Here is a 142,422-nt window from a genome sequence, read left to right as displayed (position 1 = left end):
CTAGAGTAGCTGCTACAGAGTCAATGAATTGTTCACTCACGTATTTCAAGCTGTTATCGTCTCCTTCAGTCGTTCGCTCTGAAATTTGCCAGTTTTGACTGCATTCTGTCAAGTATAGGGAAATCTTTAGAGCTCTCTAGCCTTAGGTTAGTCTGTTGTGCTATTTTAGCATTAGTATTTGTTGATTCACCTACTGGACAGGACCCACAGTCCGACCAGAGGAGCGCTCGGGTGACTTAATCTTCTAAGTGGTTGATCCGTTCCTCCAACAGCTGTCTCAGCTCCTCCATCATAAAAAAATCACTCAAAAATACAAAAGAACTATGCTGAGGTCCTCTTTTAAAAATTTCATAAAATTGTAAAAATAGGATTAAAACAAATATAAAACAAAAATGAAACAAAGGTAAAAGATTTAAAGAAGATTAAAATAAAATTTGAAAGTAAGAAAAGAAAGAAAGGCAGGCAAAAGGCAGATAGCAGGAGAGTTGCGTTATGCGACTAACAAGCATAAAAACAGAAAACAGCTTTTTGTGCAACGGCTGTAAAAGTACTGGGTGGATAAATATTTCTGTGAGACAGAAATTAGAAAGTCTGACAGGGGAATTGAACTGGGGTCAGAATATTAATAATGTGCATAAAGGTCAGGGATGTTCCCCACAAAACCACAGGGCTTGAAAATCCTCAGTTCAGCTCTGTATAGATTCCTAATGCAACTTTAACCACAGCCATTACATAATGTGGGCAACAGAAGCCTTATTAACGGAACTAAAGTGTACTCTTATACAAAGATTACTGTAGCTAACCACTACACTATGTAAATTGAAATCATTGTTGGTGCAGTTCGTCCATCGCGAAATATACAAAAATAATTATCATTTAGAATTTTTGTGATGCAGCTAGTGAAGCTTGTAGCCAGCAAAGGTTTAGTCTGAACAAATCCTAACGCCTGATTGTTTATGCCTGTGATAAAAAAAAATATACATATATTTGTGGCAAAAGCTATCAGCAATAGATAGTATAATGTTTCATTGTGTTAATCTGTTGTTACTTTTATTGGAGTGATGGAGGTCAGATTGTATTTTAGGAGCCATATGTGCAAGAATGCAGGTAAACAAGTATTTGCAAACTATTCCTTGCTACTGTAAATTTTCACTGAGTATGGATATCTGTATATTTAAACTGAGTATGGGTGTCTGTATATTAACACTGAGTGTGGGTGTCTGCATATTAACACTGAGTATGGGTGTCTGTATATTAACACTGAGTGTGGGTGTCTGTATATTAACACTGAGTATGGGTGTCTGTATATTAACACTGAGTATGGGTGTCTGTATAGGGGGCTCCAGTGGTAAGGGTCCACGTGAGGAACAGTATTTCACATTAAACATTGTGTATGCTGTTTTCAGATCCAAGAGGAACTCGTCAGACGAGGGCTTCCAGGAAACTTCACACTACGACTGAGAGCCACTGAGGAGATCAGAGAGGCTGTCCTCTCCTAACACAAAGGTTAAATAATAAAAAATAGAAGAAAACCAACCAACATTCCAACATCATAATTCAGAATCCATAGTCAGCAACTCTGCAGATTTCCTGGTCATGTGATGAAAGAAGTGCCCAATAATGTAGTGAATCATTATGCTAAATTCAGGATATCCTCTTTAACACTACATTTACTTTCTATATCAATGAAATGGTGTCTTAACTGTAACCCCATCTATCCATCACTCTGACATCAGTCAGACATTAATAAGCTGTAGATTAGGTTTATTATTCCTTAGCTACACTGTATTTATGTTGTCATTTAACTATGGATATGTTAATTTGTCATTTATCGGTTTACAGCTGTCTTCAACCTTGGGTCTGCGAATCTACCACATGGGTTCCTGGAGAATATCTCCCATAATGATTTATTTAAATTAGTTTTATTATTTTTAACATTATCATTATAATTTGTATGCCTATGAGAAAAAGAAAATGTGTTTGTGATTATTTGTGTAGAGGTTTGTGCTCAAATGACTTCCTGAATGGTGTGTGTGGTGGGATTGTGTTTCCGTAATGTAGAATATGATATCTCATCTTCTTCCGCTTCATCCGGGGCCGGGTCGCGGGGGCAGCAGTCTAAGCAGAGATGCCCAGACTTCCCTCTCCCCAGACACTTCCTCCATTTATCTGTACATTTTAACTATCTTAATCCCCTAACTCAAACCTAAAAGTTATTATAAATATAACATTTGCCCTAAACATAACATTTAGGACATAAAATGCCTTTCTCAAAATGGGGACAATAATTTTCTGATTTAACCACTGTTGTTTAGTGTCCATTATGTAGTAAAGTTAGAAACACACACAAGTATGGGGCCAACAGTGTAATACTGCAGATGATCAGCAGGTGGTGACAGTAACCTACTATGTGTTATGGGAACTTGGTGAGTCCAACCCTACCATGTTTCATGCATTAATTTAAATGTCCCTGTATAGGCAATGTAACACCTTTATATCTTTGACATAGCATAGCATAGCACTTTTTATGTATTTAAACAATGTGGGGATATTAGTAAACAATGTGGGGATATTAGTAAACAATGTGGGGATATTAGTAAATAATGGAGATAATGTACATACTCAGGCCGTTGCCAGGAATCTTGGGACCTGTGACTAAATATATCCCCCGGCCCCACATTTGTGTCATCATCAATGTGCTAAAAGTTGCATACTATTGTCTTATTGTCTTAAACTGTCTTAACAGTTTTCTCTAACTGTTATTAAATACCAATGCCAAACTGTTTCATCCAGAACTATATTGAACAAAAATACAAACAACATTTGCAATGATGTTACTAAGTTACAGTTTATTTATAGAAATCAATCAAATGAACGTGCTGAACACCAATATAAACATAACACAACATGTGCAGTTTAGGCCCCTTCTTTACAACTTGTATCTGTATACCCAGTCTTAGGAAATGTACAGATTAGGGTTTATGGATTTATTTCAGAACGTGAATGTCCTTATTTGAATGGTAACTCAGTTGTAGCTCAGTGGAAATGTCTGTCGGTTTCCAATAAAAGTGCAACTTTCATAATACATCATTAACTCTACAGATTATTATTTTATGCAATTTTAAAAATCAATGTTTCAGATAAGTACATGTTTGGACATAATGTGGACATCATTTCCACATGAATAATGAGCCACAATACGTTTTATACTTTAGTAAAGGATATACGTTTGTTATGCTGCACAAAACAGATAAACAAATAGACTGAATGTTATTTTGAAGTGTACCTCCCTGAATTCGATGACACATGAACATGTCTGCCATCTCCAAAGTGCCCATTTTAAATTACTTCACACTAAGGCCTAGTCCACACATACACAGGTATTGTTTATAAAAAAAAAATTCTACTTCGTTCTAAATAAAAATCCTGTCACCATGAAAACACAAAAACATGCTGTCAAACACTGTTAAGAACATGCCAAACCAACAGGCGATGATATTACATTAGATTAGATTCAACTTTATTATCACTTTATTACTTATTATCACAAGTGCAGTACAATGAAATACAGTTTGCATCTCACCAGAGGTGCAAATAGAAGAGGGCAGAACATTTACAAGTATTAAGAATAAGTACAGTGGGGTGAACAAGTATTTAATATAAGGCCGATTTAGCAGGTTTTCCTACTTACAAAGCATGTAGAAGTCTGTCATTTTTATCATAGGTACACTTCAACTGTGAGAGACGGAATCTAAAACAAAAATCCAGAAAATCACATTGTATGATTTTTTTAATAATTAATTTGCATTTTATTGCATTTAAGAACCGGAGTGATGTGCTCTGTTCTCTTGGTCCTGGTTAACATTCTAGCAGCAGCATTCTGAATGAGCTGCAGCTGTTTTACAGTCTTTTTGGGGAGTCCAGTAAAGAGGCCATTACAGTACTCGACCCTACTAGAGATAAAAGCATGGATGAGGTTCTCTTGGTCTTTTTGGGACACCAAGCCCTTGATTCTGGTTATATTTTTAAGATGATAGAATGCTGTTTTTGATGGAAAAACAGGAACATATGAACACACAGACACATATGAAAGAAAGCACTGCACTGAATACCACTGATATCACACCTGTCATCAGGCTGTTGATAATGACATGTACAGTATGTGAACAAACTGGAATTGAAACAGTATTGTTCTTATTAGGGTGAAAACTGACAGTGCCTAAGATACAAAAGGAGCTCAGAGACAGAGACCCACACAAACAGGTTAGAGACAGAGAGACACACACACAAAGGTCCAAGACAGAGAGAGACACACACAGGTTAGAGACAAAGACACACAGGTTAGAGAGAAAGACACACAGGTTAGAGACAAAGACACACAGGTCGAAGCGATTCAGACAAAGTGAAAACTAAATGTGAGTGGGAGAGGACTGATAAACACTGGTGGAAATTTCAGTAGAAGGTAAGAGTCAGTAATCTTTTAAAATATTTTGAAATTCAAGACAATTAAATTAAGAACTTATTCTTATTAACAATGATGTCAAAATATCTGCTAAATTAATAAATTTCCTTTCCTATTTAATTTGATGATTTATAATTACTATTGGAGTTCAAAAAGTCTCATTAAAAATGAGAATGCAGATGCTCTTGATGGTGGAATTGCTTCTACATGTGGCATAAAAACTCATCCTCACTTTCTTTTCCTATATATTGTCTTACATACCAGCAGTTGGTCACCAACACCACACAAAAGTATATACTGTATTTCCTATTTCAAAACATTCTCAAGCATAATAAATATTCAATACATAACTGTATGCTAATACAATTAGTAACATACAATAAAGTTAATAATTGCTAATAGAATAAATAAATATTGTAACAGGTCATAAAACACTGCAATTAAAACACAAGCTGAATGAATGAAATGTAAAATTAAATAAGGTTCAATAAGATTGATTGAATGTATTTAAGCATTGTATTAATGTATTGTATGTATTCATCAATAACCATATTCATTTAGATATTTTTGGATATTAAAGTCTAGCATTTTGTTAATCTAACAGTGTACCCATTTTACTCTCCATATTGATCAGGCATGGATAAAACAGTGCTCCTGATCATTCTGTTATCGGGTCAGTGAAAGAAATACATGATTATATACATTATCTGCTTTAATTAATACTTTGGTACAATGTAAATTGTAAATGAATGTGTTCTTTGATAAATATTAACCACATATTAACCACATGTTTATTTCAGGGCTGACCACCCTCACTTCATGTCTCACTCAGTATCATTATGTGAACATGCAGATGACCTGGTCTGAAGCTCAGAGTTACTGCAGAGAGACCTACACTGACCTGGCCACCATATCTGACACAAAGGAATATTACAGTCTGTTAAATCTGCTGTACCATACAGATGGTTATTCTGGTGAGGTCTGGATAGGGCTGACGTTCACCAACTGGAGGTGGTCTCTAGAAAATAATGAGACAGAGGGGATCAGTAATGGGTGGCCTGCAGGATATCCCTGGCTCCAATATGGATACTACACATACAGTAATGTGCTGAAGACCTGTGTGATATTGTCACCATACAATGGATTGTGGTATGGGTATGACTGTTACTCATCCAACTACTTTGTTTGCTACGATGGTGAGTACAGTATGCATGTTGACATACAGGTATTTTGTCTTCCCTTCTCTTATTTTTATTTGCTTCTTCTTTGTTGTTTTTATTTATTTTACAATAGAAAATAAATTGATTGATTACCCTTGGTCATGCTCATATTCAACATGACCCTGCATACAATCACCTGGACATATGGATGGATGAAAATGCATCTAGAAAATTCCTTTAAAAAAACATCTAGAAAATTGAGGATGATATAATCAATTTCTGTATTATTAATTATAATTTCTGTATTATTAATTATTTCTGTATTCTATTATTTATCGCCATAATCAAAACCATTGCACACCATGGTCTTCTGTACACATCGGTGCATTTTCAGCAATTCTGTACAAAAATAATAATAATTTTTACAGAAAGATAAAGTTTCAGATTATAAAAAGGTATATATTATTTCATAATATGGGACTTTTATTCCCTTGTTCTTTGTTAGTATGGATCAAAAGATGAATACCAAAAAAATAAAAATACAACAGAAGGTTTAGGAAGAATTGGATGTTAATATCAGTGAACTGTGGAAGTGGAAATAACTGATTTAAAGCTGAATTGACTTAATGAGTAACAGCTATTCTGATGTACAATAAAACTTTTTCCAGGGACACAAAACGCCACTCAGACCTTTGTGCTGGTTAAAGAATGGATGACATGGAATCAAGCTCAGAGTTACTGCAGACTTCACTACACAGACCTGGCCATTGTGAGGAACCCGACAGAGAACCAAGCCATACAGAACCTTACACGGATTGTGTACTACTACTCAATCAATGTGGGGAACCAGACCGGAAACCAGTCCCTAGTGAACCAAACCCAGACTTACTACTACTACAACTACTACACAGTGTGGATCGGTCTGTACAGAGATGGATCATGGTCAGATGGGAGCAACTCCAGCTTCTACTTCTATTCAACAGCCTATGAAGCTCCAGATATTATTGGATTGAATGAGTCCTGTGTCACTGTTCAAACATCTCGATACTTTTATCAGAGCGTAGTGATGAACTGCAACAAAACTGTACCTTTTGTCTGCTATAGCGGTGAGTTAATGGTCTGATTCAAATATGTCTCTGTATGAAGCAATATAATGAACATTTATACACACAGTTGAATGGTTTAATTAATTTATTACATTCATAAAAGCAACCCATCTGTGATTGGTCAGTAGGTTGTTGATGATGTTGTGTCAGGTATCTTAACAAGCTGCTGCTTTATTTCCTGTTTTCAGATCAGTGCATCTCCTCCCCAAACATCTCTCATCAGTATCACCTGGTTAACATGCAGATGACCTGGACTGAAGCTCAGAGTTACTGCAGAGAGTCCTACACTGACCTGGCCACTGTTTCTGACCCAGAGGAATACAACAGTCTGGTCTGTCAGATTAACTCTACACTTGGTAATTCTAGCCAGGTTTGGATAGGACTCAAGTTCAACTGGAGGTGGTCTCTGGAAGATACTGAGACAGAGGGGATCACCAATGGATGGCCGGGAGGATTTCCCTGGGTCCAGAATGGATATATTTTTAGTAACCGGCAGGTCTGTGTCCTGATGTACACATATTATGGACAATGGCAAGAATCTTACTGTGACACTTACAACTACTTTGTTTGCTATGATGGTGAGTATAGTATGCATACTGACATGAAAACATCTGGAAACACCACAGCTGGGTTAGGATCTCTTACATGGTTTTAATTTGTTCAAAATTCAATATGAAGAACAATTCTATAAAATACATTTTTTTATTTTGTTTATTATTTAATTATTAATATATTCAAGAAGATATGAATAGTCTTCTGAATTATTAGAATGAAAACTCTAAATATTATAGATGTGGTGCAGTGATGAACCTGTTTCATACATCTAAACAACCTACTCATCCTTTTTCACAAATATTTCAAGGCCTTTACATTTGAAATCCTGGTTCAATAGGATGAACAGTTGACAAGTAAACACAATATGATTTTACGTTATGTTTAATTTGGCCTATATATTTTATGCATTGTTCTGCCATTTTGGAACTAATTGTTAAGCTTTGATCAAACTAGTTAGATGTCTGTCATAATCCCACAGATGCTATTCTGGGAGTTTCATTTTTCAATTTAAAACTACTTTTTAAAATGTATCCTGAAACCTGGTTAACTTTTTCCAGGGAGACAAAACGCCACTCAGACCTTTGTGCTGGTTAAAGAATGGATGACATGGTATCAAGCTCAGAGTTACTGCAGAGATCACTACACAGACCTGGCCATTGTAAGGAACCAGACAGAGAACCAGGCCATACAGAACCTTACACGGATTGTGTACTACTCCTACTCAATCAATGTGGGGAACCAGACCGGAAACCAGTCCCTAGTGAACCAAACCCAGACTTACTACTACTACAACTACTACACAGTGTGGATCGGTCTGTACAGAGACGGATCATGGTCAGATGGGAGCAACTCCAGCTTCTTCAATGCAAACAGCTATGGAGTTCCTTTTTACCTATTTACACAGGACTCATTAAATATTACTGGAATCAATGGGTCCTGTGTCGCTGTTCAATATGACTTGAACTATCAGTACAACACAAATAACTGCATCGATACTTTACCTTTTGTCTGCTATGGAGGTGAGTTGATGTTGTGTCTGTTTCAAACACAGATCATTTCTCTCCAGCACAAAGGATATTACATGAAACATTGACTATACGGTTTTAGTACAAACTGTCAGCTTTAATCTGTGGGCATTTTAAACAACATTCTGCAGATTTATTTCTGTCATATAGCCAGCGAGGTAATTATTGTTTTTTGTGTCCAACAGCAAAAAAAAACACAACAATAGTGCAAACAACAGAACCTGCTACTACCCAGCCCCAAACAACAGAACCTACTACAACCCAGCCCCTAACAACAGAACCTGTTACAACCCAGCCCCTAACAACAGAACCTGCTACAACCCAGCCCATAACAACAGAACCTGCTACTACCCAGCCCCAAACAACAGAACCTGCTACAACCTCTGCAAATAGAGGATCTAGTTAGTATGATGTTGTAAACAATTCCTGTTAATGTTTGGGGTGTTTAGACACATGTTTATATGAGTTCTTATATATTAATTGTGTATTAACAGGATATGTTATTGTTCTGAGGATGAGGCTCTCCTCTCTGATCACACTAACGGACGATTTCATCAGGAACGTGGTCTTACAGAAGGTAAGTGTAGTTTGACTGGTCCCAGTTTACCACAGGTTTCTCCTCAGCTCTGATCATCACTCCTAACACTTTGTATTCTGTTTCCAGCTTTATGAGGAACTGATCAGACTAGGCCTTCCAGAAAACTTTGCATTACGACTGTGGGCCACACAAGACATCAATCCCTGAGGGAGGAGAAAGAGAAGAACACTGCTGACCAACCAAACTTAATTCAAAAATATGTCAGTCTTATTCACCCACACACTGTTTTCTCTGGCAAATACTGCATTTACAAGAGCCATCAACTGTTAGAACAAGAAACCGGGCAAGCCTAGTTCAGCCCACAATAGAAAGTTTTGATCGTGGCTGCCCTCTTGAGAAACAAACCCAGGTTGCCCATGAGAATGGCTGTGTCTTTAATCACTACGCCACAGAGCCGGGTGTCCAATATGCTATACTGCCGGGAGTCAGTATAGCATATTCACATTATATAATATTGTAATGCATTAACATCAAGTTTTAATATTTCGTTAGACACTATTAGCCATTGTGTTAAACTGAGTAATGTTTCTAATTAAGTTTACATCCACCACAAATAGTATCTATGAACTGCATGACTTTTGCCACTGACCGTTTTAACAGCTTATTAGCCAGTAATGTGTCACTAGACGCCATTACGCATTGTGTTAAACTTTATAACTTTCACTTGGCCATGGTGGAGAGTTTGGAATCTGATTGATTGATTGTTTCTGTGGACAGGTGTCTTTTATACAGATAGCAACCTGAGATTAGGAGCACTCCCTTTAAGAGTGTGCATCTAATCTCATCTCGTTACCTGTATAAAAGACACCTGGGAGCCAGAAATCTTTCTGATTGAGAGGGGATCAAATACTTATTTCACTCATTAAAAAGAGAATCAAAATATAAAATGTGTTTTTATGCATTTTTTTGTTGTTATTCCGTCTCTCACTGTTCAAATAAACCTACCATTAAAATTACAGACTGATCATTTCTTTGTCAGCGGGCACATGTACAAAATCAGCAGGGGATCAAATAAATTTTTCCCTCAATGTATGGCTCTCGAACCGTATGACAACAGCTCAATAGACTCACAGTGTCACTGTATAGAACACATAAATACCTGGAACAACAAAAATTGTCCACAATTAAACCCAGATGAAACAGAGATTATTGTGTTTGGCAACAAAAATAAAAGAACAATTATTAGTAAAGAGCTTGATTCTCAGGCCCTTAAAACCAGGGATCAAGTGCATAATCTTGGTGTACTGATAGACTCAGACCTCACATTTAACAGTCATATCAAAGCAGTCCACAAATCAGCATTCTATCTTTTTGAAAATAAAATCAGAATTAAGGGCTTGGTGTCCCAAAAAGACCAAGAGAAGCTCATCCATGTTTTAATATCTAGTAAGGTTGACTACAGCAATGGCCTATTAACTGGACTCCCCAAAAAGACTGTTATGCAGCACACAACTGGAATAAACTACCAGAAGATCTTAGATGTGCCCCAAACATCTACATTTTTAAATCCAGGTTAAAAACACTTCTGTTTTCACGTGCCTATGACTGAACACTTAAACTTATCCAAATATTTAGGCTTACAGCTTTCATAGCTTCCACATGGAATCTACTATGGAATCTACCAGTTATGTATTTATTTTGTTTTAATTCTACATTAATTTAGTTATTCTATGTTTTACAATTATAATGTTTTATTGTTTGTGTTCTAGTATTTGTTTTTATTCAATTGCATTTTTATCTTTTTCTTTGTAAAGCACATTGAATTGCTTCTATGTATGAATTGTGCTTTAGAAATAAACGTGCTTGCTTGCTTGCTGCAGTGTATCAAGAGGTACAACGTTATATGCAGTATCTCACAAAAGTGAGTACACCCCTCACATTTTTGCAAATATTTGGATCTGAACAAAATCATTGTTGCTCTACATAAAGATGGCCTAGGCTATAAGAAGATTGCCAAGACCCTGAAACTGAGCTGCAGCACGGTGGCCAAGACCATACAGCGGTTTAACAGGACAGGTTTTACTCAGAACCTTGGTGGTGGGAGTGTCATGGTCTAGGGCTGCATGAGTGCTGCCGGCACTGGGGAGCTACAGTTCATTGAGGGAACCATGAATGCCAACATGTACTGTGACATACTGAAGCAGAGCAGGATCCTGTCCCTTTGAAAACTGGGTCGCAGGGCAGTATTCCAACATGATAACGACACCAAACACACCTCCAAGACGACCACTGCCTTGCTAAAGAAGCTGAGGGTAAAGGTGATGCACTGGCCAAGCATGTCTCCAGACCTAAACCCTATTGAGCATCTGTGGGGCATCCTCAAATGGAAGGTAGAGGAGCGCAATGTCTCTAACATCCACCAGCTCCGTGATGTCGTCATGGAGGAGTGGAAGAGGACTCCAGTGGCAACCTGTGAAGCTCTGGTGAACTCCATGCCCAAGAGGGTTAAGGCAGTGCTGGAAAATAATGGTGGCCACAAAAAATATTGACACTTAGGCCCAATTAGGACATTATTTTTGTTGCCAACGGTTTAGACATTAATGGCTGTGTATTGTGTTATTTTGAGGGGACAGCAAATGTACACTGTTATACAAGCTGTACACTCACTACTTTACATTGTAGCAAAGTGTCATTTCTTCAGTGTTGTCACATGAAAAGATATAATCAAATATTTACAAAAATGTGAGGGGTGTACTCACTTTTGTGAGATACTGTAAGTCTGTTCACTTAGCAGTTGGAACCTGTTTGTGAGAACAGGGTTTTCAGAGACACTGTAGAACCAGCCCTAACTTGGTATGCTATAGCATCTCAAGATAAAGACTAAAGGTTCTTAGATACAATCAGTTTAACTTTGAAATCATAGGGTTACTGGTTTGTGAAAAACTAAGTACACCCACTGGAAATGCAGCTTTTTTGTTACCTTTTCTACTGGCTTTGTCTCTACCAGCTTTGCACATTTGGAGACAGCAGTTGTTACCCATTCTTCCTAGCAAAAACACTCAAGCTCCATCAAGTTTGATGGGGTTCTTTGGTGAACCACAATTGTCAACTCTTTTCACATATTCTCAATTGGTTTTAGTGTCAGGTCCTGGCTCTGGGCCTCTAGGCACCTCTATGCTGCTGTTTTTCTTCTCCCCAATTAGAGGCAGCTGCACTACGTTGCCTGTAATTGGAGACCCTATTTAAGTTGCCCTTTTTGTCTTTTGCTTTGTGATTCAATGTTTGCTTTGTGAGCTTCAGTATGTGGTGTACCTCCCTTTTTTGTTGTTTTGAATAAAGTTGCTTAAATAAAAGGAATGACTTCCCACTCCAGCTCTGCGCCTCATGTTGGCCCTAAACTTTGACATTAAGTTCCAGGCTTTGACATTTTTGTTTTGAACCACCCCAGTTTGGCTGTATGTTTGGGGTCATTGTACTACTGAAAGATGAATATGGGTGAAATGGATGTTTGGTAATACATCATGCCAAGGTAAAAATACAGAGGCTCTCAGAAGAAAAATTATCTATGTTCACCAGCAGGTCACTAGAAAATCATGGATGGGGGGGCTAAGCCTCGTTTTGAGGGATCTGGGCATACTCCCCAAAACATATTGTCATCATGTATTTTTAGAGAAACAAGATCTTTTCATCATGTATTTTTAGAGTGTAAAATCTATCAAAATAAAGTAATTTTGGTCAAGTTTGGCTACAAATGTACTTGTCTCATAGTTTGTGTTTGACACTGATAATATATGACTTAAATTCCATCTAAATAAAGAAATTAAAGTCTACTCTGTCTTCATCCATCCAACACCAAGAAAAGTCACAAGAAGTACTGTACTATGTAACCAAAATAACTTTGTCAACCATAGTTTATAGTAAATGAACATCTACCTACAGTATATTCTGTTTCTAAGTGAGATTTCTCTGAATCATTTCAAAAACAGATTTAGTCATTAGCCCATTAATCTCTGAATAAAGTCATTTAAAAAATGATAATAATTAACAAAAGAAACATTTAACAACTAGATCTCCCTTCCTACAAACAGACTTCAAACCCAAACAAACATGAATTTGTGAAACAAGCACAGTTTTGCAACTGTGTTCCTGATGATTATAGTGACATACAAATGTCAGCTAGCATGTCATTAATGAGAAATTCATATTTTCAGTAGTTGGTTAATGTTGTCCAAAAAAATACGACCCCCTTTTATCGGCCACCATCCCCAATTATTGGCAACCTTACAATTTTGTAGAATACATTATATATATATTTTTATTTGTATTACAAATGACACCTTAATCCCTCTTTGATGAAATGGGTCTAAAAATGTATTCAGATTTAGCCTGTTGAAGATGCATTCACCTCATAAATCATGAAACACTGCTCTCCCCTGAATGAAAGTACATAAGCCACTTTTAATTATAAAAAATATCGTTATTGGTATCGATATCGGCGATTCTGGCCCTGTATTACTTGGTATTGGATTGATCCCAATTTTTGCGGTATCACAGTAGCTAGCTTATCAGTCTGAGAGGGATTAAAGCACTTTCCAATACATTCAAAGGGCATTTTTTACTGTCCGATTGATCATTTAGAACTAGTAGAAATTCCAGGCCACAGGTAATCTACATAGGACATATCGTCCCCTGAGACCACATTGCCTATGTAGATTACACATCAAATTCAGCCCAAGACCTGACAAAAAGATGCTCTTAAAAGTCTCCAAGAACCCCAGGGTAACATCAAGGCTTCTTTTGCCACAATGAATGTAAAGTGAATGTCATGACTCAACTGTCAGAAAGAGAGAGCAGAAACTAACCTTCCGGGATGGTCAGGAGGGAAGAAGCAATTGCTCATGTGGAAGTCGGAAAATCTTTGCTTTAGTTTGTTTGGACAATGCCTGGCCGTTAGTAAAATGAAACAATGAGGAAATTATAAAGAAACAGCTGGTAAACTGCAAGGTAGTAGGAGGTAGGATCTTTGCTTTAGTTTGCAGGGACAATAGCTGTCTGTTACACTGCCATTACGCAGAATTTCAAGTTGAAACTAAGTGGAATGAAGAAAGCTAATACTTTTAAATTGCATAGTAAGAGGTGGAAAGCCAATTGCATTGCAACTGCACAACATAATATGGAGTTAACAGGTAAGTAAAGAGGCTAGTTACAGTGACACAACGTAATATGGAGTTAACAGGTAAGTAAAGAGGATAGTTACAGTGACACAACGTAATATGGAGTTAACAGGTAAGTAAAGAGGATAGTTACAGTGACACAACGTAATATGGAGTTAACAGGTAAGTAAAGAGGATAGTTACAGTGTCACAAAGTAATATGGAGTTAACAGGTAAGTAAAGAGGATAGTTAAAGAGGCATAACCATAATATTCCGACCATTGCTAGCGGGAACAATATGAATGTTTGAGGAAAGAACAATGAATCTCCAAGGAACCTGTAGTTACACTCGAAATACAACATTGGAAAATGGAGATTAATGCTGAATCTCACAGTAATAAAAAAATGGCTTTGTAGCAGAACTACACGTTGTTGAAATGTAAATACACTGGAATTTAACATGTATATATTACATATATATATATATATATATATATATATATATATATATTCTCCCCCCACAACATTGCTAGCAGTTACCTACTAATTCCCGCACAGTCTAATGTTGTTACCCAATTGTTTTCAATTTGTTTCTATGTTGTTTTCAGCTAATTATCCAGTTTTTCCATTTTATTTACTTCCTGCTAAATAAAGTGCTACTGAGGCTTTTTCTAGTGGTTTCTGCTAGGCCCACATAAACGGGGGCCAGGGGCCTTGCTCAGCTGACACTCCATTACAATGTGCCTGGATACAGAGAAGGGAAACATTGACCGTGGAAGACATTAGGCAAACAGAATAACAGGAACTCTGGAGAACTAATCAAAGCAGCATTACTTAACAAAATGCTGGGCAGGAATACAGTATGCCAAAAAAGAACAGGTCTGATTGGATCTCAGATGCAGAATCAGAGTCTAGACTGTCTGATATGCAGGATGCAGGTGCTTTATGCTGCCTTCATGGCTGCAACTGGAATGGCAAATATTCCTTCTAGGATGTAGCCAGCCTGCAGTTCCCCAGAAACAAACCATTCAGATAAGATCTATAACTCTACATCGCAGAGATGTTTGAATAGGGTTAAGCCGGCCGCCTCCCTTCTGTTCAAAGCAAAAGACAGATTCCATGTTGTTAATCTGACCATGATCAATGTTAATACATGTGAAGGATTTTTCTAATGCCGTTCTATATTTGAAGGCTGTATACTTCGTAACATATGCATTGCTTAAGGTCTGTGCTACACATGAGTGAAAGAGAACATTAACCTTCATAGTGGAACGTAGCTGTGCATTGAATCTCTCTGTGAACCCAGTTTCTTTATGAACATTGAGGTTAAAGTGTGAGTCCGGTGAAGACTCATTCTATACTTTCTTGTGTCCTAGAAATGTCAGTTCTGAGAATAATTGTGTGTCTTCCTAAAGCAACAGAACCAGTTTAAACGGGTCTACATTGACCATCTTTGATGTTTGTCACATTTCCCTTTGCTTCTGTACAGTGAAGGAAAGCTTCCCATTCAGTACATGGTGACAGAGGTAGTATTAACTACACACATACAGTCAAACCTATCTTCCACAAAGCTATGAAATACACTTATTTTGATGGAACTCTTGTGTCCAGACATTCTTTTTCAATAAGATTAGGATAGTTTTCTACGTTATCAGCTTACAATGTGCTATTTGTATTCAACATATTTAAAAATATGTTTTTAGCATTGAGCTCCCAGCTCTACTCCACAACAGTAATGGAGAATGTGAATGCTTACAGTGTACAGATGTAAGAAGAACAGAAGTGTTTTCCTTCTCAGCACCATGCATCCAATCGTAGCCATCAGCAGCCGACCCAAGAAAACACTGGAGACAGTGACACTACAATCACTCAAAGGAATGTCTGCCAAATAGCTTTAGCCTTTATCTACCTTACACCAAATTATATCCTATTAATTTATTATTGCCATTATAATTTGTTCTTTTTCTGTGTAATCTTAACCTTATTTCTTTGTCTTTTTTTTATTCAATAAGTGGGTGTGGATTCCCTCGACCAGATGGCAAGACTCGACTCTTTAAAAGGAGGGACTCGTCGCTGGTCTGTTGCGGTGTTCTACAACCTTTTAACCTTGTTGGCTGCTACCAACGCACACGTACTGTACAAGCAATGTCTCGACAAGACAATCACCAGATGAGATTTAATAATGGATCTGGCAAGTAAGATTCGTGAAAACTACATGAACGCCAAGACAGCCCATCAGCAAGCCGCCAAGGAAGAAGCAAACTAGCAGAAAATGTCTCTTATTTTACCTTGGAAATTGAAAACTAAAATCTAAATGATTTATTTTTGAATAATTTAAGTGTTGGGTAATTTTCATTTTGTACTTTGTAGGACCTAATAAACGCATGAAAATACTATAGCCTGTGTTCTTAGAAATAATCATTCTATGTATTCTTTTTTTTTTTACCTTCAATACAAACACATTCTTGTATTTTTCTAATTAATTAACAATTTTAAACAAAATCTGTAACCCATCATTTTTTTGACTATTCAATATAGTTTGAAAACAACCCAGTAGATGAACTGATCCTCTGGCTGGATGGTGATGCTGTGGAGGAGAATGTCCATGCTAATAGGGACGATTTGTATGCTAATGACGCCAAACGACATTCCACTCTGGAGGATACTGGCGGTCTGAAGGCCTGGCGGTTCTAGTGATAAATAAAATAAAGCTTCCTTAACTTAGACAGATTGGTGGCCCTATTCCTAGCTACACTACCTAACCAATCTAAATCCTGACTAATACAAGGGAGTGTTACAACTGACCCTAAGCTGGGGGCACATTGGGAACACATTGGGGACACATTGAGGACACATTGGGGACACACTGAGGACACATTAAGGACACATTGGGGACACATTGAGGACACATTGGGGACACATAGGGGACACATTGAGGACACATTGGGGACACATTGGGGACACATTGGGGACACATTGAGACCTGAGTCTTATTTAGGTGAGCCCTGGGAACGCAACAAAACAAATGGCAATATATATATATACGTAATATATCCGCAAGCGGAAATGGCGGGGTCCTTTCCTTCTAGGAATATAATTAATTCATTCCCCATGGACTTCCATACATTCCCCATAGACCCCCATTAATTCCCCATTGACTCCCAATTATTCCCAATCATTGACCTCCATTCATTCCCCACTGATATCCATTCATTCCACATTGACTTCCATGCATTCCCCATAGACCCCCATTCTAAACTGACAGCAAATGGGCAGTGGTATTGAATATTACAGATATGTATGTCAATAATATACATTATATACATATCCAATTACACTAGCAGCAATTTAGGAGTTGGATTGGGAGACTGCACTAAATGGCTAGAAGTATTGAATATTCTAGATATAAATGAGTGGGTTGGAATGCCATATGGCCCTGGTGACTTCCGAGGGTTCACTTTTTTAAGAGCTCTCCTCATGTCAGCTGTGGTTAGAGTGCAGTCGTCCTGGTTCTCAGCAAGCCTCACTAAAGGAATTGTGTTGGTCACCTCAAACCGTGCATAGAAGGTGTTGAGCTCGTCACAGAGCAAGGCAATGGGACGAGCATCATTGCTATTCCTCCCATTGTAGTTTGTGATGTGTCACAACCCACATGCATCTGGGTGAAAGATGTGATAGTTAGACTCCAACTTATACCTGTCCCTCTTTTTCCATCTCTAATTCCATCTCCTACCGTAGGTCATATCTGGACCCCTCAGAGCCTCCAGGTCCCCAGAACTATAGGCAGAGGACTGTGCTCAGAGCTTCGCATTGATATTACCACTAACTCCATTCATTTATTTTAATTGGGGAAAGTTCTGACACTGACCCTCGAGACAATATCATCAATGCATTTGGAGATATATGCTGAGACAGAGTCTGTGTATTCATCAATGTTCCCATTGGCTGCATCACAGAACCTCTGCCAGTCTGTTGTTTCAGAGCAGTAGAATGGTAATGGATCCCTCATTCCAGCATTAAACTGCCTGAAAAAACAGTTTATCCTGTTTTAGGCATTGTCTAAAATTGATATACAGTGGGGAGAACAAGTATTTAATACACTGCCGATTTTGCAGGTTTTCTCACTTACAAAGCATGTAGAGGTCTGTAATTTTTATCATAGGTACTTTCATAGGTACTTTTCAAGAGTGAGTGAAGGAAACTAAATCACATTGTATGATTTTTAAGTATTTTATTTGCATTTTATTGCATAACAAAAGTATTTGATACATCAGAAAAGCAGAACTTAATATTTGGTACAGAAACCTTTGTTTGCAATTACAGAAATCATAAATTTCTTGACCAGGTTTGCACACATTGCAGCTGGGATTTTGACCCACTCCTCCATACAGATCTCCAGATCCTTCAGGTTTCGTTGCTGTTGCTGGGCAATATGGACTTTCAGCTCCCTCCAAAGATATTCTATTGGGTTCAGGTCTGGAGACTGGCTAGGCCACTCTAGGACCTTGAGATGCTTCTTACGGAGCCATTCCTTAGTTGCCCTGGCTGTGTTGAAGTGTACCTATGATAACAATTACAGACGTCTACATGCTTTGTAAGTAGGGAAACCTGCAATATTGGCAGTCCCCACTGTATGTCAGCCTTCCCAAAAGCAGGGCAGGGGAGGGGTTTGTAGCCATTTCATATTTGTGAATAACAATGGTCTAGAGTCTGATCACCACAGGTTGGAAAGTAAATGTTTCCTCATATGTGTCACAGCCAGTGAGCTTCTCAGTCCTCTAGACTCTAGACTGTTAAACCTGGTGGTGGCTCACTGAGGGTTGAGGGTGTGTGAGCTCTAAAGGCCCAGGGAATCTTGGGAAAATTAATGGCAAAATGAATGCAGCATGTTATCAGAAAAGACTGGCAGACAATTTGAATTCTTCTGCATGAAAGCTGCGAATGGGACACTCTTGGACTTTCCAGCACGACAATGACCCTAAGCACAAGGCCAAGTTGACCCTCCAGTGGTTACAGCAGAAAAATATGAAGGTTCTGGAGTGGCCATCACAGTTTCCTGACCTTAATACCATCGAGCCACTCTGGGGAGATCTCAAATGAGTGGTTTGTGCAAGACGGACAAAGAATTTGCTAAACCTGGAGGCATTTTGCCAAGTCGAATAGGCAGATATACCACCTGCAAGAATTCAGGGCCTCATAGACAACTATTACAGAAGAGTGCACACTTTCACTGATGATAAAGGGTGCATTATCATCTTTTATCATCAATAAGACAAACCCATTCTTCCTCTCTTCGTCTGAGGTGTTTAACAACTTCCTGGTTGTACAGTCTAGAGATCCTGGGCTACTGCGCCCTCTGCTGTATAGAATAATATCTACAAGCATATACACGAACGTTCAGTCGTCAGGGAAGGTCGTCTATGACAGTGGACTGAACAGGTGTACTGACGCGTCGTGCAAACGGGTATAGGAACGTGTATACACGGTAGCATATATGGTGGTATACACGTTAGGTCATTTATATAGCTTATTAAAGTCACTTTTCACCTGCCATAGTGCAGTACTAGTCTTGTGTTTGGTCAATATATGAATGTACTTTAACAATATCTCTAAAAACATCAAACCCAAAATCTATCATTAGAAATGTTGTGTTTCAGCTTGAGCACAGCAATATGTAACTGGTTCAAACCGAATCAGAGCGTATGAATCATGGGTGCTATACAATGACAAAACAGGGTTTGTATAAATTGTGTAGTTTTGAAGTGTTCCACTTTGCAAAAGATCTGAGGTGTTCAGCTACATGTGGTTGAGTGAATTGTGAGTGGTGTTCTAACATACTGAGCCCTGTTTTCATAATCGTGCTTAAACACAGGGTTTGAATTACAGGGGGGATTGGAGGGGGGTTTGAACACGCCCAATTAAGACTTGGGCCCCCCCAAAAGAGACAAAAACAAGGTCGGGGTAGGTGGTGTGGTTACATTTATAAATCTTTCTTATCTTAATCGTACATATTATGATATATTTACCATATTCATGCCTGGAAGAATCTTGTAATAGGATTTCAGACACTCCTAAAGTGGACCATACCATTTCTTAACCTTGTTGTTAGAATGCCTCATCTGCCTGCCTCACTCCCATAAATGCAGTGCCTTTTTTAATGGAAGCCTCCCTACTACAACAGGTAAACCGGTAACATACATATTCATTCAGTATAAGGTTGGCGATACACAGACATTTAGTGGAGCTATAGCCCCGGTTCTTTATTGAATAGCCCCGGATCTCCAATTGACCCCCAAAAAGCCCCTGATCTAGTCCTCTATAATTCGGATTGTGCATTATGACAATGTAGACTTGTAGGCCGTTATCATGTACATAAAAATGTTCCTCATGCACATTCAAAACCCTGTACTTTCTGTCCTGGAGTGGGGGGGGGACGCCTCTGTCTGTAAGTCATGTAAATTGCGAGGTGGGGCCTCCATGGATCGAACCTGTTTGTCCAGCACATCCCACAGATGCTCAATTGGATTGAGATCTGGGGAATATGGAGACCAAGACTACACCTTGAATTCGTTGTTGTGTTCCTCAAACCATTCTTGAAACATTTGCTTTGTGGCAGGGCGCATTATACTGCTGAAAGAGGCCAATATTGTTGCCATAAAATATATGGTCTGCAACAATCCTCAGGTAGGTGGTACGTGTCAAAGTGACATCTACTTGAATTGAAGGACCCAAGGTTGGGCAAGAACATTTCCCAAAGCATTACACTGCCTCCGCCAGCTTTAATTCTTCCCATAGTGCATCCTGGTGCCATGTGTTCTCCAGGTAAGCAACACACACGGACCCAGCCTTCCATGTGATGTAGAAGAACACGTAATTCATCAGACCAGGCGACCTTCTTCCCTTTCTCCATGGTCCAGTTCTGATGCTCATTTGGCCATTGTAGGCGCGTTCGGCAGTGGACAGGGGTCAGCATGGGCACCTTGACTGGTCTGCTGCTACGCAGCCCCATACGCAACAAACTGCGATGCACTGTGTGTTCTGACACCTTTCTATCAATACCAGCATTAAGGTTTTCAGCAATTTGAGCTACAGTAGCTCATCTGTTGGATTGGACCACACAGGCCAGCCTTTGCTTCCCATGTGCATCAATGAGTCTTGGCCACCCATGACCCTGTCGCTGGTTCACCACTTTTCCTTCCTTGGACCACTTTTAAATGGTACTGACCACTGCAGACTGTGGTCACCCCACAAGGGCTGCAGTATTGGAGAAGCTCTTACCCAGTCATCTAGCCATCACATTTTGGCCCTTGTCAAAGTCACTCAAATCTTACGCTTGCCCATTTTTCCTGCTTCTGACACAACTTTGAGGAAAGAATGTTCCCTTGCTGCATAATATACAGGTGCTGGTCATAAAATGTGAATATTATCAAAAAGTTTATTTATTTCAGTAATTCCATTCAGAATGTGAAACTTGTATAATGTATACATTCATTCCACACAGTCAGATATATTTAAAGTGTTTATTTCTTTTAATTTTGATGATTATAACAACTAATGAAAATCCCAAATTCAGTATCTCAGAAAATTAGAATATTACTTAAGACCAATACAAAAAAAGCATTTTTAGAAATGTTGGCCAACTGAAAAGTATGAACATGAAAAGTATGAGCATGTACAGCACTCAATACTTATTTGGAGCTCCTTTTGCCTGAATTACTGCAGCAATGCATGGAGTCGATCAGTCTGTGGCACTCCTCAGGTGTTATGAGAGCCCAGGTTGCTCTGATAGTGGCCTTCAGCTCTTCTGCATTGTTGGGTCTGGCATATCGCATCTTCCTCTTCACAATACCCCATAGATTTTCTATAGGGTTAAGGTCAGGCGAGTTTGCTGGCCAATTAAGAACAGGGATACCATGGTCCTTAAACCAGGTTCTGGTAGCTTTGGCACTGTGTGCAGGTGTCAAGTCCTACTGGAAAATGAAATCTGCATCTCCATAAAGTTAGTCAGCAGCAGGAAGCATGAAGTGCTGTAAAACCTCCTGGTGGACGGCTGTGTTGAACTTGGACCTCAGAAAACACAGTGGACCAACACCAGCAGATGACATGGCACCCCAAACCATCACTGACTGTGGAAACTTTACACTGGACTTCAAGCAACGTGGATTCTGTGCCTCTCCTCTCTTCCTCCAGTCTCTGGGACCTTGATTTCCAAAGGAAATGCAAAATTTACTTTAAAGGCTTCCAGGTTGGCATCCGCGGATCTGCGGACAGTGCTCATTTGCATGAATATTTATGAAAATAGAATCGCCATAATCATATTATTCCAATGGTATATTATGTGTAGCCACTTTCTTGAAGCGTTCCGTGTATAATTTGGGTTGTCTGTGTATAGTTTGAGTTGCTATGGGAACCACAAGAGAACTTTTCACCAGGCAACGACATTGACCATCTTAGAAAGGCTAATGTGTAGACAAGAATAGGAATTACAAGGGTATACATCACTATATATGATGTTTTGAACCATAATACATCATTTGTATTATGAATATGATATAAAAATAAAAAAAATTCAAATTAGTAGTTCTTGAGTTTTTGGGTAGAAGTTGGTAATTCTTCTGAGTTTATAAATTATATAAGTCCAAACCTAACTAGCAATCTAGTGCTAGCGTCATTACACCACAAAAGAAGTGATATAAAATCCTTCTTTTTTATTTTATTGTGTTTTTTTTTTATTTATATTACTGCTAGCAGCGATTCTTTAGAACATTTTGGATTTTTCATTTAATAGGACAACTCTGCTGCATTATTCCAATAAATACTGAATGTATTTTATCCCTTGATTTGTACGGGTTCTCTATTATTTAAACACTATATGTAACAGTTAAAATGCATCCTGCTAGAAATCAGAAGTAGTCGTGTGTGTCATTAAATACACTGTGATAAGATTTAAGTGACCATTTTCTTGTTTGGAAAGGATTGGGGAACTGAAGATCTTCCCTGGTTCAATGTCACCAAAGAAATCTGCACAGATGTTGTTAACCATCTAAAGGGCCAATGTCTCAAAGATGTATGTACAGGAAGTAGGCCTGTGTGATGATGATCCTCCTGAGAGATGTATATGAAAGTGTTCCTCACACATCTCTCAACACCAGAGATGTCGGAGGGAGTCTTATCGATCAATAATTGGATGCAACACCTTTTCTAAACACAGGCAACATATGTTTATGTAATTGATTAATTAGGTGGCGTTTCTACACATTAAGAATATTTGTTATTGTTAATAATAGTGTTGTTTGTAATACATTTGACAGTTATTTGCATGCGTGTGATTGGGAATACTTACTGTAGAACAATGTGTTGTTGTTTTGTTTTCTTTGCTTTACATAAAATTTTTTCAAGCCTAAGATCGCATACCAAGTCCAAATGTTATCCAAGGCCTACCACTCGCAAATAATGACAAAATAAAGGCCACAATGTAAGTCCACTTTGACATACTTTATTTTGTTACCGGTGTGTTACAAGTGAATTCTTCGTTTAATTAAACCAATAGTATAATCAGAAGTGCAACTTTCATTCAACATTTTATTTCAGTCATATTAAATGGCCTATTACTCATTCAACATTCATATATAACCTAAAAAATCAGTCAATTACAGCCAATCATGTCCAGAACTGTAACTCCAATAAAAATATTTCAAGGCACTTCAATGATAATACTCAAGTGCAACTAGATGTAATTTAAAGAAATGTGTTTCTCTTGCCACAAGTTTGCCAATGCTGGCCAAACTGAACCAACGCAAGTGTAGTTTACTAAAATGTTGTTAGGCAGCATTCATAAACTAGAGCCAGGCAAACACTAGAGTTGAGGATTCATTACATGAATGCCTAATCTCCAATGATAAAATAAATAACTGTGAAGCGCTGAGGACAAGCCAAACTCAAATAAAGTTACTGGAAAAACAATAAATGCAAGGAAGTAGCCTACTGCAATCCTGACAGCTCCTGGTAAAGTATGGTGAAGTCAAGCATTAACTATGAATGGCTCTGAGGCGTTAACGCAATATATTGCAATATTTTTTTACCGGCATTAGTCTCAGTATTTTAAATTCGTTAACGCTTTAACTTTGACAGCCCTAATAAAAAGTTCAATGATAAATTACATTACAGTTGGTCACATCTTGCTTCAAATCTTTTTTTTTTACCTTCCCTTTTCCACTTCTCCTTTTCTCTTTTTTCTCTCTCTCTTAACATGTTATCAGTCACACGTTGTCAGTCTGTCTATCCAAAGTGAATGAAGCCAGGTCAAGTGACTGTCAGAGGGCTACTTGTTTGGGGTCGGCCATAGGGTCGTGCCAGGCCCAGTTGGCAGTGCTGAAACAGATAATGTGAGGTATGGACAGCAATTCATGATGAGTGGTTGTGTTGTTCAAGTGTAAATGGTATTCTATCAAGGTTAACACACAGTTAGTTTACCAAGAGAATAATTACAATTATAATTACAATTAAAACCAGATAACTGTTGTATTGTGCTTGTATATCAAACAGCTAAGTAGTCAAGGAGAATCTGCTGTACATATGTGTTTAATATTTACATGTTTATTGAATTAATTGGAATAGAAAATATTGAAACAGAATCAACTGGAATTTCAGAACGACAACACAAATCGATTTGTCTCACACCTTCAGTCATTTTCGTCAACGCTGACAGGTACCCCAAAGCCTGAGGCCAGTAACATCATAAAGATTATGGGAGGTTATGGTATGTGAACAAACTGCATTTTTGTTATTAAGGAGGTAACTGACTGTCCTTTAGGAACAGAGAGACACAGGCAGAGAGGGAGTGATGGGGAGGCTCAGAAAAGTGAACAATATCATATAAGAGTGACACAACTGAAGAGATACTGGTTAAGATATCGGTGAAAAGGTAAGACACATTTTTTATATGATTTAACAAGTGTTTTGGTTTGAACTATGAAATTCAATGAACAAACTCAGATTTACGACATGGTCTTGGTAAAATGACTTGAGAGGGGAAGGGCGCTGACATGTTAAAAGCAGGAGACAGTCAGTATACACAAAAGACACAATAACAACAGTGCAGTGCATCACATAACGTAGTTAGGCAGTGCATCACATAACGTAGTTGGGCAGTGCATCAAATGATGTAGTTAGGCAGTGCATCACATCACGTAGTTAGGCAGTGCATCACATGATGTAGTTAGGCAGTGCATCACATGATGTAGTTAGGCAGTGCATCACATAATGTAGTTAGGCAGTGCATCACATAACGTAGTTGGGCAGTGCATCACATGATGTAGTTGGGCAGTGCATCACATAACGTAGTTGGGCAGTGCATCACATGATGTAGTTAGGCAGTGCATCACATGATGTAGTTAGGCAGTGCATCACATAATGTAGTTAGGCAGTGCATCACATAACGTAGTTAGGCTGTGCATCACATCACGTAGTTAGGCAGTGCATCACATCACACAGTTAGGCTGTGCATCACATCACGTAGTTAGGCAGTGCATCACATGATGTAGTTAGGCAGTGCATCACATGATGTAGTTAGGCAGTGCATCACATGATGTAGTTAGGCAGTGCATCACATGACGTAGTTAGGCAGTGCATCACATCACGTAGTTAGGCAGTGCATCACATCACGTAGTTAGACAGTGCATCACATAACGTAGTTAGGCAGTGCATCACATCACACAGTTAGGCAGCTCATCACATCACATAGTTAGTGGAGCAAGTTGTCACTGCTCATCTCACATCCCACCTTTAACCTCTATAAACCTTTCCAATCCGGCCTCGGCTCCAAACACAGCACAGAAACTGCACTACTGAAAATCGACCAATGACATTTTGACTCTGCTGACTCTGGCTTCCCCACACACCTTTGACACCATCAACCGCTCCACCCTCCACATACCTTTGACACCATCAACCGCTCCACCTTCCACACACCTTTGATACCATCAACCACTCCACCTTCCACACACCTTTGACACCATCAACCACTCCACCCTCCACACACCTTTGATACCATGAACCGCTCCACCTTCCACACACCTTTGACACCATCAACCGCTCCACCTTCCACACACCGTTGATACCATCAACCGCTCCACCTTCCAAACACCTTTGACACCATCAACCGCTCCACCTTCCACACACCTTTGATACCATCAACCGCTCCACCTTCCAAACACCTTTGACACCATCAACCGCTCCACCTTCCACACACCTTTGATACCATCAACCGCTCCACCTTCCACACACCTTTGATACCATCAACCGCTCCACCTTCCACACACCTTTGATACCATCAGTACTCCCATGGCATAACTGGCACTGCCCTCTCCTGGCTCAACTCTTATCATTTTGACAGACATCAATACATTTCCATAAACAACTGCAAATCCTCCACCATTTCCATTTACCCACAGGGTCCCCCAGGGCTCAGTGCTCAGTCCCCTCCTCTTCATCCTCTTCATCCTCTACCTGATTCCTCTTGGACCGATCCGCCGCCGTCATGGCCTACAGTTTCACAGCTACCCTAATGACACTCAAAACTATCACCTCTAAACATTCATACAAGCCCCCATAAATTCCAGACTAAACACTCATCCATGCCTTCATAACATCCAGACAAAACCCTCATCCATGCCCCCATAACCTTCAGACTAAACACTCATCCATGCCTTCATAACATCCAGACAAAACCCTCATCCATGCCCCCATAACCTTCAGACTAAACACTCATCCATGCCTTCATAACATCCAGACAAAACCCTCATCCATGCCCCCATAACCTTCAGACTAAACATTCATCCATGCCTTCATAACTTCCAGACATGATTACTGCAACAGCATCCTCTATGGTTCAACCAACAATATAATTAAATGAACGTCAATATGGCCAGAAATACGTTGCCTGCACCGAGATCACATCACCTCTGTTCTCCACAACCTCCATTTGCTCCCAGTTAAATATAGGATTCATTTTAAAATCCTACTCACCACCTACAAAGACATGTGAGTCTCGTCACAGTCAAAACTAATTATGCATTACGATTTGTTCAGGATAGACAAAGACTTCACTTGCTACTACCTTCAGTAGCTGTGTTATAGTAAGCCTAAAATTAAATTGTTTGCTGTTATACTGCAACTATTTCAGGTGGATTTTCGAATTACGCATTAAGATTTGTTCAGGATAGACAAAACTTTCTCTGGCTACACAATTCTGTCGTCTTTTCACTTGATGAAAAAGTCAGTTATCATCACATATATTGATAGTTATTGTATCAATGACATTCATAATTTAACTGGGACAGACTATGCCCACATGTTCATGGAAAGTGATTCTCAAAAATAACTCTAAAACGGCAGAGGACCCGGTGGGAACGGAACCACCACCCCCGGGATGAAATACTCATAGAAGAACACCCTGACCTACCCTAGAACAAGTGGTATGGAAGGAAATATTTGTCGCCTTTAGGAATTACAGAGGTGACACGAAATATGGCAGGTGCTGCCCTCCATATTCCATGTCCCTGTCAATCAAACAGTGTTTTCTTTCAGATAATGTCTTGAGATGTTTCCTGTCACTTTTTCACCAACACTTTCAACAGGTTCACCTCATTTCAGAGTAGATTGTTATAAAAAAATATATATATACATATATTACTCTCAATAACTGGGACAGACTTTGCACACATGTTCATGGAAGGTGATTCTCAGAAATAACTCTAAAAAGGGGAAGGACCCAGGGGGAACTGAACCACCACCCCCAGGATGAAATGCTCATAGAAGAACCCCCTGACCTAATCTAGAACGAGTGGCACTAATGGAAATATTTGTCGCCTTTATGGATTACATAGGTGACACGAAATATGGCAGGTGCTGCCCTCCATATTCCTTGTCCCTGTCAATCAAACAGTGTTTTTTTTCAGATAATGTCTTGAGTTGTTTCCTGTCACTTTTTCACCAACACTTTCAACAGGTTCACCTCATTTCAGAGTAGATTGTAATAAAAAAAAATTTAAAAACTATTTCTGTCAATAACTGGGACAGACTATGCCCACATGTTCATGGAAAGTGATTCTCAAAAATAACTCTAAAGAGGTAGAGGACCCGTGGGAACTGAACCACCACCCCTGGAATAGAATGCTCATAGAAGAACCCCCTGACCTAACCTAGAACGAGTGGCATAAACGGAATTATTTGTCGCCTTTATGGATTACATAGGTGACATGAAATATGGCAGGTGCTGCCCTCCATATTCCTTGTCCCTGTCAATCAAACAGTGTATTTTTTCAGATAATGTCTTGAGATGTTTCCTGTCACTTTTTCACCAACACTTTCGACAGGTTCACCTCATTTCAGAGTAGATTGTAATAAAAAAAAATAACAATTTCTGTCATTAAAGAAAAGTGTTGTGCCATGAAACGAAATCGTTTTGGCAGTGTAAAGTTCACCTTCAGTCCCGCTAGCAATTGCTCAATTCTTATGACTATTCCAAGTACTAAGTTAGTAGATACCAGAATGCCTATTGCTGGCTAATTAGCTGTTAAAACGGCCAGTGTTAAAAGCCATACAGTTCATAGGTGCTAATTATGGTGGAGGTAAGCTTAATAAGAAACATTAATCAGTTTAACGCAATACATAATGGTGTCTAGCGAAATATTCAAATTTGGTGTGATGTTAATGCATGACAAAATGATCTAATATCAAGAAGCTATATCCCGCCCCTTTGTAGGAGTATTGTTCCGTGGTGTAGTGGTTAGACTACAAAAACCACTCATGTGGGCGACCCAGGTTAAAATCCAGCGAGGCCATCAACATTCATCATTTCTAATCGTGGGCCGGCTGACCTAGGCTTGCCTGGTTCCTTTTCTGGTTTTATTAAACATGGGTTATCATTAATCTATAGATAAGTTGTATACCTGGAGATAGTGATGGCCGTACAAGACTTCATTAATGTTCTATCAGCAGGATATTATGCTAGCACCGCAAACTCAGATTTTATTTTCAGAATAAAAGCCATCATTCAAATATATAAAGAAATATAGTTAACAATCTAGTTTGTACATTTTATGTTTAATGGCCATTACAATATTTTTCTTGTCTTTTGATTTTTACAGACTAGATATTGCCTTATAAATTTCAATGATGGCTTTTATTGTGTTAAAGAAAATCTGAGTATTGCCAGCATAATATCCTGCTGCTACAATAACACAAACCTAGCCTCGTTCCGCCATAACTACCTAGAGATGTTTTCTTATTTAACCGTTAACATTGGTACTTTTCTAATTTTGCAATAAATTGATTGCTTTTCAGGTATGCATGAGTAATTTAGCTATATATGTTATTTACAGGTAGATGGGTTCATAGTTATACATGAGCTATGTGTGTGTTATTTATAGGTAGATGGGTTGATATTCAGTTATACATGGGCTATGTGTGTTATTTATAGGTAGATGGGTTGATATTCAGTTAAACATGAGCTATGTGTGTTGTTTATAGGTAGATGGGTTGATATTCAGTTATACATGGGCTATGTGTGTTATTTATAGGTAGATGGGTTGATATTCAGTTATACATGGGTTATGTGTGTTATTTATAGGTAGATGGGTTGATATTCAGTTATACATGAGCTATGTGTGTTGTTTATAGGTAGATGGGTTGATATTCAGTTATACATGGGCTATGTGTGTTATTTATAGGTAGATGGGTTGATATTCAGTTATACATGGGTTATGTGTGTGTTATTTATAAGTATATGGGTTGATATTCAGTTATACATGGGCTATGTGTGTTATTTATAGGTATATGGGTTGATATTTAGTTATACATGGGCTATGTGTGTGTTATTTATAGGTATATGGGTTGATATTCAGTTATACATGGGTTATGTGTGTGTTATTTATAGGTATATGGGTTGATATTTAGTTATACATGGGTTATGTGTGTGTTATTTATAGGTATATGGGTTGATATTTAGTTATACATGGGTTATGTGTGTGTTATTTATAGGTATATGGGTTGATATTCAGTTATACATGGGTTATGTGTGTGTTATTAATAGGTAGTTGGGTTGATATTCAGTCATATATGGGACATGTTGCATCATTGTGTTGTTGTCCATTTAGAAGTTGCCATTTGACAATCAATTGGTTGTGATTATAAAGTTATATGGTCAATGTCATCATTTAGCAGACATTACAATCAGTCACATGAATTACATCGCCCTTCAGCAGACTAGCTCAGGAGTGTTTGTAGGTCGGACGGCAGGCCATAACAGAAGGTCCCAGGTCCATCCAGTAGTGTCTACCTGGAAACATTACCTAGGAATTGTGCATCGCAAACAAAACAACGAAAAAACTAAGAAAAAAACATAATGGATGCATGTTGATTTATTTTAAATTTGAATGCATGGATTTGCCAATTCACTGAATCCATAACGGTTTTATTTTTACAAGGATCAGTTAACCTCAAACTGGAAATAACTACAGTTCCAGTACTCATTAAGACTGTACAGAGATGGTTTTTGCCAGTTTTATTAGACCATGCCTAACAAGTAATTTCAGATTATTTACACAAGTCATCTATATTTTACATATTATTGCCCTTGAGATTTACAGGAGAAAATTTACGTATTCAAGATTTTATTCATATGGCCTGGGTTCCCAAAATACAAATTAACCTAATCCTGAACCAATTAAGAATATTACTTTAATATCTTTTCAGTCCAGGACTGGGTTAAATTAACATCCATGGAAGATACTGACAAGGTCACCATGAAACCCTTCAGGTTTTATTAATGGCCATCTCTCACACCCAAATGGTCATGTTCTATAGAAATGTAAAAAAAAAAAAAAAAACAAGTAACAGAAAATGAGAAAACACAGATCAACAACAGGACGGTCTCCTTATCTCAGTGCAAGCAGACATCGTTGGTCCCAATAAGACCTCCATTCTCCTGAAGCGTTGTTCACCATTTCCCACATAAGATAAGTAAAGGCATGAACTACAGAGTGTTTATATAGGATGTTTTACAACTGTTTTTTCTTTTTCCAAAGTGCCTGAACAAGGGGCCACTTCAGGAGGAAGAACTGATGATTGAGACTTGGTCAGGGATGGCAGGTAGTAGAGTAGATGAGGATCAGGAGGTGCCGTCCCTTCAACCTCTCAAAAAAGGCCTCACAGATAAAGGTCAGGGTTCAAAGTAGGCATACATCCCAAACGTCACCCAAATCCTTATCCAGTGCCTTCCTTCTCAATGGGGTTCCAAAGTAGGGGGATGATTTTAAGGGTCAAAGTGGAGAAGGCAGTCATGGGTCTGTGAAGAACAGAGTGACTCCAAAGTCCTCCTTGTAGAGATCCCAGGTCTTGGCCTTGTGGGGGTTGTCCAATTCTTCTCTAGACAGGAATAGTCTGGGAGGAGAAAACAGACAGACATACAGATTAACCTCTGAATGTAAGTTGGGAAAAAATGCAAAGACCTCCTAAGTCATTTGCTAACTGGGGCTCAGAACTGACTGACATACATACTTGTTGTTTTCTATGAAGGAGGTGTTGAACCAGAAGTAGAAGGGACAGTCTTCATAACCTTTAGGTAGACCCTGGCATCAGAGAGATTGAAAATGTTTTTAGCACCAGTGTTACATGCCTTTTAAAAACATTTCCTCTGTGTTCCATTTCATGTGCAATGTCAAAGGACACAAGCTAGTTAGTTGTTACATCCCAAATCTTCCCCCTAAACGTGCATACAAGTGTTACATTATAGACGCCTCCCCCCTGAACATGTGTACCAGTGTTACATTATGCCCAGCACTCACAGCAGAGGACTCAAACATGACCTTGACGTCGCCATTGACAACAGGCCCCTCCTGAAGGCTGATCACCACTGCATTGGTACCCGCATCAGGAAACACCTGGGACAGATTAACCAATTAACACCTGGGACAGATTAACCAATTAACACCTGGGACAGATTAACCAATTAACACACCAGGAAACACTTGGGACAGATCAACCAACCAAATTAAACATCAAGCAATTACTAAGTCATATAATGTTGAGAATCAACCCCTTCACAACCAGCCAGGTGAACACTCTCCAGGAGGTAGGCATATCATTATCCAAGTCTACCACAAAGAGAAGACTCCACGAGAGCAAATACAGGGGGTTCACCACAATGTGCAAACCATTCATAAGCCTCAAGAATAGAAAGGCCAGATAAGACGTTGCCAAAAAACATCCAAAGAAGCCAGCCCAGTTCTGGGACAGCATTCTTTGGACAGATTAAACTAAGATCAACCTGTACCAGAATGATGGGAAGAAAAAAAAGTATAGAGAAGGCTTGGAAAGGATCATCCAAAGCATACCACAATCTGTAAAACACAGTGGAGGCAGTGTGATGGCATGGGCATGCATGGCTTCCAATGGCACTGGGTCACTAGTGTTTACTGATGATGTAAAAGAATACAGAAGCAGCTGGATGAATTCTGAAGTGTATAGGGATGTATTGTCTGGTCAGATTCAGCCAAATTCAATGAAGTTGATTGGACGGTGCTTCACTTCACAGATGGACAATGACCCAAAACATACTGCGATGCAACCCAGGAGTTTAAGGCAAAGAAGTGGAATATCACCTGATCTGAACCCAATCCAGCATGCATTTCAATTGCTGAAGACAATTTAAGGCAGAAAGACCCAAAAACAAAACTGAAAACAGCTGCAGTAAAGGCCTGGGAAAGCATCCCAAAGGAGGAAACGCAGCATTTTGTTACGTTCATGCGTTCCAGACTTCAACCAAACATTGTCGGCAAAGGATTCTCAACATAGTCTAAAAAATAAACATTTCATTTGATTGTGTTAATATGTCCAATGAAATAAGGGGACTGTGAATGAAAATGGTTGCAATTACAAATGTTTCATACAATATTTTTGTTCAACCCACTGAATTAAAGCTGAAAGTCTGCACTTCAACTGCATCTCAGTTGTTTAATTTGAAATCCATTGTGGTGGCGTACGGAGTCAAAATTTTGAATATTGTGTCAGTGTCCAAATATTTCCAGACTCTGGAATGTTCTGTACAGGTCCCCAGCAGGAATCAAACCCACAACCCTGGCATTGCATACCCAGTGAGCTATGGATGACTCCTTACCGTGCAGTTCTGTTGTTTGGCACAGACACACTGGAAAACCAGGTCCTTCCTCACAATGATCTTCACCTTCAAGTCACTGCCATTTCCTTTACCCACACCTTAAACAAACACGCACACACAAGTTTGTACAGCAACCCCCATGGAGACCAGAAAATACAAATTGCACGCTCCTTTGTCCTAATCTTAACCCTAAACCTAACCCTAACCTCAATAAAGTAACATTTATGCCTAAACTTTACCTAGATGTAATGCCTAACCTTAACCAACAACACCTGGACCTTAAAGAGACCCCAATTAACTATAAAATAAATTGTAAGTTTGACCCTGAGCCAGAAATTGGCAAAATGTCCCAATGAGTCATATTTTTTCTGGTTTTACTATACTCATTGGGACATCTGGTCACCATGAGTTTAATTAGACCACACACACACACACACACACACACACACACACACACACACACACACACACACACACACACACACACACACACACACACACACACACACACACACACACACACACACACACACACACACACACACACACACACACACACACACACACACACACACACACACACACACACACACACGTGGCCTCTCACTTACTGGCCCAACACCGTAGACCATTAGGTTACCCTGACGTTACCCAGGTTACCCTGACGTTACCCAGGTTACCCTGACGTTACCCAGGTTACCCTGACCCCCCAAAAACGTGACGTGCTACAAAACTGATTTTACTGTAGAGAATGAATATTCAATCAAAACCTGCTATGGAGTGGATGCGGATGCTCTTGATCTTCAGGCTCCGTTCTGGAGGAAGTTGTCTATTGAACTTAGTCTTCATCACTTCATAGTAACCCACGTACCTGCTCTGTAACACACACACACACATATTGGTGTACCTCCTCTACGAACAGAGACACAGACCGACATTGAGCGAGAAGGCTAAACCAAGGCTGGGCTAGGTAACACACCAAACCAGCCAGTCACAGGAATGAAGTTATACTACTTAACCTGGTCTAGTAGGAAAGGTAACATCTGAGTACCTGAGATGGGGTCTCAACTCCCTGGAACTTGGAACTGCGGCTTTTGTCAGTTCTCCGCTCTCCAAAGTAGTCCAAGCTGTCCTGTGGGACATTATAGAGAAACTGTTATTGTAGCACGGGGTTAGTCCCTGGAACAAGCTCCCCAGTAGGTCTCAGTAACAGAGTTAGTCCCTGGAACAAGCTCCCCAGTAGGTCTCAGTAACAGAGTTAGTCCCTGGAACAAGCTCCCCAGTAGGTCTCAGTAACAGAGTTAGTCCCTGGAACAAGCTCCCCAGTAGGTCTCAGTTACAGGGTTAGTCCCTAAAAGAGATGTTGAGTTATTCAGAAAAATGTGACATAATACCTGAACCTGGTAGTTGTCCTACCTGAGCACTCTCAAACTGGTCACTGTCAATGAGCCAGGTACACACCAGGGTCCCTGTACGACCTGTGGGAGCACACAACCATCATCCACCGGTCACCCCACCACCTCATCCCCATTAGGGATGATTACAACTTCATATGCTGGCTGCACCTACAGTAGATCACCAGCAGAGGGCATAAGTCACCTCTTCCTCCTTTACAGGGTATATATAGTCACCTTTTCCTCCTTTACAGTGTATAGCAATGACATTTCTGGGGTCGGCTGCCATCCACTCCCTCACACTGGCTGTGTACTTCAGCATGTCCCTAAGATGAAGAGCAGGCATGTTGAACAGTGGCAGACAAGGAAGAAACATGTGGTGTAACACTGAGGAAACAGTAATTATCCTTCCTCCTGAAACACTCAGCACCACACACACTCTGTTGTTCCACTTTGGGAGATGAACACATCCCCAGACGAACAAAAAAAAAAACAAACATGCATCGACAGGAAACAGGCCGCTCTAATCACTATAACCCCACCCACCCACCCACACAACTCACTCTAAAGAGGGTACGTTGTGGTCGTCGATAAACACCCGTTCTACTCTGTAGTGGAAGAACTGGGGGTCGTATCCTTTCTCACCTGGAGGTAAAACAATCATACACATGGACACCCTATAATTACAGGCCTGAATATGTGGTGTAATAACAGAATTGCCTGGATGCTTTCAACACGGCCCTGCCTACTTGGTAGTAGACTGGGATGTGTTCACTTACTGCAGAGGTTGAACACTTTGTAGTGGTCTTCATGTTTGGTGTCTAGGAACCTAGCAACCTCCTGAGAGCAGCAGAGAGAGATGGTGTTATGGAGATTTAGGAGTCATGGTGTGGGGTGTGTCTCTCTCTTACCCTGATTGGGTTCCGGTAGAGGGCTTGTTTCCCAGAGGAGGGGAAAGACATGGCAATGACGCGATCTGAAGCAGGAGGAGAGGTCAGAGTTAGGTAGGTGTGTCTTTAGTCTCACCTCTGACATACATAGGGTCAAAGGGTGTGGGCTGCGGTCTCACCTGTGACATAGGTGAGGTCAAGGTCAAAGCCATCCTTCTGATAGCGACGTTTGTTCTCAGACACCTGCCATGCACAGAGGTCAAGGATTAAAACTCACAAGTCATTTTAGACCACAGAAACAATGATTAAAATCCACATCAAGATCCCAAAACATCAGTATTTGATAGGCATATCTTGTGCTGATAAGTGGTCAGTCCCAATAATGTATTTTCTCTTCCCAACTGAGTTAAAGGAGGATCACAATGTCCTGTGTTTAAGAATTTAATTAAATGGGATTATAACCCCTCAAATTATGATAGAAACCATAAGGTCATCTGATTAAATCCCAAGGGCGATGGGCAAAAATGTGGAGGATGGAGCAACACCCTCATATGTTTTTCTTAATTTTTTTTCTATTTTATGGTTATTTACTATCCATTAACAGATTAGTAGGATATCCATTTACATGCATCTCCTCTGCACTATAAAAATCCTATAACATGATTGTGCCTTATTGTATATCATCATTTTAAAACGGAGTGGCTGCAGTTCCATTTACACACATCTCTCTGTTTCTGTGCCCCAGACCAAATGTAATGCATTAGTTGTTTTGGTTTGGTAGATGTTTAAAACAGACACCACCAGGTGGTGCCAAGGAAGCCATAGATAATGCTTGTTAAAATCATAAAACTTCCCACAAATCTTCATGTTGGTTTATAACAGAAATAGGTAGAGAAACTTCCCAAAGCCTCTCAGCATGCATCCTTGCTCTAGACACCTCAAATCCCTGGAAAAGTATTCTTTGATTATTCATGGAATTGTATACTCTCTTTACTTATAATGTATGAGTCCCATTCATTTGTAACTCCTTGGAACCAGCCATCATAATGAATGAGACCCGTTCATTTGTAACTCCTTGGAATCAGCCATCATATGGTTCAAAACCCAGTTCCACCAAGAATGACAATCACTGTGTTGCCATGGACATGACCTCACCATCCTCCTGGTGACCTTCTCCAGCTCCTTCTTCTGAGAGGCTAATCTGAAGATCCTGACCAAGATTATAATCCTCAGAAAACGCAGGAACGTTACCACCCTGAGAAGAGCAAGAATGACGATGGTTATTCACTATGAAGAGGCTGTTTCCGAGTTAAGGCAACTGGGTACCCGGCCCGGGTCAACAGGGTACCTGGGTATGAGGCTGGGGCCGTTCAGGTCAGAGAAGGTGTAGATCATGTTGACGCCCAGGGTGATTATAACTATACAGGCATCTATACTGTTCAGTCGGGAGCTGAAATACACCTTGAACCTAAATCACAAACAACCAAAACATAAGACACACAAACACAGATTACACAAGCACACAGGCTCCACCAAACTCTGTACCCCATAGTTTTTCGCCTTGGCAGCCGGCTAAATAATCAAGTTTTTCTTTTAACAACATTTAGCAGTGTAGTACTTGGGACAGAGTTGAACTCATCAGTGCATTCCAGGAGGGCCTGCTGTCCAAATAAGGGCAAACCACTTCCTGTGTATCACTTCCTGTTCATCAGCATATGATCAGTAAGCGAATTGGACCACCGCGGCTGAGTCACAACCCCGCTCTCTCCATCTCAGTAGGTCTCTCAACTTTCACTTTGTCAGACTTTCTGTCTCATCTTTTTTACGTTCATGTACTCTGAGAACAGCCTGCCTCTCACCCCTCCACATAGACCCGCAGCAACACATCAGCGAGGAAGAAGAGCGCGATGAGGAGGGAGACCGTTTCGAGAGCTTCCCCCACCCCTCTGCTGCGAGACGGCAGGGACAAGTCTACGATCACCAGCACCACATCCACAATGATCAGCACCACACCGAAGATCCTGTAGCACAAAGACAAACTAGGATTAGACAAATGACCACTAATAATACTACATAAAGATAGAGGCAGAATACATGGAGACCAGGCCATATTACCATTTCCAAGAGCAGTATAAACCACATTACACAACCCTGTTCCGCTAACCTCAGGACCAAATCATCCAATCAGAATAAACCACATTACACAGTCCAAACAAAGTTACCTCCGGGAAAACAAAAAATGCTTCAATTCTAAAATACTTCTGTAAACCTAAAGACCTCTGGGGGAGTATGATGATCTAATTCACACAACCTTCTGCGGGACTCCCAGGGACAAAACGCCACAACCAGGATGTAACTGCCTGTTACTCAGGGGCATGAGAGCTTATTTTACCTGTTAAATGATGGTTGTTTATTAGACTTGCTATGCAATGAACGGAGAGAAATCCCCATCAGCAGCAAAGGGTGCTTACCGGAATCCAAAGGACATGACAAAAGGAGCGATCTTCTTCCGAATACGTCTGTAGAAAGGGGAGGAGACCAACTAATGATCAAAAGCTCAAAACAGCCACTCAGTGTACAGTATATTGATGTGATGTTATTAGGTCCAACACGGGCATGTGCGTCTACTTACTGGTACATGGTGTCAGGTCCAACACACTCATCCTTCCCATCATCTATTTTCACCGTAGCCTCCTCCAGCGTATCAACCTTCTCAACACTACAGACAGATGGACACCTAGTAAACCTGGGTCCCCTACAGACTTGCACAGTTTACATGAATTTAAGTTATGGAGAAAAGTGGATGACAGTAAAACAAAAGCATTTTCCCCAGTTAGTTTTAACAGTTATTTTACCTGGTAAGGATACTAAGAACACATTTACTTGTATACACAAAGATCTGGCTAAAATGACATGACCATTCATGGGGTAAAAGAGCTCTGGAAAACATTGAGACCACTGCACCTTTTCTATCCTTTCCAAAAAGTTGAAAAGGAAGGTTTTGAGAGAGGAACAGAAGCGTTCAATTTGCAGCGGTCTCTAAACTTTAACCCTTCTGTTCCTCACTCAAAAACCTTCCTTTTCACCTTTTTTGGAAAGGAATGAAAAAGTTGCAGTGGTCTCTTAATATTTTCCCGAGCTGTATTTAATTTCAGCTAGATTGACTTTACAGCCTAGTGTAGTTTTTCATTGACTGTTTTCAAACATTGGAGTAAAACCTGCCTAAACTTGGCATTCTGATCAGAAATAATTTTGAACTAAGCTTGTGAGGTATTTAAGTTGCTTATGCCTGGAGCCGGCCCTGGTAAGACATGAATATCGTTGCTCTACTCCGATTTACTAGTTTAGTTTAAAGCCCAAACTGACTCAACTGGTCAGGGAATCAAACACTTCCACTGAAGCAGGTGTTCCAGCTGAGCGTTAAAACAGATGTATGAAACCTCTGTAGAATTTACATGTTGGGCCATTTAAAGTTGTGCACCAGCCAGCTAGTACAGAATGAAAGCTACATCTCTACTTGAAACAAGGTCTATCAGAAACAGCTGATACATGATCAAACCAGGAAACACAGGAAGAAGCTGCGGACATCAGCAAAGAGGATGTCAGTTAACACAACACCACTCCACCCTGCACTGACCACTCATTGACATCATCCTTTCACTGCCCGGCAGGAAGACTCCTTCACTGCCCGGCAGGAAGACTCCTTCACTGCTCTGCGTTTCTTTAAGTCATCACTGACCAACGGGCAATATAAAGGCATGAAGAATTAATGCAGGGCTGCCAATAATCACCACGTGTTGAGACCAGTAAAATCTGGAACATTAAATCACATCTGATGCAGTAGGTGATTTAAGCCTGAAATGGATTACAGGGTGACTTGTCTTTTCAAATGTCTTTTCAAATGCACAGGACATAAAACAATAAACCACTCTCCAGTTTAGTAGGTACCCAGATCTTGGATCGGGTTAACTTGAACGATTCTCGCCATTCTCCACTGACCTCTCCCATTAACAAGCTTTTGCTGAAACACTGACACCAACTGTGTTTTTGTGGAACAGCTCGGTAAACCTGAGAGTCTTCCATGAAAAGACAGTGGCCAGACATTTATGTGAATGAAACTGGTGCTTCTTCCACTGACAGTCATACCTCCCAAAGTCAGTGATGTCACTTTTCACCCATTCTATTGTACAGTAAATTAATGCCAAACTGTCTGATTTCTATAGCAAGCAATGGCCACCTGGCTCACCTTTATTATGAAGGATCTATTATAACCAATATGAATTACAAAATACTTCAGAATGTTTCTTCAATAAAATATAAAATTACAGATGTTTTCCAAAGATGTTTAACAAAAACAAGTGCATCTCCGTAAAACAGAGCACTGGGTGTTGTGACCTCAAAGACTTTTAAATGTCATGCTGTGTTATACAGACATTTTACAACAAGCAGAAATAACTCTGAAGACTACAACCACACCATCTAAAAACCTCAAAGGTTTTTTCAAGACTTGAGCACTTCTCTCAACAGAACATTTGTTATAGTTAGAAACAAGGTTACCAATTTTGGTTTGCTGAATATCAAGGTTATGTAAGAGAAATCGCCCACTGAACACCACACAAATGGTTAATAACATAAGCAAGTTGAAATGTCATCGCCAAAGCAGTGGCCAACACACTAAACCCTGGTCACTTCAGTTGTTACTCAATAAAACGGTTTTGTCTGACAGTCAGTTTAGTGTGTTGTTAACTCACCCATTAACTTCTTTGGAATCCAACCCTGGACTGAAATGAACAGCTGACATGATGATGACGGTCTGGCCTCGTTTTTCTCCCCTTTCCTGTCATAGAGAATAAGTCAACACATGACAGGCTGGGTCTGGAAAGGTGTCCAGGCATTAGCCAAATTAGTAGAATTGTGCACCACAAAAAATTATTACAAATGTTCATCAAAAACAAATAAACTGGAACATTCCTTTTGGCTGCTTCTAATACATTCAGATTTACCAGTGGCTTTGGTGACATTTTAAGTCAGTCCCTGAATATTTTGTATATGGCACCCGGTACCTAGTGGAATACCAAGGATTCCCAACCCTTGTAGTCCTCTCATTCATCAGTGACTAATTGAGACACCAGGTTTTGTCAATTAACTAGAAGGTTGAAACAAAACCCAGAAGAATTTCGTCAAACTCACCCCGAATTTGCTTACCTGTAGGTTCTCACTAACCTTAATTTAGTACACCCTATCCTACAAATGTCCAGGATGAAACGCTCAATCAGGTTAGTCTCAATTGCGGTTGGAGAGAAGACTTACAGGATGGTCTGTCTCCAGGAAAAGGGTTAGGCAGCCCTAACAGAGGGGAGATTTGGAACACAGACTGTGTTTAACAGAAACCACGGTCACCAAATCGTACCCTGTTCCTGAGACAGTACACTTCTTTCGACCAGAGTCCAGTGGACCATTGTCTGTGCAATCCAATTGCCAGAACCTTAACTAACCTTTAACTAATCTGAACACCGAACCTAGCCCTAAACTTAACATTTATCCTAAACGGATAAGCCAAAACAGGTCATTCTACATGGGGACAGGAAAGATTTACCCACTAGTCTCCCTGGTTTAACTCGTTTGAGGACGTTTTTGTGACGGTTTAGTAAAATCAGAACCAAGAAAACAAACTAAAACATCTCTGCAGAACTGAATAAGTTCCACAGACTGCTATTCGCCAATTCAGCTCTCGGATTAACATTAATTAGGATGGATGAGCTTGTCTGAGAAAAACAAAGTTCACAACGAACAGCTGGAAAGTTATCGCTAAAATTATTACAAACCAAATGACGCTCGGCAACATATAGAGGGCTGCGATGACGCTCCTTTTGATCTCTTTGTTTTCCCGTTAGTTCTTTCACTCTTTAGTCCCCCAACCGTTTTAACAAAACGAATTCCTTTATGACCGCCTCATAGTGGCCCGCACCGGTTTGATAGCCTACAGGACAGTGATTTAAAACAGCGTAGGTCTTGTGACTGCTAAGACAGTTCAAAGGTTGAACGTTGTATTTTTCCCCCATCGTATTCCTCCTCCGTTCTGCAAACGTTGCAAGTTTTCAACTTCCTGAAGCGAACGGGGTTCAGTTTGCAACACAACTCTTTTCCGTCCGCTGCCAATTCATCTGCAGGTCAATGAAAGGAGAGCTTGTTTGCTCATCCTCGTGTTGGTTGATTTAAGTTATTTTAGAAAAATTGCCTTTAGCGTTTCCAGGTTATTAACGTAAGTTTCGATGTGAATCTGTGTGTGTCAATATTTGACGTTGAAAACGTCCTCAGCTGCTCACGTAAAACGCTTTTTAGAAATACATCTGGAATCAATAATGGGAATGAATGGCTCTCCACCAACCCTTCTTCTGGGAAGACATCACAAATCACATACAAAATGTTAAATCAGGAATAAAAGGTCAATCTAAAAAGCCAACAGTGTCTGAACTCTTCTGTTTAAAATGTAGATAAATCATAACGTAGACTACAACGGCATATAAAGACATGTAGGCTACACTAGACAAAATAAAGTGGTATTTGAAGAATGTTGCGTCTAACACCTCTGCGTCCTATTTCTCGCCCTAGTCCCTACATAATGCAATAATTTTGACTCGGGTTAAACGTATTGGGGATGAGTAAAACAAAATGGGCTGTCTTTTGGGATAAGCCCACATCTCCGCCGAGAATTGACCGCAGTCACAGGTGGTCGACGAAGGCACAGATTCAGGATCAGTTTTTCCATACCAGTTTCCCAGCATGACCAGCAGGGTTTAAAAATCCCAACTGTTCTTAGACCTGAATTAGCGGGAACTCCATCGTTGTCTAACATAGAACATGCGGAACCGGGCGATCCCGTCAAGGGATGATAAATCACCAATAAAACGGGCACGTACTAGGACACACTGGACTTACAACATACTTTCCTTGGACCAACAGAAGAAACACTCTTGAAACTAAGGTAGGCTATGTTGTTATATCTATATAATCGTTATGTTAATATGCGAAAATCATCACTATCCCGGTATTTTTCAGGTAACACATTCTATTTAATGAAACCGAGTACACGCGTTACGTTTTATCAGCCTACAGAAAGTATTTTAACTATTTAAACAGTTAGTTTGAATATGTGCTAGGATCTCCCAGAAACCATTTGTGCTTTTTTTTTAGGATGTACTGCACCAAAAACGTATTGCAATTGTGAAATAGGCTTACGCTTGAAATACATTAAGTTGTTCTAGCGAAATCACAAATGTAAATGTGAACAGCCCTCTTGATATATATACGGTAAAGGGGTCAATTATCATTGATATTCTTTCATGTTCTTCATGAGTCTGTCTTCCTCTACATTTCTAATCGAAGATGACATCTCTGGTCCTTCTGCTGGCTCTGGTGTTGTGCCAAACCTTGGCTTCACCTCACCTTTCAGTAAGTATCCCACGCATCACTGTCGAGAAAATTCTGCCCAAATTTTAACCTCCTAGGAAAGCCTCTGTTTACGGATCGAGAAAACGATAAAATGTTTAGTTGTATGGTTTTGTGGATGATTGATTGCTTACTTAGTTACTCGACGTATTCATTGATTAACTGACGTCTCCCCTCCAAGGTGTCAGACCCGTGTGTTCTGGAACTGGAGGAGTTGAGACGTGATGTTCGCATTTTGGAGAATAAACTGCTGATAGGGGCATGGCAGCTCACACACCTGAAGACGCACAGTTTTATCCATCTTCCGCAATCCAGGTACAGTATATCACGATGTACCACATTACTCATAATGCTCTGTACCTTCTGAATGGTTTTCTCTTTCTACAACACTTCGTGTTACTCTACAACACTTCTTGTTACTCTACAGGCCCTGTAGTTGTTGGTACATTACTAATGATTTTATCCTGGGCCAACTGTTGATTCACTACCCCTGAACAAGACAGTTAACCCAAATGGCTGTTACTAAAAAATAAAATGACAAATACAAATAAATATTAGGTTCTGGCCCTAACTCTCACCGGTAGTACTTTTTAAAGCCAGTTGGTCAAATAGTGAATCAATTAATCAGTAATCACCTTCTCTATCCTAACACTCCAGCACCAACCTAACAGAGAGCTTCAAGACAGGAGTTCTAGATACTCTCCCTCCAGCAGGAAGCCTCACTGTGTATGACAGAGGTCAGAGATTCTTTCCTCCATGGTTTATCTCCCTGGGTAAAGAGCCACTCTGGTCACACACTCATCCATCTGTAATCTTCTTCCAGCTCAAAAAGTCACAATTTCCAAATACATAATTAGTTTAAAAGAGAAAATTAGAGTGACAGCTGATTCTATCCTATTGAAACACACAAGGAGATAGAGAAATAGCTGTGCATTTAGCAGTGTGTGTTTTTTGTAATGTCAATGGTGTGAGCGTGTGACTGGAGTCCACCTTTAAAATCAGCCTTTTCAATAGTACTGCTGACTAGCCAGAGGAGTTCAATATCTACCTCAGACATCTATCTCTTCCCTATCATCTTCTACTCCTCCAGACTGCTCTGAGCTGTTTGAGAGGCTGAGGCCCGCCTCCGGGTTTTACCGGATCAGACCCAGAGTGGACCAGGAGCCAGTCCTGGCCTTCTGTGACATGGAGGACGGAGGGGGTTGGACGGTTCTGCAGAGACGGAGACACGGCAGGGTGGACTTCAACAGGTGTGTGTGAGTCAGAGGCTAGTGAGTTTCTGCTACATGCCAGTGGTCTTGGGCAGCCTTGCCTTGTGCCGAAGAAGGTGACAGTCACATGCCTGAGTGTCAGAACACATGAAAACAACCATTATTCAACACCTGAATCGTATCTGAATGTTCAATAGATTTCTGCATTTAGATCATGCTGTTGGCCAGTCGGTCATGGCATCAGCATCCAGGCATTGAATCAGTGACTGTTCTCCACAGGGACTGGGTGGATTACAGAGACGGATTTGGAGATTTCAAGCTGTGGAACGACGAGTTCTGGCTTGGCAACGAACACATCCACTCTCTGGTGAAGGACGGTAAGACCTGGTGCTCTCAGAGTGCGAGTGTCGATGTAGGATCAGATCAGCCGTTTACGTGGGAAGGAGAGGGACTGCGTAGGCTGGTGGAAGAACTGATCCTGCATCAGCTCTGTACGAGACCGCTGACACAACTCATTCACTTCCTGGTTCTAGGAGGTGACACTTTAGTTTAGTTTGAGATCACTTCCTGTAAAGCCCCTGGCCCATGACCCACGGCAGCGGGAGGAAGCTTCAGGAAGTGAGGTTCCTGGTTTTAAGCCTCTCGGTTGGTTGTAAGCAGAGACGCACACAGTAAACTGGTCCAATGATGTTCCTTTTTCATGTGGTTCTGTTTGAGGTGAGAACCTGGTGAAGATCGATCTGATGGACTGGGGAGGACAGAGGAGACACGTCTACTACCAGAACTTCAAGATCGCAGATGAGAAGGTGTGTTGTGTGTGGTTTAACTCAGGTAAACAAAATCTCAAGCCATGTGACTTTTTTAATTTTCATCCTCTGATCATTCCCCTCCCACTCTTCCACTGTCCCTCCCACTCTTCCACTGTCCCTCCCACTCTTCCACTGTCCCTCCCACTCTTCCACTGTCCCTCCCTCTGTGTCTGTCTCTCCGCCCCCAGGACAGCTACCGCCTGTTTTACGGTCTGTATAGTGGAGATGGAGGAGATGCCCTCTCCGGTGGCACTGGAATGCTGGAGCAGTGGTCTGACTCTCTCAGCGGCATGCCGTTCAGCACCAGAGACCAGGTCAGTCACACAGCAGTAGACCCTCTGACCAGCAACCAGATGTTTGTTGGATCAAATCCCCAAGCCAGCATGGGGAAAAGCCTGTCGTTCTGTACGTACATTAGTCATTCTGTTGACCCTAAACTGCCCTGCTGTCGTCCTGTGTGGCATCCAGTCCCAACATTTTTTGGGGGGTTAAAAATTAAACTCACATGTTGTCCAAAATGGCGCCCAAATCCCTCTACTACATGTAGTGCAGTACCTTTGTCATGAGGGTTTAATCTGAGATGTACCCAGTATCAGCCCTGTCTGACCATGGCTCTTCCTCCAGGACCATGACCGCTATCTACAAGGCAATTGTGCTCAGGAGAACCGAGGGGGTTGGTGGTACAACAGGTGGGTAGCGCCCCTAGAGCTGATGACTGACTGCCCTCTGCCCCTCTCTCCCTCTCTCTCTCTGCCCCTCTCTCCCTCTCTCTCTCCATGGTCCTCTCTCTGACCCCTGCCTCTCTCTCTCTCCATGGTCCTCTCTCTCTCTCTCTCCATGGTCCTCTCTCCCTCTCTCTCCATGGTCCTCTCTCTGCCCCTCTCTCCTTCTGTCTCTCCATGGTCCTCTCATGGTCCTGTATAACAAGAAGGATAGTGTGTCTTTGTATTACAACAAGGATTGTGTATTGCTGTATTATGAGAGGGGTTGTGTGTATTGCTTTATTATAACCCGGCTTGTGTGTATTTATATTATAAAATGGGCTGTTTGTCATTGTATTATGAGAAGGGTTGTGTAGTGCTGTATTATAGGGGGGATGTGTGTTTTGTATAATGGCACACAGCCATTGGGTTAGGGTGTCACTGTATGATGAGAGGGGTTGTGTGTTGCTGTATTATGAGAGGGGTTGTGTGTTGCTGTATTATGAGAGGGGTTGTGTGTTGCTGTATTATGAGAGGGGTTGTGTGTTGCTGTATTATGAGAGGGGTTGTGTGTTGCTGTATTATGAGAGGGGTTGTGTGTTGCTGTATTATGAGAGGGGTTGTGTGTTGCTGTATTATGAGAGGGGTTGTGTGTTGCTGTATTATGAGAGGGGTTGTGTGTTGCTGTATTATGAGAGGGGTTGTGTGTTGCTGTATTATGAGAGGGGTTGTGTGTTGCTGTATTATGAGAGGGGTTGTGTGTTGCTGTATTATGAGAGGGGTTGTGTGTTGCTGTATTATGAGAGGGGTTGTGTGTTGCTGTATTATGAGAGGGTTGCTGTTTTCTCCCTCTCCTCTTTCTAGGTGTCATGCAGCCAATCTGAACGGGAAGTTCTACCGAGGCGGACCCTACCAGGGTCGTTATGACAACGGTGTGGTGTGGGGCACCTGGAGAGGCCTGTGGTACTCCCTCAGACACACGTCCATCAAGCTCCGGCCTCTGTTGACCCTGGACAGGGTGGCGGGCAGTGGTGCAGGCCCAGACGGGTAGAGAGCTCAGGAAACACTCCGGCTTCACGCAGTGCTAGGCCCCAGTGCTAGGCCCCAGTGCTAGGCCTCACAGTTAACCACATATCCATCTTCAGTAGGCAAGAATGGAGACAACCAGTAGAACTTTAAAAATACATTATTTTTATTTTGTTGTTTTTTTCCTGTTCACTCATTCTTTGTAAATAGATCAAAATTCAATCATTAATGTCTTCGCAGTTTCATGGTAGTTAACATTGAGCTCACAGTGGATGAATAATAGTTCATATGTGTATGAACTCAGTTGCATTAATACATTAATAAACCAGCATTTTAAACACGTTTCCCTGATAATTACTGATGATTATTCTGAAAAAAAATAAACTCATGCAGTAATCTTTGCTGAATACAAAATCAATACAGCAGTACACTGAAAACAAAGAAAACACACAAAAAAAGAATTGTGTGTTGCGAAAGTTCTCTTTGGGTAATCGCTTATAATACACATTCACCTAGTCCCTGAACAACACACACAAACACACACACACACAGACAGACACACCACATCAATTACCAATCTGCCTTCAAAACAGATCAATCACTGGGATGGCCTCCCTCCAATGCCTCACAGGGGCGGAGTCACTGGCTTGTTGTTGTCTCCCTGTTGCACACTTGTGCAATTGGGCTGTACTCTGCTGGAAATACTCGGCCTTCATTCAGGGTGGTTGCGGTTGGTGGGTGTCCCTTTGGTTGATGCTTGGCAATGTGGGTGGATTGATTTCCTGCCTGTTGGGCCCTGTCTGGGGCCTCCCCTGGATAGGGCCACAGTGTCACTGGACCCCCCCCCCCCCTGTCTGAGACCCAAGGTCTTAAGCTGCTATATTATTGTGCTGGGGGAGTAGGGTTAGTTCTCCTTCTCCACTAAGTTCTCCTTCTCCAGTATAAATCCTTGTTGATATGAGGAATGCATTTTCAGAATTTTCCCAGTCCCATTTTTAACATTTTGCGGTCCTGGCACACATCTGCGGAGTACCTGGCTTGGGGGACCCATTGCTGTCCCTGTCCAGAGTCCTCCTGGTTGTGTTGCAGATCAAGACGATACCTGATGATTTCAGCTGCCACTGTGCTGACATCTCCCCCTCCCCCATGTTGTCCCTTTCCTTGTCCATCTGGTCATGCTTCCGACCTGGACTAAGTTTAAATAGACTCTAGACTCAGCCCACACGCATTTATTAATTATTACAATTGTAATCTTAATATGTTGATCTGGCACAGCCAGAAGAGGACTGGTCATCCCTCTGAGCATGGGTCCTCTTTAGGTTTCTTCCAAAATGTTGGCATTCTTAGGGAGTTTTTCCTGGTCACTGAAATTCAACACTACTGTTGTTTGCTCCTTGGGGTTTAAGGCCATTTGTTTTGTAAAAGCACTTTGTGACATCTGCTGATGTGAAGAGGGCTTTATAAATACATTTGATTGATTGATTAATTGATTGAATGATCAATCCCACCTGGCAATGACGAACAATTATAAGACCTCAATCAAATATACACTGACATGATAGGACTTCAGTTGACAGGCTTCCCTCCTCATTCTAGAACTGGTGGTTTTCCATGAGACACAAACACCCTTCAGAAAGTCAACTAAAACAGGACAGTCTTATATAAAGAAGTTAAACATAATGGGAACATAATCCAACAGAAAAATAAAACATGAATAGTTAGGTCGATTATATAATTAATATAATTACTTTATGGGGGAAGTACATTTAAAAGATTTCAAATATTGAAGGCCTTTCAAAACCCATTAAATTCTTAGAACAGGATGATTAAATGAAAACACTGCATTGGTGTTGGTTTCTCTTGGAACAGGTGTTTTACATGGCATTCAACAATGGCGCTAAGAGTATTTGATAACATTGGAAGTGTACGTCCTGTGATGGGCTGACGGTTCTTGTCAGACAGTCCGACACAGAGAGACAGAAACAGACAGAGAGACAGAAACAGACAAACAGACAGACACAGAGAGACAGAAACAGACAGAGAGACAGAAACAGACAAACAGACAGAAACAGAGAGACAGAAACAGACAGAGAGATAGAAACAGACAAACAGACAGACACAGAGAGACAGAAACAGACAGAGAGATAGAAACAGACAAACAGACAGACACAGAGAGACAGAAACAGACGGAGAGACAGAAACAGACAGACAGAAATTCAACAAGGACAATGTGATATTACAGTGACATAATTCCTCCGAAATCCAAAAATGGTTGACTCTGTTTTCAGTGTAATGGTAAAACAAAAAATTCCAGTGTTTATCATGTATTTCCAACTTTTTCCTCTCAGTCTCCTCTCCCCTCAGGTGTGAACAGGTGAGAACTCGTCCTCTCCCAGGTATAGCGTTGTCATGTCGAGGTCCAGCATGCATTGCTCAGCCTCAGTCAGCCCATAGGGGGAGCCACTGCTACCCCTGATACTACTGTAGTCTCCAGACAGAGGCAGAGACCTGCACCTGCCCTTCTTCTGCTCGCCAGCAGACACACTGAATGTGGAGCTGCGCTGCCTCTGCTGGTTGTTGTAATGGCTCCCCCGCTGGCCGGAGGCCACATGGAAAGACTGAGCCTCTCTCAGCTTCCTGGCCAGGATGTTCCTCTGAATTGGGGAGGGCCCCCTGCGGCTCCAATTCTGTTCCGCTCGCTCTGCTCGGTCTGGGGTGAGGTAGGCAGGACCGCCACGAAATACTGATCCTGGTACTGGGCCACCTATACCAGATACCCCACCTCTCCCTCCTCCACCTGTACCCCCTCCTTCTCCCCTTATGTTAGTACTTCCTCTCCCTCCTCCACCTGTACCCCCTCCTTCTCCCCTTATGTTAGTACTTCCTCTCCCTCCTCCACCTGTACCCCCTCCTTCTCCCCTTATGTTAGTACTTCCTCTCCCTCCTCCACCTGTACCCCCTCCTTCTCCCCTTATGTTAGTACTTCCTCTCCCTCCTCCACCTGTACCCCCTCCTTCTCCCCTTATGTTAGTACTTCCTCTCCCTCCTCCACCTGTACCCCCTCCTTCTCCCCTTATGTTAGTACTTCCTCTCTCTCTATTTCTAACCCCTGCTCCTCCTCCTCTTATGTTATAACTCCCTCTCTCTCCTCCATCTTTACCCCCTCCTTCTTCCCTTATGTTACTACTCATTATCTCTTCTCCTTCTCTCTCCTCTCCTCCACCTCCTCCAGTTTTATCACCACCAGCTCCACTCCTCTTCCTCTCTCGGATGAGGTCAGAGTTCATAAGCAGCTCAGACCCCATCCTGGCCGCCGTTGAGGTTCCTGAGCTCTTCCCAGTGTGTTTTGGTTTGCTAGTGAAGGAACTTCCAGTATCCACCCAGGGTCTTCCACTGGTTTCCCCGAGGCCAGGGCTTTTGGATTTGGGCATGGCCCAGTCGGGGGCGCTGTGCTCAGGGATGGGATAGGAGGGGAAGGTCTGGTTTTGGTTCTCCCAGGTGCCTCGGGTCTTACAGCTGCCCTCTGGGAGGGCCCTGGTGCGGAGACCCACCTGTAAAAATGCATACATTAATTAATTAATTATTCAAACAACTACATACAAGTACTGTGGAAAGGTCAGGCCACTCCGAAAAATGTACATTTATAAGCAGTGTTTATTTGTAAATAGACACAGTGGGGTGATACAGTATTTGTTACCCTGACAATTTTAACTTCAACTGTGAGAGACGGAATCTAAAACAAAAATCCAGAAAATCACATTGTAGGATTTTAAAATAATTAATTTGCATTTTATTGCATGACATAAGTATTTCATCACCTACCAACCAGTAAGAATTCCAGCTCTCACAGACCTGTTAGTTCTTCTTTAAGAAGCCTTCCTGTTCTCCACTCATTACCTGTATTAACTGCACCTGTTTGAACTCGTTACCTGTATAAAAGACACCTGTCCACACACTCAATCAAACAGACTCCAACCTCTCCACAATGGCCAAGACCAGAGAGCTGTGTAAGGACATCAGGGATAAAATTGTAGACCTGCACAAGGCTGGGATGGGCTACAGGACAATAGGCAAGCAGCTTGGTGAGAAGGCAACAACTGTTGGCGCAATTATTAGACAATTTTCAAGATGACGGTCAATCTCGCTCCATGCAAGATCTCACCTCGTGGGGCATCAATGATTGTGAGGAAGGTGAGGGATCAGCCCAGAACTACACGGCAGGACCTGGTCAATGACCTGAAGAGAGCTGGGACCACAGTCTCAAAGAAAACCATTAGTAACACACTATGCCGTCATGGATTAAAATCATGCAGCGCACGCAAGGTCCCCCTGCTCAAGCCAGCACCTGTCCAGGCCCGTCTGAAGTTTGCCAATGACAATCTGGATGATCCAGAGGAGGAATGGGAGAAGGTCATGTGGTCTGATGAGACAAAAATCGAGCTTTTTGGTATAAACTCCACTCGCTGTGTTTGGAGGAAGAAGAAGGATGAGTACAACCCCAAGAACACCATCCCAACCGTGAAGCATGGAGGTGGAAACATCATTCTTTGGGGATGCTTTTCTGCAAAGGGGACAGGACGACTGCACCGTATTGAGGGGAGGATGGATGGGGCCATGTATCGCGAGATCTTGGCCAACAACCTCCTTCTCTCAGTAAGAGCATTGAAGATGGGTCGTGGCTGGGTCTTCCATCATGACAACAACCCGAAACTCACAGCCAGGGCAACTAAGGAGTGGCTCTGTAAGAAGCATCTCAAGGTCCAGGAGTGGCCTAGCCAGTCTCCAGACCTGAACCCAATAGAAAATCTTTGGAGGGAGCTGAAAGTCCGTATTGCCCAGCGACAGCCACGAAACCTGAAGGATCTGGAGAAAGCCCCATCCATCCTCCCCTCAAGAACTACAGGAAACATATGATCTCTGTAACTGCAAACAAACGTTTCTGTACCAAATATTAAGTTCTGCTTTTCTGATATATCAAATTCTTGCAAATTAATGTATCAATAAAATGCAAATTAATTACTTAAAAATCATACAATGTGATTTTTCTGGATTTTTGTTTTAGATTCCGTCACTCACAGTTGAAGTTTACCTATGATAGCAATTACAGACTTCTACATGCTTTGTAAGTAGCAAAACCTGCAAAATCGGCAGTGTATCAAATACTTGTTCTCCCCACTTTATACACACTCACCTAACAGATTATTAGGAACACCATACTAATACTGTGTTTGACCCCCTTTCGCCTTCAGAACAACCTTAATTCTACGTGGCATTGATTCAACAAGGTGCTGAAAGCATTCTTTAGAAATGTTGGCCCATATTGATAGGATAGCATCTTGCAGTTGATGGTGATTTGTGGGATGCACATCCAGGGCATGAAGCTCCTGTTCCACCACATCCCAAAGATGCTCTATTGGGTTGAGATCTGGTGACTGTGGGGGCCATTTCAGTACAGTGAACTCTTTGTCATGTTCAAGAAACCAATTTGAAATGATTCGTGCTTTGTGACATGGTGCATTATCCTGCTGGAAGTAGCCATCAGAGGATGGGTACATGGTGGTCATAAAAGGATGGACATGGTCAGAAACAATGCTCAGGTAGGCTGTGGCATTTAAACAATGCCCAATTGGCACTAAGGGGCCTAAAGTGTGCCAAGAAAACATCCCCCACACCATTACACCACCACCACAAGCCTGCACAGTGGTAACAAGGCATGATGGATCCATGTTCTCATTCTGTTTACACCAAATTCTGACTACCATCTGAATGTCTCAACGGAAATCGAGACTCATCAGACCAGGCAACAGTCTTCAACTGTCCAATTTTGGTGAGCTCGTGCAAATTGTAGCCTCTTTTACCTATTTGGAGATTAGTGGTACCCGGTGGGGTCTTCTGCTGTTGTAGCCCATCCGCCTCAAGGTTGTGCGTGTTGTGGCTTCACAAATGCTTTGCTGCATACCTCGGTTGTAACGAGTGGTTATTTCAGTCAAAGTTGCTTTTCTATCAGCTTCAATCAGTCGGCCCATTCTCCTCTGACCTCTAGCATCAACAAGGCATTTTTGCCCACAGGACTGCCGCATACTGGATGTTTTTCCCTTTTCACACCATTCTTTGTAAACCCTAGAAATGGTTGTGCGTGAAAATCCCAGTAACTGAGCAGATTGTGAAATACTCGCCTGGCACCAACAACCATGCCACGCTCAAAATTGCTTAAATCACCTTTCTTTCCCATTCTGACATTCAGTTTGGAGTTCAGGAGACCAGGACCACACCCCTAAATGCATTGAAGCAACTGCCATGTGATTGGTTGATTAGATAATTGCCTTAATGAGAAATTGAACAGGTGTTCCTAATAATCCTTTAGGTGAGTGTATATATAAACACAACAACATATCATGTTAAAGGAAACATTAATACAATGAAAAGTAGCAAAAACATGTTTTTAGTTCTTGAAAGTCAATATTTTATGTGGCCTCTGAAGCAGTTTGCATTGGCAGATCAGAGTACATCTTTAGTTCTGTGGGGAAATCTTTCTTGCACTGGTTACTCAAGGCTTTCTGACCTCTCAAAATCTATTTAAAACATAAGGACATGTCCCACTGTATCTCAGTCTTAATACCTGTGTCTTGCTCCTCTCCCTGTACGGCTGACAGGAGGCTGCTGGAGGGGGTGAGGGCTTGGTGTCGTGGAAGCTGGATGTTCGTCGGAAGTTTGGGTTTTTCTGGCAGGAGTTTGAGGGAAGGCCTCCTCTGTCTCCTCCAGCCATCCCTCCAAACCCACTTCTCTCCACCATCTCTACCCAGTCAGCCGTGCGATCCCATCGCTTCGAGCTTCCATTTCCTCCAGCTCCGTACCCAGCTGTGGGGGGCCCCAGGATGAGCTCCACCCTGGGGCTCAGTCTGTCTGGCGGAGTCGCTGAGCTGCGCTGTGGGGCCCTGGCCTCGGGGAAGGGGGCCATGATTTGAAATCGTCTCAGACTAGAATCGTCACATTGGAGGTCCAGGGGGCCAGGGCTGGGGGTGTGCCCAGGGTGGAGTAGCTGTGGCTGGGTAGGGGTGGAGACGGAGGAGCCCTCCAGCAGGGTGTCTTGAACGGGGCTTTGGGAAACATGGTATATCTGGGTGGCTTCCTTCAAGCCTTTCTTTTTCATCTCCTTCAGCTGCTGCTGGGCCAGGCGGTACCTGGGGACAGTGGTGTCATTCCTCATGGACAGAAATATACAGGTTCCCATTCGACTCTCATGGACGGACTACGTATTGGAAATACACAGGGTCCCACACGTATCTAATGGATATACTACATATTATAAATATACAGGGTCCCATACGTCTCTCATGGACAGACTACATATTGGAAATATACAGGGTCCCATACGTCTCTCATGGACAGAATACGTATTGGGAATATATAGGGTCCCATACGTCTCTCATGGACAGAATACGTATTGGAAATATACAGGGTCCCATACGTCTGTCATGGACAGAATACATATTGGGAATATACAGGGTCCCATATGTCTCTCATGGACAGACTATGTATTGGAAATATACAGGGTCCCATACGTCTCTCATGGACAGACTATGTATTGGAAATATACAGGGTCCCATATGTCTCTCATGGACAGACTACGTATTGGAAATATACAGGGTCCCATATGTCTCTCATGGACAGACTACGTATTGGAAATATACAGGGTCCCATATGTCTCTCATGGACAGACTATGTATTGGAAATATACAGGGTCCCATACGTCTCTCATGGACAGAAACAGTGATATGTGAGGTAAAGGGTCTCATTAGGTTTTGTGCGTTGGATAAATCAGGTTTTAGTATCTTTCCAATGTTTTGGGACATTTGGCCCTTAATCTTAGCACTCTTTCTGAATGAAATATGGCCATAAATCTCTGTTAAGCTTTGTCGACCTTTTGACACTTATGTGCCTTCACAAGGTCTGTGGCTTACATTTATTTTTATTGTGCAATAGCAGTAAAGGTCAATGTCCATGTAACTGAAATATATTTTTTATTATTTCTGAGTAATACACAGGACCTAAGACACTAATTTGTAAATTATCCATTGTATGTCTGTCTAAAAACTATTTTATGTGTAAAAGTGGAAAGAAGGGCAAAGACTTCAGAGAACTGAGCACCTAACAAATGACAAAAAACGTTCTGGCATTTACTTACATTCAGAAGTTTCAAAATAGTGTTTGCGGTGAAGTAAGAGAATAAACAGGTTTATCAGTGTGAATAACTTCAGCTACAACACTGGCAATCATCTAAATTTGAACAGTTCTGAAAATTACATACAATAATACATATAATTTTCATTGTTTTAGCTGTTTTTAGTTCGCTCCTTCTTTTTCTCTTGTTGTATTTTAAGACATCCAGATATTTTTAGCAAATAGTAATCTAATTGCTCAGAACAGGCCCTTACATAACAACGTGTATTTTCTGAGAATAGAGTATGTGGTAACCATCGTATCAACTCACCCGGACGGGTCGGACCAGAACCGTCCATTGTTCAGTATTCTACAGAACATACACATTCCACGGGAGAAATAACAAACGCCACCTACCCAAAGATTGGCGGCAGAACCTTCTGTCCCGAAGGAGACAGACGGTCAGGGTCCTGAACCAGGGAACCGACCAGGGCAGGGGGCTGAGGCAGAGGCACTCGCCCCAGGTTGGGCCTCTCGGTCCGGGCCGGCCCTGTGCCACCCGGGTGTCCCTGGTTGCCCTGGCTGTCAGAGAGGCTGGGTCTCTGGAGGCTGTGGCCGCAGATGGAGGCCTCGTCGGACAGTTTGCGCCCCCCGGGTGAGTGCGTGGAACTGCGGCGCACAGAGCTGCACTGGCGTGTCCGGCACAGTTTCCTCCACAGGGTGACCAGGACGGTGGCCAGGATGACTGCCAGGCACAGAGAGACGCCAGCCACAGCCACCAGGTTACTGCCCAGCGGGGAGGAAGACGGGGGAGGCAGGGGGGAGGGGGAGGGAGGTGGGAGGACTGAGGGACAGAGACAAGGGAATAGAGAACAAAGAGAAGTTAGGAGCCAACGACATCGGTTCACGACACTCAAGAAAAATCAGTTGAGATGTTGCAAAGACGTGGATAATACGTTGAAATTATATACATAGTTTAGGATGAAAATATGTTAAATATACATATTGTCAAAGCCCCGTGCTCCAGGGGGTCACATTAAGGAGGGATATTAAGAAACCAAATGGAGAGAGTTGACAGGAGATGATGTGGCCTCTCAGACAGAGACGTGAGTGAGGAGAGGCCAAAGGCAGAACGATGGAGTGGCAACAGGAGCTGAGCGGATGTCAGACAGTTGGGTGGAGTGGCGACAGGAGCTGAGCGGATGTCAGACAGTTGGGTGGAGTGGCGACAGGAGCTGAGCGGATGTCAGACAGCTGGGTGGAGTGGCGACAGGGCGGTGTCAGACAGTTGGGTGGAGTGGCGACAGAGCGGTGTCAGACAGTTGGGTGGAGTGGCGACAGGGCGGGTGTCAGACAGTTGGGTGGAGTGGCGACAGAGCGGTGTCAGACAGCTGGGTGGAGTGGCGACAGGGCGGATGTCAGACAGTTGGGTGGAGTGGTGACAGGGCGGTGTCAGACAGTTGGGTGGAGTGGCGACAGGGCGGGTGTCAGACAGTTGGGTGGAGTGGCGACAGAGCGGTGTCAGACAGCTGGGTGGAGTGGTGACAGGGCGGTGTCAGACAGTTGGGTGGAGTGGCGACAGAGCGGTGTCAGACAGCTGGGTGGAGTGGCGACAGGGCGGGTGTCAGACAGCTGGGTGGAGTGGCGACAGGGCGGTGTCAGACAGCTGGGTGGAGTGGCGACAGGGCGGGTGTCAGACAGTTGGGTGGAGTGGTGACAGGGCGGTGTCAGACAGTTGGGTGGAGTGGCGACAGGGCGGGTGTCAGACAGCTGGGTGGAGTGGTGACAGGGCGGGTGTCAGACAGCTGGGTGGAGTGGCGACAGGGCGGTGTCAGACAGCTGGGTGGAGTGGCGACAGGGCGGTGTCAGACAGCTGGGTGGAGTGGTGACAGGGCGGGTGTCAGACAGTTGGGTGGAGTCCGTACCTGTGCAGTCTTCCAGTGAGCAGATGGACTGCTCTTTGACCATCCCGATGCAGTGCACACTTCCTCCTCCGGACGACAGCAGACACACGCGCACTCTCTCCCTCACTCCATCACCACAGCTCACACTGCAGACACTCCACGGTTGCCACGGCCCCCACGACTCTATGGAGAGAGGGGAAGAGACAAGGAGAGAGGGGGAGAGAGGGGGAGAGACAAGGAGAGACAAGGAGAGAGGGAGAGAGAGAAGGAGAGAGGGGGAGAGACAAGGAGAGAGGGGGAGAAACAAGGAGAGAGGGAGGGAGAGAAGGAGAGAGGGGGAGAGACAAGGAGAGAGGGGGAGAGACAAGAAGAGAGGGGGAGAGACAAGGAGAGATGGGGAGAGAGGGGGAGAGACAAGGAGAGAGGGGGAGAGAGAAGGAGGGTGAAAGAGAAACAGTAGGAGGTTTGGGGGGGGTGAGAGGAGATTATATCTATATAGAAATATCCAAGATGTCCACTGGAATTAGATATAGACTTTACTGACACCAGTGGAGACTTGGATATACATTATCCTAACAGATCCTGTTGAAAATGTCCGTTGATCGGTGGTAGTGTCTGTTGTTCACAGCGTGGCCTTTGATTGTCTTAACTACATATAACCAGTCAAACAAGGGTCAGGGTTAGAACTAGAGGTCAGGGATCAGCTTTCATGTGTAACAACCAGGAAGATCTGAGATCAGGGTTAGGAGGGTAGGGTCAGGGGTCAGGGTTACCTGCATTCCTGTGTACGACCAAGCAGGTCTTTGGAGTCGGGGAGCGGCTGTAATTCAGCACAAATCTGAAGCAGTATTTATTCCTTCCGGGGTCAAACACTGAACAGTTGAACTCGGTCACATTCTCCCCCTGCGTCAGCCAATTAAACGCCAGTGGAGACTCCTCGGCTTCTCCTACCACCGCCACCTCAGCACCTCCCTTCCCCCCCGATGTCCCTGTTCTGTCCCGGTAAAGGAGGACCTTGCCGTTGATCAGAGCACAGGGAGGAGTCACAAGATGTACAGACACCACTCCCTCACAGCCTGTCCTGCAGAGAAACACAGAAACCTGCAGTTCACAGACAGCACGCCCTCACAGCCTGTCCTGCAGAGAAACACAAACACCTGCAGTTCACAGACAGCACGCCCTCACAGCCTGTCCTGCAGAGAAACACAAACACCTGCAGTTCACAGACAGCACGCCCTCACAGCCTGTCCTGCAGAGAAACACAAAAACCTGCAGTTCACAGACAGCAGGTCCTTACAGCCTGTCCTGCAGAGAAACACAAAGACTTGCAATTCACAGACAGCACGCCCTCACAGCCTGTCCTGCAGAGAAACACAGAAACCTGCAGTTCAATTTAAAGAAAGGGTTTTGGTACTATCCGACAATCCAATGAGAATCCTTGTGCTTCTGTGTAAAACCTTTCAGTTCTCCAATGTTGTCAACTTGGAGGAGATGTGACAGTTACAACATGCTTCAGGGCACAATGACAGATACCGTTTTACCTGTCTGCACTCAGTATGGAACCAGCGTCCTTTCGGTTGCTTGTGAAACATGCTACACCCGAGGGTAACTGAAATGGTTTTACATGGAACCCACATTTTTATTTTGAGGGGTATCACATGAGGATCGACATGTTTGTGTGTCTGCCTACTTGTAAGAGTTAACGTTGTCCACCAGTAGCTTGTAGGAGAATATTCTGGAAAGGTAGAGGGGACCGGAAGACTTGACATCTTGGTCAGTGTGAGGAGAGTGCAGAGCCACCCTGTGGTCAAACAAATAACACGTCCCATATAGAAAACAGAAACAGTCCACCAACACATACTAGCAAAAAGTAAGAGATAATAACCTTTTTAATAACCTAATAATATCCTTTAATTCTACACAGTTTGCAGTGGTGCAAAGAGAAACTTAGCTGTTTTAAGGGTTACATGCATCCTTTCTTGCCCAGTTAACGTATTATAAAATAAATGATCAAAGATGGAAATATAAAACTGTACCTGATGAAGTCTTGGTCCGTGAAATAAAATGCACATGACAGATCCACCGTCTGGGAACGCAGCGTTTTGATTGGGTGCCGGATGCGGGCTCGAACCTTGTCAATGCTGTTTCGACCAATCTGGTTGAACTCCAAGTAGCTGACCTCTAGGAAAAGGGCGGAGCCAAGGCCAAAGGCACACGACTGGAACAACTCATTGGTTGAAATCCCCACCTGGGAGGGACAGTGGCTCACATGAATGATAGCTATCATGACTAATAAATACAACTATTATTTAGTAGAACTACCAACACTCATATAACTAACACACACAGACACACACACACACACACATCCCTTTCTCACCTGAAAAGATCCTGATTGGTTGTTATTCTGCCCCACGGCAATGTGAAAGGTCGGCCACACCACCTGCAGCTCAGAGCTCCACCACCAGATGGCAGTAATTCTACCATCTCCGTCTCTGTCCGTTACGCTGGCATTAGCAGTAGCATTACCTTTAGAATTAGCTGTGGCATAGTGGGTCTGCTCTAGGCGGAAGCGGAATGTGCCGGCATACAGGAAGCAGGAGCAGTTGAACTCTAAAATCAGATCAAAGTGTGTTATTGGGATGCAGAAAAGTGAAAAATATACTGTATATTTAGGTGTTCTTCAAATTGAAGAAACCGCTATATGATTTTTGAGAATCATGTTAACTCCATCAGACATCACAGAAGGAATCTCATTTGTACATTCGTTGTCCAACCAGTTATGGAAAACAAATCTCTGCATGCACACAAAGAGTACAAACCTAATCTCCCCTCTGATTCGTTGATTGGCAGAGTTCTGGTTAGGAGGCTGACATTGGTTTGCATGTCAAAAAGAGATAGAGTTTGGTTCTGGAGATCTGAGGAAGTGTTGCGGTCTCTGGTGTCATAGTTGACGAACACACTGCCGTTGCTAAGGGCTACATGGAGGGAAGGCCAAAGATGGACGCCGGCCATAGCTGCAAGGGTCAGAAGAGGTTGACATTTGTTTGCATAGTTTGTAGTTAGACAAACGGATATAGTACAACACGCAATTTATTTTATTCCATCAGTTATGGAATGAGTATGATGTCTCTGTCAGCGCCTCAGTTCCTTTATCTTTGTCTGTTTAACTCTATACTGTCTGTCTGTCTGTCTGTCTGACTGTCTGTCTGTCTATCTGTGTAATACAGGCTTGGGTGTCATTGTGTTGTTTGAATGCTGCTCTGAATAGTTCACATCCTGTCACAAAAACACTGAAGGGAAGAAGGTGCTGCAACAAAGACTGGTCCGCCCTTAAACTCTGCTTCCTCTTCCTCTCTCTCTTTTCCTTCTTTCTTTCTCTTTCTTTCCCTCCCTCCCTTCCTTTAAACCCTCTCTCCCCCACTCTTCAACCCTCCCTCTCTCTCCATCTTCTCTCTCATTCCCTCTCTCCCTTTCCTCTCCTAGTGGTCATTCCAGCAGGTTTAGTCCAGTTGACCTTCACACCAAGGCTTGCATCCGCAATAAAACTCTATTCCCTATGTAGTACACAACTCACACAACAGATGAAGGCATCAGGGGGCCATTTGGAACTCAGCCTAACTCAATAGCAGGGACTCTGATTCAAAGTCAGACTGAGATGAAAGACTGTATTTATAGAATATCTACTTTGTCATCTGTAAGTGTGTGTGCATTTGTGTGTACGTGTGTGTGTGTGTGTGTGTGTGTGTGCATGTATGTGTTTGTCAAATAGTAAATATGCAAAGCAAAAAAAAAAGTAAAAGACACATGCCTACTTCCAGGTCACCAACAAGACATTGAAAGACTATTTTGGTAACAGTTACATGTCGGGAAAGGCAAACAGTCTCCAGGGATTCACAGCGTTTGGATCCACACCCTTCCACTGTTCGTCTACATCTCCAACCTGGAACCAACACACCGTGAGGCCACCCATGTGCAACCTTCCAAGGACACGTCACTTCCAACTGGAAGGGGAGACCAGCCCTGAATCCCTTGGACCCGCCCTACTCACCGTATCCCAGCGTAGCCAATAGGATGGGAAGCAGCGGCGGCGTTGTGGAAGCCTGTGGCATTCCGATGCGTGAGCCCCGGAACCCCTGCGCTGTCACACCACATGACCCTCCTGCTCTGACATCCCATAGGCTCTAAGACAAAAAGACACCGACTAATCAGAACTCACAAATCCAGAGGACCGACCAACACCTGTTCAGATCGACCTGTTCAGATGTTCTTCATCTAAGTACTGCAATGCTAGGGAATATTGGGCCATCAGGGAGTAATCAATGAATCTGAATCACATTGGTTCACCAAAAAGATATCTCATTTAGACATTCACACACACAGACAGACTTGTTTCCAGGCACTGTGCTGTGCGATATAGACTGGGTACGTTTTGTTCCCTGTCACGGTGCTGTGTGATATAGACTGAGTATGAGGTTACCCACACACAGAATGTTACTTGGTGATGGCGCTGGTAGCATCAGAAAATCCAGAGATCAGAATACATGAATACATTACTCTGAGGAGACAGCTGTAATGTGAAGTGTTGAGGAGACAGCTTTGCAATGGAACGTAAAGAGTTGAGTACACAGCTTTACAATGGAATGAAAAGTGTTAAGGAGACATCTTTACTATGGAATGTAAAGTGTTGAGTAGAAAGCTTTAATATGGAATGTGAAGTGTTGAGTAGACAGCTTTAATATGGAATGTAAAGTGTTGAGTACACAGCTTTACAATGGAATGTAATGTATTGAGGAGACAGCTTTACTATGGAATGTAAAGTGTTGAGTAGAAAGCTTTAATATGGAATGTAAAGTGTTGAGTAGAAAGCTTTAATATGGAATGTGAAGTGTTGAGTAGACAGCTTTAATATGGAATGTAAAGTGTTGAGTACACAGCTTTACAATGGAATGTAAAGTGTTGAGGAAACAGCTATGTAATCTCAACATGTTGTGTAGACAAAAATTATGAATCCCTCTACTTAATTTAAAATAGTACAAAGACAACATATCAAATGTTGAAACTGAGAAATGTTATTGTTTTTGGAAAAATACATGACTATTTTCAATTTGATGCCAGGAACTTGTTTCAAAAAGGTTGCGACAGGGGCATGTTTACCACAGTGTTGTATCACCTCTTATTGTAATAATACTCTGTATGTGTTTGTGAACTGAGGAGACCAATTGCTGTAGTTTTTAAAGTGAAATGTTTTTCCATTCTTGCTTGATAAAGGTTATCAGCTGCTCAACAGGTCAGGATCTCCTTTGTGGTATTTTTTGTTTCATAATGCAGCAAATGCTTTCAGTGGGTGACTGGCCTGGACTGCAGGCAGGTCAGTTTAGCACCCAGACTCTTCTACTATGGAGACATGCTGTTGTAATACATGCAGACTGTGGTTTGGCATTGTCTCACTGAAATAAGCAAGGTCTTCCTTGAAATAAAACGTTGTTTGGATGGCAGCACATGTTGCTCCAAAACCTGTATATATTGTTCAGTATTAATGGTGCCTTCACAGATGTGCCCACACCAATAGTGCCAGACCATGCCATGTGCACTAATGCACCCCCATACCATCACAGATGCTGGATTTTGAACGGTGCGCTGATAAGATGTCGGGTGGTCCCTCTCTTCTTTAGTCCGGAGGACGAGGCATCCATGATTCCCAAAAATAATTTCCCCACAGGACAGTTTTCCACTTCGCCTCAGTCCACCTTAAATGAGCTCATGCCCAGAGATGGAGACGCTGGTTCTCAATCTTTTTCATGTATGGTTTCTTCTTTGCATGGTAGAGTTTTAACTTGCATTTGTCAAAGCAGCAACGTACTGTGTTCACAGACAATGGTTTTCAGAAGTATTTTTTAGCCCATGCAGTGATTTCCACCACAGAATCCTGTCTGTTTTTAATGCAGTGCTGTCTGAGGGCCCGAAGATCACGGCCATCCAATATTGGTTTTTGTCATTGCATACAGAGATTTCTCTGATTTTTACTGATATTAAGTACCGTAGATGATGAATCCCCAGATTCCTTGCAATTATGTTGAGAAGCATTATTCTTAAATTGTCTTTCACAGAGTGGTGAACCCCTCCCCATCCACATCCTCACTGGAATATTTTAATACTCAATAATGTTACTGACCTGTTGCCAATTGACCTAATTAGTTGTGTAATATTCTAACAGGTTTAACATTTTTGCATCACACATCTTTTCCAGTCTTTGATTTCCTCTGTCCCAACTTTATTGAAACGTGTTGCTGGCATCAAATTCAAAGTGGGCATATATTTTTCAAGAAACAATAAAATGTCTCAGTTTCTAAATGTTTCAGTATGTTTACAGTATGTGCACAGCATGCCTACAGTATGTTTACAGTATGTGCACAGTACGTCTACAGTATGTGCACAGTATGTCTACAGTATGTTTACAGTATGTGCACAGTATGTTTACAGTATGTCTACAGTATGTCTACAGTATGTTTACAGTATGTGCACAGTATGTGCACAGTATGTCTACAGTATGTTTACAGTATGTTTACAGTATGTCTACAGTATGTTTACAGTATGTGCACAGTATGTCTACAGTATGTCTACAGTATGTGCCCGGTTGTCTGTCTGCCTGTTAACCTGAGAGAGCAAAGTGTTTGGTTCATTTAAAATTCTTTGTGGACATAATGGTATTTAGACCTATACTATTCATGATCATGTTCAGGCTGAGTTTACAATTAACCAAATCCTATTAAGTTATTATAAAACCCGTCCAACAGGTGTTTATCCTCCAGGATGTATAGAGACTGTATCTCTAACACCCGAAGACACAGAGTTGACAGGTAAATAACGCTCAGGTGAGTAGGCTTATTATGACTGATCACATCCAAATCAAATGCAATACAGCAACAGTAATATATTTCCATTTGTATTTCAAATAATGTGAATAAACCAGGGCCTGTTTTGGTTTCTGAGGAGCACAGACAGCCTGTAATGACAGTGTGTTGAGGAGAAAAGGCTGTTGTCTGGTAAAGAAAAGAGAGAACCAGCCAACTCTCTCTCTATTTACATACACACACACAACACAATCTCCCTATTTCTCTCTGTCTCTCTCTCACACACACACACACACACACTCACACATGGGCCAACACTGCTGCAGCCTGTCTATAAAAACCTTTTGACACCAAGTTCCCAACAAAAACACCAGAAATCTAAACCAAACAATGAACCTAACCCTAAACCTAACACTAACTTCCAAACCTATCCATGAACATAAACCTAATGTTTTAACCTTACCCTAAGCCTAACTTCTAAACCTAACCCTGTACTTAAACCTAACTCCTAACCTAAACCTGAACATAACTCTGCCATCAGGAAGAGTAGGGGAGTTAACCCCAGCATCAGTAAGACTAGGGGAGTTAACCCCAGCATCAGTAAGACTAGGGGAGTTAACCCCAGCATCAGTAAGACTAGGGGAGTTAACCCTGCCATCAGTAAGACTAGGGGAGTTAACCCTGGCATCATTAAGACTAGGGGAGTTAACCCTGGCATCAGTAAGACTAGGGGAGTTAACCCTGGCATCAGTAAGACTAGGGGAGTTAACCCTGGCATCATTAAGAGTAGGGGAGTTAACCCTGGCATCATTAAGACTAGGGGAGTTAACCCCAGCATCAGTAAGACTAGGGGAGTTAACCCCAGCATCAGTAAGACTAGGGGAGTTAACCCTGGCATCATTAAGACCAGGTGAGTTAACCCTGGCATCATTAAGACTAGGGGAGTTAACCCTGGCATCATTAAGAGTAGGGGAGTTAACCCTGCCATGAGTAAGAGTAGGGGAGTTAACCCCGCCATCAGGAAGAGTAGTAGAGTTAACCCTGCCATGAGTAAGAGTAGTGGAGTTAACCCCGCCATCAGGAAGAGTAGTAGAGTTAACCCGGTCATGAGTAAGAGCAGGGGAGTTAACCCTGCCATGAGTAAGAGCAGGGGAGTTAACCCTGCCATGAGTAAGAGTAGGGGAGTTAACCCTGCCATCAGGAAGAGCAGGGGAGTTAACCCTGCCATCAGGAAGAGCAGGGGAGTTAACCCTGCCATCAGGAAGAGTAGTGGAGTTAACCCTGCCATCAGGAAGAGTAGTGGAGTTAACCCCGCCATCATTCTCCAGGTAGATTATATGAATGAGAATTTGTTCTTAGTCAACCTATCTGGTAAAACAACAGCAAATAAATGTTCATGATGGCACGGGGCTGTGCAAACTCTGTGCTGCTCAGTAAAGCCTAGCAACACCAGGGTTGTGGGTTAAATTCTCATGTGGGTACAAATGTATATAAAACATCCTAACCCTAAATCTACAATGTATAAACAAACTACTTAACTACAAGTTGTTAAATTACTAGAATGCCAGCAAGAGTCACACACCAAAGGCATCTGCCTGTGAGACATCCCCCATGCTGTTTCTCCACACTGGCCACACAATCTGGTGGCAGAGAGTCTAACCCCATCGCATGTTTTACTTGAATATAGGACTTCTAGAAAGCTGAGATTCCAGTCAACACAATGGTGTCTTCACTTACATGTTTATATGATACTGACTAAATGAGAAGTCAAAGAAACTTTTATTTTATTACGATTACTAATTAAAATAAACAATGAACCTGTTACTAAAATTATTGTTTCGGGTTTAATGGCTAAGGTAGTCTCCTCATTTTGGTCCTCGCCATGACAGTCAGATGTATGCAGGTTGCACAAGAATAAAGAAAATGTAAAACGTTAACAAGCTCATACAGTCATGTGAACTTGCTAAAGGGTCAGAATGTGACAAAGTAAATGTAAGATCAAACAAGACCGATTATCTGGAAGGCATATTGATTGTTAGTTTCAACCCTGTTACATGAAAGGTTATGAAATATGAATTTGACAGAGAAAGTTTGACAGTGACACAGAAAGTTTGTTTGCAATAAATGCAGACTAAATAAGAGTTAATATTCAACATTAAGTATATTTTAGAATGGTATTCTGTATCGACCTCCATAGTGGTATGAACAAGACAGAAGACAAATTATATCCTTATCACAACATAATTGACACAGCCTAAATACCTATTAACATACTCGAAGATTAGTATCTCCTTTAAAATACTGATTCGAAAGAAAAGCTAAATATCATAGTCCAAATTGTAGTGGTTTGGTTGAATGACAGACAGGCTTTAATCACAACAAAGGCCTATACACAATGCTTTTAACCTTTTTAAAATTAAGTTCAAAGCAACATTCCATACAGACCCATGCTTTCTCAATGCTCATTTTATAATGAACTTGGGAAAGGGTATAAATGTGATACTTTCTATTGACATGCTATTCCTTGAAGTATTCCTTGAACTAAAGTTAATTATTTTTTAAATGCTCAGGCTAATTCCAAATAGTTAGTATGATGGCACGTTAGGTTACCTGTCATTCTCGATTGACTATGGCCACATTAGCCCACTTACATTTCTTGTAGACTCAGCAAGACATTATTCACCACAAAAAACATCAATTCGGTCCGACACATCCACAGAAACGCAATTCCGTCCATTTCTAATCATCAGCATCCATGGATGGTCAATTAATATCACACGCCGATCAGTGGTTCGACAGCCGACCAACTTCAAAGCAGGGCAGACACCCAGAGAAAAGAGCAACTGCAATCCCTGAGCGCGCGACCATACCGTGAGCGGAGCCGAGACAGGCGTGACCGCGCATTCCCTCGCTGCTCGTTCTCTGTTCTCCAATTCCTGATTATACACGGCTCATTGCGGTAATGCGAGGCTGCAGGCGGCCCTGCGCGCGGTCACTCAGTTATGTTTAAATGAGGGTGTAGATCAAACACAATTAGAAGCCTTAAAGCTGAATGAATAGGAAGTTTACAGTACAACAAAAATGTTTCATAAGAGTAAATTAGTGCAGGTAGGGTGAATAAACACAAGAACAGCCCAAAGCCCACCTTGAGTTCCAAAGAAACACACAGGATAAGCACTTTATTCCCGTCAGGAATCCCTCCCATTGAGATCCAGCCAAGATCATCAGCACTGAAGATTAACATGAAAGGGTATATTCACCTGAGGCCTACTTGTAAACCTGAGACATGTTCAGATGTTGAATCAGATGTTGAAGTGCCAGTCTATTTTCGGAACAAGGTGAGTCAGGTGAGATAACACCAGGTCTATTAACCAATGACAGAGATGTATAGCCCTATACATTAAATATACATTTGGTGTAAACCCACTGAGAAAATGGTTCTTTGGCTTTCCCTGTGAGGCAACCTGTTTGTGATTCCACATAGAGCTGTTTTTGATTCCTGGTGGAACCTTTTCATTGCATATACAACCTGGTTATACCTGGGACCCAAATACTTCTTGGATATGTTTCCCACACTGTTTAAGCTCATGAAACCCATTTTTGAGAATGTAAGAATTTGATCCAGGCACATAGCCCTAACTGCTCCTATAAATTGTTCTAAATAAGGACTAAAATGTAAATTAGGTTGTCGGCAAGACCCATTCAGATCAATGGAGGGACATCTAAAGGTTGATGACATGTTCATTAGTCCTGAAGATCATGTTATTACTCCCGTAATGTGTAAGAGGCACCAAAACAGCTCACAGGATTGGTTAACTCTTTAGGTCCTCTATCTACTAACTTAACTCTACTTTCAAAGACACCCATTTTTAATTCAAACATGTTTTATTATAAGAAGCAGAACATGTCAGTTACAAATGAAGATTAGTTCCTTAATTTCTTGAAACAATTATTAAAACATAAGGCACACAGAAACAAACACAGGATAACAGACACAGGATAACAGACACAGGATAACAAAATAACACAAAGAAAAAAAACACAGACCCCTGGATGACAACCCCCCATTCAGGATAATTTATGGATGACATTGCATCTTGACTCTTCAGGAAAAACACTGGTGGGGAATGAATTTGCAGAGGCCAGAAAGCGTTTGGCAAGATTTTAATCATTTACTGTATGTTCAAGTTTGTCATGTTTTGCATGTTTCATTACACTGATAATGTTGACACAGGAATTGTTTGTTCCCAAAGCCGACTGGCCTCAGTGCTACTCTCCTCGATAAACAACTGAAAATGAATAACATTAGGACACATTAGGACGGTTATGAATAATAACATTAGGACTCAGAGACGAACAGCCATTCCTCGATCCATGCCTAAGAGCAAAATCCGACCGACTGTGTCATCGTTTCCTTCCCCTTCATTGTGCTGGTGGAGTGCATGTTGTGTGTGTGTGGCCAGATTGGTCCGCCAGGGTTCGACTCCAGGTCTGTGTCTTGAGGTGTCCTCCTGCTCCAGTCAGTCCTCTTTAACCCGTTTATTTAACTATCAGTGACTGACCCACATGGAGCACCCGGCCCAGCAGGCTAATCTAATCTGGGATACGCCACGTGCTGCCAGTCTATGTGTGTGTGTGTGTGTGTGTGTGTGTAGTTCTCACTAGCCTGTTCTTTCTTCTCCTCGTTAGCCTGCTGAGCACAGAGCGTGCGTCTTAAATGGCACACTTTCCCCCAGTGTAGTGCACTGACTTATGACCAGGCCACTGTTTGGGTACCGCCCTACTCAGAGAACAGGGTGCCATTTGGGACGTGGCCACTGGCTAATAAGTGTTCAGCCGGCCGATCCCAGGAAGCACGGCGACATGGTGATGGGCTGAGTCTCAGAGCAGGTCTTTCAGATCATAATTAATCAGATTATCAGAGACAGGTGTGGATCTGATCCCAGGTCAGTGCTGCATGCCTCTATGAGAGTACTTACGTAAACATACCCTGGTTCTGCAGGAAATCCAAGAGATAATCTGTGTTTAAACAACCCCCTCCTTCAGTCACATTAAACCACGCTGCTGTAATACACCTAATAGGACCCCCTCCCTCAGTCACATTAAACTACGCTGCTGTAATACACATAATCAGACCCCCCCTTCAGTCACATTAAACCATGCTCCTGTAATACACCTAATAGGACCTCCTCCCTCAGTCACATTAAACCACGCTGCTGTAATACACCTAATAGGACCCCCCCTTCAGTCACATTAAACCATGCTCCTGTAATACACCTAGTAGGACCTCCTCCCTCAGTCACATTAAACCACGCTGCTGTAATACACCTAGTAGGACCCCCTCTTTCAGAGTTACAGCACTGTTTCCAGAAAAGTTGGTGCACTATGTAAAATGTAAATAAAAATAGAATCAATGCAAATCAATTAAACCCTATATTCAATAGAAAATAGTACAAAGACAAAAAATATGACATAAGAGAACCCAATCTGTTGAGTAGCTGAAATCCTATATCAAGCAAGAATAGAAATACATTTCACTTTCTAAACTACAGCAATTGGTCTCCTCAGTTCCCAAACACAGAGTTTTGTTAAAAGAAGAGGTGATGCAACACAGTGGTAAACATGCCCCTATCCCAACTTTTTTTAAACATGTGGTTGGCATCAAATTCTAATTGGACATTTTTCCAGAAACAATAAGATTTTCAGTTTCAACATTTGATATGTTGTCTTTGTACTATTTTCAATTATAGGGTTAAACGATTTGCACAATATTGCATTGTTTTTATGTGCATTTTATCCAGCTTTCCAACTTTTTTGGAAATGGGGTTGTATATTAAAGTAATCTGAGCTCACCACTAAGGTCCAATTCACAAAATACCCCCCCCCCCCACCTTGATTTAGGTTCAGTGGCCTTTTCTCGATCTGTATACATTTCAACCAAGTCATATATTAAGATTATAAGACAGCCAGCTCTAATAGCGCCCTGTTACAAGGCTGTTGGAATGACAACAGACATTCACAAAGCCAGAAAATCTGTTTAATTGAAAATGTATTGATTTTAAAGAACACACTAAACATTTACACTGTTTCATGGCCTTTCCCTACTGATGATAACTAGTGTCATTTAAATCAGAGACAACAAACATAATGCAGAAGAACTGACACAGAATACATGAAAACATGGCATCAATGGCTCATTTTCCCCCATAAGACTCTGGCTGAAATCAGAATGCTGGGCAAATAATTGCTTGGTACTGGGACTCACATTCTACCCTGCATCTGGGAAGCGTATTTTCCTCCCAAAGGGGAAACTACTTAAGCCAACTCAAACCCTTGCAATACCTTCAATCATTTGACTTTTGCATAATTCTGCAGAAAAACGATAATTATGCGAGAATGCCTTTCCACAGCATGCAGAGTTTGATTAAAGTTTGTAGTTACAGCAACTTTCACAAAACAATTCCAGAATTTACTGAAAACCTGGAGATGCTCTGAGATACAGGAAATGCTTAATTGTAACCTCATCCCAGGTTCATTATTGATTAGACTAACAGAGGAAGAGATCACATGATATCAAATTGAAAGCACTGAGGCAGACCGCGTTAACCTTATTATACAACAGGAACAATTGCCTTTATGTTCACCAAGAGCCTTATTGTGTAGGACTCAGAGAGGCACATCCTGATCTACCCAGATACTGACTTTAGCTACACAAAGCTTTAACCATGAGTCTAGGAGTCATCATAGGAAAAACCCGGAAAAACACTGTACAGACTAGAGTTTTGGATGAAAGGTCACCTTTTTCTTTCTACTATATTAACAGAAGAAATAACTTTGATAAACAACCAAAAAACTAGATTTTCTGGTTCACTGAGACAGTTAAACGAATCCATGCCCAAGTCAAGCGCTAAAAAGAATAGAAAATATCACTGCTGAATATTTAGACAAGTTAATTGGCTATCTCAATGTTCCTGCTTTGTAGGATATTAGTTTGGACAGCAGAGAAGTACGTTTTTTGTTTGCCAACCATCTAGACATTTGCGCGTGACATGTTGTCATCAAGCCTGACTTGCGAAGAGGTTGGGGTAGAAGCGCAGTCCTTCCACAGAGTCATCACGACACAGATGACCCATCTTCTCCGCTAAAAACAACCTGGTGAGAGGAAATGGGCATGAGAAACTTAACACAACGCATATGTGCTGACTAACGCTGAACAACGTCCATATGACTGTCATAGATTCTATCGATAGACCCATGGACCATAGGGAGGTTGGAACATACCATACAAGCGTATCATGTAGGATAAACCTTTCTGATTGGAGGATAACAGACTGTGTAATGGTTGGCTATAATCACTGACCGCCTCCTATGTCTATTGGCATTAAAGACAGTGTTAACTCTGTAATAACGGGAGAGAAAATGAAAGAATGGAAGGTTATCATTGTAGCCTCATGCTGACTAAAGATGGCCCTCCCCTGACATCTGGTTGCATTCAATTTTGTTCATGGATCAAAAATTGACAGAATCTAACACTAGGGAGGCAGAAAGAGAGTGAAACCAGCTTCAAACTTCAGCAACGATCAGATGGGACCCATGGAGTTGTTTAGATGAACGACGTGACCAACAAAGGTCAAGTACAAAGGTCAAGTACAAATGTCAAGTACTCTTAAAATCTTCCCACGGCACATCTAGAAGAGGACTGGCCACCTCCTGGAGCCCGACCCCTCCCTATCCTGTGAGTAGGTGTGTGACGCTACCTACCGTTCTTTAGACAGAAGAACAGAAAGGCCTAGCAGCTTGGCAAACTCCTCAGCTGTCAGAGAGCCTTTGTCGGTCACCTGCACAGTGGATTGAGGGTGGAAAGGTCACAGTGGATTGAGGGTGGAAAGGTTACAGTGGATTGAGGGTGGAAAGGTTACAGTGGATTGAGGGTGGAAAGGTTACAGTGGATTGAGGGTGGAAAGGTTACAGTGGATTGAGGGTGGAAAGGTTACAGTGGATTGAGGGTGGAAAGGTCACAGTGCATTGAGGGTGGAAAGGTTACAGTGGATTGAGGGTGGAAAGGTTACAGTGGATTGAGGGTGGAAAGGTTACAGTGGATTGAGGGTGGAAAGGTCACAGTGGATTGAGGGTGGAAAGGTTACAGTGGATTGAGGTTAGGTTGTACAATAATTAGTCTTATGTTATCGGTACACGACGTTGCGGTAAAGTTGAAATACAATCGTGGTTAGGATGCAATAATGTTAGTCTTACGTTATCCAGAGCCGAGGCGATCATCTCCTCTTCACTGTGGGACTGGAGCTGAACCACCATGACCCCGCTGTCAAAGATACGCAGCCTGGACAGGGTGGGTGGATGAGACAGAACAAATGGGAATAAAGGGGAAAGACAACAGGGGGAATAAAAGAGTGCAGGAAAGAGAAAGGGAATTGAAGAATGATAAAGACAGGAAAGAGAGAGGATAGGACAGAGCGACAGAGAGAATGAGTAGAACAGAAAGAGAAAAAAGGCGGAAAAATGGGAGTGAAAGGAAAAAAGGAGGTATGAGACAGGAACATATGGAGTGATGGGGGGTAGGAGGGAGTGAGAGAGAGAGAGAAAGTCAGAGAGTGAATGATTTTTAAAAGGGAAACTAGAATATAAAAATAGGGCATATATGTAGAAAATTACATTAAAAAAGGTATGAGTAATAAAATAAGTGTAAATGTGTGAGTAATAAAATAAGTGTAAAGTGTAAAGGTATGAGTAATAAAATAAGTGTAAATGTGTGAGTAATAAAATAAGTGTAAAGTGTAAAGGTATGAGTAATAAAATAAGTGTAAAGGTGTGAGTAATAAAATAAGTGTAAAGTGTAAAGGTATGAGTAACAAAATAAGTGTAAAGGTGTGAGTAATAAAATAAGTGTAAAGTGTAAAGGTATGAGTAACAAAATAAATGTAATGGTGTGAGTAATACAATAAGTGTGAAGTGTAAAAGTGTGAGTAATAAAATAAGTGCTTGAATTAGCATTTTTCACTAACAATAAATTTCCTTAAGATTTTCCTCAGCTCATAGTGAACGACAGGAGTAGTAGTAAATAGGGCTCATAGTGAACGACAGGAGTAGTAGTAAATAGGGCTCATAGTGAACGACAGGAGTAGTAGTAAATAGGGCTCATAGTGACCGACAGGAGTAGTAGTAAATAGAGCTTATAGTGACCGACAGGAGTAGTAGTAAATAGGGCTCATAGTGACCGACAGGAGTAGTAGTAAATAGAGCTTATAGTGACCGACAGGAGTAGTAGTAAATAGGGCTCATAGTGAACGACAGGAGTAGTAGTAAATAGGGCTCATAGTGACCGACAGGAGTAGTAGTAAATAGGGCTTATAGTGAATGACAAGAGTAGTAGTAAATAGAGCTTATAGTGAACGACAGGAGTAGTAGTAAATAGGGCTCATAGTGAACGACAGGAGTAGTAGTAAATAGGGCTCATAGTGAACGACAGGAGTAGTAGTAAATAGGGCTCATAGTGACCGACAGGAGTAGTAGTAAATAGGGCTTATAGTGAATGACAGGAGTAGTAGTAAATAGGGCTTATAGTGAATCACAGGAGTAGTAGTAAATAGGGCTTATAGTGACCGACAGGAGTAGTAGTAAATAGAGCTTATAGTGACCGACAGGAGTAGTAGTAAATAGGGCTCATAGTGACCGACAGGAGTAGTAGTAAATAGGGCTTATAGTGAATGACAGGAGTAGTAGTAAATAGGGCTTATAGTGAATCACAGGAGTAGTAGTAAATAGGGCTTATAGTGAACAACAGGAGTAGTAGTAAATAAGCCTTATAGTAAAACACAGGAGTAGTAGTAAATAGTGCTTATAGTGAACGACAGGAGTAGTAGTAGTTGTGAATACGGTGCCATTAGGGACAAGGTCTAGGTCTGTGTTTCCTCTGTTTTTGTTTGAATCTTTGGGAAGAGACAGGAAGTGACATGGTCAAGGAGGCAGGAAACAGCTTCCAAAATAGGAAGTCAAACAGGAAAAGCCTGGCCAATTCTTCTGCGAGGCACACACATACACGCACGCATGCACGCAAACACACAAATACGCACACACCTTAGAGGGAGCTTCAGCGACTCAAACATCTTACAGGCGTTCACCAAATCCTCTGGAGATAACAACTAGGAGAGTGAGACGGGCAAAGAAAATAATTATTATTCCAGTAAAATAACAGTTTACTAGTCCTAGTAACACTAACTTAACACCAGATAATAGAGTCAACAGGGTCTGATACTAGTAACACTAACTTATCACCAGATAAGAGTCAACAGGGTCTGATACTAGTAACACTAACTTATCACCAGATAAGAGTCAACAGGGTCTGATACTAGTAACACTAACTTATCACCAGATAAGAGTCAACAGGGTCTGATACTAGTAACACTAACTTATCACCAGATAAGAGTCAACAGGGTCTGATACTAGTAACACTAACTTAACACCAGATAATAGAGTCAACAGGGTCTGATACTAGTAACACTAACTTAACACCAGATAATAGAGTCAACAGGGTCTGATACTAGTAACACTAACTTAATACCAGATAATAGAGTCAACAGGGTCTGATACTAGTAACACTAACTTAACACCAGATAATAGAGTCAACAGGGTCTGATACTAGTAACACTAACTTAATACCAGATAATAGAGTCAACAGGGTCTGATACTAGTAACACTAACTTAACACCAGATAATAGAGTCAACAGGGTCTGATACTAGTAACACTAACTTAACACCAGATAATAGAGTCAACAGGGTCTGATACTAGTAACACTAACTTAATACCAGATAATAGAGTCAACAGGGTCTGATACTAGTAACACTAACTTAACACCAGATAATAGAGTCAACAGGGTCTGATACTAGTAACACTAACTTAATACCAGATAATAGAGTCAACAGGGTCTGATACTAGTAACACTAACTTAATACCAGATAATAGAGTCAACAGGGTCTGATACTAGAAACACTAACTTAACACCAGATAATAGAGTCAACAGGGTCAGATACTAGTAACACTAACTTAACACCAGATAATAGAGTCAACAGGGTCTGATTCTAGAAACACTAACTGAGATAAACACATTAAATCAGTTTTGTTGGTGTATCCATGTCTGGTTCTGGGTCCTGTGGGTGTTTGAGTGTGTGTGGTCCTCAGCTCACTTCCATTCCTCTCGCTCTGTTGACCAGGCAGTAGACTTCAGTTAAAGCCATCATCCCTCCACGCTCCTGCACAAAGACAGACATGTACATATTGAACCTACAACCTAGAAGTCCTGTAATCTAACTTCACTTTATGAGACGTTGGAGTACAGGATGCTACAAACCACTCATTTTGAACACACACACACGTTCCTCCCTTTCCCCCTCTATCCTGTCCTCCCTCCCTCTCCTCACTTCTAGTGGTGCTAGAAGCATGTCCCCTCCCTCCCATCTAACATCATGTCCCTTTCCCATGTCTCTGTCATCTCTAGGGGTTCTAGCACCATGTCTCTGTCATCTCTAGGGGTTCTAGCACCATGTCTCTGTCATCTCTAGCGGTTTTAGCACCATGTCTCTCTCATCTCTAGGGGTTCTAGCACCATGTCTCTGTCATCTCTAGGGGTTCTAGCACCATGTCTCTGTCATCTCTAGGGGTTCTAGCACCATGTCTCTGTCATCTCTAGCGGTTCTAGCACCATGTCTCTGTCATCTCTAGGGGTTCTAGCACCATGTCTCTCTCATCTCTAGGGGTTCTAGCACCATGTCTCTCTCATCTCTAGCGGTTCTAGCACCTTGTCTCTCTCATCTCTAGCGGTTCTAGCACCATGTCTCTCTCATCTCTAAGGGTTCTAGCACCTTGTCTCTCTCATCTCTAGCGGTTCTAGCACCTTGTCTCTCTCATCTCTAGCGGTTCTAGCACCATGTCTCTCTCATCAAGCGGTTTCTGCACAGGGTGGGCAGCATCATCAGGAACCCTTCACATCCATGTCACAAACAGTTTGCCCTCCTACCATCAGGCAGGCAGTACAGGTCTCTCCGTTCCTGCACCAGCAGGCTAAGGAACAATATCTTTCAATCTACTGTAACCCCGCTGAACTCTGTGACCAATCCTATACCATGTACTGTACTTCATCCCTCTCTCATCTCTAGTGGTGCCATCAGCAAGTAAGTTTCTCTCTCATCTCTCTCTCTCTCTCTCTCTCTCTCATCTCTCTCTCCTCATCTCTCGTGGTGCTATCAGCATGCCTCTCTCTCATCTCTAGTGGTTCTATCAGCATGTCTCTCTCTCATCTCTAGTAGTTCTATCAGCATGTCTCTCTCTCTCTCATCTCTAGCGGTTCTATCAGCATGTCTCTCTCTCTCTCATCTCTAGCGGTTCTATCAGCATGTCTCTCTCTCATCTCTAGCGGTTCTATCAGCATGCCTCTCTCTCATCTCTAGCGGTTCTATCAGCATGCCTCTCTCTCATCTCTAGCGGTTCTATCAGCATGTCTCTCTCTCATCTCTAGCGGTTCTATCAGCATGTCTCTCTCTCATCTCTAGCGGTTCTATCAGCATGTCTCTCTCTCATCTCTAGCGGTTCTATCAGCATGTCTCTCTCTCTCATCTCTAGCGGTTCTATCAGCATGCCTCTCTCTCTCATCTCTAGCGGTTCTATCAGCATGCCTCTCTCTCATCTCTAGTGGTTCTATCAGCATGTCTCTCTCTCATCTCTAGTGGTTCTATCAGCATGTCTCTCTCTCATCTCTAGCGGTTCTATCAGCATGTCTCTCTCTCTCATCTCTAGCGGTTCTATCAGCATGTCTCTCTCTCTCTCATCTCTAGCGGTTCTATCAGCATGTCTCTCTCTCATCTCTAGCGGTTCTATCAGCATGTCTCTCTCTCTCATCTCTAGCGGTTCTATCAGCATGTCTCGCTCTCATCTCTAGTGGTTCTATCAGCATGTCTCTCTCTCATCTCTAGCGGTTCTAGCAGCAAGTCTCTCTCCATCCCTCTCACCTCGAGTGGTGCTACCAGCATATCTCCTAACTGCTTGGCCAGCTGTAGGTGGTAATGGGTCCCGGAGCCGTGTGTCTCCCTGGTTACGGGGTTGGCGATGCCCATACTGAGCAGGTATGACTTGAACCGGATCGTCTGGTACAGAGAGAGATGTAATTAGTTCAACCCACAGGGTGTGTATGTGTGGGGGAGAGTCATTAGTGACTGAGCAGTATCAGGTCCAGACGGAGTAATGAATAATTGACCTGTCGACCAGGCGTTCCAATTGAAAAAACTTTCCATTGAGGGTATCTGGTATGAACTCAGAGGGGAGAAGGTATCCTGTCTTCAGCTTACTGCTGGATCTGACAGACTGTGAATTCCATAAATGTAGTTAAATGTAAAATTGCAGGTCATTAGTAAGACAAATAATGTCTGCACTGATGCTACTTACCAGCTAACTATCAATTAACAAATCACATCATAGAAGAAGTTATATGAATTGTGGGTAACTTGAGCAGGAACCCTAATATGATTATTTTAACAACATACCCAATTCTAACAAATTCCTTTCTCTAACAATATTTCTTTCCAAATGAGTTTCTTCACAAGTACAATATACCAAACTAGGCCAAGAAACCTAGTTACGGAAAGAAAATATACAGGTTAACAATTGAGTTCTCTTATCGTATCAACAAGTAGCATCTGGTACACAGCATTCCAACTGTAAGGCTCATCATCGCTACACCAGACTAGCAATGTTAAATCCAGATGCCAAATGTCTAACAATCAAAATCAAAACAATTGAAGAAAATTGAAAGCAAACAAATAGCAGGAGTTGAAAGGACTATAGTATACATTTAACATTTTTATTTGCAGATTGTGTATTTTTTACCAACAGTGCACCACACTGATCAGACCAGATGTACCTCGTCCTCTGTGATGTCTCCCTGTTTTTCTTTGATCTTGTTGGCAATGGACCTGGACAGCTCCACCATCTCCTTAGCCTGTAGACACAGACAACATTTTGAAGAATAAAAGTTGGGAGGTGAATAGAGATGTTTTCAGCTCTTACAACCATGACTAATTAAGTCATTTTGTCAAGCCTCTCTACTGTCAAGTCATTTTGTCACGCCTCTCTACTGTCAAGTCATTTTGTCACACCTCTCTACTGTCAAGTCATTTTGTCACGCCTCTCTACTGTCAAGTCATTTTGTCACGCCTCTCTACTGTCAAGTCATTTTGTCAAGCCCCTCTACTGTCAAGTCATTTTGTCATGCCTCTCTACTGACAAGTCATTTTGTCACGCCTCTCTACTGTCAAGTCATTTTGTCAAGCCTCTCTACTGTCAAGTCATTTTGTCAAGCCTCTCTACTGTCACGTAACGGTGTTAAAAATGACAGCCTCAAATCACAATACATAATACTGACAATAGAAATACAGTGCATATCTTATCAGCGTCTACAGTACTTTATATTGTGTGGTCCCTGGCCATTCCCTGCCCTAACATACACTCACAGGTTTTATTGTGCTAGTAAAAGAGTTCAATTGTGGTCATTTGACATGGAATATAAAGATCAAAACATCATGACACTACTCAGAAGTTCACATATTTAAAACAACGCCATTACCTTCACCATCAGCTTACTGAGGTCCTCAAAGGCCTGAGACAGCAAGGGAGACAGAGAAAGAAAGAGCAAAAAAAGAAGCAACCATTAGAGATGAATTCTGTGTAAATGTTTTATTGGAATTACTGTATATCAAATTGTAAGAACTTAATTTGGAAACGTCTCAACAGCTGTTGTGTCCCCTGATGGCTCCCCAGTAGATTAGCAGCACCTGTTTCCTACAGGATTCTACATCAGCCATGGGGGCACCCATTGTGTGTGGCTTTAACAGAGATAGTCCCAAAACTGTCCAAAACTTTTTGAACTTGCTCCTCCTCTGAATCTCTCCCCTACTAAATCTCTGACCTCTGAGATGTTTTTGTCTGTCTCTTTCCTCCTCTCCTCTATCTTCCTCTCAATGCCGACGATCCCCACTGCCCGAGTCCTTCCTGCCTGTAGGATGATTGGATAGGGAGAGAGGTTGTACCCAAACACACACACACACACACACACAAAAGAATGCACTGAGTTTCCCCCAATCACAGCACAGTTTTCAAACAATATGCTTCAGACAAAAGCACACAGCAACAAATGTTTCCTGTTTTTAGATCATTTTCTATAGTAGACATACTTAATTGGGACATTATACAACTGCCACAGCAAACAGCAAGCTTTTTAAGTCTGCAGTTATCACAGAAAGTATCTGCTGAATCCTGGGGGGACTGCAAAGCAACTAAAGAAAGATGGCATGTCTGAAATGCTATTGGGCTTTTCAGCACATTCTCTTTAGTCAGCCTCTTTGCATCCCTCACAGAATAACTCAATGAGTCAGTGAAGGACATCAGGGGGAAAGTGTTGTGTGGACAGTGGCACTGTTTCAGTTGGAAACAACACGGCAGTGCCACATTGTGGCTGGGAGTGTCAATGTAAAAGAAAATAAACTGCTGTCCCTCATAGAAAAGTGGAGTGGAAAAGAATAGGGATCAGTGTCAACCTGTGAACCTGTTGCCGTGGGGATGGGCTGTGACACAGGCATACTCTCCCATCTCTTCTGGCTCAACTCCTCCGTTAGCCTCCTGTAGAACTAAACACACCCACACACCATGATGGCTCCAAGTTAGTACCTACACACACACAAAAGCCATTATGGCTCAGAACCAGTACCTAAACACACACACACGCCATGATGGCTCAGAACCAGTACCTAAACACACATACACGCCATGATGGCTCAGAACCAGTACCTAAACACACACACACGCCACAAAGGCTCAGAACCAGTACCTAAACACACACACACACCATGATGGCTTCAAGTTAGTACCTACACACACACACACACACACGCCATGATGGCTCAGAACCAGTACCTAAACACACACAAACACGCCACGATGGCTCAGAATATGTGCTTAAACACAACTAAACAAATCTAACCTGATTGTAGCTCTAATTACATAGCACTAATAATAAATACAATAAACAGTCTTGACATGATCTTTGATGATTACTGTATTTTTGGACATTGTCAATGTGTTATGTTTGCGCTAGCATCCTGCCAATTCCCAGGTCCAAATGACTACATTTTAACTTACCCAATACCACTTTTTCTATGGTATCACTCTTACAGTGTCACAAGCCTGTACCTCACCTTACAAATTAAACCACAACACGGGCAAGAAAAAAAACATGACAGAATGCCAGAGCAGTAAAGTAGTACCCACCTCAATTTGCCCATGCTCTTTGAAAGACAGTTTGATATAGGAAAACTTGCTCTGCTGATAGGGTCCTGGCTCCTTGTTAGCTGGAGCCGGATGAAGGTGGATCACTATCTTGGCACTGCAGAGTCAGACGCGGCCAAGAAATCGGGGAATGTTCAGTCATTTTCAATGTCATTTTCATCATCAACGATGAACTGACAGGGTCATTAATATAACAACATATGTGATTTAGCAGTCATAACAACCCAGAGTTAACAGTACATCAAGCGCAAACAATCTATTATAAGGAATCCAATATCCCAGCATTGCAAGCACCATGCTTTAACCACAGAGCTACAGTGGACCACATTCATTATAAATCATATTCACTTATAATAACATCATTTCACAGGAAGTTCTGAACCTATCTATATAATGTATGGAACAAAGTGTTGGTTCAATAGGCTACATAGTTTAATTAGGAATCAACTCTGTGTAATTGGTCACCTCTTTCCGATACCAGCAGCTTGTTCCTCAAAGTAGACAATCTGGGACAGGGGTATGGATATGCAGCATTCCTAACACACACACCCACACACAATACTATTAAAATGGAAATGGTAAACCAAAGCATCAAAGACCACACAGAAAATGCAGATGAAGATGTGGTGTGTAACACCGTACATGATTCTTCTGATCTCTCCAAAACAACTGGTGAGTACTGAGCATAGCGACTCCTACGTCCAACTTGGCCTAGTGGAAAGACCAGAGTTAAAGACAACAGATTGTCAGTGATCCGGGCAGGACTGAAATTGGCATTTTGTTGAAACAGTATCTAGGATGAGGTGGAGACGATCATAAAACTCAAATAAAGCCTTATACTGGTTCCGCGCTTTACGTGGATTTGAGGTGGTACAGAAAATAGTCTATACTGGGATATTTTTTTCCGAGCAGGAATGCTGTATATGTGAACAATAATAGTTAACTTGTTTCACAATAACATGCCCCAGTAACGTGACGTGACGTTTTGCAATTTAGCCAGATATATATACATTTCAACTAGTTATTTTCTTGAATCTGAGCAGTCAGGAACTATCATTACAGCTATCTGTCAATTTTACCTTGTCGTCTCCATCATAAAGTTTGACACCTCGTTGTTGAATTACTAACGTTTCATTCATTTCTAGAAGACCATTTGACCATGTGAATCGGTCCATTTTACTTGCATCAAAACAAAATCGTAGCAAGTTGAAAGAAATATCCGACAAATTCTCACGATTCTGACATTTCTGTTTACTTCCTGAAAGGTGTTCAAGTATTTGCCTGACTGTGTCCCGTCCAGTTGCCTGATAAAATATATTAAATTGGTCCATAATTTACTCGTTTCAGCCTAAATAGAACGTGAAAATCTAAACCTTTCATCATAATTTTTGTAGACATAAATCTCCACCTTGTTTAAAAATGTGTTGTGATAAAATTACATTTTGACCCTTGTTTTTGAATTGGGTCCTACCCCAGCGCCTATAATCTGCTGTCGATTGTGAATGGTGTTAGCAGTTTAGCTATCTTATTGTGGCTGTCTTGTGCACTACAAAATATGAACTATAAATATGATAAACTGTCGAATGCTTGGGATGGATTAATGAATTGATGTATTCATTTTTACACTTTCTGCTCCGTGCCACCAGAAACAACCGAGCATAGCTTAACTTCGCTAGCTAGCTATTCTGCAAGCTGTCAATTAGCCAGTCTGCTCTGCTTTGCATCACTTTCTTGCTAGGTAACTAGCTAGCCTAGCTTGTAAGCTAACACTATATACTAACGAGGACAACAAAGAAAAGGTCGCAAATAGTTAGATATTTGTGAATACACACTGTCGAAAGGCTGCATTATGAAGTGTATAGCTTTAATAGTAAGCTACCAGTGGCTTATGCCAGTTATGAAATGTGAGTTGTATTGACTGAACTGTATTGTAACGTTAGCTAACTGAACTATAACAAGCTTGCCAGCTACGTGGCTATTTGTTAAGTAGTGAGAAACAATTCATAGAATATATTCTGATATATTGTCATCGAATAATCAAACATGGATAAGAAATCATTCGACATAGTCTTAGACGAAATCAGGAAGGTAAGCTGGATTCATTTAACGCCACTCTTATACATCCACTACTGTAAACGACCGTATCAATTAGTGTAGTATAATTTCAATATTAACAGTGTTTTTTTTACTGGTTTTCCATTCTCTTTGCAGTGCGTGCTGACAGATCAGCGGATCAAGGCGATAGAACAGGTGCACGGCTACTTCTCCAGCGAGCAGGTACAGTAGCTACAACCACTTATCTCAGCTCGTGTTTGCATATGAAAAGCTGGCAGTTAGTCACAGAGAAAGGTAGTGTGACAGCCAGCTTAAGTGACGGTGTTAAATGTCCCACCTTCTGCCCTCCAGGTAACGGACATGTTGAAGTACTTCTCCTGGGCTGAGCCACAGATCAAAGCTGTCAAAGCGCTGCAACATGTAAGTGACAACAATGACGACGTGTCTTTCATACTCGCTCTGAGTCTGGTTTATAACTGTGATATTGCTGCTATAAAGACATTCTATGAACGTTTCTTGGCTAGATTTTGATGAATATTCTTTGCCATTTGGAGAGACCTGTTTGTTTGACTAAGTACTAGTCTACCTGGATTATATCAAAAGCCCCCTATAATTGTATATGTTCCCTCCAGAAAATGGTTGCCATCCCCACAACCAAAGTGGCGAACATCCTTAACTGTTTTACCTTCTCAAAGGACAGACTTGTTGTTCTGGAACTCATAGCCCTGTGAGTAACTCATTCAACTCTAACAAACACACACAACATAGTAATTATAACAGCTTGAATGTGCCAATGACGGTTAATGTAACCAGTCGATGGACTGTCACAGTCACTCGGTTAGTTAATTGATGTGTCTGGTGGGTTGTGCTCTGCTGACAGGAATATCTCTGACGCTCAGAACTACCGTCCTGTTGAGGACCTGTTTCGCATCCACATGTCTGAGAGGAAGCGGGCTCGAAGGATCCTGGAGCAGGTAATGCAGGCCTTCATGGTAGTCTGTTGATGTGTCTAGCAAGCAAGTTTATTTATATGGCACAATTCATACATCGAAGCAATTCAATGTGCTTTACAAAGAAAAATATATGAAAGTACAATAAGATAAAAACAAATACTCAAATGAAAATATCAAAACAGGTGAATACATCATAATAATAATAAATACAATAAGAAAACATAAAGATTAAAAATGGGATAAAAACATAGGAAGCTATAAGGCAAAACCGTGTGGGTAAGTTTAAGAGCTCAGTCATAGGCACATGAGAAGTGTTTTTAACCTGGATTTAAAAATTGATAAGTTTGGGGCACGTCTAAGATCTTATAGTTTATTCCAGTTGTGTGCAGCATAAGTGCTAAACGCAGCTTCTCCATGTTTAGTTTGGACTCTGGGGCTCTACTAGCTGACCTGTGATCATGGATCTAAGAGCCCTGCTGGTTTATATTCTTCAAACATATCAGACAAATTCGGGTATTTATAAACTAAAAGCACCACTTTGAAATCTATTCTGTAACTGACCGGAAGCCAATGCAAAGATTTAAGAACTGGAGTGATGTGCTCTGTTCTCTTGGTCCTGGTTAACATTCTAGCAGCAGCATTCTGAATGAGCTGCAGTTGTTTTACTGTCTTTTTCAGGAGTCCAGTTAAGAGGCCATTACAGTAGTCAACCCTACTAGAGATAAAAGCATGGATGAGCTTCTCTTGGTCTTTTTGGGACACCAAGCCTTTAATTCTTGCTATATTTTTTAGATGATAGAATGCTGTTTTGGTGATTTGTTATGACTGTTAAATGTGATGTCTATCAGAACACCAAGATTACACACTTGATCCCTGGTTTTAAGGACCAGAGAATCCAACTCTTTACTAATACTTGTTCTTTTATTTTTGTTGCCAAACACAATAATCTTAACTGCAGACAATTTTGGTTCATCCAGGTATTTATGTGCTCTATACAGTGACACAGTGAGTCTATTGAGCTGTTGTCATATGGTTCGAGAGCCATATATATTTGAGAATCATCAACATACCTGTGGTAGTTAATGTTGTTGTTCAGTAGAATTTGGACCAGAGGCAGCATATAGAGATTGAACAGAAGCGGTCCGAGAACTGATCCCTGTGGAATGTCATAGCCACCCTATCAGATTCATGATTACCAATGGTGACAAAGTAACTCCAGCCCTCTAGATAAGTGTTCTAGCAGCTTTATTGCACATACACCACCCCCCTTCCCATGGGCTCCTCTCCACTGACTCTGGACCCCCCACCCCACTGTGGAACTCTCTCCATCCAGCTGCCCTCAACTCGGACTCTGTCACCACCTTCAGAAACACTCAAAACTGACTTGTCCAGCCTGGCTTTCCCCCTCAGCGTAGCTTGGCCCTAAGTCAGCCCTAGCTAAGATGTGTGGTTTTATTTTGTTGCTGTTGCTGCTTTTCTGGACGGTCGTTATGTCCTGTGTTCCAGGTGTGTAAGGTAGGCTGCAAGGCACCGGTAGCCATGATCTCGTCCTGCGGGATGATTCCAGGGAACCCATACCCCAAAGGCAAGCCCAGCCTGACCACCGGAACCTTCCCTGTGAGTTACCTGTCTGTGTGTTTCTGCTGGTGTCCAATACGTGAATGTGAGCATCCTGGGTCTTACTCAAACATTGACCGAAATGAGGCAGATAATCATTGACACTAATATGTTTGGGATATGTATATACAGCTCTGGAATAAATCAAGACACCACTGCAAAATTATCAGTCCCTCTGGTTTTACTATTCATAGGTATGTGTTTGAGTAAAATTAACAGTTTTGTTTCATTCTATAAATTACTGACAACATTACTCCCATATTCCAAATAAAAATATTATAATTTGGAGTATGTATTTGTAGAAAAAAGCACCTGGTCAAAATTACTAATTAATTCATTTTTCAACAACAAATGACTAATGTTTTAACTTTGGAAGAGTTCAGAAATCAATATTTGGTGGAATAACCCTGTTTTTTTATCACAGCTTCTGGCATGCTTTCTACCAGTCTGTCACATTGCTGTTGGGTGACTTTATGCAACTCCTGGCACAAAAATTAAAGTAGCTCAGCTTTGTTTTATGGCTTGTGACTAGAGAAGATTACCTTACTCAATCCTTATGGTCTTTTGCGAACTTCAGCCTGGCTCTTCTTTGCTTTTCATTGATAATTTTTTTTTTATATAGCTTTGCACAACTTCCGCCCTGCCCCTAGGAGCCTGTTTTGAAATGTCCTTGCCACGCACTTCACCCCAGCTGCTGTTTGCCATTCTTTTTGTAGGTCATTGATGTCATCCTACGGTTGTTGAGTGACATTCGAATAAGTTGACGGTCATCTCGGTCGTTTTTGCCCTCTGCCAGTCTGTAGCTTTGTTGTCCCCAAAGTCTGTTGCTTGTCCTTGTTCTTATGAACCGCCATCTTTGACATTTTCAGGATGGAAGCAACCTGACGCTCACTGTATCCCTCTACCAGTAAAGCCAGAATTTAACTCTTTTCCTCACTTTTCAACTTTTTTGTCATGCTGAATATTTATTTTATTTTATTCAAATTACCTTAGAGGTACTACTTGCACTGTTTTTGCCATCCAGCTGGTCCTATTGCAAGAGGATAGTGATGACCACAGCAGTGGTTTGTATACTTTTCCTCGTTAAATTAGATTTGGTTCAGGTAATCACCTAGTCAGTACTTCATTAAGTAAAATGAGGTGTGCTGTGTTGGAATTTAACAGACACTGGAATGGAATGGCTGCCATACATGTAGAGATGCTAATTTAAGAAAAGTGAGGAGTGGTCTGTACATTTTTTCCAGAGCTGTGTAAATTTCACTGATGACCCTTTGGTTTCCTGTGTCCCATCAGGGAACTCCTGCTCGGAAGGAGGGAGAGGAGGCTCCACCCAACCCTGAGGGGAAAGGCATAGCTGCTCGCATCATAGGACCATTCAAACCGGTAAGGACCAGGCGGTACTTCCATACGTAAACCACCAGGAGGTACTCTGTCTCTAGAAACTAGTCTGGATCTGTGAAACTAGTCTGGGAATGATTTTGCTTCTTGAAAAGCTTCCTGAATTACAACTGAGACCATGGTGAGGGACCTATTTCAAGATCTTTTGAAAACAGTTTTGGTTTTAGAAGGACAGATTAATTTTGAATGGTCAGTATGATCGAATGATGCAGCAAAATTGGTCAGCAATTTTATTTTGTTTGTTAGACTGACTGCTAACTTAGATGGTATGCACAGCAAAATCTGCACTCTTACTGAATTTAATCAACATTTAAACCTAGGTGGCTGTAATTAGTGTCACCAAAGTATGAACAATTAATATCACTTCTGTGTCTGCAGAGGCTTATCCGAAAATCAAATCAAGGGACTTGAGTCTGAATCACCCCTTTTTGATTTTGAGTGGAAGAACTGACTTCATGCCGTCGTTTCCTTTTAATACATCCACTGATATGCATTTTATATCATCATACACTTTAACTTTCAGAAAATCAATTAGTTTGATATCGATGGGTTATGACACAGTTTTTCACCTCTTTCTCACTTACTTTGTCTTTCAGTTCATTGTCAATTTAAGGGCTTTATTGGCATTGGAAGCATTTGTTTATATTTACAAAACAAGTGGAAAGTAATAAAAATGCTATAATAACAACAATGAGAGACATTTTCAATTGAAGTCAGTTACAGAACTTCAATTGAAGTGATAAAGTGATAAAGGTATTTTGAGATTTATGTTGTATGCATTGTACAGTGATGTAAAAATTAGCAAATAGTTATGAGTGAGAATGACGAGGCAAAATAGACATGAATAGGAGATATGTTCACAATGTTGTTCTCTCTCTTTCTGTCCTCCCTCTCCACAAGTCTCCATCATCCTACAACCCTCAACGACCAGTACCGTACCCCATCCCACCATGCAGACCTCACGCAACCATTGCTCCAAGTAAGTCCATCGTTCTACTACTGACTACAACTACAGACACAGCAAGACCAAACACACAACCCTACAACTACAGACACACCAAGACCAAACACAACACCCCTTGTACCCCGTGCACTGACCATGCACAGTTGCGAGTTGAGATCTCCTGTTGGGAGTCGACCTGTAGATCTCCTGTTGGGAGTCGACCTGTAGATCTCCTGTTGGGAGTCGACTTGTAGATCTCCTGTTGGGAGTCGACTTGTAGATCTCCTGTTGGGAGTCGACTTGTAGATCTCCTGTTGGGAGTCGACCTGTAGATCTCCTGTTGCAAGTCGACCTGTAGATCTCCTGTTGCGAGTCGACCTGTAGATCTCCTGTTGCGAGTCGACCTGTAGATCTCCTGTTGCGAGTCGACCTGTAGATCTCCTGTTGCGAGTCGACCTGTAGATCTCCTGTTGCGAGTCGACCTGTAGATCTCCTGTTGCGAGTCGACCTGTAGATCTCCTGTTGCGAGTCGACCTGTAGATCTCCTGTTGCGAGTCGACCTGTAGATCTCCTGTTGCGAGTCGACCTGTAGATCTCCTGTTGCGAGTCGACCTGTAGATCTCCTGTTGCGAGTCGACCAATGGTGTCCAGACAGACATATATGTCATGTCATCTTCTTCCGCTTATCCGGGGCCGGGTCGCGGGGGCAGCAGTCTAAGCAGGGATGCCCAGACTTCCCTCTCCCCAGACACTTCCTCTAGCTCTTCCGGGGGGACACCGAGGCGTTCCCAGGCCAGCCGGGAGACATAGTCCCTCCAGCGAGTCCTAGGTCTTCCCCGGGGTCTCCTCCCGGTGGGACGGGACCGGAACACCTTCCCAGGAAGGCGTTCCGGAGGCATCCGAAAAAGATGCCCAAGCCACCTCAGCTGACCCCTCTCGATGTGGAGGAGCAGCGGCTCTACTCTGAGCTCCTCCCGGGTGACCGAGCTTCTCACCCTATCTCTAAGGGATCGCCCGGCCACCCTGCGGAGAAAGCTCATTTCGGCCGCCTGTATCCGGGATCTTGTCCTTTCGGTAATGACCCAAAGCTCATGACCATAGGTGAGAGTAGGAACGTAGATTGACTGGTAAATCGAGAGCTTCGCCTTGCGGCTCAGCTCTTTCTTCACCACGACAGACCGATACATCGACTGCATTACTGCAGAAGCTGCACCGATCCGTCTGTCAATCTCCCGTTCCATCCTTCCCTCACTCGTGAACAAGACCCCTAGATACTTAAACTCCTCCACTTGAGGCAGGCACTCTCCACCAACCTGAAGCGGGCAAGCCACCCTTTTCCGACTGAGGACCATGGCCTCTGATTTGGAGGTACTGATTCTCATCCCCACCGCTTCACACTCGGCTGCAAACCGTCCCAGCGCATGCTGAAGGTCCTGGTTAGAAGGGGCCAACACGACAACATCATCTGCAAAAAGCAGAGACGAAATTGTGTGGTCCCCAAACCTGACACCCTCCGGCCCCTGGCTGCGCCTAGAAATTCTGTCCATAAAAATTACGAACAGAAAAGGGCAGCCCTGCCGGAGTCCAACATGCACTGGGAACAAGTCTGACTTACTGCCGGCAATGCGGACCAAGCTCCTGCTTCGGTTGTACAGGGACCTGACAGCCCTTAGCAAAGGACCCAGGACCCCATATTCCCCAAGCACCCTCCACAAGATGCCGCGAGGTACACAGTCGAATGCCTTTTCCAAATCCACAAAACACATGTGGATTGGTTGGGCAAACTCCCATGAACCCTCCAACACCCCGTAGAGGGTATAGAGCTGGTCCAGTGTTCCACGGCCCGGACGAAAACCACACTGTTCCTCCTGAATCCGAGGTTCTACTATCGGCCGTATTCTCCTCTCCAGTACCCTGGCATAGACTTTCCCGGGGAGGCTGAGAAGTGTGATCCCCCTATAGTTGGAACACACCCTCCGGTCCCCCTTCTTAAAAAGAGGGACCACCACACCGGTCTGCCATCCCAGAGGCACTGTCCCCGACCGCCACGCGATGTTGCACAGGCGTGTCAACCAAGACAGCCCCACAACATCCAGAGACTTGCGGTACTCAGGGCGGATCTCATCCACCCCCGGTGCATTGCCACCGAGGAGTTTCTTGACCACCTCAGTGACTTCAGCCCGGGTGATGGACGAGTCCACCTCTGAGCCCTCATCCTCTGCTTCCTCAATGGAAGAAGTGACAGCGGGATTGAGGAGATCCTCGAAGTATTCCTTCCACCGCCCGACGACATCCTCAGTTGAGGTCAACAGCTGCCCACCTCTACTGTCAACAGCGTTGGTAGGGCACTGTTTCCCTCTCCTGAGGCGCCGGATGGTTTGCCTGAATCTCTTCGAGGCCAGCCGATAGTCCTTCTCCATGGCCTCACCGAACTCCTCCCAGGCCCGAGTTTTTGCCTCCACAACCACCCGGGCTGCAGCCCGCTTGGCCTGTCGGTACCCGTCAGCTGCGTCAGGAGTCCCACAAGCCAACCAGGCCTGATAGGACTCCTTCTTCAGCTTGACGGCATCCCTTACTTCCGGTGTCCACCACCGGGTTCGGGGATTGCCGCCTCGACAGGCACCGGAGACCTTACGGCCACAGCTCCGAGCGGCCGCTTCGACAATGGCGGTGGAGAACATGGTCCACTCGGACTCAATATCTCCAACCTCCCTCGGGATCCAGTCGAAGCTCTGCCGGAGGTGGGAGTTAAAGATCTCTCTGACAGGAGACTCGGCCAGACGTTCCCAGCAGACCCTTACAGTTCGCTTGGGCCTGCCGAGTCTGTCCAGCTTTCTCCCCCGCCATCGGATCCAACTCACCACCAGGTGGTGATCAGTTGACAGCTCCGCCCCTCTCTTCTCTTCACCCGAGTGTCCAAGACATACAGCCGCAGGTCAGATGAGACGACAACAAAGTCGATCATCGACCTGCGGCCTAGGGTGTCCTGGTGCCACGTGCACTGATGGACACCCTTATGCTTGAACATGGTGTTCGTTATGGACAAACTGTGACTAGCACAGAAGTCCAATAACTGAACACCACTCGGGTTCAGATCAGGGGGGCCGTTCCTCCCAATCACGCCCCTCCAGGTGTCACTGTCGTTGCCCACGTGGGCGTTGAAGTCCCCCAGTAGAACAATAGAGTCCCCAGTCGGAGCACTTTCCAGCACCCCTCCCAGAGACTCCAAGAAGGTCGGGTACTCTGCACTGCCGTTCGGCCCGTAGGCACAAACAACAGTGAGAGACCTATCCCCGACCCGTAGGCGCAGGGAAACGACCCTCTCGTTCACCGGGGTAAACTCCAACACATGGCGGCAGAGCTGGGGAGCTATAAGCAAACCCACACCAGCCCGCCGCCTCTCACCATGGGCAACTCCAGAGTGGTGAAGAGTCCATCCTCTCTCAAGGAGTGTGGTTCCAGAGCCCAAGCCGTGCGTAGAGGTGATCCCGACTACCTCTAATCGGAACCTCTCAACCTCACGCACTAGCTCAGGCTCCTTCCCCGCCAGCGAGGTGACATTCCACGTCCCTAGAGCTAGTTTCTGTGTCCAGAGATCGGGTTGTCTAGGCCCCTGCCTTCGACTGCCGCCCGATCCTCTTCGCACCGGCCCCTTATGGTCCCTCCTGTGGGTGGTGAGCCCACGGGAGGGCGTCCCCACGTCACCCGTTCGGGCTGAGCCCGGCCGGGCCCCATGGGGGAAGGCCCGGCCACCAGGCGCTCGCATACGAGCCCCAACCCCGGGCCTGGCTCCAGGGTGGGGCCCCGGCTGCGCCATACCGGGCGACGTCACGGTACTCATTATGTTGTTCTTCATTAAGGGGGGTTTGAACCGCTCTTAGTCTGACCCGTCGCCTAAGACCTGTTTGCCTTGGGAGACCCTACCAGGGGCATATAGCCCCAGACAACATAGCTCCTAGGGTCACTCGGGTACTCAAACCCCTCCACCACGTTAAGGTGGCAGTTCTTGGAGAGGAACATATATATTTGTCGACATATATATTTTCACAAAATAAACAGATGTCCCATGGTATCAGGTTAGAGGTGATAGGATGACCAAGCACTGTCCATTGTTGGTTCATCTTACCTTTAGCTTTGTACACTCACCTGACAGTTTCTATACATTATCTTTCCCAATCACATAGTGAATTGATTCAGTTAGCTAATAATTAAGGAAATGTAATTGTTGCCTTTTTTTACTCCATGCAGATTGTAAGTGAAACAGGAACCCCACCTGTTTGGTGCTGTAGCTTACAGTTATCATTTTAACTTTTAGTTTTATAATTCCCCCTGATTACCCTGGTTACCCTGGTTACCCTGATATGTGCTGATAATTTCTCCCACAACGACTATAATGAGTTTAGTGTGTGGTGTCTTTGTGTGTGTGTGTGTGTGTGTGTGTGTGTGTGTGTGTGTGTGTGTGTGTGTGTGTGTGTGTGTGTGTGTGTGTGGTGTCTGGATGCGTGTGTGTGTGTGTGTGTGTGTGTGTGTGTGTGTGGTGTCTGGATGCGTGTGTGTGTGTGTGTGGTGTCTGGATGCGTGTGTGTGTGTGTGTGGTGTCTGGATGCGCGTGTGTGTGGTGTCTGGATGTGTGTGGTGTCTGGATGCGTGTGCGCGTGTGTGTGTGTGTGCATGTGTGTCTGGATGGATGCGTGTGTGTGTACGTGTGTGTCTGGATGGATGCGTGTGTGTGTGGTGTCTGGATGGATGCGTGTGTGTGTGGTGTCTGGATGTGTGTGGTGTCTGGATGCGTGTGCGCGTGTGTGCATGTGTGTCTGGATGGATGCGTGTGTGTGCGTGTGTCTGGATGGATGCGTGTGTGTGTGGTGTCTGGATGGATGCGTGTGTGTGTGGTGTCTGGATGTGTGTGGTGTCTGGATGGATGCGTGTGTGTGTGTGGTGTCTGGATGTGTGTGGTGTCTGGATGCGTGTGTGTGTGTGTGTGGTGTCTGGATGGATGCGTGTGTGTGTGTGTGTGTGTGTGTGTGTGGTGTCTGGATGGATGCGTGTGTGTGTGGTGTGTTAATATCTTGCCATGCCTCTTAGGCAGGTACAACAACGCAGGGCTGGTATCAGTGGGCGGGGTCATAACGGCCAGCGTGCCCCCCCCACCCTACAGCGCCAGCACCAAGCCCACAGGTATGACCGGCGAGGGCGTGTGCACGTGTGCGTGCGTGCGCCCATTTGTCGCTGCGTGCGTGCGTGTGTGTGGGGAGCTTGCTGCCTAACCTGCTAGCATGGTGCTTGTCTGCGTTTCTCTGAGAGGATGCCAGAACCGGAGCTCTTGAGAGATGTGTTTCTAGATGCTTCTGCGTCCATACAGTTCATGGCTAACAGCTCCGGCCCCTCAACACTATGCAGACAGAGAATTGACCTGGACAGTGTTCTTGAAACCTCTCCTCTGGGCACACCTAGATGGGTCACGTGTCGTAGGCCCGAACCAGCACACCTGAGCCACCAAGTCGAGGCGCTGATGATTAGTTGACACGTGTTATCGGCGGTTACACTTTGCTGTGGAACATGCACAAATACATGGAACAGCTGGGGTTCCCTAAAGGAGGAGGTGGAGACAGACGATACTTACTGAAATGCTAAATAAAACCTCAAATAATATTAGGCTATATACAAATCTTTAGCTAATCGCCACGGGCAACCCCTAATAAAAAAGAACCACTCAAATTGAAATGACTCAGAAATGTAACCCTTTAGTCCCCAATACAATTCTAGAATGCTGCTGTTGATTACTTATTCTTTAAATAAATAATTTTCTCACACATTTCAAACAAAAAGACATGGCACAAAAAACATTACAATTACAAGTTAACTTTCTTTTAAACAGAACTAACTTGGAATAATAGAATTTGTTTTCTCCCATTAACAATGAATAGAAAGAACAAACGTCTAAGTTTGCATAAAATGATATATTGCGACGAGATTAAGGTAGCAATCAAATTAGGTCCGTGCAGCTAATGTGATCATAATAAAGTAAGCACAAGGCAAATCTCAAGACATAGGCCTACAAGTTTTTATAAATGATAAGAAGTATGTGGCATACATCTTTTGGCAGATGCAGGACATCATCGCGATCAAGTGACTGTTTGCTTCTTGGCTAGCTAATGAACGTAAGAGCTTTGTTGCTGCACAAGCGGAACATTTGCAGGCAGACCATTTTATTTTAGTCTTACAGACAAAACAAACCGGACAATTAGTTGTCTTGTTATCAATGGTATTTTCCATATTTGAATAAAATCGGAACGTGAGAAAACGCTTTCCATTACAAGACTGAGCGAGCAAGCAACCATTTGAGCTCCACAGCTGATGTGCTTGTCCATCAAGTTATCACGACAGGATTGCTGTTGTCATCTGAAAAGATACTACTAACATTTCACAGCATTAAGTATGGACAACACACAACTTATAGCCAGAGTTTATTTCTTACTCACCTCGACATCATTATAGCATTCAAGAGCACCAAATAACACAGAAACAATCTCTTCTAACGTAATAAATTGTGGATGCTTTGGCGCTATCATTTCAAGTAAGGAAATTAATAAACCAAAAATACGTCAAATGACAGCATACCCTTTTCTGGTTTCTTATTAATGACGACATCATTACTGTCAGTTTTATCCGATAGATTGGGTGATATAAACGCAACTATTATTGTTAAAGGAACACGCCCATCAGGCGACCGCTACAGTAATGTAAAAAAACTTCTGTCGACAGCATAATAAATAAACATTGATTATAGAGATCAAAATATAGATATTGTGATTTTACATTAAATCGTTCTATTGGCACGGCACTACTGGACTCGCCTTTTTCTCTGTTCCGACCCAGCGGAGGTTACACCTTCCTGTGTGTTTTAGGGTGAATCCCAAATGGCGCCCTGAGCCCCAGTGCAGCGTCTTTGACCAAGGACGTCAGGGTCTCGTCTTGCTCATCCTTGTTTTCTAGCTGCTGGTCTGGCTTGGTGGCTGATGGATGGAGTTGCTAGGCTATGGTTATTAGCATTTTGGCTGGCTGGCTGGCTGATGGAGTTGCTAGGCTATGGTTGTTAGCGTTTTGGCAGGCTGGCTGATGGATTGGGTTGCTGGGCTATAGTTGTTTGCGTTCTGGCTGCTTCCTGCTTGCGTGCTCTCTCTCTCTTGTTCTTTTTTGGTCCACCTGTTAAAGGAAGTACTTAAAATTTGTAAGATGATAACCTTTTTCCAGAGCTGTTGTCTTGCCAGCTTTGTTGTTGTCATTGTCTTGCAATCCCCATAGAACAGTGGTGTCAAACCGGTTCCACGGAGGGCCGAGTGTCTGCAGGTCTTTGGGTTTTCCTTTAAATTGGTTCCCAGGTCAGACCTGAACAACCAGGTGGGGGTAGAAATTAACCAATTAGTGAACTCATTAATCAATCAGGTACAAGGTGAGAGCGAAAACCTACAGACACTCGGCCCTCCGTGGAACCGGTTTGACACCTGTGCCATAGAAGCTGTCTCCATAAGGCACTACCAAGAGATATGGGACCCAAACCTGCTTGTGCTAGCTGTTATATTACCAATAACTGTTCATGCTAACTAATAAAACTAATCCCTAGCCTACTGTTTTCCTAATTTATGAAACTAATTGCTGAATGAATGGGTGTGTCTGTGAGAAATTGGCTATGCTACCAGGCATTGAATCTTGTACCCAGAAAACAGCAACTTACCATACTCAGGGTAAGCTCAGATGATGACATGAATAAAGTTATTAAAGAAACGTCAAATGTCTAAACTAAAGGCTTTCAAACAAACAGCAGACCTCACCGTCTCCAACCTAACCATCAGCTCTCCAAGCTGGTCCTGCATCAGTCCCTCTAATTGGCTCTACCTGTGGTTTTGTCAAGAAACCTGGATACGTTTGCTTGCCCTCTGTAGTGTGAAAGTGTTTCCTATATTCTGTCTGTCCGGGTAACACTAACATCCCACAATGTTTGGCAAAGAACCAAGGAGTGGCAAGGAGGGAAATGTTAGCACGAACCGATCGAGTGCCAAACTAGTTATGTTCACATTTGTGTTAATATTTCTGTATCTCTTTCTCTGCCTCTAGGCTACGCCAGACCCGCCAATCAACAACAGCACCCCGTCCAAGGGGTCAACTCCACAGCCCTCCCCTCTCCGCTAAGCTCCACCCCTGTCCCTCCCCAGCCCTCTCCCTCTCAGCCCCCTCCTGCCACCCCCATCAGCCCTGTCTTCCCTGGCAAGGTCCCTTCCCAGAACCCAGGAGCCCCCTCTCCCTCCCCTGCCCCCTCTCCCTCTGTCATCAAGGGAGGCCCCATCTTGTCAGGCTCCCCCCACCAGCCCCCCACCACACCCTCTGTCATTAAGGCCCAGACCCCCTCAAATACCCCCTGTGGCACCCCCGGGCCCCACCCTGCCCCCAGGACCCCTCTCCCTGACACCCTCCCTCAAGGCACCCTCATGGGTCTCCCTCACCACACCTCCCAAACAGGATCGGCCTTCCCGGGCCTGTCCCCACACCAGACTGCCCCATCTGCGTCGGTGATCCGCAGCTTCACCCCGTCCGGCTCGGCCCCCAGCCCCAAGCCCTCCCCAGCCCTGTCGGGCCAGTCTCAGGCGTCCTTGTACAGCGAGCAGCATCGTGGCCCACTGGCCAGGCATGGTGGAGCAGGAGGGGGGACAGGCAGTGGCAGTAACAGCCCAGTCCCCTCCGCCTTTAAAGGCCCTTCCCGTGCAGGGACCCCCTCCCTCAGCTCCCTGGTGATGCCCGGTGGGTCTGCGGCCCTTGCCCGCTCCCTGGGTTTGGCCCACCCCTCAGGATCCCCCCAGGCCCTCTCCTCCAGTCCTGCTCCGCCCCACTACCCAGGCCTCTCCCCCTTCTCCTCATCCTCCCCCTTCCCTCCGTCCTCCATGACCATGTCCATCCCGTCGTCCCTGTCATCCATGACCCCCGCCTCCCACCCCCAGACCTCCATGGCCTACCCAGGGCTGACCCACAATGTAGCCCCAAGCGGGGCCTCTCCCTTCGGGTTGGGTTTGACCACCGGCCCCTCAATCTTCACCGGACTGGCTCCAGGGCCCAGCCCGGGAGGTTTTCCAGGGTTTGGCGGTTCGGGCGGTCCGGGCAGCCCGGTCCTGTCGTCCTTCATGGGTCTCCCCCCGGGGGCCGGGGCATCAGTGGCGTCCGTTGCCCCCCTCCAGGCAGCGGCAGGAGTCCCTTCGTCTTCTGCAGTTTTACCGGGCTTTGCTTCAGCTTTCAGTTCCAACTTCCAGCCTGGGTAAGAGTGTGCGGGTGAGTGTGCGGGTGAGTGTGCGGGTGAGTGTGCGGGTGAGTGTGCGGGTGAGTGTGCGTGTGCGCTGGATTAGATGGATAACATCCCGCTTTCTCAGTCTATGTCCATATGCCTCTGCATTTCTATTGAAACATTAATGGGGATTAATTCATGTTGGAGGTGGCCTGGCCCTGACCCTGGCCCTCCTCTGTAGACCTGTTCGACCGGTAGGCAAACTGGTAGGGATCAAGTGTTGGGGGGAGGCAGGACTTGAGGTGGGCCAGAACTAGTCTTTCAAAGCACTTGTTCCACATGACTCAAAATTAATTAGTAAATTCCTCAATCCTGCCATACAGTTGTATAATGCAAGCAACACAAATACAGTGGGGAGAACAAGTATTTGATACACTGCCGGTTTTGCAGGTTTTCCTACAAAGCATGTAGAGGTCCAGAAAATCACATTGTATGATTTTTAAATAATTAATTAGCATTTAATTGCATGACGTAAGTATTTTATCACCTACCAAACAGTAAGAATTCCAGCTCTCACAGACCTGTTAGTTTTTCTTTAAGAAGGCCTCCTTTTCTCCACTCATTACCTGTATTAACTGCACCTGTTTGAACTTGTTACCTGTATGAAAGACACCTGTCCACACACTCAATCAAACAGACTCCAACCTCTCCACATTGGCCAAGACCAGAGAGCCGTGTAAGGACGTTTGTAGACCTGCACAAGGCTGGGATGGGCTACAGGACAATAGGCAAGCAGCTTGGTGAGAAGGCAACAACTGTTGGCGCAATTATTAAAAAATGGATGAAGCTCAAGATGATGGTCAATCTCCCTCAGTCTGGGGCTCAATGCAAGATCTCACCTCGTGGGGCATCAATAATCATGAGGAAGGTGAGGGATCAGCCCAGAACTACACAGGAGGACCTGTTCAATGGCCTGAAGAAAGCTGGGACCACAGTCTCAAAGAAAACCATTAGTAACACACTACGCCGTCATGGATTAAAATCCTGCAGTGCACACAAGGTCCCCTGCTCAAGCCAGAGCATGTCCAGGCCTGTCTGAAGTTTGCCAATTACCATCTGGATGATCCAGAGGAGGATTGAGATAAGGTCATGTGGTCTGATGAGACAAAAATTCAGCTTTTTGGTCTAAACTCCACTCGCTGTGTTTGGACAAAGAAGGATGAGTACAACCCCAAGAACACCATCCCAACCGTGAAGCATGGAGGTGGAAACATCATTCTTTGGGGATGCTTTTCTGCAAAGGGGACAGGACGACTGCACTGTATTGAGGGGAGGATGGATGGGGCCATGTATCGCAAGATCTTGGCCAACAACCTCCTTCCCTCAGTAAGAGCATTGAAGATGGGTCGTGGCTGGGTCTTCCAGCATGACAACGACCTGAAACACACAGCCAGGGCATCTAAGGAGTGGCTCCGTAAGAAGCATCTCAAGGTCCTGGAGTGGCCCAGTCAGTCTCCAGACCTGAACCCAATAGAAAATCTTTGGAGGGAGCTGAAAGTCCGTATTGCCCAGTGACAGCCCTGAAACCTAAAGGATCTGCAGAAGGTCTGTATGGAGGAGTGGGACAAAATCCCTGCTGCAGTGTGTGCAAACCTGGTCAAGAACTACAGGAAACGTATGATCTCTGTAATTGCAAACAAAGGTTTCTGTACCAAATATGTACCAAGTTCTGCTTTTCTGATGTATCAAATACTTAAGTCATGCAATAAAATGCAAAATAATTACTTAAAAATCATACAATATGATTGTCTGGATTTTTTTTTTTTATCACAGTTGAAGAGTACCTATGATAAAAATTACAGACTTCTACATGCTTTGTAAGTGGGAAACACTGCCGATTTTGCAGGTTATCAAATACTTGTTTTTCCCACTGTTTTGAGGTGACTACAGCTTCTCAATTGACCCTCTGTAATTGACTAAAATAAATAGAAGAATGTTAGAAAAATATATATGTGAGTTTCCTGTGTAGTTCAGGTGGTGCTTACACATACTGATACTGGTCCCCGGAGGCACCCCAACCCACAAACCTGATGGCACCATGCTCTACAAACTGAGCTGTGCAGGAAACCAATGTGTGCTACCTTAGACACACAGTTTCATACGGGCAAAAACCAAAACCTCTATCTACATTATTCTCTGGTTGGCTGTCCAGACATTTCTCTCCCTTCTGGTGCCATTGTCAGCATCAAGTCAGAGAGTGATTCAATGGGTCATGTACCCCTCTTAATTGGCAATGAATTACAACTCTTTGAATTACACCTGATGGTGCCACAGGCTTGTTTGCTGATGAATTGCCCTTAAATAGCACCAGCTTTTTTTTCATTGGTTACTGATACACCAGATTTGCTCGAAACGCAAATGTCTTATTGCCAAAGAGAAATAGCAGGTTTTGTTAGGTTGCAGAAGGGGTGTACTCATTTATGCTGTGTACTATAAATAAACGTAAAATTAAAATGTTTTGGTTCCTTCAATTACAACGTCGCATGGCTTCCAAGGACCCCTTCAGAACGCCTGTTAAACGACAGAGACCTGAACCATCTCTAATGTTCCCAACACTCCTGTCTGAATCTCTCCTCCCAGGTTGTCTAGTGGCCTCCAGCCTCCGGGGGGCTCTGCATTCCCTGGGTTGCTGTCTTTCCCTGGGATGCCCGGTTTCTCGCCGTCTCCCTCTCAACTACACAACCCTGCCATGCAGTCTGCTCTGCTTCAGGTACAAACACACACCAATATGTAAACCACAATCAATCACCATTTCTTTTGTTTTCTATTTATGACTAGCGCAGTAGAAGCGTCGGCAGGAATTGGTTGCTTGTTTCTTGGAAACTTTTTAACCTCATGAAATACCTAGTTCATTCCGATAAATGTGTTGGTGTCTGGCTTGATGACAAGTTGTCTTTTAAAAGACATATAACTGAACTGGTGATCAAGTTAAAGATCAAGATTGGTTTCTGATTTTTTATTTCTTGCTTGTGATGCCTGTAATTGCAGGGCTCACTTATAAATGAGTCTCTGGCCTGAATCCAGTTCTCCCGGTTGAAATAATATTCTAATAAAAATGTGCTCTCTCCGTCTCTGTCTCTCTCTCTTGCTCTCACACTGTCTGTCACTGTCTCTCTATCTTTCTCTTACTGTCTCTCTCCTGTGTGTTCCAGGCCCAATCTGCTTTGGAGGGTTTTTCTCCGCAGCCCAACGGGTTCAGCTCGTATGGCGCCGGACCTGGTCAGCCATTCTCTCTTCAGCCAGGCCTGCACCCCTCCCAACTGGGCTGGCAGTGACACACACACACACACACACACAGGCCTGCACCCCTCCCAACTGGGCTGGCAGTGACACACACACACACACACACACACACAGGCCTGCACCCCTCCCAACTGGGCTGGAAGTGGCACACACACACACACACACACACACACACAGGCCTGCACCCCTCCCAACTGGGCTGGAAGTGGCAAACACACACACACAAACACACACACACACACACACACAATTCCCATAACAGAGATGCGCACACAAACAAACCCGCTCCAACACTCACATACACTCATCTCACTCAAATTTGATCTTACACACACATTTGTTCTGACACTGAAACGCAACTTGGGGTCAGCTCATAGGACCGCCCAGTGCAACTGTTCACAGAACTACGTGGTCCAGGGAATGACGTTCCTCTCTGTTTGATCATTCAGTCCTCCTGTCTATGAATTCTCAGAGGACCTGGAAGGAGACTTGTATTCAAAGACAAACCTTCCCACAGAACGACCCGGACGTGATTTGACCTGGTATGTTGAAAGCTGCGGTTGTCACGGTAGCCCGTTGTCAACAATAGGGGTTGTGACTGAGTCTGGGTTCCTCGCAGAGAGAGAAGCTTTGCTTCTGTCAGGACCATGTCACCTGATGACCCATCACTATGAGCAGAGGGTCAAAGGTTGACCTGATGATAACTGGTGTTGCTATTCAACGACCCCCTGTTCTCCTCTGTGGAACACTACTTTTCCCAAGAACCCGGTGGCCTGGGGTCAAAGTAGCTCACTACTTAGGGATTAGGGTTCTGTTTGGGATGCATTCTGGGTATTGTAGTTAAAAATGGGTCTTTGTACCTGGACTGTACTGTATTATCACGCTGTTGGATCAGTTTCTCTTCATGTAGTGAAAATGTTGTGTTTTTCCATGATGAGGATACAAGGTTATATACCTTCTATACTCTCCCTGGCCACTTTATTAGGTACAGAGCGTGGTCGTCTTTTGCGTTGCGGTTCAACATGTTGTGCGTTCAGACAGGCCCTTCTTCACAACACTCTTGTGAAGAGATCTGTGTATGTGTGGCCTTTCTGTCAGCCTGAACATGTCTGGCCACTCCTCTGACCTCTCCCATTAGCCGGGTGTTCTGTTTATCGCTGTGAATTCTGTGAGGATCCCAGGAGGTCACCTGTTTCTGAGATGCTGGAACCACCACATCTGGTACCAACAAATACACCACGGTCAGACTCTCTTAGGTCACATGTCTTCCCCATTATGATGTTTGGTTACACAACAGCTAAACCTTGTGACTGTGTCTGCATGCTTTATATATTGGATCACTATTTGGTTATTTGTGTTAACGACCTGGTTTACCTAATAAGGTGTGTGCGTGCGTACGTGCGCGTGTGTGTGCGCGTGCATTTGTGTGTGTGCGTGTGCATGTGTGTAAGTATATATACACAGCTGAAAAAATGAAGGGGAACAGTTAAATCACACATCGGGTCTTGATGAACACAATATATTAAAGATCAAAATGTTCACTGTACATTGTGTAATTGCTTGTGAACAAAATGATGTAACAACGGTCAATGGAAACCAAAATCACCAACAAATTGAGGGCTGGATTCAAACTCACACTGAAAATCAAAGTAAACTATTGAAATCACTGGCTGTTCCAACTTGTGTGATTTTCATCACGCCAACTCATAGTGTGTGTGGCCCCCAACTCATAGTGTGTGTGGCCCCCAGGTGCCTGTTTGCACTCCTGACAGTGTCTGGCCATGCTCCTGATGAGATGGTGGATGGTGTCCTGGGGGATCTCCTCCCAGACCTGGACCAGGGCATCAGTGAGCTCCAGGACAGTCTGTGGTGTTACTTGGCAGCATCAGATGCACCAATGCATAATGACCCAGAAGTTCTCAGTTGGATTCAGGTCTGGGGAATGTGAGGGCCAGTCAATGGCATCAATGCCTTGGTCATCCAGGAACTGCCTACACACTCTGGCCACATGAGGTCGGGCATTGTTCTGCACCAGGAGGAACCCAGGGCCCACTGCACCAGCGTAAGGTCTGATGATGTGTCTGAGGATTTCATCCTGGTACCTAACAGCAGTCAGGGTACTGTTGGCTAGCACGTGGAGGTCTGTGACCCTCCAAGGATATGCCTCCCCAGACCATCACTGACCCACCGCCAAACTGGTCATGCTGGATGATGTTGCAGGCAGCATAACGTTCACCACGGCGTCTCCAGACTCTTTTACGTCTGTCATGTGTGCTTAGGGTGAACACGGTCTAATCTGTTAAGAGAATGGGTGCGCCAGTGGCGGACATGCTCATTCTGGTGTTCTAAGGCGAATGCCAGTCGAGCTGCACGGTACTGGGCTGTGAGCACAGGTCCCACTGGAGGATGTCGGGCCATCATGCCTCCTTCATGGAGTCTGTTTCTGACAGTTTGGTCAGAAACATGCACACCAGTAGCCCACTGGAGGTCATTTTGTATGGCTCTGGCAGTGCTCCTCCTGTTCCTCCTCGCACAAAGGAGCAGATACTGTTCCTGCTGCTGGGTGGAGGCCCTTCTACCTCCCTGTCCAGCTCTCCTTGTGTAACGGCCCGTCTCCTGGTATCTCCTCCATGCTCTGGAGACTGTACTGGGAGACACAGCAAACCTTCTTGTGACAGAACATATGGATGTGCCATCCTGGAGGAGATGGACTGCCGGTTCAACCTGAAAGGGCTGCAGGTACCGCCTCATGCTACCAGTAGTGACAAGACACTATCAAAATGCTAAACTAGAGAAGAATCCGTCAATAAGGATAAGGGGACAATTATTGTCTGTTGCCACCACCTGCAAAACCATTCCCTTTTTGGGGGTTGTCTTGCTGTTGCCTCTCCAGTGCACCTGTTGTCACTTTCATTTGCACCAAAACAAGTGACATTGATTCACAATCACTTATGCTTCCTAACTAGACAGATTGATTTCCCTAAAGTTTGACTGACTTGGTGTTATACTATGATGATGATTACGTGTTCCCTTGTTTTTTTTTTAGCAGTGTATGTATCTCATATTCAAACATTCCTCTTGTCCCATTAGTAACTACTTTACGATACTCTGTCAGTTGACCTGGCTGTACTAGAAGGTCAAAGGTTTGCACGTCTGAGCTCTACTCCAAGGTTACGTTTGCCTTCGGTTTAGATTGAGGGTCAGCTTGCAATTCTGTAGTCCTAAACTTAACCATTAATGGGGAAAATGGGATGGAAAGTGCATCTGAGAACTGTTACACGATTACCCTGTGTGTCTTTCTGAGAGTGTGTGACGTTAAGGAGTGTGTGTTCCTGTTTTAACATGTGTGTAAATCTGTACAGCTCAATAGTATGAAATCCATTTTTTTTTTAAACATATGTTTTTTCGACAGGCAGGTGATTATACAAGGTCGGGTCTTCGCGTGTGACGGTGTTCTGGTTAAACTTAGAAACCTGTGCGTTCCAAATGTCCCCCTGTTTCCTTTATAGTACACTACTATAGACCCAAACAGGAACTAGGAACTAGGGAATAGGTTGACGTCTGTCTGAGGGGTTCACTCAGTTAAACCTGTTGAACGGATGTTAGTCTGTCCACATGTAATATAGCTTTTATAACTGTTAGTTTGACCATAATGAACTGTGTGTCTAATACTGTATGCCCTGGAGCTTCATAAAGATGTACTTGTCTTTTCTCACGATCTCTGGTTGGACTCCCTTATTCCATAATATGAGGTGTGTATGTCCTGTGCAAATGCTGAACATATTTGACTCGCCAAGTCTAGGCTGGTTGGCTGCTGAATAATGTCCCCAGGCAAATTAGCTGTAGGAAGATGTTATTTGGCTGGGTTTATAACAAAAGCAAAGAGAATAGGAACTGTTATAGTTGTAGGCATTTGTTATGTTTTGACATTATAGAATCCACATGTTGTACTGTATCGCCTGTACATGGATAATATTATGAACTGTATCATCAAATGAAAATATAATTCCTGTATTTCCTGTGGGATCATGGGAAATGATCCGTAATGTTTGTACGCATTTGCATGGAACTACATAATTCCGTGACATTTAAATATGTTTACCTCAACCGCAGGTCTCAAGACTCCACTTGGTTTTACAGCAACACCTCAAAGGATCAGTGTAAACCTTTATCTGATAGTGAATAATAATAACTTTATCTGTGTAGCCCTTCTAGCACAGTTACACAAAGTGCTTTACACACAATTAAATAGAAAAACATTAAAATATATATACAAACAATATTTGCCAATAAACAAAATATAAATTCACAAAGATAAAATATTGGTTAATTTTGTTAAAGCCATCTTGTAAAATTGAGTTTTTATGTAATATTTCTAAGAATGCACTGACGTAGCATCTCATTCTGTGGTAGGCTGTTCCAGAGTCCAGGGGCCCATATAGAAAAGACCCGGTTCCCTTTAGTTTTCAGTCTAGATGATCTGAGAGGCCTGGTATTGCAGTATGGGTTGAGCATGTCACTAATGTAATCAGGTGCCAGACCACTTAGTCCCTTAAAAATGATGAGTAGAATTTTTGAATCTACTCTGATATTCACCGGTAACCAGTGTAGAGCTGCCAACACTGGGGTTATATGAGACTTTGATTACCTTGTAAGGAGTCTGGCAGCTGAATTCTGTACAACTTGGAGTTTACCTAGGGACTTATTGCTAAAGCATGTAAACAAAGCATTACAGCAGTCTAGGCAATATGAAATGAAAGCATGTATAATCAGCTGTCTTGGTGTAGGAAGGTGATGTACCCTGGGTGATGTCACATGTCTGAGGCCACACCCTCACAGAGACCAGCCAATAGACTGAGATACTTTATACAAACCTCACAAACATGCTCTCCCTGTCTCACACAGTCTTCAGTCAAGGCAGAGATCAGGAGCAGGTGAATGGAAATGGAAAGCATTTATGCCAAACAATCCTCAACCAAAGGTGACCTGATGACTGATAAGTCTGTGATATCTCTCTTGTATGTTCTTATGCTCTATAACTTATTCTTGCTTTTCAATTTTTACATTTGAATAATTTACCAGATTCCCGAATCGGGCATTATATATATAATATACACTGTATATCATAGCAGTATTTTTCTAAGGAAATAAGGTGACATTACATAATGTGTGCGATCTCAATAAGGTGAAATTTATTTCATATTGCACCTTCAACATAATATTCACCTTCATACCTTTTATGGATGGAGGTAAAAGGGTGGTCAGCGTGAGTAGCGAAAAGCCTCTGGGTATTTCCATTAGTATTATTATCAATATTATTTTGCCTATTATTCCGTATTAAATGTCTTTGTCAGTAACGGTCATAAGACTTGAGACTTGATTGCATACAATTTTACTATTAGCTGTTCTACCTCTACAGCCTTTGTTTTAGTGCTGTACACTATACTGCAGTGGAATGGATAATTGTACCCGTAGATATTCTTTATACAATGAAAGCAGCATATGGACATAAGCAATTCAAATCCAAGTTCCGTTTCTCCAAAAAACTATCCTCTGCCAACAGAGTTGGGGAGTAACGGATGACAAGTAATCAGTTACATGTAACGGATTACAAAAAAACAGTAATTGTAATCTTTTACGTTACCGACTAAAATATTGTAATCGGATTACAGATACTAATAGGATTACTTTTGGATTAGTTCAAAAAGAATAGGTGCACCGTGCACGACAAGAATAGGTGCTCGAAATAATTATGACATCTTGCCTGTGTGATTTGTTTATATAATGTTTTATAAACATCGTTATTTAAATCAAAATAACAATCGCGCCTCAGTTGTGTGATCATGCAAGCAAATATGGCCTTTAAGTGACTGATGAAGCGCTAGTTTAATTGGTAAAAAGTAAGTGTAACTATGATAATAGAAGCCTACCCATATAAAATGTGATTTAGTTATCCACTCTACTCATCTTTCTCGGAACAATGATAGGCGATATGCCTACCTATGGAGTTACATTTGTTTCAATAAGAACAAACAAGATTATTAGTATTGGAAACAAAATTATTAATATTGAAAGCAAATCATCAACTAAAAAGTATATAAATTGCAAATAAGGTATTTTGAAAGGCGGAAACAAATTTATTACAAACAGAAGTATTAGTATTGCACGCAAAATAATTGATATTGAAAGCAAACATCAACAAAAAGTATTGAAATAAAAAAATATATATATTGCAAATAAAATATTTTGAAGGGGGAAAACAAATGTATTAAAAATGAATGCAAATCATTATTTGAGAGGAAATATTTTTCCTTGATAATGCGATTGCGTTAAAACAATTATGCTTTTGGCTTTTCTTTCCTCTCAAATAATGATTTGCATTCATTTTTAATACATTTGTTTTCGCCCTTCAAAATATTTTATTTGCAATATATATATTTTTTATTTCAATACGTTGATGTTTGCTTTCAATATCAATTATTTTGTGTGCAATACAAATACTTCTGTTTGTTCTTATTGAAACAAAAGTAGCTCCATACCTACCTGGTGTTATATATTTTTGAAGTTTCAAGGTTTATTTTTCAAATGCACCCGAACAACACAGCCAGAAGTTTCATTGAACAACTCTGAAATGAATTGTTTAGATTTAGAAGATTAGGCAACTATTTGTTAGATAGCTGTAACGTGGCGCTATACCTTAAAGAAAGAACATTATAAGGAATTTATCACGATATTTGAGGAGAAAATGTGTTGGGAAGCACTCTGCCAAAGGATGATGATTTTCATTTGACACAGCTACCTCAACTCTGTCCATACAGGTAGGCCATGTGATCCTGCTTTTGCTTTGCATCTAAGAAAATTGTGTTTATTGGTTATCATTGCCTGCTGAACGCATTTAATTTAAGCTAAAAGTGCAGGTGTATAATCACAGTTTATTTCTTTAATTTGCATTTTTAAAATCCATTGCAGAATGAATTTGTGTGTTGGTCTTCACGATTGCAAACGTACATTCGCGTGCCTGGGGCTTTAGCAACGTTTTGACAATGTTTGTGGTTGTGGAGCAAAACATCAGACTACTGCAGATTTAGCGTACGCGCGAAAAGCTATGGATATCTTAATATTTAAATACAGCAATGATAATACCCTGTTTGATAAATTGACAGTTAATGTTTTGATGCTATTAAAAACATGAATAAAACACAAAAACAGAATTGGCTAACATCCTTTGATTTTGGGTTATGTTCAGATAAACAGCCAGATTCTGGAAGATTAGCATATGTAGAAATATAGCCCAATCATATTGAAATAGTAAGCAATGGTTTAGAAACCCTTTCCAAAATGCACTGTATATAACCATAAGGTAAAATGCAAATTCATTTTTTTTTGGCCAGCTATGTAAACTTTAACATTGATTGATTGGTTGTAGTCTTTTCCTATTTGTTTTCTAATGCCTCTTAATATTAAAGTGATCTAAAAGTAATTCAAAGTAATCAGTTTACATTACTGAGTTTGAGTAATCAAAAACTGATTTTACGGATTACAAATGTGGCCAGGTAACTTGTAACTTAAACAGATTACATTTAAAAAGTAACCTACCCAACCCTGTCTGCCAAAAAATGGTTATGCCTTGTTTTCTTAAATGTTATTTATTAAATGCCAATGTACTACTTTATTTCTCTCTTCCTTTTCAATAAAATATGTGATTTATTGACACATGGTTGGTTGCCCAAGCATTTAAAAGGATAGTTCGTCCAAAATCATATTTTGGTGACAGTCCTCTTAATCCCAGTTGGTCCTTCAGACACATAGAGTTTTTTTTTTTTTTTTTCGTTTTTTTTAAACAATCCATTATTCAGCTCTGTCTCAGTCAGTGATTAACGTTATTAGCATTGTAAATATGTCTTGTTGGCGAAGGTAATCTGTTGATTCTCCAACAATGCAACTCGGGAGAAGCAGAGGTATTTTCCCAATTGCAGAGCGGGTAGAGTTTAATTAACTCAAGCTCCACGAGCAGGCAAACGTGCAAGCAGTAGTTGACACTGAACAAAGGGAATCCAAAATATCTATGTTTATTTATCAAATGCACCGAATATCACAGCGTCATCCTGCACAATGACATTCTTGCTACATGGCATGCGACATTTTTTTTTTTTTTTTTTTATCCCACTTGAACATTTTAAACAATTACTTAGGCAATCCAAATCTGAACAATGCGCATGTTTTAAATAACCCCTTTATGTTATTTTTAATAATTTCATATGTTTTGTAAATTAATTTTGTTGTTGTGACTGTTTCTATGATTCTGTGTAATTTGTGTAACTGTTGCCCCAGGGCTCCCTTGTAAAAGAGATTTGATTATCTCAATGGGACATCCCCTGGTAAAATAAAGGATAAATAAAAATAAAAATAAAATAATTTACGTAGTAAGCAAAGATATGGCAATAATATACTAGAAGCAATTTTAAAAAGCTAGGCGAAGCAACCTTTCTTCACATAGCTTGTTGAGGTAAAAGTTCACGCTCATCTCGTTGACATCACTGCCGAAGAACAAAAGCTGTGTATGGTGGCTTTAGGAAATGGTTTGCTAGTGCCAGTTTAAATTCAGCCAATTAGGCCGGCTGTTTCATCAGTGTACAGTTTAATTAATCAATGCTACATTGACAGATTGCTGGATGTAGTTTGAAGTATTTTGGAGTAGTTTTTGGCTTGCAATGCAGCTTTGCGATTGCCGTACAAACCCTTTCCATTCATGAATTTGGACGATGCTAGTAACGCCACAGACTGGGACAGAGCTGAATAATGGATTGTTTGAAAAAAATTACTTTTATGGGCCTTCTGGAAAATTTCTTGGTAAGTGAAATGTCAGAAAAGCATCACTTTGAGACAGATTGCATACATTGAACAACAACTGTAATAATAAAGCTATACACTAACAATGATACTTCTCTCGTATCTCCCCAATCACTCGTTCTTTGTCTCCATTAGCTGAAGTGAGTTCAGGAAGCCTGGGTGTTTGTGGCTGGTTTCTGGTGATCCTTTCTAGCTTGTTAACATTCACGCTGTTCCCTCTGACCATCTGGTTCTGCATCAAGGTAAGACCAGTTGAAACAGAGACGTGCATGTGGAAATATGACACCTGTCCCTAGATAACCCAGAATTCATGTTTTGTGTAGTTGGTTTGATCCTTCAAAGTTCTCAGTCCGTGTGGAGGGAACGGCGTTAAGAGTTCTAGCTATGTTGCTTTTTATGTCTGAGCTATGGGCCAACTGTCCCCTCCACTGCCAAAATTTGACATTTTAATTTGTCCAAAGCAGCTCCTCTTTGTGTTTCCTGTAAAATCTACAAACCTGTAGATTTTTGTGTGGTCTGTCTACAAGAGAAAAGTTATTGCATAATGGCTGAGAGTGTATCCATCAATACAGTGGGGCAAAAAAAGTATTTAGTCAGCCACCAATTGTGCAAGTTCTCCCACTTAAAAAGATGAGTGAGGCCTGTAATTTAATACACTTCAACTATGAGAGACTAAACGAGAAAAAAAATCCAGGAAATCACATGGTAGGATTATTAATGAATTTATTGGTAAATTCCTCTGTAAAATAAGTATTTCGTCACCTACAAACAAGCTAGATTTCTGGCTCTTACAGACCTGTAACTTCTTCTTTAAGAGGCTCCTCTGTCCTCCACTCGTTACCTGTATTAATGGCACCTGTTTTAACTTGTTATCAGTATAAAAGACACCTGTCCACAACCTCAAACAGTCACACTCCAAACTCCACTATGACCAAGGCCAAAGAGCTGTCAAAGGACACCAGAAACAAAATTGTACACCTGCACCAGGCTGGGAAGACTGAATCTGCAATAGGTAAGCAGCTTGGTGTGAAGAAATCAACTGCGGGAGCAATTATAAGAAAATGGAAGACATACAAGACCACTGATAATCTCCTTCGATCCGGGGCTCCATGCAAGATCTCACCCCGTGGGGTCAAAATGATCACAAGAACGGTGAGAAAAATCCCAGAACCACACGGGGGGACCGAGTGAATGACCTGCAGAGAGCTGGGACCAAAGTAACAAAGGGTACCATCAGTAACATACTAGGCCGCCAGGGACTCAAATCCTGCAGTGCCAGACGCGTCCCCCTGCTTAAGCCAGTACATGTCCAGGCCCGTTTGAGGTTTTCTAGAGAGCATTTGGATGGTCCAGAAGAGGATTGGGAGAATGTCATGTAGTCAGATGTAACCAAAATAGAACTTTTTGGTAAAAACTCAACTCGTCTTGTTTGGAGGAGAAAGAATGCTGAGTTGCATCCAAAGAATACCATACCTACTGTGAAGTATGGGGGTGGAAACATCATGCTTTGGGGCTGTTTTTCTGCAAAGGGACCAGGACGACTGATCCATGTAAAGGAAAGAATGAATGGGGCCATGTATCGTGAGATTTTGAGTGAAAACCTCCTTCCATCAGCAAGGGCATTGAAGATGAAACGTGGCTGAGTCTTTCAGTATGACAATGATCCCAAACACACTGCCCGGGCAATGAAGGAGTGACTTCGTAAGAAGCATTTCAAGGTCCTTGAGTGGCCTAGCCAGTGTTGCCCAGCGACAGCCCCAAAACATCACTGCTCTAGAGGAGATCTGCATGGAGGAATGGGCCAAAATACCAGCAACAGTGTGTGAAAACCTTATGAAGACTTACAGAAAAGTTTGACCTCTGTCATTGCCAACAAAGGGTATATAACAACGTATTGAGATTCACTTTTGTTATTGACCAAATACTTATTTTCCACCATAATTTACCAATAAATTCATTAAAAATCCTACAATGGGATTTTCTGGATTTTTTCTCTTTTTGTCTCTCATAGTTGAAGTGTACCTATGATGAAAATGACAGGCCTCTCATCTTTTTAAGTGCACAATTGGTGGCTGACTAAATACTTTTTTGCCCCACTGTATGTACTGTCATTCATTACTGCTTTTGTTGTGGATTTTGTTAGCCTTTTTCTAGTTCAAGATCAAAGTTTATTGATTAAATGCACAGAATAACACATTGTCAACCTGCACAATGAAGTTCTTGTTATATGGCACACGACATCTACGTAGTAAAAATTGGAAATATATAAAGAAAAAATATATAGCAATAATATACATAACAATGTAAACTAGCAGCAATTTTAAAAAGAGTAGGATGGGGAATATGAACAATATGGGTAGAAGTATTGAATTTTATAAATATTGGAAGTATAGCAATAATATACATAACAATGTAAACTAGCAGCAATAAAATAATAGAAAATGAGTGGGATGGGGAATATGAACAATGTGGTATTGAATATTATAATATGAGTGTAATATGGCTATGAATGGTATTATTAGTATAATATGCATGTAATATGGCTATGAAGGGTATTCTATATATATTCTATGTGTATTGAATGTACATAGAAAGACATCAGAGCATTTGGAATGTGATCATGTGATCAGTATGATCATGGATCAGTGTTGCTAGTTGAAATTCCTTATGGTCTGAGGGAAAAAACTGTGAGTCTGGATGTGTGCGTCCTGATGCTCCGGTAGTGTCAACCAGACAGCAGCGGTGTGAACAGACCATAGCCTGTGTGGCTGTAGTCTTTGATGTTCCATGCTTTCCTCAGGCATTGTGTATAGTAAATGCCTTGCATGGAGGAGAGATGACCTTCTCTGCAGACTTCACCACCCTCTTGAGGGACTTTTGGTCTGCAGTAGAGCAGCTGCTGCACCAGGCAGTAATGCAGCCTGAGAGGATGTCTTTAGTGGTGCACTTGTAGAAGTTGGTGAGAATTTTTACAGACATGCCAAACTTCTTGAGTCTCCTCTGGATGTATAGTAGTTTTTGGGTTATTCTCACTGCCAAGTTTGATGCATCTTTGATGAACACACAGAGAAACTTAAACTTGAATTCCGAGACTCTCTCAACTTCAGCTCCATCGATGTGTATGGGGGCATGACCCCCCCCCCCCCCCCACCGCCACTTTCTGAAGTCCATGATCATCTCTTTAGTCTTGCAGATGTTGAGTGAGAGTTTGTTGTCCTGGCACCATGAAGCCAGGTGCTTTTCCTCCTCTCTGTAAGCGGTCTCATCGTTGTTGGAGATGAGACCCAGGATTGTGGTGTCGTCTGAAAATGTAAGGATGATTTTGGAGCTGTGTGTGGCCACGCAGTCATGTGTGAACAGGCAGTACAGGAGGGGACTGAGTACACAGCCCTGGGGGGCTCCAGTGCCCAGGGTCAGTGCAGAGGAGGTGAGGTTTCCCAATAGTGTTTAATGCAGAGCTGTAGTCCAGGAACAGCATCCATACATATGTGTTGCCTTGTTCCAGGTGGGAGTGGTTGGTGTGCGTCATCAGGGCGATGTCTAGTATTCACCTGCCAAAGGAGCCCCGACCAAGTATTGAGTGTATTAATTAACCCACTTAGGAAAGCTTTGCAGGTGTTTTGAGTTCCTTAGCTGAGTAGAGGTCTTCTCAGGTCGACATTTCTGTATTATGAATTTCTTATTCCAATATTTTGAGACTGGATTTTTGCGATACTGGATTTTCCTTTTCCATGAGTTGTAATCATAAAGGTTGAAACAAAAAAGGCTTGACATTTTTCACTTTGTGTAATGTATCTAGAATATATGAAGGTGTCACTTTTAGTTTTGAAGTACGGAAGAAATAAAAATTCCACAATATTCAAATATTTTGAGATGCACCTGTACAATGGATTAGTATCATGCAGACAGCAATACCTCCGGTTCGTCAGATGGTTCATCAGACAGCCAGTTCATCAGACGTTTCATCAGACGGTTCATCAGACAGACATTTCATCAGACGTTTCATCAGACGGTGCATCAGACAGACAGTTCATCAGACGGTTCATCAGATGGTTCATCAGACAGACGGTTCATCAGACGGTTCATCAGATGGTTCATCAGACAGACAGTTTATCAGACAGACGGTTCATCAGACGTTTCAACAGACAGACAGTTCATCAGACGGTTCATCAGATGGTTCATCAGACAGACAGTTTAGCAGACAGACAGTTCATCAGATGGTTCATCAGACAGACAGTTCATCAGACAGACGGTTCATCAGCCATTTCAGTTCTACACACAGCAGTCTTTTTTCCTGTTTTCCTGTAAAGAACAAAAGCAACACTTCTATCTTACTATTTTATGCTGTAATATATTCAATTCATGAAGCATTTGCTATGGTCTGTGATAAAATAAGATATTGAAATTTTTTCAAACAGTTGTTCTGTGTGTGGCCAATATGCTCAACATAATACCTTGTTATCTCAATGAAATGTACTAAAATGTATCTGTATGTGACACAAAAAGGCTATTTATTATTTTGGCTGGTAAAAATATTCTTGGCTGGTGGATTATTTTCAAATACCAGTCCCCTTGGCAGGTGAGCCAAGAAGTTACTTTCGGACATTGTTCTATGTAGTGCAGATAGTTTAGAGGTACGAGTTGGGTTTTAACTCTTTACTATGTAGTGTAGAGAGTGTAGTAGTACGAGTTGGGTTTTAACTCTGTGTTATGTTGTCTAGATAGTTTAGTGGTATGAGTAAGTCATGCTACTTAGAGGTAAGTAGCATGAATAGTGTGTGTTGTATTACAGATAGTTCAGGAGTATGAACGGGCTGTCATCTTCAGACTGGGCCGGATTACAGATCGGAAAGCCAAGGGACCCGGTAAGAGACCAGACACTGTATTTGTATATGTGGGTGGGTGTGTGCACGTATTCAGTCTATATTGTTCTATATCTATAATAAACTGTCTTCCAGGCATCTTCTTTGTACTGCCATGCACTGACTCCTTTGTGAAAGTGGACCTGAGAACCGTGTCATTTGACATCCCTCCCCAGGAGGTAGGGACACTAACCAGGGCTGACATCCATTTTCTCCCACAGTCAATCTCTAAGTACAGTAACATTACTCAGTACTGTTCTAGACATCATCACTGTGGGCTTTCTCTCTTCCTTTATCTCTGTCCTACTTTGTGTGTGTGTGTATATGTGTGTGTGTGTGTGTGTCGTAGATCCTGACTAAGGACTCCGTGACGGTGTGTGTTGATGGGGTCGTGTACTTCCGGGTCAGTGACCCCATCTCCTCCGTGGCAAATGTGTCCAACTCTAACTACTCAACCCGACTCCTGGCCCAGACCACCCTGAGGAACGTCCTGGGAACCAAGAACCTGGCAGAGCTGCTGTCAGACCGTGAAGGAATCTCACACAGTATGCAGGTATATAGCCCAATAATATATAGAGCAAGCAACTACTAGAAAGAAACTTAGAAGAGCCCAGGTGGGTTATGTAGCCCGGAGACGTCTCCTTTAGCTGTAAATTCATTCAGGCTTTAGCCAGGTTTCACACAGGCCAATCACATTCAGTTGATGATCATTGATTATGGAGTTGACTGCAATTGCCTTTGAAGCAAGAGATCTTACATTAAGGAGTCCCATTTTGAGATGCAGGTTATCATTAACAGTTCTGTTTGTATATAAGAGAAATGGAGGAAGGTTTAATCTTATAAGATTGCTATGGTCATAGTGGAATTGTGCTAACTACTAAATCTGTGCTAACTACTCATAGTGGAATTGACAGACTATGCTAGCAGACCCTATCTCATGGTGAGGCTATAGGACTGACCTGCACCCTATCTCATGGTGAGGCTATAGGACTGATCTGCACCCTATCTCATGGTGAGGCTATAGGACTGACCTGCACCCTATCTCATGGTGAGGCAATAGGACTGACCTGCACCCTATCTCATGGTGAGGCTATAGGACTGACCTGCACCCTATCTCATGGTGAGGCTATAGGACTGACCTGCACCCTATCTCATGGTGAGGCTATAGGACTGACCTGCACCCTATCTCATGGTGAGGCTATAGGACTGACCTGCACCCTATCTCATGGTGAGGCTATAGGACTGACCTGCACCCTATCTCATGGTGAGGCTATAGGACTGACCTGCACCCTATCTCATGGTGAGGCTATAGGACTGACCTGCACCCTATCTCATGGTGAGGCTATAGGACTGACCTGCACCCTATCTCATGGTGAGGCTTTCTTAGATTTTTCACCTTGCTGCTACAATTCACCCCAGTTATATACCCAACACGGAAGGTGATTTCTGGGGTATTAGACCTTGAGCTTTAGAAGGTTATACCTAGACAATGAGACTGTCCAAACAGGTCTCCAACAGTGAACTACAACACCATAACGCTATTAGAAATGGTTACTCTCACTAAATAAGACTTCAGAGCCCCACAAACTCTGCTCAGAGATTTGAGACAGTGGCGCCATCTTGAGGGCAAGTCTGGTAAAGTGAAATAGGTTTTTAATGCAGTATTATTGTAATAATAGATTAGATTCATGATTGGATTAGATTACACTTTATTGTAATTGAACAGTACAAGTACAGTACAACAAAATGCAGTTAGCATCTAACCAGAAGTGCAAATAGAAGAGGGCAGAAAATGTACAAGTATAAAGTATAAGTATATTACCAGTGGAATGTATAGATACAATGCGAGTAAAAATGACAATTCTGAATGTGCAATTAAGGCAAATTGAAGGTGCATGTGGAACTGAAATGCAGGGTTAGAAGCAATGAGGTTCCAGATGTAGATGTGTACATGTAGCAACTGAAAAATATCCTTACCAGACTTTGCAAAGCAGTGTCAGAATCCAATAGTACAAGGCAGTAGTGCAACAGGGTCCCTGAGAGGCAGTACTATGCGGTGGGCGGGTAGGTGTGATTAGTGATGGGTACAGAGTTCAGCAGGGTTACAGAAGCTGGAAAGAAACTGTTCCTGAGCCTGCTGGTACGAGAACAGAGCGATAACGCCTGCCCATTTTGAACAGGGTTGAGGGGCCAGGAGAGGTCCTCGGAGATGTGGACACCCAAGAATTTGAAGCTGTACACGCTCCCCCTCAGAGCCATCGATGAGAACTGGGGCGGGGATGCAGCCTTTAGACTTCCTGTAATCTATAATGAGCTCCTTGGTTTTCTTTGTGTTGAGGGCCAGGTTGTTGTCAGCGCATCACGCAGCCAGGCACTTGACCTCCTCCCTGTAGACTGACTCGTCATTGTCACTGATCAGGCCTGCCACCGTGGTGTCGCCTGCAAACTTGACAATGGTGTTGGAACTCTGTAAAGGAACACAGTAGTGGGTAAAGAGGGAGTACAGGAGAGGGCTCGGCACACAGCCTTGTGGAACACCAGTGTTTAGTATCAGGGTGGAGGCAGTGAAGTTTTCTAACCTGACAGACTGGGTTATGCTCTGAGCACATGCCTGGGGACGCCATGAGGACCAGCAGCCTTGAGTGCGTTCACACTGCTCAGTGCAGACGACCCTTCCACTATGGCTAGTCTGAGGGGGAGGTTGTCTGGTGGGGAGTTCAGCATTAATGGCTGGATCTTTGTTGTCCCTGTCGAAGTGAGCGCAGAACCTGTTTAACTCGTCTGTGATGGAGACATCGCTGGCTGTGGGGGTGGGGCTCTTTGACCAGTAGTCTGTGATGGCTTGGTTGTCCTCCCACATGTGTCGGGGTTCTGAGTTGTTGTTGAACTGCTCTCCAATCCTCAGTTTGTGGTCATTTTTAACTACCTTGATGCCCCTTTTCATGTTGGCCCTGGATGAGTTGTAGGCCTCCGCATCGCCAGATCTAAAAGCATTGTTGCTTGCCTTATAATACTTGGGAAGTAGGAATGGTGAACGATGATGTGACTGTCCCATGTTTGGGTACACATGGTCTAATGTATTGTCTCCTCTGGTGGGGCAGGAGACATTTTGGTGGAATTTGGGAAAAGGTTTTCAGATTTTAGTGATTTAAATCCACAAAAACACCATCTGGGTTTTCCGTCTGCTGTTTGCTAATAGCAGCCTTTAGTTCTTTCATCGCTTGTTTAGCACTAGCATCCGGGGGTATGTAGACTGATGTTACAACAATAGATGTCCCCTGCAACAATAAAAGCATTATTCTGTCGTTCTTCCTATAGGCCAGTCTGGCTGAGTTGTAATAGGGCTTTGTAATAATGTGTTACTGTAATATATGTGTCCTTCCTGTAGGCCAGTCTGGATGAGTTATAATAGGGCTTTGTAATAATGTGTTACTGTAATATATGTGTCCTTCCTGTAGGCCAGTCTGGCTGAGTTGTAATAGGGCTTTGTAATAATGTGTTACTGTAATATATGTCCCCTTCCTGTAGGCCAGTCTGGATGAGTTATAATAGGGCTTTGTAATAATGTGTTACTGTAATATATGTCCCCTTCCTTGTAGGCCAGTCTGGCTGAGGCTACTGACCCATGGGGCATCATGGTAGAGCGTGTGGAGATTAAGGATGTGAAGCTGCCCCAACAGTTGCAGAGAGCCATGGCAGCAGAGGCAGAGGCCAGCCGAGAGGCCAGAGCGAAGGTGAGGGGAGACACACACACACACACACAGGCCAGAGCGAAGGTGATGAGACACACACACACTCACACACACAGAGGCTAGAGCTGAGGTGAAGATACACACACACACTCACACACACATACAGAGGTGATTGCTGATATTAATGTGTTTCTTAACTACAGTTAATCTCTTCCACACCTCTTCTATAACTTGTCTCTCTCCTCTAGGTGATAGCAGCAGAGGGGGAGATGAACGCCTCCCGAGCCCTGAAGGAGGCGTCTCTAGTGATCTCAGAGTCTCCGTCTGGTCTCCAGCTGCGCTACCTCCAGACCCTCACCACCATCGCTGCAGAGAAGAACTCCACCATCATCTTCCCTCTGCCCATGGATGTCATCAGCCACTTCATGAGGAAGTGATGTCATCAACAGTCAGCTATAAACCACTCATGTCTTGTGAAAAAGGTTTTGGGAAAGGTTTTAACTAAATGTCATAAATTCTGTAGAAATAATTTTTAAATAATTGGTTTTAGTTTGGATTGTATTGAAAGAGATGTTGGAATTAAGACAGTGGGAAAACATACACATAATGTAAGTCACTCAGGATAAGAGCTTGTGCTAAATGACAGCGTACAAATGAAGTGTACATCTGTCAGTTAAGATCACTGTTTGACCCTTTTTGTTTTAACCCTTAACTAACTGTAACTGTTAGTGTACTGAATGCTTGTAATAAGATTTTGGTCAATTTCTTTTTGCGTTGTTTTACATTTCACATTAAAATGAGTCAGATCTTTTGTGAATGCAGTAATGCTGTCAATGGAGGGAGTCTGATAGAAAACATTATACCAACGTTTTGTGCTTGTTTCATTTGTTCGCTGTACAAGCTTAACATAGACAACATTGTGTTCAGTTTGATCATTTACTCACATTGTCAACAAACTACAGGAGAGCTTGTGGGATACTTCGCCTTGAAACGAACACCGAAATGAATTGAAAAAGTGTATTGAATGCGGCTGTTGTCACAGCAAACACACTGGACAATAGAGTGTTCTGACTGAGACTAACTTCCTCATGGACAGAAAGGGAGAAGTTATGTTGAAACTTAAACTCATCCAGAAGTCAGCTCTCTTTCTGTCAGGACCATGTCTACTGATGATCTGTCTCTATAAGCAGAGGGTCAAAGGTTGACCTGAGTTATGGAGGAGGGTATGTGGGAGTTATGGAGGAGAGTATGATGGAGTTATGGAGGAGAGTATGTGGGAGTTATGGAGGAGAGTATGATGGAATTATGGAGGAGAGTATGTGGGAGTTATGGAGGAGGGTATGTGGGAGTTATGGAGGAGAGTATGTGGGAGTTATGGAGGAGAGTATGATAGAGTTATGGAGGAGGGTATGTGGGAGTTATGGAGGAGAGTATGTGGGAGTTATGGAGGAGGTTATGTGGGAGTTATGGAGGAGGGTATGTGGGAGTTATGGAGGAGGGTATGATAGAGTTATGGAGGAGGGTATGTGGGAGTTATGGAGGAGAGTATGTGGGAGTTATGGAGGAGAGTATGTGGGAGTTATGGAGGAGAGTATGATAGAGTTATGGAGGAGGGTATGTGGGAGTTATGGAGGAGAGTATGTGGGAGTTATGGAGGAGGTTATGTGGGAGTTATGGAGGAGGGTATGTGGGAGTTATGGAGGAGGGTATGATAGAGTTATGGAGGAGGGTATGTGGGAGTTATGGAGGAGAGTATGTGGGAGTTATGGAGGAGAGTATGTGGGAGTTATGGAGGAGAGTATGTGGGAGTTATGGAGGAGAGTATGTGGGAGTTATGGAGGAGAGTATGTGGGAGTTATGGAGGAGAGTATGTGGCTGCTGAGTTCTTGCATGTGTTTGAAGATGTTGTCCACATGTAATATACCTTTTCTAACTGTTACTTTGACTATGGTGAAATGGAATGGATGTTGTTGGGTCTAATTATTTTAGTCATGGTTAATGGTTAAAGACACAGCCTGCCACCGTGGATTAAAACCAGGTAGGGACAACAAAATACATCCTTTCTAATCATTGGCCGGCTGAACTAGGCTTTTCTGGGTCCATAATATGAGGTCTGGGCAAATGTTCAACACACACACATTCACCTAACCTGTTGAACATTGTCCTGATGCTCATTAGTCATGGTTTTAAGCAATACTAAAGAGAATAGCAAACATGCTATAGTGTTTGACATGCAATCCACACATTATTCCCTCTTCATGGATAAACAAATGGGATCATTACAAACATATTTCCTGTGGGATCATAGAAATTAGTCTGTTTGACAAAGACAGGTAGAAAGTTTGTCCATTTGATGTTTGTCCCAAAAGCCACATGTAAATTAGGTAATTGTCTGTATGACTCCACTTGACAGTGTTTAACCATTAACATCACGTGTCCATGTTTATATTGTGTCGTTTCATGTAGTCTAGCTTTACATAATGTGTAATGTTGTCTAGCTTCACATAATGTGTAATGTTATCTAGCTTTACATAATGTGCAATGTTGTCTAGCTTCACACAATTTGCAAAGTTTCCATTTTACATTGATGTCTGTTCTGGGTTTTCATCTCCCCACGCAGCCCAATCAAAACTGTTCTCCTACAATGTAGAAAAGGGACTTCTTTAAAGAAAAAAGGTTTTATTCCATCGCAAATACATTTTGCAGTTGGAGCATGTTACATGTTGTCTTGCGATGTGTGATGATGATGAAGATGATGCTGAATATTCATAGAGACCTGAAGAAAGTGTGCTAGAATGGATAATGTATTTCTCAGACTATGAGTATCGCTGGTAAAGGATCAGTTTACCCATGTAGATGATAATAATAATAATACATTATTTTTATATAGCGCTTTTCAGGGACCCAAAGACGCTGTACAAAAGTGACATGGAACAGAAAACAAACAGAAACAAAAGAAATACTATGAGAAAAACTATGAACAGATGAGTCTTGAGGCGTTGCTGGAAGATGGGGATAGTCTCAGAGTCACGGATGGTTTTGGGGAGAGAGTTCCAGAGACGAGGAGCAACCTTTGAGAATGCCCTGTCACCAAAGGCTTTGAGCTTGGACTTGGGGATTATGAGGTGGCCTGCAGTTCTGGAATGGAGTGTGTATGTTGATATGGAAGAAGAAGATCGGAGAGGTAGGCAGGAGTGAAATTGTTTAGGGCTTTATATGTCAGTAAGAGGATCTTGTAGTTGATGCGTTGGGAGATAGGAAGCCAGTGTATTTCAGAGGATAGGGGTGATATGCTGCCAGGACTTGGTGTGAGTCAGTAGTCTGGCAGCAGAGTTTTGAACCATTTGGAGCTTATGGATGGATGTAGATTTGATGCCGGTAAGTAGGGAGTTGCAGTAGTTAAGACGGGAGGTTATGAATGCATGTATTAGTGTTTCAGCAGCAGTATGGGAGAGGGAAGTTCTGAGTTTGGCCAGGTTGCGAAGATGAAATAATTAAGATTTTACAGTCTGTTTGACGTACTGATCAAAGGAGTCCAGAATGACGCCAAGGTTATGTGCGTGGGGGGGGGGGGGGGGGGGGGGGGAAACAACGGTTTCATCGATGAGATTGAAAGTGCCAGTTTTGTTGAGGGTGGATTTGGTTGCAAAGATTATGAGTTCTGTTTTGTTGCTGTTTACTTTGAGGAAGTTGTCCTTCATCCATGCTTTTATTGCAGTCAGACAGGATTCAATATGGGTCAGAGGTGGGTTGGTGAGAGACTTGGTGGCTAGATATATTTGCGTATCATCAGCATAGCAGTGGAAATTAAGGTTGAAGTGACAGAAGATTTGACCAAGGGGAAGGATGTAGATGATGAAGAGTAGGGGACCAAGTACTGAGCCCTGGGGGACACCTAGAGTGTCTGTGGCTGAATCTGAGTTTAGGCCTTTGAGTATAATAATGAATGATATGACATGTGCATCAGGAGACCTGACCCCAGAACAGCTCTCCTCTTTGTGTACAGAGAGTCCTGTTCTTGGTGACGAACTGCTACAACATCACATGACTATTTGAGTTGACAGGGAGGGTGACATCCTTTCCCAGGAATCATGGCTCAAGACCGGTCTACTTTTACATAATCACTGAAACATGGACTGCTAAGTCAATTATATTTATTTTATCTAAATGCTCTTTTAGCATAATTCGGTCAGCTGCTCATGCAGACTTAGCTTGAGGGAAATGCATTTATGTCATGACTTGAAATATACACTCATACTCTCTCTGTCACAGATCATCATCCCAGTCCCCAAGAAACAAAGGTTTACATGGCTCTTCACTTCATCCTCCAAAATCTGGACTCCCCTGGAACCTACGCCAGAATCCAGTTTGTGGACTTCTGTTCCACATTCAACACTGTAATTCCTGTTTTGCTCCAGGACAAGCTCTCCCAACTTGGAGTGCCCAAGTCCACATGAAGGTGGAGCCCAGCCTTCCCGTCCAACAGGAGGAGGGCACTTGAAGCTGGGGAAGTACTTGTTTGACCCCCTGACCATCAGCACCAGCTCCCCTCAAGGCTGTGTCCTGTCCCCCCTACTCTTCTCCCTGTACACCAACCGCTGCACATCCAGACACAACCCTCATCAGACTTATTTCTGATGGAGACGAGTCCGCCTATAGGTGGGAGATTGACCATGTGGTGTCCTGGTGCAGTCAGAACAACTTGGAGCTCAACGCCCTAAAGACAGTGGAGATGACAGTGGACTTCAGGAGAAACTCAGCTACCCCCCATCGCCCTGGGTGGCTCCCCAGTCAACACTTTCAGGGCACCACCATTGCCCAGCACCTCAAGTGGGAGATGAACCTCATCTCGCTTACAAAGAATGCTCAGCAGAGGATGTAGATCCTGTGGCAGCTGAAAAAGTTCAACCCGTTCAATCTCTACAAGACCGACACACCTCCAGGACACAGAAGCGAGCGGCAAATATTGGGGCTGATCCCTCTCACCCTGTAGATGGACTATTCAGAACTCTCCCCTCTGGCAGAAGTCTGAGGTCTATCAGGACTGAAACCTCTCGCCACAAGAACAGTTTCTTTCCTACAGCAGTAGGCCTCATGAACATGCCCCCGGAACCAAACTGACTGTAGTCCACTCCCCACATACACACAACCCTCAACGGGACAAATCTATAACCCCTCCCCACATACACACACAACCCTCAACGGGACAAATCTATAACCCCTCCCCACAAACACACAACCCTCAACTGGACAAATCTATAACCCCTCCCCACATACACACAACCCTCAACTGGTAAAATCTATAACCCCTCCCCACATACACACACAACCCTCAACTGGACAAAATCTATAACCCCTCCCCACATACACACACAACCCTCAACTGGACAAAATCTATAACCCCTCCCCACATACACACAAAACCCTCAACTGGACAAATCTATTACCCCACATACACACACAACCCTCAACTGGACAAATCTATAACCCCTCCCCACATACACACACAACCCTCTACTGGACAAATCTATAACCCCTCCCCACATACACACAATTATTGCACCTTATATACATTTTTTAATTTAATTTTGTAATAGATTAATGCTCAGTCTGCTGTTTTTAAGCTCAGTCCACAACCTTATTCTTATTTCTTTTTATTTCTTTTGTACAAAATTGCTGCACCAATGGACCAGAACACATGCCTAGTTTGTTGTAAAACTTAAAATAAAAATCTTTCAGATTCTGAAACACGCAATCTCTCTTTGTATCAAATGTATTCCTGAACCATCACACCCGAATCAACTTATTATTATGTCCAGTTCAGGGCTACAACAGCATGGTGAGACTGCCAGGCGTCCCCAGGAGGGGTTTGAGAACCACTACTGCCGAGTCTGTTTATGATCTACCCAGTGTATGTTAGGGCTTGGGCCACACCCACAATGAGACAAGCCAATAGACTTAAACTTTCATAACACACACACCCTAATTCCCTCTCTCACACACACACACACCCTCAGTCCAGGAAGAGGTCCAGAACTGGTGCGGGGAAATGGAGACCCAAGTGAAAAGTGCAGGGAAGAGACGAGACTTGAGGCAAGATGACCTGATAGGTATGTCAACGATTTTGCTTTGTATTATATTAATAATAATGGTAATCCCTCAAACTCTATAGTTTATACTTCTATCCTTTATCTCCATTCTTATTTCCTCTGTAGTCACGCAACCTCCCCACCACCTCTGCTAATATTTGCTCTGTGAAGCCTGCTGTGTTGTCAGGGAGTTGTAAATGAACAGGTTCCTGCCCTGTTACTGGGGGCTTTGTACAATGTCTCCACAACACTATCATGTTCCATCATATGTTCACACAGACAATATGCTGGCGTGGTGTTCAGACATAACAGTTAGAGCTACCTAGTTCAGGCATGGTGTTCAGACAGAACAGTTACAGCTACCTGGTTCAGGCGTGGTGTTCAGACAGAACAGTTAGAGCTACCTAGTTCAGGCATGGTGTTCAGACAGAACAGTTACAGCTACCTGGTTCAGGCATGGTGTTCATACATAACAGTTAGAGCTAACTGGTTCAGGCGATGTGTTCAAACAGAACAGTTACAGCTACCCAGTTCAGGCCTGGTATGAGGGAGAGAGGGGCTGTAGTTACCCTTGGAAACTGATCTAGGGACTAATTTGCATTTCCCCCTGATGGTTAAGATGAGGGTATCAGAGGGAGCTGGTGAGTTCTTCCTGTTTCACCACTGCAACAAAAATCATATGACAACTCAGCAGACATGTGACCCACAGCTTGAGTGTGTGTGTTTGTGTCTGTGTGTCTGTGTGTTTGTGTGTCTGTGTGTCTGTGTGTCTGTGTGTCTGTGTGTCTGTGTGTCTGTGTGTCTGTGTGTGTATAGTTAAGTTTTCCTACCTTTAAAAAAAGTTAACCCCCAAAAAGTTCTGACATTGCATAAAAAACATGAAACATGGTGAAAAGTTCTGACATTGCATAAAAAACATGAAACATGGTGAAAAGTTCTGACATTGCATAAAAAACATGAAACATGGTGAAAAGTTAGGTTTCTGATTTTGGGAATAATGTTAGTGTTTAGGTTAAAACATCTGCTATGATTAGGTTTAGGATTCAAAGTACTGTAAAACATGTTGGTCATGAAAACATTGTGTGTGTGTGTGTGTGTGTGTGTGTGTTTTGATGAACCCTTTGCTTTGTATCTTATACACTAGGCATTAACACAGCATTAACACAGCATTAACACAACATTAACACAACATTAACACAGCTTTAACACAACATTAATACAACATTAACACAGCATTAACACGGCATTAACACAACATTAACACAACATTAACACGGCATTAACACAACATTAACACAACATTAACACAACATTAACACAGCATTAACACAACATTAACACAGCATTAACACAGCAACACTGTCATTCCTGATGTCGGTTAAGGCAGGGGGAGGAGCTACAGCTTCAAGTAGTGAAATTACATTTAAAGAAGCACGAGCAAGTCTTTTCCACTCTATGGTCTTCTTTACTGGGGTGAAAGGAGCTCGGTGTTACTGTAGTCTTTAATGCTGTCACTCTGGAGAATAGGGTCTCCTGAAAGACTCGGATGTAGAAACTTAAATGTCTTAGCTATCCTGTGGGATCACTCTATGTTGGGCTGGATAAAAGCCTCTGGTAAATCTAATGGAAAAATGTAAATATTTTATTTATCTTCACATAACTGCCCTAAGTGTAATCTGGTAAATGACTAGATTGTACTGTACAGTAAAGTACCAGTCTCCAACAAGTTACCTGAATGGCTGGGCCTTTTGGCCGACACTGCATGTAAGTCAAAGGAATCCATGATAATGTGCTCCTATCTAACACTTTACCTAAGGTGATATACTTTATCAGGTCACTATATCCTAATAATACCTCACATACTGTACAGTGAATTCATGCAGTATATTAGCAGTTGTAATCACTAACATGTATGTGGCTAGACCCTATCTTTGACTGAACAGTAGAACCATGTTCTCCAGGTTATTTCAGCAGGTCCAACAGGCGTGGCTATTTATACAGGATAAGTATAACTGAGGAAAGTTGTGTTCATTCAGTTGTCATGTTTTGACTGACTGTGGTAGAGGTCTTCTGGTTTTGTGGTCAATTCAAGGGATTTCATTAATTGAAACTAAAGAAAGAGAACCAGGGAATTGGAGTACAAAAATCACAAGACTATATAGCCGACTAGGAACAGATTAGGGTACCCTGGTGTAATCCTTAATCTCAATCAGTATGTTAAACTTTTATATTGATGGTATGTACAGGATACACATGATAAAGGTTACCCACCATAATCCCAGAATGAATATGTATTAATACATACAATTAAACAAAAAACCAACACAAATACATTTACTTACACAGGGTGGGTGTGTGTGTGTTTTGTGAAACTGTGGTGCAAACTCAACCCCTCCATATCAGCGACATGCCGACTACCAGCGTTGAACACAGCCCAGTTGCCCTCCCAGTTGCCCTCCCAGTTGCCCTCCCAGTTGCCCTCCCAGTTGCCCTCCCAGTTGCCCTCCCTAACGCAAATGCACCCCTTATCAGGCCTCATCAGGGGAGGATAAAAGACCCAGAATTCTGTTACTGTAGCGATGGGAAATCACACTTTCTGATGCATTTGAGATTTTCTTCAAACCTGGTAGAAAAACGGTTAATTCTCTCGAGGCTTTTGAACTCACTGTACAGTGGTGACTCCTGCTGGCCAAGTGTAAATATCCCAAGTTAAAAGAGTTATTTTTCCAAAACATCCCAAAATACTTTATGGCTCAATGGTTAGGTGTGCACATGGTGTGCACATTGCGAATTGGACATTCTTCTTGCCTTTCCAGTTAGCTTTTTTTAAACTGTGTGTCCGTTCTAATGATTTTTATTATGAAGTCAAGAGTGTCGATACACTAGATAAACAAATGATTTGAACAACAATAAATACTATCCTTTGGACTAGAAGTTCACCAAACTTCCTCTGGATTCGATCTTCCAACACCTGATAATGATTATTAGTCTGTGATACTACCGGCTTTGGCCATCGATGGAGCTTCGCTGGACACAACCTTCAGAAGCGACGTTATAGTACGCCAACAATAAAATAGTTTACGGTTATATTACCACTATTTCTCATAGGTTTTTGAAATACGCAACTGTGCATGCTTTTTTTTGTTGTGCCATGAAATGAAATAGCAAAAAACTAGTTATCCATTGGGGTTTGTTCAGGATAGACAAAAACTTTGCTTGATGCAACCTTCAGTAGCTACGTTATAGTAAGCCTAAAATAAGACTGTTACATTGCAACTATTTCTGGTATCCATGCATGCTTTTGGGGGTAATATAGCCTGGATCACAACCCCTTGGGCAGTAAAAGAGGAGGGGTTTCCATCATTCTCTCATCGTTTCAATGTGTGAAATAGTCAGTTAACCTCTTCTATATTGATAGTTATTCACGAATGAAAGAAAAAACAAACGTTGTTGTGCCATGAAAGGAAATAGCTTTGGCAGTGTAAAGTTCATCTTCAGTCTCGCTAGAAATTGCTGAATTCATATGACTATTCCAAGTGATAAGTTAGTAGATACCAGTAAGTCTATTACTGGCTAATAAGCTGTGAAAATGACCAGTGGCAAAAGCCATACAGTGTTTTGGAAAAGCACTTTGTGACAACTGCTGATGTAAAAAGGGCTTTATAAATACATTTGATTGATAGATGCTATTTGTTGTGGTAGTAAACTTAATAAGAAACATTAGTCAGTTTAACACAATGCTTAATAGTGTCTTGCGAAATATTTACACTTAGCATGATGTTAATACATGATAAAATTATCTGATGTCGAGACGCTCAGCATACATCCAGCTTTGTGGCATAGTGGTTAAAGCCTTTTGCCATGGGTGAATCCAGTGAGGGCAACAACATTCATCCCCTCTAAACGCGGCCTGGCCGAAACGAGGCAGTATGCATATATACATATATACATATATACATATATACATATATACATATATACATATATACATATATACATATATACATATATACATATATACACCTTGAAAACTATCTATGACCAAAAAGAAACTCAAATCCAAGCTGTGTTGTTCTTCAACTGACCACTGCCAACAAATGTTCTTCTCAAATGTAATGAATTAAATGACCTTTCTCACTCTTTCATAAGCAGACTCGTCTCCATCACAGTTAAAGCAATGCTGTTGGTATATGAATGGATGGTTGCAACTGTTTAAGAAGCGGTATTATTATATTTAATCAAAAACTATAATATTATTACAACAAAACAATTAAACATCTCTCCCTCTCTCTGTCCCTCCCCTCATTCCCTCCCCTCTCTCTCTGTCCCTCGTCTCATTCCCTCCCCCCTCTCTCTGTCCCTCGTCTCATTCCCTCCCCTCTCTCTGTCCCTCGTCTCATTCCCTCCCCTCTCTCTCTGTCCCTCGTCTCATTCCCTCCCCTCTCTCACTGTCCCTCGTCTCATTCCCTCCCCCCTCTCTCTGTCCCTCGTCTCATTCCCTCCCCCCTCTCTCTGTCCCTCGTCTCATTCCCTCCCCTCTCTCTGTCCCTCGTCTCATTCCCTCCCCCCTCTCTCTGTCCCTCGTCTCATTCCCTCCCCTCTCTCTGTCCCTCGTCTCATTCCCTCCCCCCTCTCTCTGTCCCTCGTCTCATTCCCTCCCCTCTCTCTCTCTCTCTGTCTCTCTCCATTAGCTGAAGTGGGTTCAGGAGGCCTGGGTTGCTGTGGCTGGTTACTTGTCATCCTTTCTGGTCTGTTAACTTTCTTCCTGTTTCCCTTCACCATCTGGTTCTGCATAAAGGTGAGTGAGACGCTGAAAGGCATTCATAGAAATAGAATATCTAGAACACGTCAAAATCTCAGATTACTCAGAAGGTTCGCATAGTTGGTTTGATGCGTCAAAGCACAAGATCCCCTCATCCTTGATTTGATTTAGCTTAAGGGGACGAGTGAAAATCTTTGTTCACTTCCAAATCAATGCAAACTCTAGTCACCTGTCTAAGTCCAGTGGCCCGAAAGTGTCCGATTTAATAAACCCATTTCTGACTACATTTTAACGTCAGAAACGAACCTCATTGGTCAGACTCCTTGTGCGCTGCGTAGCCAGTTAGCGGAGTTGCTTTAATCTGGACAGAGTTTCTTAAACATCAAAACGTGGGGCTGCAGCACCTCCGATGCACATTTCATGCCAGTAGCCTGTCATTGGAGGGCCGAAGGGCTGTCTAGGTCATGTTTAAACTGCAGGCGTTGTCTGTCCGCAAGAGTATGATATTATCCTGGTACCCTTAACATATCCATTTGATCACTTTATAGAGTTAAAAAAGGAACAAACAAAAATACCAGCCGAAATGCTGTTTTTTTTTTTAGGGATTATGCTTTCTCATGGTGTGGGTGCTACAAAATGCCACCCAGTTGTTCATTTATACAGCTTTATAATTTATAGAACAAAGGAGTTGGTCACAGCTCCAGCAAACAAATATGAGAAGCATAAATTAATTAATAAAACATGAAAATTCAAATGAACGTAGATCATTGTATGTTGTTGATTGTATAGTGTGGTATAAGCAGGAAAAACACATTAGTTTTGTACGTTACTTTGGAAACTCTATTGCATTATTTCCAAGGTTATTTAGAATGTCTGTGTTTGTATGCTTAAGTTAAGTGCAATTAATGTAGTTTTAACTTTGTATTGTGTAGACCAGGGGTGTCCAAGCCAAGTGTCTGTTTTTTGCTCTTGATTTGATTGACTAATTAGGTTACTATTTGGTTCGTTTCTACCCTCACTTGGTTGTTTAGGTGAACTGGGTACTAATTTATAGGAAAAACTAAAAACCTGCAGACACTCAGCCCTCCGTGGATTGGACACCCCTGGTGTAGATGTTTTAATAGTATGAGTAGGGTTTTAACTCTGTATTTTGTTGTATTACAGATAGTTCAGGAGTATGAACGGGCTGTCATCTTCAGACTGGGCCGGATTACAGATCGGAAAGCCAAGGGACCCGGTAAGAGACCAGACACTGTATTTGTATATGTGGGTGGGTGTGTGCAAGTATTCAGTCTATATTGTTCTATATCTATAATAAACTGTCTTCCAGGTATCTGTGTTTGTATATGTGGGTGGGTATGTGCACATATTCAGTCTATATTGTTCTATATCTATAATAAACTTCTTCCAGGTATCTTCTTTGTACTGCCATGCACTGACTCCTTTGTGAAAGTGGACCTGAGAACCGTGTCATTTGACATCCCTCCCCAGGAGGTAGGGACACTAACCAGGGCTGACATCCATTTTCTCCCACATCCATCCATCCATCCATCCATCATCTTCCGCTTATCCGGGGCCGGGTCACGGGGGCAGCAGTCTAAGCACAGTCAATCTTTAAGTACAGTAACATTACTCAGTACTGTTCTAGACACCATCACGGTGGGCTTTCTCTCTTCCTTTATCTCTGTCCCACTTTGTGTGTGTGTGTGTGTGTGTGTGTGTGTGTATATGTGTGTGTTGTAGATCCTGACTAAGGACTCCGTGACGGTGTGTGTTGATGGGGTCGTGTACTTCCGGGTCAGTGACCCCATCTCCTCTGTGGCAAATGTGTCCAACGCAGACTTCTCAACCCGACTCCTGGCCCAGACCACCCTGAGGAACGTCCTGGGAACCAAGAACCTGGCAGAGCTGCTGTCAGACCGTGAGGGAATCTCACACAGCATGCAGGTACAGAACCATAGATGCAAAAGCTTATATCCACTTCAGAAATAAGGTCAGTGGCGCATCGGAAGGCATATTTATATATCTATTAGGGCACATTACATCTATAAAACATTACATCTTTGACACAAAAACCTTTGGAGATATAGTTCCCCTGGGAACCAGGTTGGAGATGTGTGCATTCAGTACTGTAAGTTGCCTAGATCAGGTGTAATAGGATTTTGTAATAACATTTTACTGTAATATATGTCCCCTTCCTGTAGGCCAGTCTGGAATGAATGTTTTGTAATGTGTTACTGTAATATATGTCCCCTTCCTGTAGGCCAGTCTGGAATGAATGTTTTGTAATGTGTTACTGTAATATATGTCCCCTTCCTGTAGGCCAGTCTGGAATGAGGGTTTTGTAATGTGTTACTGTAATTTATGTCCCCTTCCTGTAGGCCAGTCTGGAATGAGGGTTTTGTAATGTGTTACTGTAATATATGTCCCCTTCCTGTAGGCCAGTCTGGCATGAGGGTTTTGTAATGTGTTACTGTAATATATGTCCCCTTCCTGTAGGCCAGTCTGGAATGAGGGTTTTGTAATGTGTTACTGTAATATATGTCCCCTTCCTGTAGGCCAGTCTGGATGAGATATAACAGGGCTTTGTAATAATGTGTTACTGTAATATATGTCCCCTTCCTTTAGGCCAGTCTGGATGAGGCTACTGACCCATGGGGCATCATGGTAGAGCGTGTGGAGATTAAGGATGTGAAGCTGCCCCAACAGTTGCAGAGAGCCATGGCAGCAGAGGCAGAGGCCAGCCGAGAGGCCAGAGCGAAGGTGAGGGGAGACACACACACACACACACAGGCCAGAGCTAAGGTGATGAGACACACACACACTCACACACACAGAGGCTAGAGCTGAGGTGAAGATACACACACACACTCACACACACATTTACACACTTACACACACATACAGAGGTGATTGCTGATATTAATGTGTTTCTTAACTACAGTTAATCTCTTCCACACCTCTTCTATAACTTGTCTCTCTCCTCTAGGTGATAGCAGCAGAGGGGGAGATGAACGCCTCCCGAGCCCTGAAGGAGGCGTCTCTAGTGATCTCAGAGTCTCCGTCTGGTCTCCAGCTGCGTTACCTCCAGACCCTCACCACCATCGCTGCAGAGAAGAACTCCACCATCATCTTCCCTCTGCCCATGGATGTCATCAGCCACTTCATGAGGAAGTGATGTCATCAGCAGTCAACCATAAACAACTCCTACCTAATAAAACAATCAATTCAGTCAGGATATTTGTTAAGAAAAAATTTGTTCATTTAAAATGAAGAATGTTACAGATTATTAAGTTTGAATTTCAGTAGAATTTGATTTGATTTTGAAGGGAAAATATTATATTTTTTATCCAGTAACTTTTAAAAAATTGTGTGAAGTAGATCTGCATGGCAGTCTTCTGACGTATACTGTATACTGAAGTATTCTGAAGACAATATACTCGTTTCCCCCATTGGCGCAAAGATTTTAGGTGCACCAAGTTGACCGTCACAACCTAGGTTCAATCCTTGACTCTGCTTCTATTGACTGGGACGCCCCATGGGCGATGGAAAATGTTCAAAGGCGTCTGAGAAGCGCGAAGCCTTTGTCAGCAGGGATTCCCTGATCTCGTGGTGTAGTAGTGACTCCTTCAGCTGGCTTGGGAATGTGAAAAAGGCCGTCAGATGAGTGTTTTACCGCATTTACTCACTTGACTAGTTGGAGAAGCAGCTCGGAAACAGCAGAATGGTTAAGTGTAGATACCTTTAAGAGAATCTTGAACTCTCCCGAATCCGTTGGGAGGAGCTGCGAAGACACGGGTTCAGGGACGTCGCCCAACCGTCCGCAATTTAAATTAATGTGCTTTGTGAATTGTAAGCATTCCTTGGCTCTCATTGTGAGTGTTTCATAGCACCAGCTATACAAATGTCGGCTATCCAAACAAGCAGACATCTACACAACATTAAGCATGCGGTTATGCAAACTCATGCGGTTATGCAAACTCATGATTTTATAAGGCCTCATGAGATTGGATATCTATTTCAGTAATTAAATCTATTTCTGTAATTAAATCTATTTTTGTAATTAAATCAAAAGGCCATGGGCTACTCGAAAACAACCCTACCAACATTGGACTGGGATGTAGTTACAATTGGAGAGAGAAAATCACTATTTATGAGAAGACTATTTAATTAAAAAAATATATATATTACCAACACACCATGTACTCGATAACTGATATTGAATGTTTCATGTATTGGATATTGAATGTTTAAAATATTATTTTTGTAAATGTAATCTTTGATATTCCTAAATAAATTAAAATGTAGAAGTTGCTTTAGGGTGATGTCCTAAATATGGATAACTTATTGATCAGCTGTGCCAGTTTAGGGGGAAATCAGAAATGTGAAACATTTGCAGAGATGTGTATTTCAAAACACTTGTCACACTTCAGTTGGTCTTTTCTCCACTGGTTGATCCTTGGCAACGCTCCATGGCAACACAGCAACCTTTCCCTCATGCTCTTGTTCCTCCACACCACCTCTCCTGCCCAAGAGAATATGAGGAAGACAACTAGAGGGGAGGTTGAAATGTTATGCAATCGATACATAAGCAAAGAATGTACGAGCAATAAGAACTACCTCCTTTTTGGGGGAATTGGGCGGGGGGTCAGGGGGGGTGGGGGGGGGTGTTAGAGTCCCTACAGACAGGTGGTTAGAGTCACTACAGACAGGTGGTTAGAGTCCCTACAGACAGGTGGTTAGAGTCACTACAGACAGGTGGTTATAGTCACTAGAGACAGGTGATAGTTCTGACTGTAGTGTAAGACACATGCATGTTATCTCTGCACCACACTTATTCTAGTTAGAATATTAGCAATTATATATTTTTTCACTTTTTAAATACTGTGCAGTTTCCAAAAATGAAGAATATTTGAGAATGGGTTGTATTTTAATTTCACACAATGTTCAGATTAATTTCTACCAATCCAAACTCTCTGGATCAGACCACAAAAAAGGTCCAGGCAGCAATAAGGTTTACCTACCTTATTCAGGGCCAGAAATACACATTTATTTTATCAAATCATCATCAAATCATCAAATCAGTCACAAATCTTGTGTGCGCACAAATACCACTTCAGGAAGATTAAATATAGCTTACGATAGTCGTCACTACATTCTGGCTTTTTATCTCACTGCTATCAGACCTCTTATCTCGGTCAACCTGTCCATTTCTCCCTCTTCCACCCCAACCCCCCCACCCTCCATCTTTCTCCCCAAACCTCCTGTCATTCCTTCTCTCAGGTGCTCGGTGAAGCCTGTCGTGTTGTCAGGGAGTTGTAAATTCACAGGCTCCTGCCCTGTTACTGGGGGCCATGTACACTGTCTCCACAACACTATCATGTTCCATCTTAGGTTCATGCAGACAATTAGCCATTTAGGTTGACTGGCTCAGGTGTGTGTTACTTGGTGTTACTGTATTGTCTGTGATATCATGATGAGGTTAGGGTTAGGTTAAGGGTTAAGTTGTGTGCGGGTGTGTTACTTTGTGTTACTGTATTGTCTGTCATCTCATGATGAGGTTAGGGTTAGGTTAAGGGTTAGGTTGTGTGCGGGTGTGTTACTGTATTGTCTGGCACAGCCAGGATCCAGAAAATTGTTGATCAGGAAAAGGTCTGGTCATCGGTTGGGGATCTGCATTTACTTCTTTTATTTAAAGGTAGTAACAGAGACAGCATGTCATCTTGACTGTGAGCCAAAGCCATTATCAGTGTCCTCAGTCGTGTTAGGAGAGGTTCTCACCTGTCCAATTCTTAAGATGCCAGTGGCTTATTTTTGTGAAATCCCTTTCCATTTATAATGCCAGCTGTGACATTCCCTGTGTTTGACAGACATTCTCTCCATATTCTTTCTATTAAAATCTACTCTAAAATGATGTGAACCTGTTGAAAGTGTTGGTGAGGAAGAATCAGAAAGAAATTTTCTGAAAAAAACTCTGTTGTTTGACAGGGACATGAAATATGGCGGGCAGTGGCTGACATATTTTGTGGCCCACTATGAAAATCCATAAATTCGCCAAAGATTTCTCAGCTCGTTGTCTGTTCCAGTCTGGCTCAGTGGGTTAAGACTGTATGCTTTGACTGCCAGATGTTGCAAGTTTAAATCCAGCTTTAGCCAGTACAAACTTTGTTATTTTGGTGAAATCCCTTTCCATTTATATCTGGGCAAAGACATTCCCGGGGTTTGACAGATATTCTCTCCATTATTATTCTATTAAAATCTACATCACAAGAAAGTTTCTGAAAAAACTGTGTTGATTGACAGGGCAAAAAATCTAACCTCTTGTTGTCTGTTGTAGCGTGTGTGACGACTGCGCCCTCTGCTGCCTCTCCTCCCCCTGCAGCAGACGGGCTCCAGCGTTCGACGTCACCGGTCTTCTGACACCACCGTCCATCTCATCATGCATTTCACCTGTGTCTTGTTTAGCGCACCTGGTTCTCATCCTCATCAGTCACCCCAGTATATATGTTCCCTCTGCTTCTCCGTCTTTGGAGTTGTTGTCACAATGGTATACATCAAACCCAGAAGGGGCCTTGGCCCAGTGTGGTGAACCAGAGGACGACTACGGTGATGGACCCTCCCATTGCAGAAGAAGAGCCAGATCCTCCTGTTTCAGTTTCTGGTGTTTTGTATAATTTGTATAACCATAACAACTGTCTTGATTGTCAGTGTTTGATTCAGATGTAACTTAATTAAAGTAACTGTAACCTCCTAGTCCTTGAGATCCAGGATGTTTTTGATATGTAATAAATGCATTCTTTAAATAAATAAATAATTTGTTTATATTGTCCCTGATGGGACAAAAGGGAGGAATTGTGGAAGATTAATATTTTACCATATCCTTATTTATCCATTATACTGCAAATTAACTGTAATAAATGGACTGTTTTAGACTTTTTAGCTTTAGATTGTTCATGGTTGCCATGGATAGAAGAAGACCTAGGTCAGCATGCCTTGTTCATAGAAGTGATTATGGCCACAACCGAAGGCGCCAGGCCTCAAACCTCTTATCTATGACCCAACTACAGTTGGCTCCAAGGTGAAGTTGCCTGTGTCTCCTCTGTTTCTTCCATTTAGGCAGGACAGAGACCAGGGGTAGCTCAGACCAGGTCTGTAACTGTGACCTATAACTATGGTTGTTCAAGTTCAAAGGTTTATTATTTTTACAATAACAAGTTATGGCAATGAAATGCTTGGTTTTCCTACTCCAGACAGTGGAGTTAAAAGTTAAAAAGTAACAGTAATTAGAATATAAAAAGGAAAATAACACAATCAATCAATAATAACACTATACAAAAACATGCATCAATAATAATAACTATACAGCTTTACAAACACAGTGCAATGTAAAAGTTACAGGTGTGCATAGTATGATTGGCAGATGAGCGTGATATAAAGTGACAGGTGTGCATGGGACTATGGATGGAAGGGAAGAGGCGTTCCTGAGTTGAGCAGCCTTACAGCCTGAGGAAAGAAATTGTCCCGTAGCCTGTTAGTTTGGGACAGAATACTGCTGTACTGCGTAGAGATTCTGCAGGGATGGCAGGTCAGACCTTTTGATGCTCTCTGCTGTTTTAATCACCCTCTGAGGTGCTTTACGGTCGAGGACGGTGCAGCTGCCATACCAGGTGGTGACACAGCCGGACAGGATACTCTCCATAGTGCATCTGTACAAGTTGGTGAGTATCCAGGAATTCAAAGCCTCCTTAATCGGCGTAGGAAGAAGGAACAGTGTAGGCTTCTATCTTGTTTTCCTATATGTATGATGACTTGTTTTTGTACGTATCTTAAAGCATAAGAGAGAATATTTTTGGGATAAGAACAAGGAGGGGTATAAAGAGGTGAAAGCAATTATATATGACCAGAACAATTGTTTTGTACTTATACTCTATTTTGTAAAGACGATTGTTCCCGTGGATCCACATAATTTAACTGAAATCCTCAACTGTTATACGAAGGACTGTCGAGTCTCTTTTCATAATAAATAGCGAAAATGTTTCCATCTTCCACAGTATGGATGGTGCCTCTCTGCTTGCAAGCATTATAAACTGACTGTGAAAGAGTTTGGGTCTTACTTTAATATGCGTTTGGGTATAAGGAATACCTAAATGTCCACCAGTGTCCACATACTTTTTGCCATATAGTGTAGTCTGATGCTAATAAGTGCTATATGGCTTTAGTGAAGTAGAACCCTCAGGTCAATACCATTGTAACGGCGATCTGAGACATTTCTCGTTCTTCGCCGTCTCCACAAGGGTGTAGCAAAAAGGACTTGACGCGTGAATCCATAATATGTTCTTGTATACTTTACTTTTCGTTGTCAGATTATAGAGAACTCAAAAATACACTCGCAAAAACAAAAAAAGATTATACACTTATTCACGTTCCAATAACATGAATTCTAAACTTTCACGGTCAAAAGACTGTCTAGCACTAACCCTTTCATTATCCTTCTTCTTCTTCCAAAAAGTACACGCACGTAGCACGTAAACTAGTCCAATCTCGCGATAACATGCAAATAACACAAAATATGAATTTATCAAAAAACAACATAATCACTCTTAATAAAAGGAAAAATATTATACAATTATTAATGTAGTTATGGCTCTAACAACCATCTCAGTCCAGAAGAGGGCGCACCCTCCGTGGGACTGTACAGTGGGTTTAGAAAGAATCACCCCCCTTTAAAATAATCATGAAAACGAAAACTAAAACGGACACATTTTTGTTTTGTTTTCTTCAGCTGTATTTACAACTTATAACATCCATGTGAAAGATATAATACCAACTTGTCAGAATTTTATTTTACAAATAAAAAACAGAATCACCGAGTTGGAAAAAGAATCACCCCCCTCCTAAAAATGACTTGTAAACCCAACCAGGTGTAGTTAATCACCTTCTCAATAGCACAGAAAGCCAATTGACTTTCAACTGTGATCATTTTGATTAGCTCAGCATGAAACAAGCTTTTCCTGAAGCATTTCAGTCCTTGGTAGTGCAACTGAAGAAAACAATCAACTATGGGTGGCGAGGAATTGTCAAAAGATCTCTGGGATAAAGTTGTGGACAGGCACAAGTCAGGAGATGAATACAAAAAAATGTCAAAGGCTTTATCAGTGCCTAGAAGCACAGTGAAGTCTATTATTAAGGACCCTCCCTGGGTCAGGACGTCGCTCCAAACTGGATGAAAGAGCCAAAGTTAGTAGAGACATATCCCAACAGACTAAAGGCTGTAATAAAAGCAAAAGGTGGTTCAACAAAATACTGACACAAGGGGGTGATCCTTTTTCCAACTCAGCGATTGTTTAAAAAAGTAAATCTGACATGTTGGTGTTATATCTTTCACTTGGATGTTATAAGTTGCACTGAGTAAATACAGCGGAATGAAACAAAAACTGTGTCTGTCTTCTTTTCAGGCTACAAAGCAACAACATTTGATCATTTTAAAGGGGGGGTGATTCTTTTCTATACCCACTGTATGTTCCAATGACTCTGTGGTGTAGCTGTGGGCGGGGGAGAGGGTGTGGCTACACCGGGGCCCGGGGTGGGTGGGGCCCATGATTGGCCTGTATATTAAATGTTTTGGTTTATATTTATTTGATATTGTGTGTTGTTCTATGTGGTAATCACATTCAGACGTCGGCTGTGAGATTAATCTACACCAGGATCGGCGTTACATCTATATATATCGCATCGTAATTTGCACCACGGCCCGGCGTTACCACACACCACAGCCCGGCGTTACCACACACCACAGCCCGGCGTTACCACACACCACAGCCCGGCGTTACCACACACCACAGCCTGTCACTGTATGTTCAATATACCTGGCATTGCATAAGATTGAGAAAGACACTGAAAACATTTTGAAATTTAACGACAATAATATCTTTTGAAAATATATAGATGAAAACCACATATAGGATAAAATTAAAACTACTCCAGCTACACATCAAAGGAAAACAAATATTCTGAATGTTGATACACAACAAAGGATCCTTTGAAATTACAGTCAAACAGAGGGTCATTTGAACATACAATCCAATGAAGGGTCATTTGAACATACAGTCCAACAGAGGGTCATTTGAACACTTATGAAATACACTTTGGGAACCATTTTCTACCACTTGCTTTTGAAAAACATACATTTTTACATATAAAAAGTAAACCTTATATGATTGAGTGTATGTATATCTTTACGTTAAAGAATATTTTTTAAAGTTTTTGGGGTGCTGGCTTTCCAGGCAGAGTTGCAAAAAGAATGCCATATCTCAGATTGGCCAATCAAAAGAAACGATTAAATGGACAAAAGAACACTAACACTGGAACTCTGCCTAGAAGACCAGCACCTCTTCAATTTTGTCATTGAAACTGGTGTATTGTGGGTACTATTTCATGAAGCTGCCAGTTGAGGACCTGAGGGACATCTGTTTCTCAAACTTCACACTAATGTATTTGTCCTCTTGCTCAGTTGTGCATATGGGCCACCCACACCTCTTTCTCTTCTGATTAGAGCCAGTTTGCACAGTTCTATGAAGGGAGTAGTACACAGCATTGCATGAGATGTTCAGTATCCTGGCAAATTCAGACCTACGGTGTTTCTGGCCATTTTGAGCCTGTAATCAAACCCACAATTGCTGATGCTCCAGATCTTCAAATAGTCCACAGAATGTCAGTTTTATCGCTTCTTTAAACAGCCTAAACAGCTTTCACCTGTGCTAACATAATTGTAAAAGGATTTTCTAATGATCAATTAACCTTTTAAAATTATAACCTTAGAAAAGTAAACACAACGTGCTATTGGAACATAGGACAGGGGGTGGCATATAATGGTCTTCTGTTTTATGTACAGGGAGGGAAAAAAGTATTTGATGTCTTGGGTGAGAACCTCCTTCCCTCAGCTAGGGCATTGAAAATGGGTCGTGGATGCATATTCCAGCATGACAATAACCGAAAACACACGGCCAAGGCAACAAAGGAGTGGCCCAAGAAGAAGCACATTAAAGTCCTGGAGTGGCCTAGCCAGTCTCCAGACCTTAATCCCATAGAAGATCTGTGGAGGGAGCTGAAGGTTCGAGTTGCCAAACGTCAGCCTCAAAACCTTAATGATTTGGAGAAAATCTGCAAAGAGGAGTGAGACAAACTCCCTCCTGAGATGTGTGCAAACCTGGTGGTCAACTACAAGAAACGTCTGACCTCTGTGATTGCCAACAAAGGTTTTGCCAGCAAGTACTAAGTCATGTTTTGCAGAGGGGTCGAATATTTATTTCAATCATTAAAATTCAAATCAATTTATAACATTTTTGACATGCGTTTTTCTGGATATTTTTGTTGTTCTTCTGTCTCTTACTGTTCAAGTAAATCTACCATTAAAATTATAGACTGACCATTTCTTTGTCAGTGGGCAAACGTAGAAAATCAGCCGGGGATTAAATACCAGCTTTGATGTTACGTATGTCTTCAAGTGTGACCGTCTTGTATCAGCACTTTCCCCTTTTCCTTTCCACCTGGCACAGAGACACCGTCGAGCCGTTACACCACAGCCTGTACGCCGGGTAAAGGGGCTCAGTGAAAGTGGCGTTGAACGTGTGCAGGTGGGTCAGTGTGTCAGACGAGACGCTGTAGAAGGACAGAGTGCCGGTCGGCCAGTCCAGATACACTCCCACCCGGCGGGACGCGAGTGGAGGCGGCAGTATGGCTGTAGGCACGTTATCATGTCTGGCAGTGAAGTTGTCCCCATAGCAGGTGATACTCCAGGACTTGTCGTTGTATCCCAGGCCAAAGTCTGTGCCCGTCCCCTTCCTGTCCACCCCATGGTACGTGACTCCTATGTGGGCCTCAGGACCCATCCACTCGGTCTCCCAGTAACAGCGGCCAGTCAGGCCCTCTCTGCACAGCACCTGTTTCCAGTTCTCATATCGCTCCGGGTGGTCAGGATGTGGCTGCTCCTCTTCCATGCGAGTCACCTTCCTGTTGTCCTCGGAGGGCGAGAGGTGTCGATGGGCTGTATTGGGGTCCAGGCTCAGCTCACAGGCATCTAGTGCAGAAAGAGAGAAATCATCATCAGATCAGGTAACTGATGACACCTGATGATTCCGGTTGACCACTAAAACAATTCTGAATTAGACATTTCAGATTAAAATGTATTTGTTCAGTACATGAAAATGCCAGAAAGATATCTAGCTACCTTCATTTTCAAGATTCCACTGACTAAAATGCACCTGGGAAATGAATGACCCTTGTTGGGGAAGTTTCTGAAGCCTGATGCATTCTTACTGATTAAAGGACTTGAGTCCCATTGTTTAGATAGGTAGAGGAATGTGGGGGATCTGGTATTTGCCAAGGGGTTATCATTGACTGGTATCAGCTGATGAAATGGTTACTCTTTATCTCCTCATCTGTATAACTCATCAGGGCATCTATTGTCTTCTTAGAATTCTTAGAATTGAAGAAGTTGCTTATGGCAGAAAGGAGAGCTGGCCTTTGTGTGAAGTTTAGGTAAACACAACAGTAAACATTATGGCAGGAAGGATAAGGTGGGGGACAGCCCGCCCTTTGGGGTAAACAGATGGCAGCATCTTACCACACCCCTTTTCTATGTAATAAATACTGTTGAAATGATGTTTGGAGGCAGAGACTCCTCAGACGATTATGTGTGTGTAAGCGGTTGACGCGTCTCTCATATTTGCATAATAGTTAATAAAACTGTTAGAATGTGCCAAGAGAACTTTGTCTCTGTGTTCCTTACTCCGAGTGTCGATACATGGAATTACCATCACACCCTCTTCACCTTTTTAAACACAAAAATGTAACACTGCAACCACTAGAGGTGGTTCAGGCAAAAAATATTTGGATGGGATTCAAATATGTGCTGTGCACAAAGGACAATAATTTGATTAGGAGATGTTTTAGGCAAAAAGACTAGAGTAAAAATGGCGCCAAAGTTGGTTTGAAATTTGTTGAACACTTATACACTAAAGGCTTGTCCTCAATACTTACATTTCTTAAGGGCTGATTTTAACCAACACTCGGCACCATGGTCCATACTGGAAGAAACAATCAAACTTAACATGGTAAGATATAATAATTATTTCATAAGAGTGTAAAGGTGACTCCTGGTCTTGTTGTTTGGCCTCAACCCTGATTGATGAAATATTGATAGATTTCAGTTGAGTTCTTTTCTACCTGAGTTTCTCCAGTTTTGTTTGTGGATCCTCCAACACTGAGTGTAGTATATCTACTCCTGAGTCTCCTGGGTGATTGTAGCTCAGGTCCAGCTCTTTCAGGTGGGAGGGATTTGAATTCAGAGCGGAGGCCAGATATCTGCAGCCTTCCACTGTGACTCCACAAAATGACATCCTGCAGAAACAGGGCCACTCTTAAAACCCGGTTTCCAAAGATTTGGGATGCTGCGTAAAATGTCAATAAAAACAGAATGCACTGATGTGCAAATCATTTATCCCTATATTTAATTGAAAATAGTACAAAGACAACATAGCAAATGATAAAACTAAGACATTTTATTGAGAAATGGGTCTCCATTTTTTGTTTCATTAGGTGCCAAATGTTTTCAATGGTTGACAGGTCTGGACTGCAGGAAGGCCAGTTTAGCACACATACTCTTTTACCACAGAGCCATGCAGTGGTAATATGTGCAGAATGTGGTTTGGCATTGTCTTGCTGAAATAAGCAAGGCCTTATCTTATCTTGAAAAAGACGTCATCTGGATGGAAGCATATGTTGCTCCAAAACCTGTATATAAAGTTGAGCATTAATGGTGCCTTCACAGATGTGCAAATCACCCATGCCATGTGCACTAATAATTTTTTTGATTTGTTTTGATTTGTCAGACCACAGGACCGTTTTCCACTTCGCCTCAGTCCATCTTAAATGAGCTCGGGACCAGAGAAGGCGGTGGCATTCCTGGATTTCTTTCATAAATGGATATATGGTTTAACTTGCATTTGTGGATGCAACGACGTACTGTTTTCACAATGGTTTTTGGAAGTGTTCCTGAGCCCATTCCATTACAGAGTCATGTCTGTTTTTAATGCAGTGCCGCCAGAGTGTCTGAGGATCATGTCCATCCAATATTGGGTTTCAGTAGATGATGGGATCCCTAAACTCTTTGCAGTTTTACTTTGAGAAACGTCATCCTTAAATTGTTGCAATATTTGCCTGCGCTGTATTTCACAGAGTGGTGAACTCCGTCTCCGGGATGCTCTTTTTGTACCCAATCATGTTACTGACCTGTGGCCAATTCACGTAATTACTTGAGAATTGAGGTTTTTTTGCATTACACAACTTTTCCAATCTTTTGTTGCCTCTGTCCTAACTTTTTTTTTATGTTTTGCTGGCATCAAATTCAAAGTGGGCATATATTTGTCAAGAAACAATAATATCTCTCATTTCATCTGTTGTCTTTGTACTATTTTCTGTTGAATATAGGTTTTAAATTATTTGCATATCATTGCATTCTGTTTTTATTTACATTTTACACAGCTTCCCAACTGTTCTGGAAATGGGGTTGTAAACATACAACTTTTTAGTGAGTATTCACAAAAAAGCGAAGTTCTGACCTTAAGGTGAGTATTCCTAAAATGTGTACTGACCTCAATATTTCCAGTTTACAGTGTGGACTCTTCAGTGCAGCAGACAGGAGCTTCACC

General features: G+C 42.5%; 9 protein-coding genes across 17 annotated transcripts in view; 5 read left to right on the top strand and 4 right to left on the bottom strand.

Annotated features, from left to right (window-relative positions):
• The first annotated feature begins 4,306 nt into the window (after positions 1–4,306).
• On the top strand, positions 4,307–9,424 carry LOC105011213 (macrophage mannose receptor 1). 2 transcript variants are annotated; one of them, XM_013134750.4, is made up of 9 exons: positions 4,307–4,462; positions 5,097–5,135; positions 5,263–5,658; positions 6,291–6,728; positions 6,917–7,306; positions 7,841–8,302; positions 8,494–8,709; positions 8,803–8,885; positions 8,973–9,424. In XM_013134750.4, the coding sequence occupies exons 2-9, from the start codon at positions 5,099–5,101 to the stop codon at positions 9,051–9,053; spliced, it is 2,103 nt and encodes a 700-aa protein (XP_012990204.3). In that variant the 5' UTR covers positions 4,307–4,462; positions 5,097–5,098; the 3' UTR covers positions 9,054–9,424. The 2 variants fall into 2 exon arrangements, with proteins under 2 accessions (XP_012990204.3, XP_019903511.3); XM_020047952.3 differs by having other exon boundaries at positions 5,067–5,135.
• A 20,981-nt stretch (positions 9,425–30,405) lies between these two features.
• On the bottom strand, positions 30,406–41,952 carry tpte (transmembrane phosphatase with tensin homology). 5 transcript variants are annotated; one of them, XM_013134776.4, is made up of 19 exons: positions 41,286–41,952; positions 40,212–40,297; positions 38,093–38,179; positions 37,932–37,979; positions 37,320–37,481; positions 36,809–36,928; positions 36,616–36,715; positions 35,640–35,703; positions 35,482–35,546; positions 35,350–35,410; positions 35,134–35,215; positions 34,808–34,896; positions 34,593–34,654; positions 34,228–34,308; positions 33,947–34,052; positions 33,177–33,274; positions 31,846–31,941; positions 31,559–31,629; positions 30,406–31,441 (listed from the first exon to the last, which is right to left on the bottom strand). In XM_013134776.4, the coding sequence occupies exons 2-19, from the start codon at positions 40,259–40,261 to the stop codon at positions 31,339–31,341; spliced, it is 1,545 nt and encodes a 514-aa protein (XP_012990230.2). In that variant the 5' UTR covers positions 40,262–40,297; positions 41,286–41,952; the 3' UTR covers positions 30,406–31,338. The 5 variants fall into 5 exon arrangements, with proteins under 5 accessions (XP_012990230.2, XP_012990233.2, XP_019904241.2 ...); XM_013134779.3 differs by lacking the exon at positions 41,286–41,952 and adding an exon at positions 41,057–41,279; XM_020048682.2 differs by lacking the exon at positions 41,286–41,952 and adding an exon at positions 40,684–40,775.
• Positions 40,653–46,917, top strand: si:ch211-287a12.9 (fibrinogen-like protein 1). The gene is made up of 11 exons (XM_010871059.5): positions 40,653–40,736; positions 42,319–42,445; positions 42,847–42,912; positions 43,091–43,224; positions 43,567–43,646; positions 44,000–44,159; positions 44,400–44,497; positions 44,838–44,926; positions 45,118–45,243; positions 45,554–45,618; positions 46,495–46,917. Exons 3-11 carry the CDS (start codon positions 42,847–42,849, stop codon positions 46,679–46,681), a joined length of 1,005 nt encoding a protein of 334 aa, XP_010869361.1. The 5' UTR covers positions 40,653–40,736; positions 42,319–42,445; the 3' UTR covers positions 46,682–46,917.
• A 1,882-nt stretch (positions 46,918–48,799) lies between these two features.
• Positions 48,800–66,429, bottom strand: LOC105011218 (thrombospondin type-1 domain-containing protein 1). Its single transcript, XM_029121030.2, has 11 exons — positions 66,226–66,429; positions 60,772–60,904; positions 59,543–59,737; positions 59,101–59,333; positions 58,757–58,968; positions 58,411–58,521; positions 57,494–57,801; positions 56,742–56,903; positions 55,234–55,660; positions 53,276–53,837; positions 48,800–50,207 (listed from the first exon to the last, which is right to left on the bottom strand). The coding sequence occupies exons 2-11, from the start codon at positions 60,830–60,832 to the stop codon at positions 49,017–49,019; spliced, it is 3,462 nt and encodes a 1,153-aa protein (XP_028976863.2). The 5' UTR covers positions 60,833–60,904; positions 66,226–66,429; the 3' UTR covers positions 48,800–49,016.
• Positions 66,430–69,589: 3,160 nt separating this feature from the next.
• On the bottom strand, positions 69,590–81,191 carry vps36 (vacuolar protein sorting 36 homolog). The gene is made up of 14 exons (XM_029120915.2): positions 80,999–81,191; positions 80,562–80,630; positions 80,385–80,455; positions 79,902–80,016; positions 79,172–79,261; positions 78,544–78,630; positions 78,202–78,234; positions 77,500–77,577; positions 76,592–76,726; positions 74,774–74,839; positions 73,667–73,731; positions 71,828–71,912; positions 71,336–71,412; positions 69,590–70,726 (listed from the first exon to the last, which is right to left on the bottom strand). Exons 1-14 carry the CDS (start codon positions 81,092–81,094, stop codon positions 70,633–70,635), a joined length of 1,161 nt encoding a protein of 386 aa, XP_028976748.1. The 5' UTR covers positions 81,095–81,191; the 3' UTR covers positions 69,590–70,632.
• Positions 81,192–81,394: 203 nt separating this feature from the next.
• Positions 81,395–105,078, top strand: proser1 (proline and serine rich 1). Of its 3 annotated transcripts, XR_003781930.2 has the most exons (13): positions 81,395–82,007; positions 82,131–82,196; positions 82,326–82,394; positions 82,607–82,701; positions 82,855–82,948; positions 84,434–84,544; positions 85,838–85,927; positions 86,843–86,921; positions 91,971–92,063; positions 95,001–96,189; positions 98,797–98,926; positions 99,369–100,001; positions 104,365–105,078. XR_003781930.2 is itself a non-coding variant. In XM_029120910.2 (12 exons), exons 1-12 carry the CDS (start codon positions 81,963–81,965, stop codon positions 99,489–99,491), a joined length of 2,184 nt encoding a protein of 727 aa, XP_028976743.1. In that variant the 5' UTR covers positions 81,395–81,962; the 3' UTR covers positions 99,492–101,006. The 3 variants fall into 3 exon arrangements, 2 of the variants coding, with proteins under 2 accessions (XP_028976743.1, XP_028976745.1); XM_029120910.2 differs by lacking the exon at positions 104,365–105,078 and having other exon boundaries at positions 99,369–101,006; XM_029120912.2 differs by lacking the exons at positions 91,971–92,063; positions 104,365–105,078 and having other exon boundaries at positions 99,369–101,019.
• LOC114839482 (erythrocyte band 7 integral membrane protein-like) lies at positions 104,365–117,723 on the top strand. Its single transcript, XM_029120916.2, has 7 exons — positions 104,365–104,440; positions 108,445–108,551; positions 113,102–113,174; positions 113,268–113,350; positions 113,521–113,724; positions 116,771–116,905; positions 117,112–117,723. The coding sequence occupies exons 1-7, from the start codon at positions 104,398–104,400 to the stop codon at positions 117,298–117,300; spliced, it is 834 nt and encodes a 277-aa protein (XP_028976749.2). The 5' UTR covers positions 104,365–104,397; the 3' UTR covers positions 117,301–117,723.
• Positions 117,724–122,861: 5,138 nt separating this feature from the next.
• LOC105011208 (erythrocyte band 7 integral membrane protein) lies at positions 122,862–130,950 on the top strand. Its single transcript, XM_010871054.5, has 7 exons — positions 122,862–122,973; positions 127,644–127,750; positions 128,879–128,951; positions 129,126–129,208; positions 129,458–129,661; positions 130,343–130,477; positions 130,704–130,950. Exons 1-7 carry the CDS (start codon positions 122,913–122,915, stop codon positions 130,890–130,892), a joined length of 852 nt encoding a protein of 283 aa, XP_010869356.2. The 5' UTR covers positions 122,862–122,912; the 3' UTR covers positions 130,893–130,950.
• An 8,142-nt stretch (positions 130,951–139,092) lies between these two features.
• The window catches only part of LOC105011205 (NLR family CARD domain-containing protein 3), a 7,706-nt gene continuing 4,376 nt past the window's right edge, over positions 139,093–142,422 (bottom strand). For both annotated transcript variants that reach the window (XM_010871052.5, XM_020047942.3), the window contains 4 exons: positions 142,366–142,422; positions 140,939–141,112; positions 140,753–140,799; positions 139,093–139,790 (listed from right to left, as the gene is read on the bottom strand). The exon at positions 142,366–142,422 is cut by the window's right edge and continues 117 nt beyond it. In XM_010871052.5, the coding sequence (XP_010869354.4) occupies positions 139,234–139,790; positions 140,753–140,799; positions 140,939–141,112; positions 142,366–142,422 (835 nt within the window). In that variant the 3' untranslated portion in view covers positions 139,093–139,233. The remainder of the gene's footprint in view (positions 139,791–140,752; positions 140,800–140,938; positions 141,113–142,365) is intronic.

This window comes from Esox lucius, chromosome 7 (genome assembly GCF_011004845.1).
Source record: "Esox lucius isolate fEsoLuc1 chromosome 7, fEsoLuc1.pri, whole genome shotgun sequence".
Lineage (NCBI taxonomy): Eukaryota > Metazoa > Chordata > Actinopteri > Esociformes > Esocidae > Esox > Esox lucius.
This window is presented reverse-complemented; position numbering and strand designations above follow the sequence as displayed.

What these genes read in the sequence shown, in the direction of transcription:
- LOC105011213 (XM_013134750.4), top strand. Translation starts at nt 5,099, where the DNA reads ATGGATAAAACAGTGCTCCTGATCATTCTGTTATCGG. An exon ending in CTACTTTGTTTGCTACGATG is followed by an intron (nt 5,659 to 6,290) that starts GTGAGTACAGTA and finishes AACTTTTTCCAG; the next exon opens with GGACACAAAACGCCACTCAG. An exon ending in ACCTTTTGTCTGCTATAGCG is followed by an intron (nt 6,729 to 6,916) that starts GTGAGTTAATGG and finishes TCCTGTTTTCAG; the next exon opens with ATCAGTGCATCTCCTCCCCA.
- tpte (XM_013134775.4), bottom strand. An exon ending in TCTACCGGAACCCAATCAGG is followed by an intron (nt 35,411 to 35,481) that starts GTAAGAGAGAGA and finishes TGCTGCTCTCAG; the next exon opens with GAGGTTGCTAGGTTCCTAGA. An exon ending in CAAAGTGTTCAACCTCTGCA is followed by an intron (nt 35,216 to 35,349) that starts GTAAGTGAACAC and finishes TTTTACCTCCAG; the next exon opens with GTGAGAAAGGATACGACCCC.
- si:ch211-287a12.9 (XM_010871059.5), top strand. Translation starts at nt 42,847, where the DNA reads ATGACATCTCTGGTCCTTCTGCTGGCTCTGGTGTTGTGCCAAACCTTG. An exon ending in GGCAGGGTGGACTTCAACAG is followed by an intron (nt 44,160 to 44,399) that starts GTGTGTGTGAGT and finishes TGTTCTCCACAG; the next exon opens with GGACTGGGTGGATTACAGAG. An exon ending in TCAAGATCGCAGATGAGAAG is followed by an intron (nt 44,927 to 45,117) that starts GTGTGTTGTGTG and finishes CTCCGCCCCCAG; the next exon opens with GACAGCTACCGCCTGTTTTA.
- LOC105011218 (XM_029121030.2), bottom strand. Translation starts at nt 60,832, where the DNA reads ATGCCACAGGCTTCCACAACGCCGCCGCTGCTTCCCATCCTATTGGCT. An exon ending in GACAACGTTAACTCTTACAA is followed by an intron (nt 57,802 to 58,410) that starts GTAGGCAGACAC and finishes GTTTCTCTGCAG; the next exon opens with GACAGGCTGTGAGGGAGTGG. An exon ending in GGGAGAGGAGCAAGACACAG is followed by an intron (nt 50,208 to 53,275) that starts GTATTAAGACTG and finishes GCATTTTTACAG; the next exon opens with GTGGGTCTCCGCACCAGGGC.
- vps36 (XM_029120915.2), bottom strand. Translation starts at nt 81,094, where the DNA reads ATGGACCGATTCACATGGTCAAATGGTCTTCTAGAAATGAATGAAACG. An exon ending in TCGCTGAAGCTCCCTCTAAG is followed by an intron (nt 71,913 to 73,666) that starts GTGTGTGCGTAT and finishes CACCCTGTCCAG; the next exon opens with GCTGCGTATCTTTGACAGCG. An exon ending in TCGCCTCGGCTCTGGATAAC is followed by an intron (nt 71,413 to 71,827) that starts GTAAGACTAACA and finishes TCCACTGTGCAG; the next exon opens with GTGACCGACAAAGGCTCTCT.
- proser1 (XM_029120910.2), top strand. Translation starts at nt 81,963, where the DNA reads ATGGATAAGAAATCATTCGACATAGTCTTAGACGAAATCAGGAAG. An exon ending in TCTTAGACGAAATCAGGAAG is followed by an intron (nt 82,008 to 82,130) that starts GTAAGCTGGATT and finishes TTCTCTTTGCAG; the next exon opens with TGCGTGCTGACAGATCAGCG. An exon ending in GCTACTTCTCCAGCGAGCAG is followed by an intron (nt 82,197 to 82,325) that starts GTACAGTAGCTA and finishes TCTGCCCTCCAG; the next exon opens with GTAACGGACATGTTGAAGTA.
- LOC114839482 (XM_029120916.2), top strand. Translation starts at nt 104,398, where the DNA reads ATGGAAATGGAAAGCATTTATGCCAAACAATCCTCAACCAAAG. An exon ending in CCATCTGGTTCTGCATCAAG is followed by an intron (nt 108,552 to 113,101) that starts GTAAGACCAGTT and finishes GTTGTATTACAG; the next exon opens with ATAGTTCAGGAGTATGAACG. An exon ending in GAATCTCACACAGTATGCAG is followed by an intron (nt 113,725 to 116,770) that starts GTATATAGCCCA and finishes CCTTCCTTGTAG; the next exon opens with GCCAGTCTGGCTGAGGCTAC.
- LOC105011208 (XM_010871054.5), top strand. Translation starts at nt 122,913, where the DNA reads ATGGAGACCCAAGTGAAAAGTGCAGGGAAGAGACGAGACTTGAGGCAA. An exon ending in GAGGCAAGATGACCTGATAG is followed by an intron (nt 122,974 to 127,643) that starts GTATGTCAACGA and finishes TCTCTCCATTAG; the next exon opens with CTGAAGTGGGTTCAGGAGGC. An exon ending in CCATCTGGTTCTGCATAAAG is followed by an intron (nt 127,751 to 128,878) that starts GTGAGTGAGACG and finishes GTTGTATTACAG; the next exon opens with ATAGTTCAGGAGTATGAACG.